Below are 120,633 nucleotides of genomic sequence, written 5' to 3'. Positions count from 1 at the left end.
TATTTGGAATAACAACTCTTATCAGTTAAGGAGACACCTGAGACTGTGGAGCACTGTTTTCTTCCAGTGTGATTCCATAAAATAATTTTGGACTTCATTTCAGGGATGGCTCTAACCTAAGATATAAGGATAAAAACTTGGATTAGGTAAACACTTTATTCACAGTTGAAAATATCTCAAAGTCGATCTTGATATCATTGGATGATAGAATGAACAAATTATATTTGCAAACTCTCTTCAATACATTACAGTCACTGGTTTATGCTGATTGAGTAACGCCCCTCAGTTAATTTATTTTATTTATGTGTTTTAGTTTTGCTCTATTTTAGTTGATGTTTTTTGTTTTGTTTACTTTAACACTGTATCAACACCAGTGTACACATTGAAACGTTGATATATATATATATATATTTATTTAAAAAAAAAAAAGTGTATCGGCTGTGGTTTACTTTACGACAACAGTCATCCCTATACGGTAACCCGCCATTTTACTCCAGGACAACAGCCGTCGTTCTTACTCCTCAAAACTAATGTGCGGCCTTCCTGAGTGTGCTTGCACTAGTGGACCGTTTCTACTCGTTATTAACCATATCTTAACCGCGTGTTGGTCGAGGAGACCGGCATACAGGGTGCGCTTGTTAGTGCGGTTCATGGTCTGACATTTGTCCAGCATCGGAGGAGAGAGAAGGTAAGGGTCACAATCGAGGCTCATTGTTAGCATAGTTAGCCAAATGGCTGTTGAAGAGCACTTCCCGAGTGCACATTTAAGACACCAGAGTGAGTTTGATTGTCTATATAACACAGACTATTTATCGCAAGGGTGGTGATGTAAGTGTATAAATGTGCTGTTTGGTTGTTTAAAGTGTTCTGCGGCGGCCACGTGGCAGCACTGCTGGGGTGGACAAACATTTGCACATGAATATATCCTTCCGTTGCTAGTTTTGGCCCATCGTGTACTCGAATGCGATCAAGCCAGCCGTTGTTGGTTTCTACGTTGTCAAACCAGCCGTACTGATGTACATTTGGAGTGCGTCCCACGCCGTATTCAGTCCATTATGGTACACGATTAAGCGTCTTAGAGCAGCTGACGAGAACGGTAATTTTCTTTAACGGTTCGAAGTTACAGTATCACTATACAACCTCCTGAAGAGAGCATCTGATAAATGTACCATCCCCAAACTTAAAAACAATTTAAATGAATCATCATTGAGTCGTAATGAGCACGATAATGAGGCAGCGATTACTTTTTTTTTTTTTTTTTTTTTTTAACAATATAACGTTGAGTGGAGTGCATACTATGAAAGTCAGATTATATTATCATGAACGGTAACGTGTTAACATTATCTCAAACACACTAAACTCGAGCAGTCATTTCATTCATAGAAATGTCAGCTTAGACGTCCCACACCTGTAACTAAACAATTTTGTCTGATAGTATCTACCCTGATAGTACTATGTTGTTTACACACATACATCTTAAACTAATTGTCTGTGTGTATATATATATATATATATATATATATATATATATATATAAAATTAAGTACTTTTAATGTGTCTTGGAGTATTTACTGCCAAAGATCCGTCTATTTATCTAAATTCAGCCTGTTCTAACTTTGATGTGGGATAAAAACTAATTCTTAGTTAATGAGCATTACACCTTTAACGTATGAATTGTTTGATACTGTCCAACATCTATCAAAGTTCAAACGTCTCCTAGATGCAAGCAGAGTATTTTCTTTGTGTTGTAAATACATGGCTAAAAGAGTGGCAAGCAGGTTGGGGCTGTAACGGCATGATAACTGCTAGTAATCTCTGTCCATAGTTGAACAGAGATTACTCACTTGATGTTTTGGGTGTATTTTTGCCCCAAATCGGACATTTGGGGTTTGTCGTCTGCGCAAGTTTTGTTGATAAAATAAATATTATGTTAATATACGGCATTTTAAAATTACTATAGTTTGTATATTAACAATGTTTTTACATTTGCAGCCCATTTTAACTATACCACAATATTAGTGATGACTAATAATCGTTATACTGAATTTTGACACCGAATCTCTGATTTTACACTGACTGTACAAATACTATGTGCCATGAAGTACTTCAAAGTTGGAGTAATCAGCTGTGTTATAAGCATTCTTCAAACCTTGATGTGGGATAAAAACCACATCTTTCAAAAACCAATTGGGAAATCATTGGCCATAATGGTGTGCATCTTCCCTAGCCTAACAATTCGATAACGATTCATTGATCTATCCCTTTAATGTGTTCTCTTGTAGGTACTTTGGCAGTGTATTACTCAAACTCTACACTTTTAAAGTACTTGTACAAGTAGTATAAGATGTACCTATTTTATATATGAAAGGTTCATAAACTACACATGGAAGATGTAGAAATGATTTTTATTCAAGGTTTGAATAGGAGACGAACGGCTTGCTTGACTTCAATTGTACTTGTAGCAGTCTGCAGCGTATTTGATGCTATTGACACGCGTTACTGCTAAATCAGGTGAAAGATGACTCAGTTTCTTCCGCCAAACCTGCTGGCTCTCTTTGCACCTCGGGATCCCATTCCATTTCTGCCTCAACTGGAGAAGTTGCCTCACGAGAAACATCACAACCAGCCTTACAGTGGCATTGCTCCATTCATCAGGCACTTCGAGGTGAACATTTAATCCTCTGCAATATTCTGATTGTGTACCAGCCTTCCTCTGTGCAACAACTGTTTATCTTCCCTTTGTGATTAGGACCCGAGAGATGCTCCTCCACCAACGAGGGCAGAGACCCGTGACGAGCGGCTTGAGAGAAAGGTGAGATTTGTGATAAATGGTCTATTTATATGGCGCTTTTCTAGTCTTGATAACTACTCAAAAGAGCTTTACGGTAAAGTTTTCCATTGACACAAATATTTGTACAATGCATCTGTATATAGCACTTTTCTCTATGAGAAGGAGCAAATTCAGGTTAGAGGACGATCGCTCTCACTCCTTGAGCCAAATCAGACACATAGACATTTATGTGTCTGTGTAGGGCCATTGACTGGCTACCTCTTGGACTGTGCACCCTGTGCTGTATTTAGCCGTTTTCAGACATGAACTCTGGAGAATATCTGAACATTGGGTCTTTACCTTCTCCAGAATTTGGCTTTCCGGTTGAAACCATGCAGCAGGAGATTACTGTGGTTCAGTTGTCAAAGATAAAGGTTACAGTTACCTTCTGTTCAAAAAAGAATTTAGAAAGTTGTGCACAGAAGGAAGATGAAAATGATACGCATTCAGATCATTGACAGCGAGAATGAGGAGACACAGAGGACATTATAACCAGTGCTGCTTCAGGACAAACGCTCGTTAAAAGTCCAGTTGTCTTGTCTTTGTCGGAGCCTGCTACCTCCTCACTCCCCCTCTGACCTGTGATCACTTTACATTTAACAATAAACGCCAACACTGATCCCAAGTTATAAGGACACATATAGGACTGAGGTTTACTTTGTGTTGGTTCTGAGTTGCATGTTTAAACCCGCTACACAACATGAGACATACATAGACTTGCACAGTCGGGACATCAGGGTTAAAGCTACAATCCAGAGTCATATCTGAGTCATGTGGGCTGATCGTGGTGCTGGTGGCGGACCCTGTGTCGCGTTGGCATTGGGCACGGGCGGTGGACCAGGACCGCGGTGGTGGCTTGTGATGGGTCCTGGTGGTCGGCGGTGGATGGTGACTGAGGACTGGAGTGGCGTCTGGTCTGGATGGTGGATCGTGGTCTAGATGGTTGCTGAGCATGGACTGTGCTTGCAGCGGGACTGCTTGGCATGTCATGTTGGGGTTGTCCTTCGGGATGTCTACCCTCATCAAATGCTGCTAGAGACTTTGATTATTGATGATGTTCTCCTGCACGTGGCATCTATTGCACTTCTGTCCGTCCTGGGAGAGGGATCCCTCACATGTGGCTCTCTCTGAGGTTTCCTCATATTTTTACCCTGTTAAAAGGGTTTTTAGTAGTTTTTCCTTAGATCTTGCTGAGGGTTAAGGACAGAGGATGCCACACCCTGTTAAAGCCCTATGAGATGAATTGTAATTTGTGAATATGGGCTATACAAATAAAATTTGATTGATTGATTGATATCGAATATAACCGAGTAATAACTAAAAACGGGAAGCCACTGCACTTTATTGATAACATTTCATACAAACCACCACAGTAAAAGGTGTATATAATGAACACAGATTTATTTTATTTTATTCTACTGCCTTTTATATTTCTTTATTCTCTTTTCCACCTCATTCTGACCTGCCTGCTGCTGCAACAACTGAATTTCCCCGGTGTGGTTCAATAAAGTTTTATCTTATCTTTAATCGCCGCTACTGCACTGAGGCGCCTTACTCTGCTGGTCAACAAGTGACTCTGCTCCTCTGATGTTTTCTAATCATCAAACTTAGAACCGATCTTTATAAAAACCCGCTGAATTCTTATATATGTTCCTGCAACAATGAAGTTAAAACACGGCACTTCATCATAATCTGCAAAAGGAAACATCTGTCTGCAAGAGTTTGTGTGTATGTGTGTGCTCGTCTCTGTCCCTCTTCACACACAAACTGATAATCGCATGTATATAGTTTTTTAATCGATGATGTCGGATCATGTCTCGGGATCGTTTCATTCCCTTTAACTGATGTCCTGTCTGTATGTTAAGTCTCTTGTGTAGTAGGTTTAAACGTGCGTCTCAAACTCTAAAACGAATTAAACAAACCCAAAGTAAACGTAAGTCCTGTACATGTCCTAACTTGTTATCTGTGTTGGGGTTTATTCTTAAAGTGTAAAGTGAGTGCAGGTCTGAGGAGGAGTAAGGAGGAAGCCGCCTGTGACACAGAACTACATGACCTGTTTAATGAGCGTCGGTCCTGGTGCTTAAGCAGTGATGGGTTGCTGAATAATTACTAAACAGTTTTGATCAATACACCCCCTGGCGTGTTGTGAACGTGGTTCACAGCGGAACAGGCAGAAAATGATCTTTCAGCACAGTTTCTATGTTTATCTATCCAATAAGTCACAAACATTATTGTTTGCAAAACTTCCTGAAGAATACCCTTTTTAAAATATATACATTTATGTTTATTGAATCATTCTTTTGTTTTTAAGTTTTATTTTGAAATACTTGCAGTATTGTTTGCTTCGTACTGGTATTTGTTTGAATACATAGGAAAAACTTAACATAAATTACAGATAGATACAGGTAGATACATTTATTGATCCCAAACACATGCACAGTCCCACGACATGCAGATGAGGGAAACTTGTCCTCTGCTTTTGACCCATCTGGTGAACATCACACAGCCATGCACGACGCCTGGGGAGCTGATGTTGGGGGAGTAAGGGGCACTTAGACAGTGGGGAGTGCTCTTTGGACTTTTGAACAGATCCAGGTGTTGTCCATCCAGGTATGTTGTATTGTCACTGCGAGGAGTGGAACCAGAGACCTTCCAGTCCGATGTGCGTAACTTTCTGCCCATAGTCCAATTTTTCTGCCACTAGTCCAACGCCTAAACCCCATAAAAATTACTACAGGTGATGGGCAGTAGTCTCTCTCTCTCTGTCTCTAACACACATTCACACACACGTTTGTGGTCATTTTCAAGCTAAAACTTTGTGTAAGAACATAGTGCTTGCAGTAGCAGCCCTCTGAAAAACTGAAGCTAAACCACAGCCGGTGTGAACAACTGACAACCCACAGCGCAGATGTTCTGCAGAATTGATGTTCCACGGCCGGTATTACCCGGTTTTAATGGCTGGGTAATGCGATGGCTTTCTAGATTTATTGTACCGTGCAAAACGTAGGGTTAGGGCTGAACGATTAATTGCATTTGCGATAAAGTCGCGATATGATAAAACAAGATTTTCTAATCGCAACTTGCGCGATTACAACGTGCGAAAGATAGTAGGGCACTGGGCTGCTGTCCTCACCCGCAGCCAGAATGCCGCGGAACAACAAAACTCCTCTGATCCAGAAGATAGCGAAGCAGGCCCGCATCACCTACAGGGACCTCAAGTCTTCGGCCGACGTGGCGGACACACAGAGCGAGCTCATCTCGCTGGTGACTGCGGTGCGGGCGGCGGACCTGAAAATCGCTCCCCGGAAAAGCAAGCAGAACTCCGGGGCGGCGGGGCTCCAGAGCCCCCGGTCACCTACATGCACATCTCCGAAACGGATGTGTTCAGCATGGGGGTGTTCCTGCTGAGGCCCGGCGCCTCCATACCGCTGCACGACCACCCGGACATGAACGGGAATCTACGGAGCTGCTGATCCGCAAGCGACCCTTCCAGCGCCTGGTGAGAGAAATCGCTCAGGATTTCAAGACCGACCAGCGCTCTGCAGGAGGCCAGTGAGGCTTACCTGGTCGGCCTGTTTGAGGACACCAACCTGTGCGCCATCCACGCAAGACGGTACCAATCATGCCCAAGGACATCCAGCTGGCCCGATGCATCCGCGGAGAGAAAGCTTAAACTGCTGCTGCTCCAGTGACTATAACAACGCCGCATTCCTACACTTATAAAATGCAATTCAATGTGGAAGTAATCCAAGTATTCAGAACACGTTACTCAGATTAGTTAATGTAACGGAACATTTTACAGATTACATTTTTGGGGATGTATTCTGTAACGGAATACGTTTTGAAAGTATCCTTCCCAACACTGGAAATGTTACTGACTCGGGAGCAGTAAGACACCTATAATTTAAATTTTTTTCTTTTCTTAAGATGGTAAATTTTGCACAGTGTTTAAAAAGTTCATGCCTTGTGTTCATACTTACAATGGCTGATTAAATTACCTAAATGCACACCGATTTGTTGTTCTAGTTTCTGTAATGAGCAGTTAAATAATAATGTGAGAAAAAATATTTTACATGCAATATACACATCCAAATCGTTCAGCCCTAGTCGGTGTTCCCCGGAAATTATTCATAAAGTACAGATTATGAACAAATTCAGATGTGCTTTTGATTGATATGAAACAATGGCTTAGAACACCAGGTCAGAAAGGATGTTAAGATAAATTTGTTCATAATGAAATTGGTGTGACACCCAAGTCCAGGTAATTAGTAGGGATGGGGGGGAAAAAAGCGATTCAGTTATGAATGAAGATTTTAAATAGCCACGCTGTCTTTTTTAATTGTAAATTTAAAAAAAAAAAAAACTTATTTATTGGTTTTATATGGGGGGGAGGACCAACCTCACCCCAAAGCATGTTGACCAGCTCTTGTTTTTGCACAACAATCTAAACATATCCAAGCACTAGCTTTGCATAGCCTACATGTAAACAACAGTGGAGCATAGCCTACTTTTTGATTTTTTTCAAAGTTTATATTTTAAGTAAACTTTTATTCTTTCGATTTAATTTACCTTTTATTTATTGTTAAAAGTAGCCTAAGTGGCATACATTTCTTAATCTGTCAGTTTGTGTGCAGTTGACAGGGACTATACAATAATAGGGCACATTTTTATTTATTTTCTCTATTTGCTGCCCGGCAGTCATTAAGTTAATGTTAATATTTGAAATAAAACTTGTAAAGCTCTAAGTAAATTTGACTGTTGTATTTGAAGGCATCATTCAACTGTTTTCCATGGTCCACGTTAAAAAAAAAAGAAAAAAAGAAATCGCAATATTTACAGAATCGCAATACCAACAGAATCGCAATACATATCGTAACGGGAGGTCCCTGATGATTCCCGTCCCTACTGAGCATGTTGACCAACTTCTTTTTCTGAACATAATGCCAATATTCCCAAATTAATTTAATATTTTGGTTCATGAATTTGCAGCCAACTGGACTGGTCTCTCATTTATAAAAGAGTGCGTAGGATTCATACTAAAAGTGTACGTACGTACGGACAAAAGCCGGAAATGGCGTACGCAACAGAAAGTTCAGATTTTTAAAACCTTGCGCACGCACACCTGAACGCAATGTTCGCTTTATAAATCACAGTCCACCTGGAAACGTTAGTACGTTGATCTGCCTCCACACGCCCACTTTCAACCATAAATGATCAATGCAGAGCACGGATGGAATATTAAATTATGCTGCAGACCAATGGGCTTCCACCGTGATTCCTTACGGAGTCACGGCATCAAGCGATGTGAAGGGGAAGTGAAACTTTCTGACACTGACATTGAGGTGTTTGTTAGTGGGGTGGAGAACTATTTTATGGGACAGCAGTGATGTCCCTGATAAAGAAAATACACTGACACTCTGCCACTGCTGTGGATAACAAAATGTATGAGATCAGAAATCGCTGAACCCTCGCTCCCTCCTCGTCCTTCCATTCGCATGCACACATCGAGCAGATTCCCGCACCACTGTCAACAGTATTTTTTATTTAGGGCATCGGACCTATTCCCTCACATCGGTTGATCCTTGCCTCCTCTGGGATATTATTTGGAAAGTTTCTTCATTTCTTGTAAGTGATCTCTGCACTGGGTTCTCTGTGTGCCTGATGATGCACAGTCACATTCACTGCAGTGATTTGATACAGGCACAATGTTAGAAGATAATATTAAAACTATGACTTTTCTTATATGTTTTTAGATTAAAAGGCTTGTGTGGAGCAGATATGTTGCGCGAGCAAAACTAAGATGTTGGTTTTAATGTAAATTATGAATTGGATCAATAACCTGGCTTCAGTTCACCACCTTACGTCTGCTTCACCACTTTCCCGTCTCCAAAACGTCCGTACGCATGGATCAGAGTTTGCGTAGAAATACGCTGAGTTCTTTTTTATAAATCCCAACGTTTGCGTGAGAAGTGGCGTACGCACGTTTCAGGCCTCGTTTTGTGCCTACGCAACGGTTATAAATAAGACCCCTGGACTCTAGCAGTACACTTTTGTTTATTTTTCTGAATTTGATTGAAGCTCTAAGTTACTCTTATTTATATGATTATTCTCAGGTTTATGCTACTCTGGTATGTCTGCTTTATGTTACTGTATTATATTTAAATAATTTTAAGTTATGTCCTGGGAGCTCAGCGTTCATTTGAGAGGTCTCCTATTCAGAAAATAATTACAAAGGTCCTTTGTCCTGAATGTTCAAGGACAAAGTTTTTGCACTACCCTCTTAGTTTTTGCACTTCTGTTAATGTGTAGAAGACAATGTTGTTTGTAATGCCTTTGAATAATATGGGGGACATTAATCGCAATATATCGCAGAATCGAATCACAATACTTGCTGTATCGCGATATTTTAAGAATCGCAATCATATTGAATCGTGGCCCAGATATCGCAATACTATCGAATCCTCACATTTTTGCCAATTCAAATCCCTAGTAATTAGTGGCCAACTTACATTTTTACATAAAATTAACCAGGGACAACATTTTAGAGGTCATCCGTTACAGTAGAGGATACAGTGAAATTGGGACCTTAGAAAGGTCCCATAATGAATAATGAAATTGTTTAAGCTTTAATTCATGCAAATCTTTTGTTTTTCCAGAGACGAGAGAAAATTGAGAGAAGGCAAGCAGTGGTGGAGACAGAACTCAAGCTTTGTAAGTTGTCACTGTAATTTACAGTACATCCCTTTTTCTTTGTGTTAGTTTTTTTTTCTCTATTTTCTCCATGCACCCAGAGCAAGTTCCTGCTTTCTCTATGACCTCAGTTTTGAGACAGACTCTACAGATGCTTGAGTAAAACTCTGGTTCTACTTTCCCATGAAGATTCACTTTTTAAGCCTTCTAACTTAAATGTGAAAAACAATTTACCAATGTTTAGGGGATTGGCCAAATGGGTAATTGAAACCAATGTCACACACTTCCAGGAGGCAGGTAAATCTTGATAAGGGTTGATAAGGGTTTATTTTCCACAATTTACAGACGCACCTTATATCGATCTTTTACCGAATTGGCGATGCTGTCTTTTCACGATGTCAAAAACTCATTGCGATCCACTCCACAGACTTCACACTCACCATGATGTTCATGTGGTCAATAACAACAACCTGCATGTGCAATGAACTTCATTACGGCATCCTCAACTGTCGCAACCAACAAGCCGCAAACACCGCCCCAAACTGAATATAATTAAATACAGCAGACAACATATAAAATATAATTTATCTGTATAAAATAAAACTACAAAGCTGGATAATATCAAACCAACATTCATATTTATTTACACATGGTGGCTCTTACAATAGCTATTGTTTGATAATTTACCTAAAATTAACTTTTTTCCATTGGTGACTGGTGTTATGCTTAAACTCTCTGAGTGATTTAGACTAATCCTGCTGTGTTATTTGCATTATATCAGGGGACCCACATAATGACCCTAATGCTCAAGGGGATGCCTTCAAGACTTTGTTTGTTGCACGAGTGGTGAGTATGTTCAAATCACAACTACATTTTTGGGATTAAGCAAATGTGATAATTTATTATGTTACTCTGTCATTTCGTCTTTTTTGTAGAACTATGATACCACAGAGTCCAAGCTTCGACGTGAGTTTGAGGTATATGGCCCCGTCAAGCGGGTAAGTTTAGCTGCTGTTTCTCTCATTTTTTAAGCAAGTGTACAAATTACACTTGCCTAAAACTGAAAACCTGATGGAATCCTGTACAGAAAAAGGCACTGATCCAAAAAATTAAGGGAAAACTTTAATCACACACAAACATTATGTGAATGAAACCCTTCATGGTTGGATTCAAAATCACCTAAATCAAAGTGAAAAATTAAAATCGAAGGCTTATCCAACTTTTGAATTTTCATCACGCCAACACAATCTAAATGACACCTGTGCATGCTCCTGACGTGTCGGCGAAAAGTTCATCTGAATCAGATGAATCCTGGGGGGCAAGTAACGGTCAGGAACTGCCTACATACTTTTGCCACATTAGGCAGGGTGTTGTCCTGCACCAGAAGGGGACCCATGGCCCACTGTACCAGCTCTGGTACTGTCAAGATTTAACATTAGGCCTGAGGATTTCATCCCAATACCGAACAGCAGTCAGGTCGCTGTTGACTAGCACAGTGAGGTCGGTGCTTGCTACACTCTAAGGAAATGCGTCCCTTAAGCATAATTTACATACTGCCAAACTGGTGATCCTGGATGACGTCCAGTAGAAGTTGCAGCACTTCTCCGGTTCCTCCTACTTGCACAATTTCACTGCTGGGTTGTTGCCTTTCTTCTGCCCTGTCCAGCTCTTTTTGTGTAATGGTCTGTGTCTGCTCCTTGTTCTTGAGACTGTGCTGGGAAACAAAGCAAATGCAGTGGCACGCATTGATATGTCAGTCCACAGGAGCTGGATGATCTGTGCAAGCTGAGTATGTCTTGCTACCAGACGTAAGAAAGGCAATACCAATATCATAATCTAGATTCAAATCAATCAGGTACGATAAGGAATGAAAAAATTATCTGTGGCAACTGCCTGCAAAACCAATCCCCTTTTGGGGTTTGCCCTGCTGTTACCTCTCCAGTCCATCTCTTGTGACTTTGCACCAGAGCAGCTGAAATTTCCTAGATTTACAATTTGCTACCCCAGATGTAGGGCTGATCGATTAATCGAAATTTAATGGTGAATTCGATTATGGGGTCAAACGATCTCCAAACTACTATAATCGAGTTGAAACGATTATTTGGCATTTTTTTCCGAATAAGACTCGGATGCGCCATTCAGTCCTTCCCCAAAGCATTCAGCGGCCCAGCTGACTGGCACTCACTCTCAAGCAGATGTAAAGTGAAGGAGGCGAGGTGTGTGTGTTGTGACCGGCGGTGAAAAAAACAGCGCGAGTGGAAAAGCAAGGAGGCCCCAAATGTTGTGGGCGGGGCTAAGTTCGTCTGGCATCCAGGCTACTGATATCCTGGTTTCACGGAGGAATAAGACACGCAGCCGTCATCGGTGTTTACCTGAACCGGAAGTGATTCGCTTTATTGCGCAAGCTCCAGTCATTTAAAGAATAATGCATTGACTTCAGAATAAGGGCACATAATCGTTTGAATAATCGTGATTTCGAAATTGTCCAAAAATAATTGTTGTAATTGATTGGCTTGGTGTTATACTGTGACAATAAGTGTCCCCTTAATTTTTTGGAGCAGTGTATGCGAAGCAGATCTCTGTGACGAAACGTATGATTCATACACCATGACTGTTTATATGAATTTTTGATCTTAAGGTTTTTATTGTGGCAAGTCTGTAGTATATTTATTTATTGGGGTGTGGTAGGTCTGTGTATAATGATGTCTCCATCTGCTTCTTCCAGATTTACATAGTCTACAACAAGAGGACAGGGAAACCTCGCGGCTATGCATTCATTGAGTATGAGCATGAACGAGACATGCACTGTGAGTACCAACGTGGAACACTGAGCCAAAACCATTAATCACATGTTGACGACTGATCTCTGTGACCTGCAGGGTGGTTCTTCAGGTGAACCCTCTATCCCAAACCGTTGTTGTACATCCATGTTATTGTAATGATATGGGGGTGGCAGGTTGGGGGAAGGTGACTATTATAGCTAATAAGAGAATTGATAAGTTGTCATCAAAGGAGTCAGAGCACTTGTTACAGATGTATAAGCTACGGCTGCATGTTGAAAACGCCTTGTCGTGTGATGTGTGTTTGTATTTGATGCTTGTCATCAGCCAACTAATAGTCTGGCAGAGGAAGGTAATTTCTTGATTCAGCGGGGCATCATTGGAAAAGTGAGAGAACTAAGTGGTAGAAGTGTGTTTCCTCGGTGACCCTGAACCATCATTGTCTGTCAAGGGGCACATTGTCTTAACAGTTAGATGTTGTAGCTCTGTGGAAGAGCAGTTCTCCTGGTTGGACTTTAACGGTAAGCAAATGGTCAGACTGGTCACTGAGTATTGAATGGGGTTTCAGACGTATGTGACAACGATTTTATGGAAACCCATTATTTTTATAACTTGGTTTTGAGCTTGTTTGTCTTAATTGGTGGTCCTCAACCCTGGTCATGGTGAGAATGGTTCATCTTCACCGTACTAGTGAGATATTTTTAGCTGCTGGCGATACCACAGTGAATAATACCACAATACTGTCTCATTAGACAAGTATATGGTGCATCAAAGACAGTGACACCATTTTGGGATATTGGTGCGATTTGCTCTTCAAGACCAGAGTTGCTGAATCACAGCTATGCTGTCACAGCAGGGGTTAACTGCGGGGGGATGTGGGGCTAAACAGTATATTAACTGTGTGTTGTTCTCATTGCCACTGCAGCCGCCGTCTGTGATGGCTATTGGCCAGAGCTGGCTGGCAGATGATGATGGTTATGATACATCTACACCCTACTACCACAGCTCAGTATATGGTTGGTATAATGGGTTTGTATGATGGGTAAGATTTCTTTCCACCCTCCATCTCCTTTTATAGGGAAGAATGAGCGATGTTCAATGGGTAAAGCATCTTTGCAAACCCTATTGAGCTTTCAGTGCTATGAATGCTAATTGGATGTTAGGCTATGACCATTGACCACTAGTGAATTTTTTGTTGCAAAATGATTCTGCCTTTTGTGTTAAAGCCACCATCGGGTTATCGAATGCTTTTAGAATAGTTATTAACTAGCTGTATGGAGGCAATAATGGTCATTGAGCAAGAAAGAGAAATGTTGAAACACAGCTGTTATTCCCACCATTTTCTTGTGGAGTTTGATTAATGCAGTGACCGAATTTCTAGGAGCTTCTCATCCAGTGTTCAGTCTTATTTGGTATGTAGCTAATTATGGATTTTCACGTAAATATAAGTCTAAAGAAAAGGCATTTATATATAGAATTCTGCAACAGTCATATTTTTGCAGACATTCCAGCAATTTTTTTTTTTTTCTTCAAATGGTTAACATGCATTTGTCACTTATTGTCAGCTGGTAAAATTGGAAAACAACCTCCACAATATGCATTTCCGTAGGTCCAGATAGGGCTGCAATAACTAAAACCAATAAAAATAGTTGTCTACTAATTTCCTTATCGATTTACTCTTTTTATCAAATTGTTGATTTAATCGCATATGAAAAATAGTTGTCTACCTATTTCATAATCAATAACTTGGGCAAACGTCACTAACGATGCAATGGTGACAAGTCATCAAGTGTTGGAACACTTGACAATAGAGACCTTAAAGGTGTTAAGCTGATCGTGCATGGCACAGCAGCACATCATCACTTTCGATCACCTAAAGAGAAACAATGTAGGCGCCTTCCTTCTCTCAATGTACTGGCAAATTTAAAAAACATTTTATATAAGGATAGTTCACCTGAAAAAATGTAATTCACTATCTACTCACCACTATGCCAATGGAGGGGTCTGTCTACAAATCACTTGCAGTCTCAGGGTTAAACAGTGGTGCAGCAAAAATCTAATACAATTGAAATTACTGGTGACTCCTTCAGACGTAACATAAACAGACAATTGTGGTGTCGGCAAGCCATGACATTCAAAATTGACTAGAAACAGCATCATTTACACTGCGTTTTAAGCCTACAAGTCCACTACTGGAAGCGGCGATGCTAGTGGATATAGTATTGCTAATGCACACCCAATGTGTGCCCTTGGGCAAGAGCTTGTGTGCAGTGAGTGCGGTTTTCCGATATGCGTGTGTGCAAACATGAACAAGGCTCAGAGGAGGATATCAGAGGATATTAAGGCTTAAAACATGCTGTAAATTACGCGTTTTTTGACTAATTTGACTGTTAGGGCTTCCGGACACTTAAATGACACCACATAAGCAGTATGGAGGCATGTTATGTTTTTTTTCTTTTTCTGTTTAAATTCTGAAGAAGTAGTCACCACTAACTTCAATTGTATTGTATTTGGCTGCAACACTGTTTACCACTGAGACTACAAAAGTTCAATGTGGACTCAAACGTTTCACCCACCCCTCCATCGGCATAGTGGTGAGTAGATAGTGAATTTTCATTTCTCAGTGAACTATCCATTTAAAGTGTACACCACAGTGATGCTGTGCCATGTGAAATCAGCTTTGCAAGTTCTGCAGCCAACGGATTTGTTGAAGGCTTTAATGTTTAGTGTTCCCACACTATTGAAGACTGTTTCTTCCCCAGCTCAAAGAGATGGCAGCTGTCTGGAGCAACAACGTAATTTAGACAAGTCGTACTTTCATTGTGACTATTAAGATGTCTACAATCTAATTCTGACTACTAATAAATCAAGTGCATGATGTCTGCAATTCCATTTACGATGAGTTCAAACTGTATTTAAGTATTTTGAATCTAGGTGATATATTATACCTTAAAATATTGGAGAGAAACCCAACTGTTCAAAAAATGATGAATGCATTGAGAAAATGCTTTCTAAACTAATGAAGTTTGTGCTGGCTTTAATAGAAAAGGCAGAGTAGGGGGGATTCTCTTGGATATCCTACCTCGTGGGCCATTAATACATGTATTCATTACATAACTTAAGGCAGATAGTTGATTTAGCTTTCCTATCAACTGAAGACATGTCTTCAAATATATTTGGACATTGGCCAAACTAAATTAGTTAGACAGCCTAATTCATATTCAAAACATTTCATTGTAGGAACATGTCTAAATTGAGTTCAGATAAAAACAAATTATTTTCCTACTTTCTCATTAGCTGGTTGAGTAACACCTCCCCCTACTTTTATGTTTGTTTAAGTTGGTCATCTTGGTAGGATTGTTGGGGGTTTGGTAAGGCCCTAACATTGGATAGGGAGTTGAAATCCTTAGAGAACACAGGAAGACTTGGGGTTCTGGTAAGGCCCCTAAAAGAGGTGTTGTGACAGTATGTGTATTTTGGTGCTGAAGGATTTTGCTCAAGCCCCACAACGGGCAGGAACTGTCATGCTGCCCGTCATTGAGGGATTATGGTAAGACCATTAACAGTATAGGTAGTTATTGATGGGTTATGGTAAGGACCTCTTCTTGGACAGACAAGTTATCCCCTCAGTGATCATCACCACATCAGACCAGTCTAGCAGCCACCATGACCAGGCTGGATTTCGCCACATCCTTCGATCATGCAAGATGGATTGAAAGGCGGTTGTGTGGTATAATGGGTGTGGGGCAAAATGTACACAAATTTGCAAGTATGCCAAATTCATTGTTGATAAATGTTCTTCACTGTTAGATTCCATCCTTTTATCCTCCATTGATGTTTCTAATTAACAGTTAAGCCATTAACAAACTATGAATTTGAGTGTGTATATACATTTATGCATACATGTGTGTGTGTGTATATAGGTATATATATGTGTATAGATATGTATGTGTGTATAGATATATATGTGTGTATGTATATATATATATATATATATGTGTGTATGTATATATATATATATATATATATATATATATATCTTTCTATGCGTGTGTGTGTGTGTCAACAGCCAGTGCAACTGTAACGAATGGGTCAAAGTGTCAAAGCAAATTATGCACAACTCTCTAAGAAGCAATTGTACAAAACTCAATGTTTACAGACATTAAGTTTTTATGAGATGTGTAAAGAAAAATTCGATCTTTTGGAAACTATGGTGGCTCGCCACAGTCAAGGTAATTGGAAAAACTTTGGAGCTACAGGTCTGTTTCTATTTTCTTCATTGCATTGCTGATGGTGTGTGTGACTCCATGTTGTATCGTTTACGCTGGGGCTGCAACAATCAACAATTTTGATCATCGATTTATGTCTTGATTGCTTTAATTGAGTATTCATCTGATAATAGCAAAGAAGGAACTTTACATAAAAGTTTAGACAATGCCCTTTTTAGTCTGCATAACAGATATTGGTAAAAATTGTATTATTGATATGTACACTGTACATTGTATTTCAACAGAAATGTAGTCTCATGACAACCTAAAACATTGAGTAGAATAAGTTTGAATCTTACTAGTCAGAATGTAAGTTAAGATGTTAAAGATTTTAGCTTTTACTACTCAAAACAGTTACAGATATTGCTTTCCCTAGTTAAAATAATGCTATAGTTGTTACTAAAAAAAATCTGAATAGGTCACAACAAAAGTGACTTGTTAAAATAAGCTATTTAAGATGCATGTTAAACCTGGTTACACATGTTTTGTCACTATCAAAAGAAATGTTGGTCTAAACAATTAAAACAGATTTCTTGTTTACTCAGTAATTGGACGTAATCGCACATGCTATTTATTAATCTGTGTCTGGTCCCATCAGGCCTGGGTCGGGTAGTCAAATGAAGTCGTCTGCTCCCTCCAAAAATACCTAACACTTGCTGTGCTTTTATTTAACAAAAGTATTGATCCTTATAACAACAATGCCTCTGGCCCTTTCTCCTCTGTATAGTTTGCAGTGTTTGCATCTGCCATTTTTCAAACTGTTTCTCCAGAGAAGAGAGAGCTGTCATTTGAACTACGCAAGACATGATGGTGGCTGACTTACTCCCCCACCAATTGAGTCGTTGCAACAGTGCCTGCTGTGCGTCATAACAAACTGCAAATCCAAATAATCAATGATGAAATTGGTTGCCAACTATTTAATAATCCATTTATATCGATATAATCAAATAGTTGTTGCAGCCCTAGTTGAGATTAGATGACATAAAAACTGTATTGATTTCAGTCAGGGAAATTATTGTTATAGTAGAAGATCATCTAAATGAGGTAGACAAGGTAATAAAAAAAGGCAGAATAATAAATATTTAATAAAAATACAGAATATGGACCTACTGTACTGCTCAAATAAATTAAGGGAATACTTAAATCACATCAGATCTTGATGCACGTATTATGTTTAAAATCTTTACTGATACACATTGTATGATTTCATGAGAACATAATTACTTTATGGCCAATGGAAGCCAAAATTATTAACCAATTGAAGGCTGGATTCAGAACCCCACCGGGAAAAAAAGGCACACATACTGCTCCAATCTGTGTGAACTTAATAACAGCAACTCATAATGTGACTCAGTAGTGTGTATGCACTATTGATAATGCCTGGGCATACTCTAGATTAGGTGGCGGATGGTGTCCTGGGGCATCTCCTCCCAGACCTGGATCAGGGCATTAGTGAACTCCTTGACAGTCTGTGGCCCATAAGTGCTCAATTGAACGTGAGGGCCAGTCGATGGCATCAATGACCTGGAACCTGGTACAGGACAATGCCCAGCCTCATGTGGCCAGAGTATGTAGGCGATTCTTGGATGAGGAAGGCATTGATGCCATTGGCAGGGTCTAACCTTCCCCAGACCAGAATACGATTGAGAATGTCATGTATCAGCGTATCCGTTCCTGCCAAATAGCGCCACAGGCTGTCCAGTAGCTTGCTGATTCTCTGATCAAGGTTTGAGTCAGGATCATCAGGATCAGGCCCAGACATTGTTTGGATTGCAGGCTGGATTATACCCCGGGTATAGCATGGCCTAGGCCAATTCATACCTCTCAGTCCAGATTACAACCCCATGATATCGGTAGTGTTGAGTGATGTATGCAAGAATTACTTAATTTGTCAACATTTTATTGGGGGTTCAGCTTTGTCAGGTACGTTAAGTGAGAAAGCTATCTGAATTAAATCTTAAAACTCTAAAACATAGACTTTTATTACAAAAATATTAGACTTCCAAAAAGATCAAAGATTATTATGTCCTGGAACTTCAACTTCTAAGAATAGCAAGTCCTCACCAAAATATAAATGTGTAAAGTTAAACACTGATAACAACATAAAATGATCATGCTTGTTTTCAAGATAAAGTGCATGTTCTGTTGATGACCGTGGATTGAAGCTTGTAGGATAGGTCAACCGAGCCAATGGAGTCACTTTTGTGTGGATGACAATTTATCCCCTAGGGTATACTCTGGCCTGGAGGGGTTTAGTATGGCCTAGGCTATTTTACACCCCCAGGTATAGTTTGGCCTAGGACACTTTATCCCCGGGGTATACTCTGGCTTGGGCCATATACCCCGGTTTAATCTGGGCGGGGTTAATTTGGCCTGTTACACCGGTTAACACAAACAGGTTTAATTAATAATAATTGATACAATTGATATGTTATACAGCTCACGTGCGAGAGGAACAACTAATGTGCAAAATAAAATTTGTCTAATTAGTGTTGAGTAGTTAGGGTTAGTGATATAAATAAACAAAAGGGGACCGCATTTATTTAACAGTTTGAGTGGTATTGAAGACTGACGGCAATAGGAATGAAGGACCTGTGGAAGCATTCCATCCTGCCATGTGGATGCTGCAGATTTTTGCTGAAAGAGCTAATATGCTATCTTCATTCATCATCCATTTGAAATGGTATATTTTAATCGGTTATTGGTAGGGACGGGAATCGGCAGGGACCTTACGATACAATCACTATACTTGGGTGGCGATACGATATGTATTTCGATTCTGTAGGTCTTGCGATTCTGTAAGTATTGCGATTCGGTATCACCATTTCTTTCGGTTATTTAAAAAAAAAATACTGAACCATGGAAATTTTTTTAATCATACCTTAAAATACAACAGTCAAATTCATTTGGAGCTTTTTACAAGATTTATTTAAAATATTAACATTAACCTAATGACTGCCGGGCGGCCAATAGAGAAAATAAATAAAAATGTGCTCTATTATTGTATAGCCCCTGTCAACTGCACACAATCTGACAGATTAAGAAACGTATGCCACTTAGGCTACTTTTAAACAATAAATAAAAGGTAAATTAAATAGAATGATAAAAGATAACTAAAAATAAACTTTGTATTAAACAAAAGTAGGCTATGCTTCACTGTTGTTTGCATGTAGGCTATGCAAAGCTAGTGCTTTGGTATGTTTAGATTCTTGTGCAAAAACAAGAGCTGGTCAACATGCTCTGGGGTGATGTTGCTCCCCCCCCATAAAAAAACAATTAAAAAAAAATAAACACTTATTTTCTTCTCAAAGGTTTCAGAAGAGATTACTGTCATACCATAGATTTTGGGTGAAAAATCTATACTGCTTATAGTAAAAAATGCATTTTATGTCTGACCACTGACAAACCTTTGTTGGCACAGTCATTTATTCAACAAACGCAAACATTTTCATAGAAAATACATTTTCCCGGTAAAGAAGTGGAAAGTAGATTGTCAACTGTTCCAGAAGGGTGGTTGGCTGTCCTAATCACCGTTGAACTTTAGATTGAGCATCCATCAAAATATAAATTGTCACTGGTTAATCTTTAAAATAATCTGGATTTATAACACATTGCCACTGTTATTTAAAGAATGAACAGTCAAGATTTATATTGGATGTAACAGTTATTTGGGTGTAAGGAAGTATAGTCCCACTATCCTTCAACTTTCACCCAGAGAGCAGCCATCTCGGCCTCGCCTGCTCCTGGTCAGTATAAAAATGCACTGTTGGTTTCCTTGGCCATATTGATGAAGTCATACTCTGATCTCACATCTCTATTCCTTCTCCTATTCCTCTCCTCCAGCCTCCTACAAACATGCAGATGGGAAGAAGATTGATGGTAGAAGGGTGCTAGTGGACGTGGAACGAGGACGCACTGTCAAAGGATGGCAACCTCGCAGACTAGGTCAGCCCCCATTTTGATATTGCATCTTTGTCCTATCTAGTGATAGGTTTTTGTTAAATATAGTTACTTCAGAAAGCATTAGCACCCCTTCATGTTTTGTGCATTTTGTCAATTTGAGAGCCCAATTCTTTGGCTTTACTGTAAATTACTACCTTTTCCCTGCAAACGGGTTTTGATTTTTATATTTGTTCAATTTCTTGTTTGTATTTTTTTTAATTGATAAACATAGATGCAGGCTCTTTAATTTAGTTTTTTTGTGTGTTTCTATCTGCCTCCTATGATGAGAAATAAAGGTCTAGGTGACCTTGTAACAGTGTTGCATCTTTGGGCAAGTCAGTCTTTGTCGCAGTAATACTGGCTCTTGCTTGCCAAAATCCTCCTCCTCTCCTTGTTCGTCCATCACCCACTGAGTTAGCATTATGCAAATGCTACACTTAAGCTTAGTGTTGAGAAATCTCGAGAGTATATAATCATGTTTTGCTTGTTTTCTTAATCAGGTGGTGGTTTGGGTGGCACTAGGAGAGGTGGAGCTGATGTCAACATAAAGCACTCTGGCCGAGATGATGCATCACGTTATGACGATCGCACCCTTGGGGGGTAAGTGCTTTAAGAGAACCTGTATTGTATACAATTGTTTTCTGCTGTGTATAACAGTTTACTTTGTCCGGACTTTTCAGTGATCGGGACCGTGGAGATCGGCGGGAACGAAGCCGGGATCATGACAGGGAAAAGGATAGAGACCGTCGGAGATCTAGATCACGGGAACGCCGTCGTCGCACACGCTCTCGAGAGCGTGAAAGAGAGAGAGAAAGACCGACTGTGGGAGTAGAGGATGCTAGCAGTGGTAATCGGCGTCGAGAGCGAGAGAGGGAGCGTGGGGGGACAATGGTAGGAGACAGCCGAAGCAGAGAGAGGAGTCGAGAACGGAAGAGAAGGAGCAGGAGCCGGGATCGTAAGAGGGACAGGGAAAGAGGCAAGGGGCTGGATGGGGAGGAGGTCAGCCAGGGAGACGTTGCCCCTGATGGAGAGGAGCGGGTGCTGGAGGAACATGAAGGAGAAGTGGGTGAGGGCATGGAAGAGCGTAGAGACCGAGAAAGGGACAGAGACCGAAGGCGTAGCCACAGGGACAAAGAGAGGCGCAGGGGAGATCGGGACAGAGACAGGGAGCACAAAAGGGAGCGGGGTGAGAGAGATAAAGGGGATCGCAGGGAAGAACGGCATGGATCTCTGCGCGATGGCATGGGCCCGCAGGATGACGTGGGCATTGAGGATGAGGGAGGAGCACCATCTCACATGGAGGACTACAGTCAGGATGGGCTGATTGACCAGCAGTCAGTGCCATCTGCTGATGGCTATGGCTCCAGTGAGAATGGCTACAAGATGGAGGTACCAGGTGATGAATACTGAACTGGCCCCTCCCCCAGTAGACAACCACTCATAAATCAGTTTCCTACTATCCTTTAAATTGGCCCCTCGATTTCTGCCAAGGATCAAAAAGCCTAAAAGGGGTCAGGGCTTCCTCAGTATAACACATTTAGCTAGCTGTCAAGAATCTGTTGAAATATTCCATTCGATATTGTTGTACACCGTTCATTCATATACCTGATTTGATTTCACCAAAAGTTGCAGCTCCCAACTAATCGGCCACTAAATGTTATCAGTGATTAAAACAAATAATTCAACATAATTTTTTTCTCCCATAGTAAACTTTGAAATTATCTATTCATTTTGAGATGGGTAGATTGTTTTTGGTTTCCTTATTCATAAACGTGTTACATTGTATGATAAATTGGACACAGTTACCAGTTTCTGCTCAATGTAGTTGAAGGAAATGTGACTTCTTTTTTGTTTGTTCTTACTGGAATATCCTGTCTCATGTATGTATGTTAGTTTTGCAGGGTAATTTTAATAAAGTTGTGATTGCCAGCCTGAGTTGCTACATTACACATACATTTGTATTGCTTTTCACTACACCACTACAACACTTTCCGCTATTACATTTAAGGCAACCATTGCTTTCCTTTCGTTACCATTCATTATGAATAAAAGACCACTACTCACAAATGGTTTTTGATATAGCTTTAATGACATTGATCTGAATTGTGTGGCAACAAATAATTGCACTGCTCAAACAAATGAAGGAAACACTTAATCGTCACAGTATATAACAAGTCAGTTAAACTTCAGGGATATCAATCGGTCAATTTAGGAAGCACAACTTACTGAATCCATTTCACTTGCTCGGATGCTGGTGCAAATGAAAGTGACAACGGGTGCAATAGAGAGGCAAAAGTATGACGACTCCCAACAAGGGAATGGCTTTTCATGTGGTGGCCACAGACAAACGTTCTCTCCTGCAGGCTACTGTTGTGCATTTTTCTGACCAAACAGTCAGAAATGGACTCCATGAGGGCCCAATATCCTCTAGTGGGACCTGTGCTCACAGTCCAGCACAGAGCAGGTCCATTTGCCAAAGCACACCAGAATATGCATGTCCACCACTGGCGCTGTTCTTTTCAGAGATGAGAGCAGGTTCACACTGAGCACATGTGACAGGCCTGAAAGAGTGGAGATGGCGTGGTGAACATTATGCTGCCTGTAACATTGGGTTGAACAGACCTTCATATCGTATCCTCACTTCTGTTAGGTACCAGGATTAAATCATGATAGGGATTGTCAGACCTTATACTGGTGCAGTGGGCCATGGGTTCCTCCTGGTGCAGGACAATGCCCAGGCTCGTGGCCACAGTGTAGGCAGTTCCTGGATTACGAAAGCATTGATGCCATTGACTGGTCCAAACGTTTCCCTGACCTAAATACAACTGAGCACCCATGGACGTTATGTATCGAGTATCTGACGCCGCCAAGTACAGCCACAAACTCCAGGAGCTCACTGATGCTCTGATCCAGTGCAAAGTATGTACTGTATATATGAACATAAAACACAATGACAATGAAATGGAGAAATAGTGCATTAGTGCTGAGTGCAGAGATGCCAGAATAAATATTGGAAAGATTGTCACAGGATACTGTGACAAGAATATAAAGGTACCGGATTATTGCACACAGATTGTTCCTGATACTGTATGACTAATTAAGAGGAAAGAAGCTCTTCTGGTGTCTGGTAGTTTTGGCCTTCAGTGCTCTTTAGTGCCTACCAAAGGGGAAGAGTTTGATCTGGTTGTGTCTAGGTTGTGATGGGTCAGCAGTGATGTCTCCTGTCCACAGCCTGACTGGAGATTTACAAGTCCTGGATGGAGGGCAGGCTTGCACCAATGATTTTTTCCGCAGACCTGGCTGTCCGTGGTAGTCTGTGCCCTATCCTGTTTGGTGGCTGATCCAAACCAGACAGTGATAGATGTGCAGAGAACAGACTGGATAACTAGTGTAGAACTGGATAAGCAGCTCCTGAGGCAGGTTGAACTTACTGAGCTGGCGCAGAAGGTATATCCTCTGCTGGGCCTTTTTGGTGATGGTGTCGATGTTGGAGGCTCACTTCAGATCCTGGGAGATTGTGGATCCCAGGAATCTGAAGGTCTCCACAATAGACATTGCTTTTAAGTATGGTGGGGGGGCTCCTCCTGATGTCCAACGTCGTCTCCACAGTTTTGAGCTTGTTCATCTCCAGGTTCTGACCACACCAGAGCCAGTTGTAAAGAATCATGTCCCCACTTCTGTAGGCGTCCTCCTGGGCCTGACGAAGCTGCCTGAGTTTTAGAGTGAACAAGGGTTTATTGTTGTATATGCAGAAAGTTTAAGTCGGCACACACATGTCCTCACAAAAACTGATATACGATGTCAAAGTGCCAGTGACCCCATCCAGGTTGGTTGCAGCAGCCTAAAAAGCACTCCAATTGGTGCAGTCAAAGCAGGCCTGTAATTCCAGCTTTGCCTCGTTGGTCCATCTCCTCACAGTCTTGACCACAGGCTTTACAGTTCTCTATTATATCAGACATTTACCTCCATCCTAGAGTTTTCTGAATCGCTTAAACACAACCTAAACAAAACTGGCAACTGGAAAAACTACTTTGTTAAATCAAACACATAATTGGCAAAGCTCTTAACACACACTCATTCACTAAACACAGCAGTGTGGTGCACTTTGACCCAGTCTGACACACAGGCCCAAAAGGTTAAACACAATTAACACCCGGCTGTCATCGTTAACACACAACCACTCAAAATTGAACACATACATATCCAATCATGTTACTTTAGGACCGTACAAAAAGTGAATGTTTTCTAATAGTTCTGAAGGTCTACGGGTTGATTTGCTCAGATATGAAAAGAGAGGTTATGAGCAGGCAGAGCCTTCTGTTTATGTTTTCATTTGGGGCGTGAGCTTTCACTGCAGTCAAAGAATAATTGAAAGGCTTATCAATAACCAGCATTTTCTCAAATAAATTCCCTTAGTAAACCCTGGAGAATCAAATTCTGATTCAGGATGAAAAGGGACTCTCCCGTTGTTCAGCAAGGGAAAGGATTGCCCATGATGTAGATGACCAGAGGCAGATGGATTTAAATTGCTTACTGTGACATCATATAGTGCACTGTTACATATTTTTGCAGCAGGTTTTCTTGTTTAGACTAGCTTTCACAAGTGAAGGAGCATGCAAATATCCTACAAAAAAGATTTTCTTTGCTGCTATGCTCAGCATGCAGTGTTTGTGTGCTTTGGCATAGACTTTATATATAGATGGACATAGTGTCCGTGACGTCACTCGTTGGTTTCTGAAGAGTGAAAATGAGGCTCGCAGTAGGAGTTCACCCAGCGCCATCTTGCCGGTACTGACTCCTCCTAGTTCCTGGCTAACCAATAAATGGGCAAAGAGGAGGAGCGCGAGTGAAGACTGACAGCTGAGCCACGCCCGCAGAGCTCAACGTTACCTGGTTAGCTCAGGCTAAGGAGCTAGGCTACTTCTGCAAACCAGCTAGCGCTGCGGTGTAGCTGCTTCCGGATGGTGGCGATATTTATAACAAACTCACTAGAGGAAAGTAACCTTGAAACTATACAACAAAAAAACCTAATGCTTTATCTATTATCATAATCATTTGCTTACGTCGTTTTATTGATATATAATTGTTGTAAGTTACCGTTTATTTAACATGTCTAATGAACAGATTGAAGTAAGTTAACTACATTGCTACAGAGTTGTGTGTTTGGTTGTCACTTGATTTTAATTTAAATAAGTTAATAAGTTAATGTCAATACGCTACATGTGTACGTTGCATGTGACCATCAAATTTTATTACAAAGACTTAAACAGTTAATTAACATTAATGGAACCGCCCTTAATTGGTTTAAATCTTATTTTTCTGATCGCTCCCAATTCGTGCAAACTCAGATAAAACAGAGGTTATAGTACTTGGCCCTAAACAACTTAGAGATACATTATCTCAAGATATAGCTGCGCTAGACGACATTGCCCTTGCTTCCAATGAAACAGTCAGGAACTTGGGAGTGATCTCTGATCCTGATTTGTCCTTTCACTCACACCTAAAACAAATTTCTAGGATAGCCTTTCTCCACTTGCGTAATATCTCAAAAATTTGACATGTACTATCACAAAAAAATGCAGAAAAACTAGTCCACGCCTTTGTTACATCAAGACTGGACTATTGTAATTCATTACTATCAGGCTCCAGCAGTAAGTCGTTAAAGACTCTACAGCTTGTCCAAAATGCCGCAGCACATGTCCTGACGAGAACCAAGAGAAGAGAGCACATTTCTCCAGTATTAGCATCGCTACACTGGCTTCCGGTTAAATCTAGAATAGAATTTAAAATTCTCCTCCTAACCTTCAATGCCCTGAATAATATGGCACCTTTATATCTTAAAGAGCTGTTAGTTCCCTATCAACCCACTAGAGCACTCCGCTCCCAGAATTCAGGCTTACTTGTCGTCCCTAAAGTCTCTAAAAGTAGAGTAGGAGCCAGAGCTTTTAGCCATCAAACCTCCCCTCCTGTGGAATAATATACCACTTTCAGTTCGGGAGGCAGACACTATCTGTTCGTCTAAGAGTATGCTCAAAACCTTCCTTTTGGATAAAGCTTATAGTTAGAGCTAAATAGTGCGGCAGAACGTTACTTGTCCTATGTTCTAAAATAGGAAGCGTTTAGTTTAAAAAGGCATAGAGGTATTGATGGCTGATCTATCAGTAGATCAGTGGGCCACATGGTTTTCATCGTACTACCATACAAACCAGTAGCCAGTCAGATTTACCTTGAGCCTCAGTGTACCCCCAAGTTCAGCCTGTATCATTGATTACAAGGCAAAAGCCCCTGATGATGCTAAGACGCAAATTTATGACACATGACACACGGAGCTTCTCCTTCCTGTTCTCCATCCCTATCACATTGAAGTAAGTCATATCTCATCAGAACAGTTTACTGACTTGACATCTTCCCCGAGTCCCTTTGCTTTATCGCCGGCAGATCCGGGCCCGCTGTGGCCGCACCATGGATTACGATTTGTGGATCGTGCATCAGAGGTCGCAATGGTGGATCCAGTATGGCGGATTCTATACCGTGCTGATGTGACGGTCTCTGTTTTGCTCTGCTGCTTTCTTCATTCACTTCACTTGAGTCAGGCTTAGTGGAAACAGTTTAACTTTATTCTCTGTAACATATAATGGACAAACAGCCACAGTCATCCACAGCGCGAGCACCTGCTTCTGAGTATCACGTGATCGTATAGTTTTAGACAATTAGTTCTACTAAACAACATACCTGTAACATATAATGGACAAACAGCCACAGTCATCTACAAAAGAAAAGTTGCATATTACTACACGTTTCACACACTAAATTAATCATTAGCAACTAACTAAAACACTAACAGGACCGAGGGACAACCTACCCACAGCGCGAGCACCTGCTTCTGAGGTAAAAACAAAGTGCCAGACTTCATCCCCCAGAAACTCCCGCGATGGGTTTTCAAAACAAAAGACACGGCAAAATAAAAGAAATACATCAAAAACTGTGACTGCAGTCCAACGTTGAACAGGATTTAACATACAACATATTTACACCGTTACACTGGCTCATCGTAGTGGGAATGACGGATCCTTTGTCGCGTTGGAGTGAGATAATGGTGGTGGACCACGGCCGAGGCGGCGCCTGATGATGGATCTTAATAAGCGGCAGTGGACAATGACTGTGGACTATAGTGTATCCGACCAGGATGATGGATCATTATCTAGCTGGCTGCTGACCATGGACTATGATTGCAGCTTGACTACTTGACATATAGTATTAAAGTTATCCTTCAAGATGTTTACCCTCATCAATGCTGCTAAAAAACTTTAATCTTGAAGTTTTCCTGCACTTGACATCTATTACACGTCTGTCTGTCCTGGGAGAGGGATCCCTCACATGTGTGACTCTCTGAGGTTTCTATGTATTTTTACCCTGTTAACAGGGTTTTTAAGTATTTTTTCCTTACTCTTGCTGAGGGTTAAGGACAGAGGATTTCCTCCCTTCGGGACCTGGGTGTCTCAGGCTCTGCTCTCTCCCTGCTCTCTTCCTACCTCAATGACTGCACTTATTGGGTAACTTGGAGAGGATCTGTGTCTGAACTTTGTCCTCTCACTACTGGGATCCCTCAAGGTTCCGTCCTGGGTCCCCTCCTCTTCTCTCTGTGCACCAACTCTCTCGGCTCTGTCATTCACTCACATGGCTTTCACTACCATAGCTACAGTTGCAATCAGAAATATTCAACCCCCCAAAGATTTTAAGGATTTATCAATTAAAATTTACAGAATCTTGCTCTTTGAGCAAGATTCTCTTTGAGCAAGATTCTGCTTCGGATGACTTCTTTATGAGTTGAGTGATACAGAAAATCAACACGGAAAATGCTTGATGTAGTATTTGTGTGTAGCAGTATATTTTGTTAAGATAGCCATGTCACAATTATTCAACCCCTATATAATATTGTTGTTTTTAAAGCTGTCTGACAGTTTTTTTGTCTTAAAGTTGAGTTGAAACATTATTAAGCCTTTGGGAACTCTATACTGATCCTTAATTTGCTTCAGCTGTGATGTACATATAAACCCCACCCATGAAGGTATTCAAGGTGAGTTGCAATCATGGGAAAGACAAAGGAGCTTCCACAAAAGCTGAGAGATGAGATTATTTCATCACACCTGAAAGGCCTTGGGTAGAAGTAGATTTCTCTTATATTCCAAGAGACACAATTGGGAACATTATAAGGAAGTTTAAAACTGATGGAGCAGCTTCAAACCTGCCTGGCCGTGGAAGAAAGCCCAACATTTCATCAAGGACCCTCAGCAACTTAGTCAGAACCACTCAGATAAACCCCTGTGTTACTGCAAGACACCTACAGGATGACCTGATGAAGGCTGGTACAAGTGCGTCAGTGGCAACTATAAGTAGTGCACTGAATAAAAAAGGACTTCATGGCCGGCTTCAAGACACACTCAGCTCTTGACCACAAGGAACATCAAAAGTCGACTAGAATATGCCACGAGGAATTTGGATAAGACTACTGAGTTTGGGTGACAGTTCTATGGACTGATGAAACCAAACTGGAACTGGCGTGTGAAAGGCCAGGCTTAGGACCAGAAGAATACCATCCCCACAGTCCAGCATGGCAGTTGGTCAAAGATAATGTTGGGCTGTTTTCTGCGGCAGGAACTAGCAATCTTTATTGTGTACATGGCATCATGGATTCACAGAAATACCAGGCAATTTTAAGGAGGAATGTGATGCCTTCTGTTGACAAATTAAACCTTGGTGATCATTGGACTTTCCAGCAAGACAATGATCCAAAGCAAAACCTCCAAGTCCACCAAAGCTTGGTTGAGAAAAAGATCCTGGAACGTCCTGGAGTGGCATTCACAGTCACCAGATTCAAATTTGATTGAAAATCTTTGGTGGGATTTAAAGAAGGCAGGTGCAGCATGGAAGCCATCAAACATCACTGATCTAGAGGCTTTTGCACTTGAAAAATGGGCAAAGATTCCAATCGAGAGGTGTAAGAAGGTTGTCCGCACTTACCGAAAACATTTTTTAGAAGTTATAAAAGCTAGAGGATGCGCCACAAAGTACTGAAGCTGGGGGGTGGAATAATACTGCACATGCACATGTGTTGAAAGAGTTAAATTTTTCATTTGAACTTCAAAGTTAACTCAACTTCTGTTGTCAAAATAACTAAAATACGCATTAATAAATATCCTTTGTTGTTTGATGAGTTTTTTTTTGTCATTTATTGTGATTATCTGTCATCCACATCCCTATAATGTCTATTGAGGTGAGGGGGTTGAATATTTCAGATTGCAACTGTATGCGGATAACACCTAACTAATCCGGTCTTTCCCCGATCTGAAACACAGGTAGCCGCACAAATCTCTACCTGTCTGACTGACATCTCTCACTGGATGTCCGCACATCAAGTGAGACACTTGACACTCGACAACCAACTCTCCCTTACTGCCAACATTACTATAACAACACGTTCCTGTAGATTCATGCTGTATAACATCAGGGGAATACGCCCCCTTCTCCCTCAGAAGGCGGTGTAGGTTCTGGTCCAGGCCCTGGTCATCTCACGCCTAGACTATTGTAACTCCCTCCTGGCAGGTCTACCTTCTACTGCCATCCGACCTCTGCAGCTCATTCATAATGCAGCAGCTCGACTGGTTTTTAAACTACCTAAATTCACTCACACTACTCCGCTTCTCCGCTCCCTTCACTGGTTACCAGTGGCTGCCCGCATCCGTTTCAAAACATTGGTACTTGCGTACCGTGCTTTGAATGGATCAGGTCCACTCGACACCAGGACATGGTCAACAGTACACCCCAGCCCGCTCACTCCGCTCCGCTTCGGCCAATCGACTGTTTGCTGACAATTTAGTAGCACTTAAATGGCACTTACTTATAGCACTTTGTAGTTTTGCTTTTCTTGAAGAAATTGTACTTTCTTGATTATTGTTGTTCTGGGTTTGTACCCTCATGGTTGAATGCACATGGTTGAATGCACTATAATTTAAACGAGTGAGTTAGAAAAAAATTCAGCCCCATCAGAGTTGTCATGAAGGAAGAACTTAGTGATTTAGACAAAACCGTTTTTTGAACCACGCTGTAAACAGGTTTAATCCTGGCTTTTTAACATGGGAGTCAATGGGAATTCATATAGGAGAACTAGGTAATTGCCCAGGCTATTGGCCTGGACAAGAGTGAACTATGTGTGTGAAGTAAGTGAATAGTGAAAATCCCAGGAGATAAGACTAGACCCAGACACAGGTCTTGGTGGGGGGAGGGGAGCAGAGTCTCAGATTTGTGGCTCTGATGTCATCTTGGCAGTTACACAAGCAGAAATAGTATGCATAAACAGAGATAATATATAGTGTGGTATAATTATATAATTTTCTATTACAGAGGATACTGCAGCATGTCTTAATGATAATATAAAAATAATATCTAGCTGCGAATATAAAAAGAAGCGAGTATTGAAGGAGCAAGCATTCCAAAAACAGGACAACACGAGACATGACACACACAGTCCCGACTCAGTGTTAAAGTGACCGGAGAGATCCAGACACATGATCCAACACCACAGATTAATAACTTAATACACAACAAATGAATCAGAATCAGAAATAATCCAAAGGGGAAATTGTGTTTGTTACAATAGCTCCATGCAAGAATAGAATTTTAAGCATATAAAGATTTAAAGCAGAAATATATAATTTACATAAATTAAATTGAGTATTTAGTGCAAAAATGGATATGTGCGGATATTGTTGTCATTGTAAGGAGTCAGTCTGTTGACTCAGAGTGTCTGACAATCAGAGGGAGGAGTTGTATGGTTTGATGTCCACAGGCAGGAATGACTTCCTGTGGCACTCTGTGGTGCATTTCGCTGGTCTCAGTCTTGCACTGAACGTGCTCCCGTGTTTGACCAGCACGTCATGCAGAGGGTGGGAGCTCTAACCACGCAGCGTCACTGGCCTTGTGGATCAGTTTGTTGATTCTGCTGGTGTCCACAACCCTCAGTCTGCTGCCCCAGCACACACCAGCAAACAGGAGAGCACTGGCCACCGAAGTATCCTCAGCATAGTCAGTATCAGATGTTGAAGGACCTCAGTCTCCTCAGGAAATTGAGGCGGTTCTGGCCCTTCTTGTAGAGGGCATCAGTATTCTTAGCCCAGTTCAGCTTACGGTCTATAACAAAGTGAACTAGTTCATTTTTGGAAACGTGGACTTAGTTCCACATTTTAAAAGATAAACAATGAACACTCCCAGGACTGTAGGCTAGGATGATGAACCACCGTCGGTGACGCTGCAGTAAAGTAAGGCGTCATGTGTTAAAGCACGGTGAAGCCTTTTTTGTTTTGTCTACTTGTGCCTTTACGGTAAAGGGGTATAGAGAGTTGGAGCGACAAAAACACAACTGTATTTTAGTTATAATCTCTCATTTGATATATATTCATCTTCATGGCGTTTCCGCTCATAACTAATTTCTAGTCCCTTTGCTGCAAAATGACTGAGAAAATGAAAGGAAAGGGGGTGAAAACGGCCCAATGTATTCATAATGTAGTCATATTTGGAAGCTTTTTAAAAATATTCTATAAGAGGTTAAGAGCAATTTGCAGTGAATTCCTCTTTGTGATGTCTCTGACTATTCTCATATCAAATTTCATGGTTTTTTTTACTATAGAATGACAGAAAATGTAAGGGAAAGTCTGTGAAAATGCCCCAATGTATTTATAATGTAGTTATATGTGGATGCTTGTTAAAAATATTAAGAAGAAACCTCTCAGTTATCTGTACACGCAAGACACGCAACACGCCTCTCGCGTGCCTACGTGCCCCCTCTTGCGGCTTGCGTGCGTCCGCCAATTTTTCTAACTAAACGACAAAACGACACGAGCCTCACGCAGCCCGCAAGGCTTGTGATTGGTCTGCTTACTACATCCCGTCCGGAGTCTAGTTTCCGGTTTCAAGCCCCATAATACCGGCGGAAATCACGAAAGATTTAGAAGAGCGAATATGGACCAAATAGATGAGCACTTGGCAGAAGAGATCCGAAAGTATGACCACTTGTATAACCCGTCACTGACTGGCGGATTTGTCAGCCAGAAATAGGCTATGAGGAACCGGAGTGGCGATGTAAATAAAAAGTCGACGAAGAAGAAGACGTCTCTTCTTTGTAGACGTCTTCGACCAAACACGTTACTCTGCCTAGTGTTCTGGCAGTGAATTGCGTTGCAACACGCGCAACACGTTAGAGAAGCATAAACCAAAACGAGTCCATACTGCAATTCGGCCTTTACATTGTATCAGGAAAGACCAATCTCAATGTTCAAAATTAAACTCCTTTAAGCCGTGAAAAGGCATTTTCATAATTCTTTCACAATTTCAAAAGTTATTTTATTGTTAATGAATATTATTTTATTGTCTTACCTTCCTTCATGATGTTTGACGTACTCTCAAAAAACCACTTCCTTGTACACGTACAAGGATATGTATGTAGTGTGTCAACTTTAGATTTGTCAACTTTGATTGCACTAGTTCAACTTGCTACCCTCAGTAATGATCTGCATGATGAGCAAAAGAGACAGAGTGGAATAAATAAAATGCTAAAGAAACAATGGGGAAAAGTGAAACCACTTGTTTGGCACTCGAGAGATTGTTTTTTTAAACACACTTAAATTTGTGTTCCCATTTGAATTTCACACTGCCCTCTGTTTCTTAAAACCGGTTAATAATAATAATAAATCATATTGGACCTTTTATTAAAGAAACGTGCTCTACAAAATACAAAAAAAAATATGTCAAATATATATAAAAGGAACAATGAGGAAACATGAAATGTCATGTTCACTCTAGATATTTAATAGGTTATTGTTTTGATTGATGACAGTGTCATAAGACAAGCTGTTTTTAGTTTTTTCAAGGTGAAATAAAGAGTTAGGATCAAACTTGGTCTTAAGACTGAATGTAATTTTAGTTCCATTGCCTTGAAACTCTCATATAGTAGCATTTGTTGTAAGATTTTCAGGTGTTATTGAAGTTGAAATTCAATATAAATTGAAAACATATAAGCTGAGTATTTATACTGATCATCCATAACATTTTGCCTACATTCTTTACCTGACTGGTCTGCGGCTACACACCCCCATACGCGACAAACTGCGATGTGCTGTGTGTTCTGACTGAAAAAAATGTTTACTTGCTGCCTTATATATCATACCCACTGATAAATGCCATTGTACTGATATAATCAATGTAATTCACTTCACCTGTCAGCGGACATAATGTTATGGCTGATCAGTGTATACACTGCATATTTGCAATTAACTCAAACTACATTAAGATTATATTTAAAATTTTTGAAAACTGATACTGTAGTTACTTATTTGGCAACATCAATGACCAGTGTATAGACATTTTTCTTGCTTTAAGTAATTATTATGTAGATACCTATTAGTCAATTTTGATTGCATAATGCAATGGCTGTGGAAAAATGTACCTGTTTTGACTTTGCAACTCTATCTGCCACTGGGTCTGTGGCATCCCTCTGTGTCTCATAGATGCACAAGGCATACCTTTGCAGTGTCTATGCGTACAATCCCAACAGTTCTTATTCTCCCAGGTCATTGAACTGTGGAACATTTTTTAATTTCCACTTAAATACGGGAGAACCATCTGAAAATCGTATTTGCGATTTCCACATGTCATTATATAGATTCAATGTGACAAGTGCGAACAATGGTTCCATGAACAGTGCCTGGAAATGAAAACCAAGGAGCTGGAACAAGCCAGGGCTGAAAGCTGGAGTTGCTGCATCTGCTTTTAAATCCCTGAATCCTTTCTGACCATAAATCTTCAACAATAATCATACAGGTTTCCCAGTAATACAGTAACTGAACCCGGAAAGCGTGTATTTGGAACAAAAAAATCCGATAGTCATCTAAATTGCACATGACATTTAATCTTTCCTCATTTATTTTTCTTTTCTTTTTTACTGTATATATTTGACTCTCTCTCTCTAGGTCGTTATGCTCACCATTAGCTCTATTGTTTATTTTGGTGTATTTTGTAAAGAAAGTTTCTTCAAAAGGATTTACTTTATATTTACCGTGGTAAAGAAACAGAGAGCAGTGTGAAATGCAAATGGGAACAAAATTTGAAGTGTAATTAAAAAACGGAATCTCTCGAGTGCCAAACAAGTGGTTTCATTTTTCCCCATTGTTTCTTTTGCATTTTACTTATTCCACTCTGTCTGTGTAGCTCATCATGCAGACCATTACTGCGGGTAACAATTTGAACTAGTGCAATCAAAGTGGACAAATCTAAAGTTTACACACTCCACCTCAAATCCTTGTACGTGTACTAGGAAATGCTTTTTTGAGAGAACATCATACACCATGACCCCAGACGACGATGACTGGTAATCCTCCAAACTTGCACTGGCCACATCAGAATTGGTGCAGACCAAAGTCAGGAGACATGTACTGTAGGTAATGTAGTTTTTTTTGCCTTTCTTGTTGCATAAAAAAACTGTAAGTCATACAAGCATTGCTTTTATAAAACTGGATACAATTTTTAGTATTATTTTAATGAGTTTTAATAACAATGCAGCTATTTTCAACAGGACCGCTGTTCCATGCAGCTGGTGATGTGGAACGATCTAGATGGTACATCACAATCCGTCCTTGAAAAGCACAGCTGAATCATGATGCCCTTCATCTTTTTATCAATGTAATGTTATTAATTAATTTTAGTGTTAACTCATTTGAACCAATACTTGATTGAGAATATTAATATATTTATTAAAAAAAAAATAATTACTAAGCAAATGTTTATAAAAAAGTAACAGAAAAACAATTGCATTAAAAAAATACAACAGAAGTAGTCGTAGTACTAATAACTAATTTTTTCCTTTATATAGATGCAGGTGTGTGAATACTTGAGGTACTGTATGAAGCTAAGGGTGTGTCCCTACAGTTTGAGAACGCCTTGCCTCCAGTAAAAAGTTGGTCACCATGGCTGCGGCGGTCAGCTCCCTGTGCTGCTCCACACTCATCTCTTAAATAAGTATCTGAAACCCAAACAATGGATAAGCAGATAAGGCTTTAATATTAGCACTATATTATGTTGACTATAGGATAATTCCAGTGATTAGGGGTTGTAGGCTGTAACATTTTTTTATCCCATATGTAAAACAATAACAGGTTTCACAAGTCAAAATATGCATGTGACATACTATCCCTTTAAAGCAGGCACCTACACAGATAGACCCCTAGTGGTGCTCAAGCACCTGCCCTTTTGCCATGGATGAGAAAAGTGCCCCTTCTGCTGGAGCCCAATTTTTTCTTCATTCATCAATATTTAAGAATAAAAATTACTCTCTCTGTCAGCAATTCGCCCCAAATGTGTTTTGATATCTGAAGGGCATTTATTTGAGTTCTTGTGAGAATTTCTTCCGACATGCTCCGCGGCGCTCACAAGTCCCCGCCGCGCCTCTCCCTCCTCCTCCTCCACTTGGTGCTCATGCAGCGCTGAGCGCCAAACGGCTGCAGCCTACTTCTTCTCTGACCCTCAGCATCAAACAAACAGGTAATGACGGTGTTTGTGCAATCCTCCGACCAGGCACGTGCACAGATAGACCCCTAGTGGTGCTCAAGCACTAGCCCTTTTGCCCTGGATGAGAAAAGTGCCCTTCTGCTGGAGCCCAGTTTTATCTTCATTCAACAATATTTAAGAATAAAAATTACTCTCTCCGTCATCAATTCCCCCCAAATGTGTTTTGATATCTGACGGGCATTTATTTGAGTTCTTGTGAGAATTTCGCCCCGACATGCTCCGCGGCGCCCCGCGCCCGTCCTCCTCCAGCTGAGCGTCAAACGGCTGCAGCCACTTCTTCTCTGACCCGCAGCATCAGACAAACAGGCAATGACTGTGTTTGTGCAATCCTCCGACGTTGTTTGGTGATAAATGAACCACAACATTAGCGCCTCTGAAAACATTACGTCGCAACTGGTCCGACGTTTCCTAAAAGATAAACAAACAAAAAACTCAAGAAATCCGTGATTTCAAAGCCTTGTCCAGCTGTTTACTGACGTTTGTCATGTTTAATGAATAGAGAGAGGGAGAGAGATACAGACAGGCAGACAATTTATAGGCACTTTTACTGATGTACAAATTAGACAAGTTCACTAGTTTTGTTTAATTTAAAATCGTAATTATTGATATGAAAGGTAGGTCTTAAGTTGAGCTACATGACAGTGTGGTGAGGTATTTTGTGGTATATTAGTGTAATGCTGCTTATGCTTCAAATCGGTCAGAAAACATTAAAATGTGTGTGTACTGTGTTAGCTTTATAGAGATTATGTAAGTCACTTGATTATGCACGACATTGATTTATCTCATTTACAAAATTTGCAGCATGATGCCAAGAAAAGAGAGACTCCAAATGCAGACGGACAGGGAATTGCAGCAAGCAGCTCAGGGTAGCAGCTCACTTTTATCTTGGATCAGGCCATCAACTTGTAAAACAGATGAGGGAGAATGACGTTTGTCATGTTTAATGAAGAGAGGGAGAGAGATACAGGAAGGCAGGCAGGCAGGCAGAGAATTTAAAGGCAGTTTTACTGTTCTACAAATTAGACAAGTTCACTATTTGTTTCATTTAAAATCGTAATTATTAAAATGAAAGGTAGGTCTTAAGTTGAGCTACATGACAGTCAATGATATTGTGGTATATTATTAGTGTAATGCTGCTTATGCTTCAAATCTGTCAGTTGGCCTTGTTTTGTCTGTTTTTGTCTGTTATTCATTTATTTTTTTAATTTGATACCGCTCGATGCTTTCATCCGGCTTTTGACACAGGAAAGCCTCTGTAGCGTTTCTCTCGCTCAGGAAGGGAGGGTGTGAAGTGAGGGATATTCTGTTGGTTGCAATATAAACTTCACCACTAGGGGCAGTTTACTAACCTTATAAATTAACCCAAGGTGTTCCTGAGATGTTCCTTTGACCACTTCATTTTAATCCGTTCATCCGTGAGTGCAAGTCGTTATTCTAAGTTGGAGGTGTACATTTTGCAGGTGTGTGGATTAGTGTTAGTGGTGAGTATGCACTCATTTTTGTTACCTTCTTAATGCCTTTATCAGGATAAATGGGATATTTAAGGTAGACTTCATGGGGACCAAAACATAATTTCTGAGTACCTGGTAAAGGTTAGGGGTTCGATGTAAATTTTGATAACTTTAAGATTAGGTTGAGTTGAGGTTTTGGTTGGCTGTCCTAAATGAATGGAAGTCAATGGTGTTACAACCTTGAGGTTGTGTGGAGCTCTCTCTCTGTGTGTGTGTGATGTGTTTCAGGTGTGTCTCTACGAGTGGGTAGGTGTGTTTACAGGGAGCTGATTGGTTCCAGTCCAAGCGGGAAGGATAAGAGGACGGTTTCCACAGCTCCTGCGACCTCTCTCGTTTTGCCACTGCCAGCCAGACCTCCGGCCGGACTCACCTTGTGCAGCACTCTGTAAACTGTTCTTTTGTACCAGCCCGTTCTTGGTGGGGCAGGGTAGCCTTTCTGTTCGAGCCATGTTTTATCCTGTTTTGTTTGGTTGAGGAGTTAGGTCAGTACAATATCTTTTGTTTCCTTAATTTTGAAAAGGGAAGTTTAGGTTGTTTCGCCTTAGGGTTGTTTTCTGTTTATTGTTTTGCTGTTAGCCCACCCTGAAGCAAAAAGTGTCAAACACAAATGGGCTGTTAATTGTTGTTGCTGGTTCTTGGGAGCGTGGCAAGGAGGGGGGAACTGTTGTACCGTGTTGCGATTGTATTTTCCCCTAGGCAGGGTCTCAACAATGGGTTAGTCTAACCCTAACACAGAGTCCTGTAATTGTAAATGTGCCACCTTGTGTCAGTAACAAACTTTACAGACCAATGTTGGCTACTTATCAGGTCTAGGGATTTTATTTCAAAGTGGATGGGGGACACATATTGTACACATAGGAACAAACAAATCATTAAGACCACTCTACTTTGAACAGGTTTTCAAGCAACATGTATGTTTGGTTTGTAAAGTAATTTTATAAAAGAGATCTAGCAACCTTAGTTAACACATGCACACTTCACAGATGGCACAATCAAAAAACGAAGAGGTCAAGTGTCTGTGTGTTCATTAAAAAGGCCAACTCTAACTTGCATACGGTCCACAAAGACTCAGAGATAGGATGGGGTATGTGCATGTGTGCCGGGTGTACTGTTATATAATAAGGTACAATATATTAGGCCTGCTCGATTTATCGAATTTTAATCGTGATTTCGATTATGGGGTCAAATGATCTCCAAACTACAATAATCAAGTTGAAACGATTATTTAGCTTTTTTTTCGAAAGAGATGCGCATGCGCAATTCAGTCCTTTCCCCATAGCATTCAACGCTGTCCAGCTGACTGGCACTCACTGTCAAGCGAAGGAGGCGAGTTGTGTGTGTGTGTGGGGACCGGCTTATTTAAAAAACAGCACGAGTGGAAAATGGCAGCGAGAGGGCAGCCCCGCTTGATCGACAAAAAGGGTAGAAAAAGTTCTCTTGTAAGGGAACACTTCGGATTCGAGGAGCAGCACTAGACAATGTAACGGCCGCGCAGTGTCCATTCTCATGCGAGCAGCCGCCCGGCTGTTCTCACTAGTCCCGCGCTGGTCAGCCCGCGATTCTCCGCCTGTTGTTGGATGTAACCCGTTCAATGTTGGGGTTTGGGGGTAAATTATGATGGTCCTCATAGCCAGCCAGCCAGCCCCCCCAGCCCCCCGTAAAGCATAGACTTCAGAATAAGGGCACATAATAATCGTGATTTCAATATTGTCCAAAATAATCTTGATTATGATTTTTCCATATTCGAGCAGTCCTACTATATATAATATATTTTAATGTGAGCATCTGGGTATTACATCTTCTCTTACCTTAAAATTCTGGTACACATTGGTATGAGGACAAACGAGCATTAACACCTAATCAAATGCTGCTTTAGAAAATAATAATAATTAAGAGCCCTGGGATTAGTACCACCACTATAAAGCTGAAAATGGACAGTCAAAAAATCTATGCACTTCACAATGGTGGTATTTTATTGCAGGGTTGGTGTACTGGAATACTTTAAAACAGTTGCACATGACAGCATCCACTTCTTCAACATATTACATCCTGCAAGTGAGATATATTTACAGACATAAAAGAAAGATATTTCCACAAAGCTGGGCATACACAGTGCAACTTTCTTTCTTGTTTTGCAATTGCTTCTAGCCATAAACTACATTTCTTACAATTGTGTTTTGCCATTTTGTGCAGACACAGTGAGGGAAAATGTGCTGATTTTGGTGGAATCGACTCGTGACTATGCTTCTACAGAACCTGACAATTGCCAACCAAAGTTTCGGACATTTCAAAAATGTATCCGTTGATCGCCCCCTTGCATCTCCCGTACACTGCAAGGCAAACGACGCACGACAAAGCTGAAAACTGATCTGATTCTAAAATGAGATAAAAATTGGGCTCATACCTGAATGCTTAAGAGAGATTCTTCTGTTGACCATGAACAGGTCTGACTGGAGGATCTCTCACTCTGTTCTTCATATATGAAAGGCAAACCAAACAGAGCATGACAACGGCCAACCAAAGTTTCTGACATTGTGATCTGCAAGGCAAAAAGGACGCACAACGAAGCTGAAAAAACGTCCGACTCTAAAATGAGACGCGTCTCAGAAATTGCTTCAAAATCTGGCTCAACTCTCAGTGTATGCCCAGCTTAAGACCACATGAAAGCATTAACAAGGTGGGCTACAAAAGCAATACAAAGATATTAACAAAAACTGTGGATCATCAGTGGATGGCTCAGGCCTTGAGCAGAAGGCGGTGTGGAGAACCATTTTTTAAAAGTCTTCTAATAGTCAGAGGACTGTAGTGCTCCAGGCTCCCTGTCAATTCTCTCTTCGTCATCCATTTTGCGTCCATGTTTCCGAAAATATTTGTAGCGCTGTACATATAGCTTTACAAGGTTGCTGACTTTGACTGGATTGATTTCTCCTGTGCGGCTGTGGCAGATCTGAGAGAAGAACAGTGTGATTAATAGTGCTTTTGTTCATAATCTCCTGAAATTATCTAGCAGGGCTGTATGAGACCACAAATGTCCTAATTAGAAGCTTCAGAGTTTTTCCTGCAAGTCCCATAATGCCCCAATGAGCCCATGTGAGAATAAAGCAGTGGACGCGTTGATGATTTTAACATGAGATGGACAATGAAAGAAAAAAACAAAAAGAGTATATATATCTTGGGAGGAAAAAGACCTATATACATAAAATACACAGACGAAAAAATGTCAATTTGTAAAGACAACGAGATTCAAGTGTATTTTGGTGATATTGGCCAACGCTGGTCTTGATGTGCTGTAAACAAAAACAAGTGATCAAAATTAAAACACCATTGCCCTACCTCCTGCATGTTGCACCACCCCCTCACACTGTTGTTGTGAACATGTCTGAATCTGAGAATCTACAGCTCTATTCTTCATATATGAAAGGCAAATTGCAAAAAAAGTCCAGACCTTATTGTCCAGACATTATCCAGAGTTCATGTCTATATACATTAAATAATTAAGATTAAAATCAAAAATCCTGAATTCAATCAAAATGTTTCACTCTTTTACCAGTGCGGGACAGTTTCAACAATAGAAATGAAACATAAATCAGAGCCAGTACAGTGATGGCTGTCCCCATGAGTATGTTCATTCCAAACAAGCTCCATGTGGTTTAAGTCTGAGACTGTGCTGCTCTTCCATCATGTGAAGCCAACAATTAGTTCCTCTAAGTATATGACAGATTCTAAAACTCATAAAATGGCTATACTGCTCCTGTGCTGTCATCCAAGTTTCCGTAAGACTCGACATTCAAATTCAACTCTAAACGGTGACATTTACACCATGTCCTATATCGGCATAGTGGTGAGTAGATAATGAGTGAATTTTCATTTTTGGATGAACTATCCCTTTAGCCAATGACCTATCTTCCATTGTTAGTTGTGTTTTTCTCACTACCATAATACTTCAGATAAGGCTCAGTGGTAAGAGCATTCGTCCTCTCAACAGAAGATCGGTGGTTCAACCCCACGTGTTCATCAAGCGCTATATAAATAGAGACAATGTACCAACACTGCCTTTGTAAGGTGGTCATCAATGCCTACCTACCTTCACCTATGGGTGGTACATAAACTTTGGGGTGGTATGCTTATCCTCCAATACCATTCAGACACTTGTTTAGCATTTCAATATGGACTTATATTAGATTTTTAAGAATTGCGAGTCAATATTTTTTGTAGTATTTTTTTTTTTTTTTCCACGATAGAGCATTCGGGGAAAGTTGCATCATACACCTCAAGACAATTCAGATATAAGACACATTTCCAATAACAATGCACATTACATGTCAGTTTGTCTTAGAATTTTATTTCAGCAGCACCATTGATACAAACCCCTAGGCTATATCTTAAATAAAAATAAACACTTTAAGGAAATAGTTCACTAAAAACTGATAATTGCCCTCATGTCTGGATTGACTTGGATGACAATGCAAGAGCAGTGTGGAGGCTTGTTATGTTTTTTTTCTTTCTTTTTTCTTGTTTTTTTTACATCTGAAGATAAGTCCCTGATATCTTCAGTTGTATTGGATTCCGCTGCTACCTGGGTGCTAGGCTGTTTACCCCTGAAACTCCAGAACTGTTTTGTGGACTCAAACACTTCACCAACAGGCGAGAAGATAATGAGTCAATTATCATCTTTTGGGGAACTCACCTTTTAAGCTGAGAAGGCTATAGGCCTCTATAAAACAGTGCTGTTATAATAAAGTTTTATATACAATATTGTTACATTAATAAAGTTGTCCCCCATTTTACCTGTGATTTAGGCAAGATACTGAACCCAACTACAAGATGAACTACATAAGCAATAAGGAGCAATATCCCCCATAGAGGCTCCAGGCCAAGATAAAGGCTACACAGAAGAGGTTAGCCAACTATCTGAGCAACACAAAGGTGAGGTGATGAAAGGGTTCCCTAAGAAGTACAACAAGGTGTATGACTCACAGCTCGGGCTAACCACCTCAAGAGTTACAGTAAAGAAGTAGAAGCCGGAAGGACCCAACCATCTAGTATACTCTTAGAGTACATCAATGCTCAGTGGCTAATATTTCTAGGATCTGAAATGGGATTGTGGAAAACAACTTAAGGGTCAACGCCAAGCCGATTACACAAGAAACCATCAAGTGCGGCATATCAAGGAGATGCTCTGACCCCACTGCTGGTCTGCATATGCCTTAACACCCTCAGGCAGATCGTCACAAGGAGTGGCTATGGATAATGATTCTGAAGTGGAGAAATCATTAGCCATCTCTTCTACATGGATGATATCAAGCTGTGTGCCAGGAAGGTGTGAGACATCTACTCTCTGATCCTCAACATAACAACATCGGAATGTCATTCAGACTACTTATGTGTGGTTTAATGGTATCAAAAAAGACAGGATGAACACAACTGATGGGGTTGAACTACAAGAAGGCAATATAGCAGATGTTCAGGACAGCTAGAAAATACCCTGGGATCCCACGGGCAAATACAGTGGGGCAAAAAAGTATTTAGTCAGCCACCGATTGTGCAAGTTCTCCGACTTAAAAAGATGAGAGATGCCTGTAATTTTCATCACAGGCTGGGAAGACTGAATCTGCAATAGGTAAGCAGCTTGGTGTGAAGAAATCAACTGTGGGAGCAATTATTAGAAAACAGAAGACATACAAGACCACTGATAATCACCCTCGATCTGGGGCTCCACGCAAGATCTCACCCCGTGCGGTCAAAATGATCCCAAGAACGGTGAACAAAAATCCCACAACCACACGGGGGGATCTAGTTAATGACCTGCAGAGAGCTGGAACCAAAATAACAAAGGTTACCATCAGTAACACACTACGCCGCCAGGGACTCAAATCCTGCAGTGCCAGACGTGTCCCCCTGCTTAAGCCAGTACATGTCCAGGCCCGTCTGAAGTTTTGCTAGAGAGCATTTGGATGATCCAGAAGAGGATTGGGAGAATGTCATATGGTCAGATGAAACCAAGATAGAACCTTTTGGTAAATACTCAACTCGTCGTGTTTGGAGGAGAAAGAATGCCGAGTTGCATCCTAAGAACACCATACCTTCTGTGAAGCATGGGGGTGTAAACATCATGCTTTGGGGCTGTTTTTCTGCAAGGGGACCAGGACGACTGATCCGTGTAAAGGAAAGAATGAATGGGGCCATGTATCGTGAGATTTTGAGTTAAAACCATCTTCCATCAGCAAGGGCATTGAAGATGAAACGTGGCTGGGTCTTTCAGCATGACAATGATCCCAAACACACCGCCCGGGCAACGAAGGAGTTTCTTCGTAAGAAGCATTTCAAGGTCCTGGAGTGGCCTAGCCAGTCTCCAGATCTCAACCCCATAGAAAATCTGGAGGGAGTTGAAAGTCTGTGTTGCCCAGCGACAGCCCCAAAACATCACTGCTCTAGAGGAGATCTGCATGGAGGAATGGGCCAAAATACCAGCAACAGTGTGTGAAAAGCTTATGAAGACTTAAGGCCAATGTATGCTTCTCCGTTTTGACGGACACGGACAGATAGGACCGCCCTCTCCAACGTGGAACGCCCTCTCCGTGCCTCTCCGAGGCTCCTCGGAGAGATTTTCGTGCAGCTCTCATTTTTCTAACTACACGTCGAAATGACGGACAGCCCACGGATAGCACTTGGCTGTGATTGGTCCGCTAACGCCACCATTTCGGAATGGAAACTTCCTGTTCCATTCCCTACATCACAATAAACCAAAATCACAACTACGACTCTATGATTAATGTGACAAGTGTGTTAAGCCAGCGGCGTTGTCCGGCTGACGGTGGCTGGTTAGAGCACTTACAGCATGTGTGTACGGTCACATACCGTTATAACGAACTTTGATAACGGGGGTAGCGGGCTAGCCACCATGCTAACTGCGGTGGGAACAGCGCAAAAACCCGCTGACTTTAATCCCACGGCTCTCATGACACTGTTTCTCAAACACCGTCAGGTTAGAAGCAAACACTTGGTAGTAGCTAGTATCGGGTGTCCGTGCTGACTGTGTGTTGAAGCTGGGGGGAGCTAGCTGCCTCCGTGTAGCTTCAAGCTGTTGCAGCTGTTGAATTAGCAACGCAGTTTGGAAACAAGACCGGGGAACCGCTGCGCTAAGACACGATAACAAAAGCATTTTGACCCGCTGGGTGTCACTTTATTCAGCAAAAACTGTCGCGTCATCAACATCCTTTTTCTGTTAGTTGCCATCGTTCACTGTGTGTGAAGAGCCGGGAGGACGTAAATAAACCAGCGTGGACTTCTTCTATATACCTCATGAGGTAGGCTTGTCTAAGCTCGACTTCCGTTTCGCCATCTACTGTTCTGGCGGTGAATTGTTTTCACAACAAAAAGGCTCGTAGAACTATAAATCAAAAAGGGTCCGTCCGATCCGTCCGTCCGTCATTCCGAAACGGACTCGGAGAAGCATACTGAGGCCTTTACAGAAAACGTTTGACCTCTGTCATTGCCAACAAAGGGTCTATACAAAGTATTGAGATGAACTTCTGTTATTGACTTATTTTCCACCATAATTTGCAAATAAATTCTTTAAAAATCAGACAGTGATTTTCTGGATTTTTTTTTCTCATTTTGTCTCTAATAGTTGAGGTATACCGTTGATGACAATTACAGGCCTTTCTCATCTTTTTAAGTGGGAGAACTTGCACAATGTGTGGCTGACTAAATACTTTTTTGCCCCACTGTAAAAACCATAAAGAGGCAGCAAGGAAGTCTGCCACAGCCAACTACCTACACAGAGTAAGGCAGGTTCTGAAAAGTCAGCTGGATGGAAAGAATAAGGTCCAGGCTATCAACATTTTTACAATAACCTGGCCAGAAGAAGGAGTTAGAGGGCACTGATAAAGACAAAGAAGATAATGAAGCTCCTCACAATGCATGGATGTTTTTGTACACTAAGCAGGCGATAGGCTGAGGACATGTAAGCATCAGAGCAATCATCCTCGATGAAGAAACAAAGATCCAGTATCACACCAGTAAGATGGCCCTAGTAATGCTATGCTAAGAGAATACCTTAGACAGCAGATCAGGAGGAAGATGAGTGATCATAATGGAAGGACAAGCCCCTGCACGGCATTTACCACCGGCAGATAGAAGAAGTAGCTGATAGAGAATTCATACCAGTGGCTGTAAAAGGCTGGTCTGAAAGACATCACAGAGGCATAATCATGGCAGGACAGGAACAGGCTTTGAGCACAAGATCAACAGATGTGGGGTCCGTCTATTGAATCAAATTAAGGGAACTCAAAGTTCTGCAACTCTTGTGGGCATGATCTAAGCTTTATAGTGGACATGGCTTCTAAGGTGTCAAGAACTGCAACTGAAGACCACTGATCATTTCAAATTGTGTCAGATTACTTGAATTGGCAGGCTAATAATAAACATAAGTAAACACATACATTTACTGACTCAGTGTTTTCCTATACTTATTGTGTCATTGGGTCTGTGTTCTGATGCTGACCTTATGCACAGCTTTCCTTAGGATGTCTTTGTATTCGTCCTTGTTGATGTCTTTGCGCTGATAGTAAGGTTTTATGGCGAGCTTCACCTCCTCCACTGCCCTCTCCTGGGTATGCAGTTTCTTCAGGTACTAGCAATTCACATATCAGACATGTTAAATTAATAATGAAATAAGTAATACAATTCTTAGAATATTACGGAAAATATAAATATGTAAATGGATACACATGAATAAAAAAGATAAAACTTCATTAAGTACTCTCAGTTCACTTACCTTAAAGGGATACTTCACTCAAAAATGATAATTCACTCATTATCTATATATAAGCGGACATACAGGCTAAGAACAAGTTGTAAATTATGCCGTTCAGAGTCAAATATGAATGTCGGGCTTGAGGACACTTGGATGACACCACACGAGCAGTATGGAGGCATGTTATGGTCTTTTTCTGTTGTTTTTTTTATGTCTGAAGATAAGTCCCTAATATCTTCAGTTGTATTGGATTCGGCTTCTACAATGTTTACCCTGAAACTCCAGCAGTATTTTGTAGACTCAAACACTTCACCTACCCCTCCATCGGCATAGGGGTGAGTAGATAATGAGTGAAGTATCATTTTTGATGCCTTAAACTGCAGAGACAGCCAGGCCCAGGCGCGGCGCGTCCCATTGGGCAAGTCGGGCAGTTGCCCAGGGCCTCGGCCACCAGGGGGCCTCGTCGTATTTATGATTTTTTTTCTTTATTTTTCAAATAAATCACTCCTCATTTCCTCCTTCATTCAATATGAACCCAATAGCAAGACAGGCTTCATCATACTTTCTTTTCAACTTGGTTTTTGAACACTGTGTCTTGTTTGTCACTGACCGGCCGCTTAACAGGAACGAGCTCTGATCTCACTCTGTGTCTCTGAGCGAATGTGAGAGGGCGGAGCCCCGGGGCCTGTGTGTGTGTGTGATGTCTGGGGACACACACGCAGACACTCGCCCGCACAACACTGTACAGCAGACCTGGGCATTGTACGGCCCCCGGGCCGCATCCGGCCCTTTGGCTGTCTGTGACCAGCCCGCGTGAGGTCAACGGAATATTAGAAATCACACGTAAATAAGTGAACATCATGCAGAGAATACAACAACATTTCTTTTATTTTGAAGGTGCCTTTTTTTAACATTTACCTGACGTACATCCTGAATGCCGCGAGCGGATGATGTGTTGGCGAACGGAGTTAAGAAGAGATGTGAGTTAGCTGTTAAAGTCCGCAAAAATGTCAGCCCACGTTAAGAGAAGAAAGATAGAGTTTTTAACGAGACATGGACTGCTAAGTATTTATTTAATGGGAAAGCCGTGTGCTTAGTTTGTGGAGAAAAGATCGCTGTTTTTAAGGATTGCAATTTGAACCGCCACTACGAGACAAAGCACGGAGAGACTTACGGACGAAACGTAACGAGAAGGATCGAGGACATCGGTCATGAAAAACCTGGAAAAGTCATGGAATTGTTAAATGTTTATTTTCCAGTCCTGGAAAAGTGCTTGAAAAAAATCCCAAAAGTTTTGGAGAAGTCATGGAGATTTGTTATATTCATATTTTCATGTCGTTCATTTACACGAGTTTTAATTAATTCAAATGCTTTTAAAAGAAATACGCTCAAAATATAAGTAGGCATACTATCTCATACTAATTGAAATGTTCAGTGGGGAAGCAGGCGAGATAATGCACTACGCCAGGGAAGTGTAGATTTAACCATGCTTGGCTACAAATGGAAAAGTACATGCCATGTGTTATAACAGACGTCAATCAAACTATTGTCTCACTCATTTGTGTAATTCAAGGTTTACTTATATGCTTTGAAATTCTCATTGTTATCTTAAATACTAAATTTAGTCTCTTTTGCATGTATACAGTGAGATCTCACAAAATGTTTGGTCATGGAAAGTTGGTTTAAAGATATTGAAAGTCATGGAAAAGTCATGGAAATCCATGGGTTAAAAATGTGTATGAACCCTGTGTATTATACATCAGGAGGTGTTGTGTAAGTCAGTGCCAAAAATGAATCATGTTACTGATGTTGTAACTAAATTAGTTAACTTTATCAGGTCAGGAGCTGAATCACAGACAGTTTGTTGCACTCTTGGAGGAGCATGAGACTGAACATGGGGACGTAGGCTACCACACAGCTGTCAGATGGCTCAGTCTGGACAGAGTGCTTAAAACAGTATGGGACCTGAGAGCAGAGATTCAAGAGTTTTGTGAAAAGAAAGGCAAGGACAGCCCAGAGCTCTCAGATGCAGACTGGATGGAAGATGAGGTAAATAGAGAGTTTAATTCTGCGTGGACAGATTAATTTGCTTTCACTGCCAACGATGCAACGATGCAGGTGTATGACAATTCACCATACATTGTCATACACCTGTATGCTTGATATGTGGCGAGGAATTAGCAAACAATAAGAAATGTCATGTTGAAAGACATTTCCAGAGCGAGCACACAGCATCTGCTGAAAAGTACCAAGCTGGAGATGAGCAAAAAAAGCAGAGTTCTGTGTTTCATTTAATTCAAAGTAGGCCTACACATGTATTATGTTCTCCTCTTCATAAGAGTTTGGTGTTTTCCTTTTTAATAACAGGTTAAAATACCAGTTAATCAGTTTTTTTTATTGTCGTTCTATAATTCAATAAATGCAACAAACTATAGTTTTTATATATATTGTATAACTATATATATATAACTTTATAACCTGTGTTATCAAATATTTGTTTGGCTCCAGGCAGATTTAATTTGGGGGAAGAGGGGGCAAAATGGCTCTTTCGATAGTAAAGGTTGACTACCCCTGGGTTAGAATGACACAAACACTAACTTTCTCACTCACATGTCTCCCTTTCTCACACACACTCACACACACAAGTCTCCATTTCACACACACTTATTTAATCACTTTCTCTCTCTTTCTCTTTCTCTCTCTCTCTCTCTCACACACATACACACGCACATAGTCAAAATAGATTTTTTTTTTTTTGGGGGGGGGGGGGGGGGGCCTCAGAATTGTTCTTTGCCCAGGGCCTCCAATTAGCCAGAACCGCCCCTGGCCAGGCCTTTATTTAGTTAGGCTTCCACAAGACAGATATTTGCTTTGAATTATACCCATTACCCCGGTTAATGCAAACTCATATTACATAATATATTTATCATGTACATTTCCACAACACTAATTCCATCCCTCTGCAGGAATACTGTTATTTACCATGTGAGCCTTTAAATTGTTATTTGTATATTGTAATATAAGGAAGCAGCGTATAAGGTAGAAATAATAATTAAAAAATATATATTACAAATTTGAAAGCTAAAGGAAAAACAATTAAAAAGCATGATAGAGTTCTTAAAAATCAATACAATTGTGTTAGAGGTCAGATGAAGTGAACTGTTTGGTCCTCATAGTTTATATATTTCTTTGGTTGCAAAGCGGTGTCTGAAAGATGCATAAACCCATTCCAAGGCTGCACCTAACAGCTATTTTGATAATTGATTAATCCATTGATTACTCTTTCGAGTAATCGATTATTAATCAGATGAGAAGACAAGCTACATTTTGTCGTTTCCAACCGTTTATTTGATAAGCAACCTTATCTTCTTGTTATCTGACAGTTATAATTCGGCTGAATTGTAGATTCCAATGAGAAACACACACATGAATGGGAAATAGTTTGACTCTTAGTCATCAAAATGTAATTCAAAATGTAGAAATTGGTGTTTGAGCAGTTAAAACAAAAATTACAGATATTGTTTTTGACTGTTCAGAATTTAATTAATTAAAATTAAGATTAAGATTAAGATTAAGATCCATTTATTCGTCCCAAACACATGCACAGACATGCAAAGGCACACTCATGCAGGTAGGGAAATTTAATCTCTGCTTTTTACCCATCTGGTGCAGGACACACAGAGCAGTGGGCGACCATGTACGGCGCTCGGGGAGCAGATGTTGAGGGAGTGAGGTGCCTTGCTCAGGGGCACTAGAGAGGGTAGGGAGACTCTTGGATTTTTGGACAGATCAATCCAGGTTCGTCTTTTGTTGTCTCTCCGTGGAGTCGAACCGGAGATGAACCAGAGACCTTCTCTGCCCATAGTCCAAGTTTCTGCCACTCGACTAGTCCAAATTATGAAATGCTGATATCTGTAAATTCTGGATAATCACATTCGTGTAAAAATGTTTAAACCGGTTTGTCTTACTGAATTGGCCCATATGTGTTCGGAGGTGCGTCTGTCACTTACAGCAGCAGGCTGCACTGGGATGAATTCAGAGTTTTGTAAGACTAAGTACGACTGCAGTTATTGGAGTAACTTCCGATTAAGTTCAGAGTTTGAGTTCCTAAGAAGCTCATTCACTTCTCATCAGGATAAATCACCATTGTAACTTATGGTGAGCGGCTAATGAGTTAGTATCTTAAAACTATTTACAGCTCAGAAAACCCCTTTATACATCTTATATTGGTCCTCTATGGATCCTTCAGTTAAATGGTAAATGGTTTTGTATTTATATAGCGCTTTTCTATTCTTGATGACCACTCAAAGCGCTTTACAGTACAGTTTTACATTCACACACATTCATACAGTGCATCTATTAGCAGCACTTTGTTGTTCTATGAGGGGCAATTCGGGGTTCAGCATCTTGCTCAAGGACACTTCGGCATGCAGATGGGGAAGACTGGGGATCGAACTGCCGACCTTCAGGTTGGAGGACGACTGCTCTACCCCTCAGTCACAGCCGCCCTCCAGTTCACTGTCTTTTCTGAAAAGGCTGGATTTAGCTTCTACGAATTTAAGGCCCCCCTCTCTAATAGCCAACTTTATGTACCCCTGAGCAGAGCTGTTGCAGACTGAAGGCGTCAAAACTACGCTGTAGCCAACACTAGTCAGTATGATGTTGTATTTATGACTAGTCAGAATAAAATTGTGTATTATGTATTCTTACACGTCACAGTTCGAGTATGACTATTCAAAATGACGCTGCTGATATCTGTCAAGTTAATGTGGATAATCACGCTAAACACAGACTAAATGTCATAACTACTTGTCCTGCTTTTGCCTGAGCTGTCTGTGAGACTGGAGCTGTCTCTGTCAATCACAACGGTCCAGCTGCTCTGAGCTGAATTTATGTCTGTATTAAAACTTAGCGATACAAGTTGTTTTTGTGCTTCAGAACATAACAGTTGGAATGGACAGTTTTGTGGAGTGGGCTGGTAGAAATGATCTGCTTCTGAATGTGGCCAAGACCAGAGAGATGGTGATTGACTTCAGGAGGAAGAGGACTGTTTCACAGCCACTGCGTATTCTGGGAGAGGATGTTGGCACAATGGAGGATTACTTGTACTTGGGCATCCACATCGACAATGGCCTGAATTGGAAAACCCTAAATCCTCAAGGAGGTGAGATCTTCCAATGTGTGCAGCGAGATGTTGGAAATCTTCCATCAGTCTGTTGTAGCCAGGGCACTGTACTTTGCTGTGGTCCATTGGGGGAGCAGAATCGGAGCCGGTAACACCAACAGATTTAATGAACTGATTAAGAAGGCTGTTTTTGTTGTATCTGTTTTTCATTGATTGATTGAACTGAACCGTGTTGATCCTGTGGGGGAGACTGAAACCGACTTCGTGAATATACCGAATATACTAGTGCTGTCAGTTAAACGCGTTATTAACGGCGTTAACGCAAACCCATTTTAACACCGTTAATTTTTTTATCGCGAGATTAACGCAGAGCTGCCAACTCTCACACGTGTGTGTGTCCTCCCAGATAGCGCACCGGTCCGGCGGCTCCGCCCACCACCACCGCTCAGAGAGACACAGTGAGATCAGAGCTCGTTCACGTGAAGTCGGTCACGCTCAATGACTGACTGCCTCGTAACTATGGAAAAAGTGAAAACACAGAGTTTCTCTGGTCTCAGCTGATCAGAGACTCAGCGTCTTGATCAGAGCAGAAGCTGTAGTTGGTTTCTACCGATCTTCAGTATCTGTGTTCGCCTCCAGTCTGACCTGCTCTCGCTTTTTGTTTTAATATTTCGCCAACTAAAATATATATTTTTAAGCTATTAGGCTGCAGCTATATTTTTTTATTTATTTAAAAATAGGGTACTTCTTATTTCATACATTTTCCACAAATATGGGGAGGACTCAAATAGCCCTACAAAGTTCTGTGTTTAATTTATTTCAAAGTAGGCCGACACTTGCCTGTGTATTTTGTTTGTTTGTTATTTTGTTGCTTGTCTGTTTGAGTAGCTGACTGAAAGCAAAGAAGTAGTAGGCTTACCTTTTATTGGTAACCAAACTGTTAAGGTTCATTGTTTCTGAAATAAGAGGCCTGAATGCTATGTTCACAGCAAATTTGAAAAGAAGAAAATATTAAGTCCTTATTTACCTGAAACGTGCACTTTATAATTTTATATCGCCCTGTTTGGCAATGTTGTTTTTATAATAAAATAAAAAGTTTGCATAAAGCAAGCCAATTCACTTTTCCATGTTCATAAGAGCATTAAAACGAGAAAAAAAAATGATGAGAAAAAAATTAATGAAGGGACATTTAGAATAGATAAAAATGTGCGATTAATTGCAAGTTAACTATGAAATAAAAGAGATTAATCGCGATTAAATATTTTAATCGTTTGACAGCACTAGAATATACACAACTCGCCTCCTTCACTTTACAGCTGCTTGCGAGTGACGGCCAGTCAGCTTGGCCGCTGAATGCTTTGGGGGAAGGACTGAATTGCGCATGCCAAATAATCGTTTCAACTCGATTATAGTAGTTTGGAGATCGTTTGACCTAATAATCGAAATCACGATTAATCGTGCAACCCTAGTTTTTATATATATATATATATTTTTTTTTTTTTTTACTGTATTTTCTGTCAGAAATTGACTGCCAACCACATCGAGCTCTCCATACATTGCCTGTTTCTGTCTATGCTTAGGGTTTAGAGTGGTCGTCCTCTAACCAGAAACGCGGCAGTTTGATCCCAGTCTTCCTTTACTTGAGCCCTTTCTCATGGAAAAAGTGTTGAACATAGATGCACTGAGCTCTTTGAGTGGTCATCAAGACAAAAAAAAGTGCTATATAAAAGGTAGACCATGGACCAGCCCATTTGTGTGCTTGAGTGCATGTGTCAGTGCCAAAGAGAGAGGAAAAGAGCAAGTCAGGCCGAGCTGAATGAATGAAAGCATGCAGCTATGAGGAAAGATTTTACTCATTTAAGAAAAGTATCGATCATTATGTGGTGATCAGTGTTGATATTGTGGATGTCATTTCAAACAAACTACATATATACTGTAGCGGGGTCAGACATCAGCTGAATCTGTGTCGTTGTGTGCTTGAGAGTTAAGCTATTTGTTAAGAGGAGAAAGAAGAGGAAGTAGAAGAATGTCTGTTGCACATGGAGGCTAATACTGTTGTCCACTCCTCCTTGCCAGCCCTGCTGTTTTGCATATATGAGAAGCCTGGAGTTTTGGTGGTTAAAGCTTTGTGTAAAATCAAATCTGTCACGATCTTAACAGCAGCAACCAGCTGGTCCAATTTTAATTAATTCCTTGTCATCAATAATGTAAACTCAAACTGCTTAAGATTTACTCCAACATGCAAGGAATGCCATGCGGCGGAGCACACTCTGTCCCACTCTATCTGGTTTTTCCCCTCACCGACTGTGTTATGGTCCAGGGAATTTTAATAGTGATACCACTGCTGATACGACCAAACAATATGTCTTTAAACACATCCTTACCGTGAGATCCACATTTGCATGTTTCCAGGTATACTGATTTCTAAAGGCAACTCTGCCTGATGTGTTCATCCTTACCTTATCAGGGTCTTTACTCCCATTGTCCCATCCAGTGTCACCAGAGGTCCCAGTCACTCCTGACAACCCCAAAGGCATAATGGAGGGGGGAGTCTGAATACATCCACCACCTATAGAGGGGTGTAGGTGAGAGGTTGGAGTTTTGGAACAGCCAACCAATGGAAGGGAGCTGTGGAGTATGAACTGGGTTGGGCTCAGCTCAGGAGGTGGATGAACAGAGGGAGGGGGAGGAATCTGTGAGGAGGCAGTGGCAGAGGAAGGAGCACCATGCTGCTGGGACTGGCTCTGATTTGCCTGTGAGAGGATCTATATGAAAGACATGACACAAAGTAATGGCATGTTAAATCTCAAAAAGTTTCTCCACGGTTTTGCTACGTTTCCAGGTTGAACATGTTTGAGCATCCAACCGTATTAAAAAGGCAGTGCACATTTTTTTTTTGCAATTGCTACTTACATAACCAACACTAGTAGTAAAACAAAGCTGTTTATTCACCAATCTAAGTCACCGTGTGTCTCTCACCTGGTTGGTTGCTTGAATGAACTCTTGTGCTTTGGCTCTACTGGCGATATTGGCCTCCTCCATTTTAAAGAGCAGAGCAGTCACTGGGAATAAAAATGAGAGGGAGTTATTTAAGAATAAAGTTCGTATAACATACATAACAATTCACGTTTCACATGGCACGACAGCACAACATTGCTGTGGTATACACCTGAAGACAAAGCATGTTGGAGCTTTGGGTGAAGGTGACATCTCGGTTTACTGGTAGATCATAATCAACTTTTAGGTGCATGTTGTGCTACAATGCCATGCACAATCAGCTTTACAGATTACAACCATGTAAAATGTTTCCACACTTATGTCAACTGTTGCTGCAGTGGTTGAGAGACCTATAGGCTTGATTCTATACAGAGCACAGATAAAGAACATTCTGACTGAGCGTTTACATTCTAAAGCACAAAAACAACATTCAAGAAGGTCCCACATTGCTAAGTTTTTGCGTGAATACAGCCATAAATTAAGCGAAAGCCACGCCTTTAGCTTTTGTGGTTTATACAAATAAAATAAAAATAATTTTACAGCTTATTAAATTAGTTGTTTGTTGCAGCCCTAATAATAACATGGTCGACTTCTGTTGACCTATTTAGCCGACTTACATGCCAAAACTCCTCCAGTAGTGCAGTCCACTCCAGTCTGCAGACTCCAGGGGAGGGCATGTGCTGCTGGAGGGGGAGGAAGAGGAGGCTTATTTGCAGATGAAGAGGATACAGAGGAGGTGTCTGACAAAGACGGAGGCAGAGAAAGGGAAGTGAGACCACAGCCTGCCGAAGAGGATGAGCATGAAGGGGAGACCAGAGTATTGGAAGCATCATCTAGAGGAGGTGGTTTGGCCATGGGTGTAGACAAGGTGATACTGAGGCCAGGTCCCTGCGGTGCAGACAGACTGGTTGGACTGGACGTTGGGAGTGTGGGGCTGGTCTGAGTTGGACAGTTCTCAGCTATGAAAGAAGGGTCTGGAGTCTTACAGCTACTGTCAACAGTCTGAGAGTCTGGAGAAGAACCCCTGGTGTCCTGCAAAGGAGCTATAGAGAGTGGAGGTGTTTGTTGTGGAGAGGAGGAGGGTGGGAGCACACTGGTGGTAGAAGAGGAGGAAGAACAGGGTGGAGGGCCAACTTGGTCAGTATGTGGGCTGACTGACTTGTTCCCATTTCCAACAGCAGACTGAACATCTAAAGATGTCCCACCCCAGCCCTCAGCTGTGGTATTTGCTTGGCTGCAAGCTGCAGTTACTACTGCAGCTCCACCTTTATCTCGAGTCTTCTTGGCCAGGCGACGACAGTGCTTTGTTACAAGAGATGAGGAGGGGGAGGAGGCAGAGGAGGAGGAAGTGGATGTGATGGAGCTGGGTTTAGTTTTCTTGGATTTTAGTCCTGCAGAACTAGTTAAGGATGCTGGTGATGCGGCCAGGCTGTTTCTCTTACCCATGCTGGACAGATCTTTACTTCGACCACCAAGAGATGGCAGCTCTGAGCAGGGTTTGAGAAATGGAGATCTGCTCTCATTGTCCCTGCAGAAGACTACGGCAATGGAGCCACCCACCACAGAGCCCCCAGAACTCCCACCTGTAATTCCTGGCCCTAAAAGGTCCATGCCTAGTTTTCCAGAGCCAACTGAAGTACCGGTGGTGCTGCTCACGCCCTCACGCACCAACACAGAAACTTTGGACTGAAGCTTCCCTTTCCGACTGCCACCACTTTCTTTGTTGGACTTGCCAGAGCGACCGGAATCCTTTCTACTGCATTTGTCCCGATCTTTGTCCTTTCCAAATTTCTTGGCTTGCTTTATTGAGGGAAGCCGAGATGAGACAGAGGGAGAGCCTGAAGTGACCATCAGTGAGGAGAGGCATTTGTTTTTGATTCTACTGGAAAAGGTGGATTTAGGTTGACCAATTTTCTTTAATGTGCGAGATTTCTTTCCCTGATGATGTCGTTCAGTCTTTAAGGTAATCTTAGTTTTGGGGCTGAGGACAGGTGGTTCTGGCACAAGGGCAGCAGGAGGTGTATCCTCCAAAGATGGATAGTCTGAGTCCAAAGCCTCACCATCCAAAGACAACACGTCAATCTCAAATTTTTGTGAATACCGGTCTGACTCAAAGCTGCGATACTTTGGAGGTGAGAATGACCGTGATCGGCTGCCAGTCGAGTGCCATTTTCTCTTCTTTTTCCTCTTGTGAGGCTTGTCAGGGTCTTGTTTGGGCCAACAGGGGGAGGTTGGGGAAAGTCTCGGAGATCCGGGTACGGTGGTGGTGGTTGTGGTAGTGGTGACTGTGATGGTTCTCTTGATAGCAAAGAGGTCAGATCCATTAAGGTCTTGAATAGATGGTGGGACAACAGGACGACCATCAAGCAGCCAGTCCCTCTCGCGCTGCCTCTCTCTGTCACCTTCCTTCTCTTCCCTACTTCTTTTGGACCTCTTTGAAATGCATCTCTCTCTGCTACTTGAATTGTGTCTTTCTTTCCTTTCCCTTCTTGAGCTAAAATCTGGATCTCTTTCATCTCTTTTATGGCTACTTTTGTAAAAAAAAATTCTCTCTTTGTGTTTCTCCCTCCCTCTTCCTTGCTTTGTAATTCTGTCCATATCTCTATCTACATCTACATCTTTATCTTTAAACCTCTCTTGATGTCTTTCTTGAGATAGGCTTGATAAAGAGTGTCTTATGTCGCCCCCTCTGCCCAAGTTGCAGCTTTGTAAAGTCTCTGGGCTGTGGTGCTGTCTTTTCTTCCTCTTATGGCTGCTGCTCTTCATTGCCTTAACCTCCTTTCCAGTCTTGTGCCCTTGCTCCTTCTCCTTGCTGGTCTCCCCCCCTCCTACTTTTTCCTTCCTTTTTTTCTTTCGTCTCTCCTCCTTCTCCCCAGCTTTCCTATCCTTGATTTTTTGTCCTTCTCTGTCCTTGGAACTTTTGGAGGACTTGTGCTTCTTGCTATCTTGCTCTGTAGGAGTTGTGAGAGGTGAAGAGGATGTAGAAGCTGGCGGATTGGAGGAAGGAGGGGGTGGCTGAGGAGATAGGGTGGACGAAGTGGGAAAGGACAAATATCTTTCCTTCCGTCTACTGACCAACTTCCTTCTAAGGTCCTCCACTCCAACCACAGGCTCTTCCTCAGGTTCCCTGTCCACCTCCCAGCTGCCCTTTGCACACAAAGACACAAAGCCATCCCCATCCAGCACCCGGAGGATTCGCTCGGGCTTTGGACCAAAAAAGGAGACGATGGGAGAATTCAAAGAGAGAATTGCTCTTTCTGCTCTCTTGCTGCTTTGATTTCTTTCTGCAGCCCCAACTATCTCCCCCTCTTCTATCTCTGAGTGATCAGAGTCAGCACTCTGCCTCTGCTCTCCAGGTTTGATAGTGCTACAGTCCACTTTACTCCCCAAAGGGAGCTTGGCGACCAGATAGGGGCTTAGCAGATCAGTCAAAGTGGAATCTGGGTATTCTTCCTCTTTCTCATCTCCTCTCTCATCCACGTTCTCCCCTCCCCCAGCTTTGTCACTCCCATTATGTGTGTCTGATGCAGGGGAACCAGTGGGATCAAAGGGGTCATATTTCTCCCCTTCTCCACCCTCCTGCATCCTTACCTCCTTGTCTCCCTCAGTTGGGTGGAAAGGATCATACATCTCCCCTTTCTCGTCCTTTTCTTCACAATCTTGACTTGGCTGTATCAAAGTGTGAAGGCAAAAATCCATGCAGATGGTGTTGGGTTTAGCAATGGAGAGAGATTGCGCTGCTTGAGAGGCAGAAGTGGAGGACACATCTGTCTGCTGGGTCTGACCTTTTACATGGTCCTTATAAACTGATGAGCTGGCGCAGACAGAGGAGGATGTAGACAGGGGTGACAATGGATCAGATGAAGGAGAAGAAAGAGATAAGGAGGGAGAGCATGGAGGAGGGCTCCAGGTAATCTCTCCAGCTTTATGTCGGGAAGATGAGGCAGCAGCCCTCTTTTTTAAACCTGGTGCTGGAGTCAAGTCCATGGGCCAGGTAAAGTGATGGTGCAGAGGTCAGACAGTTGGACCTGAGGCGGAGGTGATGAGCAAGGCCGACATGTGAAAAAGACAATCCAGGAGCAAACCTAGCAGAAAGGACAAGGCACATTTATCTCACAATGAAATTCTAACTGGAAATGTTGAGAACACACAACTAGTTTGAGGTAACATTTATGGACAATTTAGTTTTTTGTAAAAACAATCAGAAAAATGTCAATGAAAATTTGTTATAGCAACAAATTCCACAATAATATGCATCTGCTCTTTGTGGTCTGCATTTGCCACATTGAGCAAAATGCTGAAAGTATTGGGATTCCACTAAAGACAAACGCTGTAAAATGAGCACCGGTGCTTCGCTTAACACTTTAACAATAAACCCCAACACTCATCATCAAGTTATTAGGACCTGAAGAGTACTGAAGTTTACTTTGTGTTTGTTTGATTCATTGGAGAGGTTATGAGACACATATTTACACACATTGTGACGAGCAAGCACACAAACCCATACAACATTAATTATTGTGAAGGGCCAACCTTAATATTTTTAAGAATGCCATAGTTAGAGGATTCCTTGAACAGTTTACAGCTTCCGTTCTCTGAAAATGTCTTTCATATCCAGGCAAAATTATTGTACACCGAAATATAATTAGCTAAATCGTTATTCGAACAATACACTGGTATTGGGCGTCAATGCATCTGAAGGGTAAAATAATGCGCGGAAAACAGTCACCTTGCACCCACCAAGCTTGAACAAGCAAATAATTCAGTGATTAATTGTTACTAGGTGTGATACGGTAAACGGTTTACCACGGTCTCGACCTTCTATTTACAGTGCCTTGAGATAATGTATACTATGATTGGCGCTATACAAATCAAATTGAATTAATTTTCATAAATTAATATCATTAAAACAAACCACACACAACCAAAACAATAAATAACTCTGTGGCTCTGTTACCAAAAACTGCTCTTGAATAAATATTTAACATTTGGCACATGAGATATATTACCAGCTCGGTAAACATGGTAGATAATGATTGTATTAGGTTAGTATTCCAGTGTTTCCCCTGGGAGTGGATAGCTCGTTGCTCTTCTCATACAAACTGAAAATAAAATGTATTCAATTATTAATCTATGATGTCACATCACTTTAACCCTGATGTCCTGGCTGTGCGTGTGTCATGCTGTTACAATCCAACTGGTGCTTCTGCCCTGATCATGAAGCAGCGGTGCTGATCATTGTGCAGTGGCGGAACGTAATGGAAACCCACTATTATAACTTATTATTGCCCCTTATTTTCAACAGCTTGGACAAACCAGTTATTTTACGTTAACAGACTGCTCTCGCTTCGTCTTAGAACACAGATATGAGAGTAGAAACTCGTGAACTCACTAAAATGTTGCTGCTATATAAAATTGGTTCACTCATAGGAAAAGGCATATATTATTAATATATATATATATATCAGATCATTAGATTTGTTAAACCCAGGCCTAATAATAACACAAACACACGCCAGATATACATCAGTGGTAGGTAATGTATATGTATCATTTTAGATTACAATTCATGAAAGTAAGTGATGCTTAAAACAATTGATAATTCCACCCTACTACCTGAGAGCTTCAAACAAAGGATTTAATTATTTACCGTTAATTTAGCGTGAAGGTGTCTAGTATTGAGTTATTCCATAATTCAGTACCAGTGATAAATAAATACTAAAAATAAAGCCTGTCAACAGTATGCTGTGTGGAATCTTTCTGATGTTTTTGTGATAACAAATTATGAGTTGAATTTACAGAATTGTGATATTTCACGAAAGAAATCAAAATGTTTTCAGGTTCTGCTCCAGAAACAAAATAATGGACAAACAGATGGACTGAAATACTGATCCTTTATCCTATACACATTATATGCAAGAGGGGGTAAAAAAAAAAACACAAAACCAACATCTGTCCGACGTTTTAAATTAAGAGACAACTTCAGAAAGACTACCTGAGAAAGCCATGAATGATTAATGCAGCTAAGAATGTAGTGGAGTCAAGTTGTGCACATCAGGGGAACATTGCCTCTATGGGGATAAAGATATAGGTTTTAGTGTACCTCACTTACAGTAAAATTCTAACAGGCAATTTCTTAATACTTTGCTTTGCTCAAGGACAGGGCTCACTGGGCTTGTCCATGACTGAATACTGCATTAACACACAACACAGCCCATCAGTATGCTGTTCCTCTGACCCTAACCGTAATTTTTCTAGATTTTCAAATCACGGAGTCTGAGTGCCATTGAACGCTTATTCCTAAAAGTTGAAACTGACTCTTACCTCTAATTATCTAAGCTCACGCTTAACCGATGTTTGATTTGACAGTGGCGTGTTCACGCCACTCGCTTCATAGATTAACACCCTCGTAGCTCGCATGCTGTGTACTTAACGTAATTCGTAAATCGATTTTATAAAAAATAAATGAAACGACTTCTGAAACGACGTTTGCACTGTGTGTGTGTGAGGATGTGTCGACAGCAGCTATTGAGCTAGCTGGTTAGCTGATTTAGCTTAATGTGGCTAAGCAGCAACAGGGAACAGGAGGACCCTTGTGATAATGAATTACCTTCAGGCCAGCCCGACGATTTCTAGTTGATGGGTTTTTAATTTGCTGCTGTTTCTTCCCGAGACTTTTACCAATCGTTTAGACACCACATCAACTACATTTAGTAGCGTTTAATTGGTACATTAGCAGCACCAATCCATTAAACGCAACCATCTTTTTTCCCCTTTATTTTCTTCTTCTTCTTCTTACTCCTCTTCTTCTTGTTCTTCTTCTAACTCTTCTGGTGTTTATTGGAGGCTGGTAAACGAGCTAATAGGTGCATCAATGCCCCCTTCTGGACCGGAGTGTGGAGCAGTAGGTTGGCAGCCAGAGGTGTCAAAAGTATTCCCATTCATTACTCAAGTAGAAGTATACTAGGGTTTAAAAATACGAGGTAATGTGGGACATCGGGTAATGTGAGACACCCCCTGTATCTAGGCAACGGAACACATTTGTGGTCATGTGAACATTATGTTTTCAAGCCCCTCCCTTTCCCCCCTTGCCATGAAGGAGAAGTAAATGCTGGTGCTGTGGAAAGTATGTTTTTTCACAAAAATTTGTTTTTTGCATGTAAAAGTAAATTTTCTTGCTTTGAACTTAATCAACTGTTGTGCCAAAACAAATTGAATCAGGTAGAAAAAATTATATCATACATGTTGGTGAACTTCCAACATATAAAACCATGTGATTGATGCTAGCTGAAGATTAGCCTGAATTGCTAAGAGATGTTTTTTCTAAAACGGTGGCTGTGGGGTAAAGTGGGACAAATGTTGTGAGACAGTGTCTCTCTTTACCCCACCATGAAGCACAAGTTAAGTTTAGTTTTAAACATATTCTAGTGTTATATTACATTATATATGTTTTATTTTTACTGTCATAAACCTTGTAGAAAAGCCATCATGACAAGAAACTATACACCAGGAAGACAACCTGGGGCCAAACACCCCTCGCAGAGATGGAGAGTGTAGCCGCTGAGGTCATGCAAGGAAAGAAGTTGTTAAGTTATTCTTCCCCACTTAGCGTATAAAGTATGAGCAAAGCGTCTCCTTCAAAAGTACTTTATTTTTCCTGAACACCGGCTCTGTTCATCCGTTAAGTGCACAGGTAACGGGGACCAACTGACACACGTGATACAAAAACAGAAACCGTAACATCTCTAACAAACGGGCAATAGTGCTACCGTAAAACAATAAGAGCGTTCTCTATAATGATAATTTAACACCCCCACTCGCTCTTATCTTATAAGGTTGCATGAAAACAAAAGTAACAAAATATTGTATCCTTGATACTTAAAGAAACAAAATACTTGCACTCTTAAGTACCAAACATGTTTCGTGCAAATCTTTTTAACTTTAACTTAGTAGCTGGCTTTGTAAGGACATCAGCAATCATTTGCTCAGTAGGACAATATTCCAAAATAAACTTTCCATTGTTCACATTTTCTCTGATAAAATGATACTTAATGTCAATGTGTTTGCTCCGTTGTCTGTTGACTGGATTTTTGGCTAGTGCTATGGCACCTTGGTTGTCTTCATACACCTTTGTTTGTGCATATTGGTATGTGTCTATACCCCTGAGTAGCTGTTCTAAGTAAATGCATTCCTGTACAGCTAATGCTAAGGACATGTATTCAGCCTCACAAGTGGATAAAGCTACTGTCGGTTGTTTTCTTGTTTTCCAGGATATCAAAGAACTTCCCTCATTTAGACTGACACAATAACCCGATGTACTACGTCTATCTGCTGGATCTGATGCCCAGTCAGCATCACTGTAGACTCTTGGGCCTAGTTTTTCTGTGTCATTTCTCCTGAAACATAAACCCTGTTCTGTTGTACCTTTGAGGTACCTGAACACATGTTTTATTGTGTTCCAGTGTTCTACTGTTGGTTCAGCAAAGTGCTGGGAGAGTTTACTGACCACAAAAGTTATGTCTGGTCTGGTACATGTAGACAAGTAAATTAAACTTCCTACTGCCTCCCTGTACTTTCTTGGGTCTTTCAGTTTTTCTGCATCTTCTGTGTAATCAAGTTTTGATTCACATGGAGTTTCTCTAGTTTTGCAATCCTGCATCCCAAATCGATCTAGAATTTTGCTCACATATCTCTCCTGTGACATTTTGACTACACCATCTGCTTGTTCGAAATCTATGCCCAAGAAATGTCTCAACTTTCCCAAGTCTTTCATTTTGAACCTTTCAGTGAGTATTTCCTTCACATTTTTCAGAATATTCTCATCACTAGCTGCTATGACCAGATTGTCAACCCATATGATTAGGATTACTTTCTCGTTGAGCTTTTCTTTTGTATACACACAGGTATCAGCTGGGTTCTGTACAAAATCATTCTCAATCAAACATGTATGCAACATAGCATTCCAATTCCTCCCTGACTGTTTCAGACCATAGATAGATTTTCGTAATTTACACACCAGTTTTTCGAGTGTTTTGGATTTTTTGTCATAACCCTCAGGTTGGTCCATGTAAATTTCACGGTCAATTGGGGCATGCAAGTAAGCTGTTTTAACGTCCATCTGGTGTAGGACTAGGTTATCTTGTGCAGCCTTTTGCATGACCACTCTTACACTTGACATGTCAGCTGTAGGTGAGAAGGTCTCCTCGTAGTCAGTGCCTGGTTTCTGACTGTAGCCTTTTGCTACGAATCTTGCTTTATATTTGTCAGATCCATCAATTTCTGTCTTAAGTGCATAAACCCATCTGCCCCCCACTGTCTGTTTGCCTGGGCAACTGAGTAAGGCTGAAAGTCTCATTCTCCTCCAGGGATTGCATCTCCTCTCTCATGGCATTCATCCACTGCCTTGCTTTGCGTGATGCAATAGCGTCCTAGTAAGTTTGAGGTATGTCACACACTGCTCTGTAACAAGCGTCTATGGATGTGTGCAGTTTGTCCTCTGTCTCAAAATCCTGTAGATGAGCTGGTCTCTTTTTAGTTCTCGGTGGATACCTTCTCATCACAGTCTCTGTGGCCTCACCTGGCTGTGTGTACTCAGTCTTTTCAGGTGAGGTCTCACTAACATCACTTTGAACACTCTGACCGGGTACATTTTCCACATTTTCATCAAAAACATTCTCTTCACTGTTGTCAACAGTAGAGTGTGTATCCCCGTACTCTATGTGTGACTCAGATGTTTGTGTTTCCCTTTCTTTGGTTGTTTTAGTGGTGAATTTCACCAACCTATGCTTTTGGACCCTCTCTGTGTCTGGATAGTATACTAGATAGGCTGGGCTGTTTTTATCATAGCCTATGAAAACACCTTGCTCACATCTGGAGTCCAATTTGCTTTTCTCTTGCTTATAGGCAAAACTCATCGATCCGAATTTTTGTAATTTGGATATGTCTGGTGCCTTGCCAGTGAATAGCTCGTATGGCGTTTTCTTTGTACGCCTACTGTAGCATCTGTTTCTCACATAAGCTGAGGTCTGTACAGCGTAGTTCCATAGCTTATCTGGTAACCCGCTTTCTATCAGTAGGCATCTGCTCATATCATAGAGTGTTCTCCACCCTCTCTCTGCAGTGCCATTTTGGTGGGGTGAGTATGGAGCAGAGGTCTCATGTCTAATCCTATTTTTTGTTACCAGTGTCTGGAAGTCTCGACTTGTAAACTCAGTGCCGTTATCTGAACGGATACACTTGACTTCTCCATAAGGAGCTATGTCTGCTAAGAATCTTTCTGTGGCCTGCACTGTATCACTCTTGGACTTTAGAAAGTATACAAACATAGTGCCTGAGTAGTCGTCTGTAAAGGACTGTGCATATCTGTGTCCTTCTATGCTTGGTGTCCGCATGGGACCGGCTAAGTCAGTGTGGACTAGTTCTAGGGGCTTCTTTGCCTTCCTATCTGGCTCCCTATTTCTTGTCTGTGTGAACTTTCCCTGTGTACACACATCACATAACTTATCCAACCCTACTGCACCTCCCTTTATCTCCATGCCCTTCACAACACTTTGCAACCTTTTAACATCTTCATAGTTACAATGACCCAATATTTCATGCCATGTTTGCATATCATGACATACTTTACATTGATCAACATCCTTCTCAACAGTTGGTAAGTAATACAAATTTCCATTCTCATGAATATCAAACCTGCTACTATCCTTGGTGATCATGCGACTGTTCCCCTTCTTGAAGGTGATTGTCGCTCCTCCATTTGTTGCTCTTGCCACTGAGAAGATGTCGTGTGGATACGATGGCATGTAGAGTGCATCTCGTACCTGCGCTGTGTGTTGTCGTCCTGCGCTGTCTAGAAGATGTATCACCGCCGTTCCTCTCTGTTGTGCTCTTCCACTGCACTTGCTTCCGTCTGCTAACTCCACTGAGTGGGTCTCTGGCTGGAACGAGTTGTCGAAGCTCTGGAACTTGTTGATGTCTGTCACGATGTGGGAAGTCACCCCTGCATCCACCATGATGCCTTTCATTTTCACGTTTCCTGGTGGTCTTTCACTCTTAACATATTTCGCCATGAAGAGGTGGTCTTGGTCGTCATCTTGCTCCTCTGCAACTTTTCTGACTCCATCTTGTCCCCCCTTTTTCTTACAAAGTGATTCTGCATGCGTATTGTTCTTACAGTAATTGCACCACACTTTTCTGTAACACTTTCTCGCCATGTGTCCCTTTATTCCACACTTGTAGCAAGTAATGTTGGAATCTTCTTCTTTTCTGCCACTGTGTGGCTTGCTGTGGCCTCCACCCTGTCTTGTAAATGTTTTCATCAAATTATCTGTGATTGGTTCTGTCATTTTCATTTTCTCTGACTCCTCATAGACTCGTAGTCTTCTTTTGAAGTCTGCAAACGTGACGCTGTCTTCATTTTGCATCACATGGACGGCTAGCGGCTTGAACGAGTCTGGTAGCCCGCTTAGCGTCATGGCCACGATGAGTCCATCACTCATGGTCTCTCCTGCCTCTCTTAATGCAGTAATGATGTTCTCTGCTCTTATTAAATAGTCAGTAACAGTCTCGCTGTCTGCCATACGAAGCTTGGTTAGAGATGTGTACATATTTATAATCCGTGGCTTGCTCTTCCCAGAATAATGTTCTTTGAGTATACGCAGGGCTTTTCTGCCATCATCAGCAGCCTCGTGTCTTATTAGCGATAGGCTCTTGTCATCTATTAGCCTTACCAGCTCGGCGTAGCAGTCAGCATTCTTCTGTCCGTCTTCGTCGCTCGCTTGATCTGGTTCTCTTAAAATGGTGTCCTTTAACTTCAGAATATGAAGGCAGCTTAGGAATCTTGTTTCCCAAAGGTCGAATTTTTCTTCGGATCCGTCGAATATCAGCTGGGGTGCTGGAGCTCCTGTAGCTCGGTTAGCCATCTTAGCTTCCCGTCACTTTCTTTAAGCTTCTTCTTGCTATAGCGTAATACGTCGCTTTAAAACAATTCACGCTTGCTTCATCTTCTTCCCTGGGCCCATAACCTGTTAAGTTATTCTTCCCCACTTAGCGTATAAAGTATGAGCAAAGCGTCTCCTTCAAAAGTACTTTATTTTTCCTGAACACCGGCTCTGTTCATCCGTTAAGTGCACAGGTAACGGGGACCAACTGACACACGTGATACAAAAACAGAAACCGTAACATCTCTAACAAACGGGCAATAGTGCTACCGTAAAACAATAAGAGCGTTCTCTATAATGATAATTTAACAGAAGTCATTAAGAAAAGCTGGAAAGGATAGAAATATTGACAAGACAACCCTCAACAGATTCATAAAGAAAAAAAGAGAAATGGAAAGTAAAATCAGTAGCCTGGGGTGCAGTAGCTGAGGCAAAGAGAATATTCACAGATGAGATGGAGGAGGAGCTTGCCACTTGAACACTTGAAACAACTAGCTGACCAGTTCCATGGCCTTGCTCCAGTTAAGTGCTGTGAACTGGGATTTGAATACGCAGAGAAAAACAATATCCCTGTCCCTGCCAATTGGACAGAGAAACAATGTGCCGGTAAGCTAGGGTGTGCAAGAGATCACATGAATCATAATAATCATAAATTTGCTTAATTGACCAATCCCCATGATTCTGTTACTAGTCCGATATTAGTTTTGGAATGTGTGGTTGTCAATCTAGCTGTCGGGATTTTAACTATGGTAGTTTTAAAATGGAAAAAGTAAGTGTCTCACTTTACTCCGGCTACGGGGTAAAGTGAGACACTTGACCACTTTTTTAAAACAATCATACTTTCACTGCCCTTTGTCCTGAAGACATTCTGATCATTTCCATTGCTAGAAAACATCCTGAATTAATGGGAAATGGTAAATTTTACTGATATATCATTTTAGCTCGCCTATTTTTCTGTCTCCTCCACTTCGTCTGATAATTGTCCACGACCGTGCGGTGCCTCCTTCTCCGCTTTTCCACCCACCTCCGTGCGCCTTTGCCGGCCTGCTCCGATGGCTGACGGATCTGTCAGCGGAGGCGGGAGGATGACGGATGCTGCGAGGCAAGGGCCGCACGCCGCAGCTCTGGCTTTGCTCTCCTCCTTTTCGGAACCCTCCAGTGCGGTTGTGTGGCGGCCTCGGCCTGGCCGTCATCCCGCGCATGTGGCGGGCACCCAACTCAATGATAAACCGGAATGAAAACAAGCCAAAATGAAATAAGAGTAACGAGGCTATTTTTTAAATGTAAGGAGAAGAAAGTACAGATATTTGCGTGAAAATGTAAGGAGTAGAAGTAAAAAGTCGTCTGAAAAATAAATACTCCAGTAAAGTATAGATACCAAAAATGTCTACTTAAGTAAGGTAACGAAGTATTTGTACTTGACACCTCTGCTAATTAGGTATCCAATTCTTTAGATCCTGGGAGATTGTGGATCCCAGAAACCTGAGGGTCTCCACAGCAGACAAAGTGCTGTTGAGAATGGTGAGGGGGGCAGTGTTGGGGGGCTCCTCCGGAAGTCCACTGTCATCTACACCCCCCCCCGGTTTGTCAGGATGGGCACGATGGAAGGCCCTGATCATTTGAGGGTCCAGAAAGAATGACGGGGCACCCAGGAGTGCTTTTCGGGACCATGACCCTCCCAGTCGACCAGATAGTGCAGTCCTCTACCAAGCCGACGGATGTCCAGAAGGCGGCGCACAGAGAAAGCTGGGTGATCGTGCGCGGGTGGAGGGGGTCTGGCTGGAGGGCACAGAGGGCTAGAGGAAATTAGTTTTAACTGTGAAACTTGAAAAGTGGGATGTATTCTCAAGGTATTGGGTAGCTTCAACCTGACAGCAGAGGGATTGATTACCCTTTCAATGACAAATGGTCCTATGAAACGAGGGGCTAACTTCTTGGATACTGACTCTAATGGAATGTTTCTGGAGGAAAGCTACACTGACTGACCCGGTTTATAAGCTGGAGCAGGAATCCTACGTTTGTCAGCTATGCGTTTGTTGGCTTCCACAGAGCGAAGGAGCGCTAAGCGGGTGTCGTTCCAGACCTTCCTACAGCGACGAAGGTTTTGCTGAACGGAGGGTACAGCCAAATCCCTTTCCTGGGAGGGAAACAGAGGTGGTTTCCCAGGGAAGCCTCAAAAGGGGACATACCTATGGCCGCGTTGGTTAATGAGTTAGGGGCATATTCAATCCAGGTCAGATGAGAGCTCCAGGTTGAATGATTGAGTTCAGAGATGCAGCGTAGGGCAGACCCCAGGTCCTGATTAGCCCTCTCTGCTTGTCCATTGGTCTGTGGGTGGAATCCAGACGATAGGCTGACCTTGGCGCCAAGTGCTTGGCAAAAAGCCTTCCACACATGAGAGGTGAACTGGGGGCCCCAAGTCAGAAACGAAGTCAACTGGTATGTCGTGTAGACGGAAATCATTGTCAGTTAATAGTTTAGCAGTCTCCTGAGCAGATGGTAACTTGGGTAGGGCATGAAAATGGACACTCTTTGAAAATCAATCCACAATGGTGAGAATAACTGTGTTACCTTGTGAGGGCGGCAACCCAGTAACGAAGTCCAAGGCGATGTGTGACCAGGGACGGTTAGGAACAGAACGTGGATGCAGAAGGCCGGCTGGAGGACGGTGGGACGCCTTGCTCCTCGCACACACAGAACAGGCAGCAACATAAGAAAGTGTATCAGCATCCAGGGCCGGCCCTAGAACATTTGGCGCTCTAGGCAAGCTTCACTCCCGGCGCCCCCCCCCCCCCCCCAAAATTTCAAAACAATTTTCCACGAAAACTTATTATAAAATTATTTCTTTCTTCGTCGAAGTTGCTTGGACACACACACTCTAACCATAAGCCTAAATTTGCTAGCATGTTCTGACAACACCAAGGAGGTACGTACCCCTTCCGTTTTCGGCTCATTTAACCCTAATGTTAGATTTATTTTTTTAATGTCAAAATATTGGTTGGAGATATATGTTATGGGTCCCAAGATTGATACCACAGCAACAGTATATCTGTAGAATACAGCATGAATGAAGCAGCAATAACGACACGGAGCCTTCAGTTCCTCATCCAGACTGCATCCTATTCATATTAAACACACTTTCAAGTACAAGCATTTCTCTGAGTGTAACTGCATTTTAAAGTGCATAAAACATAAATTCAATTATGATGGTGTCTCTTTACTTCAAACATCTTAATACACATTATCACTGATAAAGAAATATAAACATTTACAACATAGACCTATTGAACATTAGCTTATAACAGGTCTTTATAAATCACAATAACAATACATTACTTAATTACAGAGTCTGTGTGTCGGAGCTGAACTACACCCTGTGTAAAGTAAACAATATACTATCGCAACCCACCTGCAAGACGACGCGCAGGTAAAACAAACACCTATACAGGCGAATGTAGCCCCGCCCACCTAGTGGTGCGAGTGTCTCCCGCCTCACTGCCCAGCGAAGTTTCTAAGTTTTTACCAGTCTAAGTAGATAATCAAAACGACATCAATATGTCTCAATAACACTCGCGGTGATCAAGCGAAGCTTTAGGAGCTAACGTAGGTGACTCTCACCCACTGCTAACCTGTAGAATACAGGATGAATGCAGCAGCAATAAAGACACGGACCATTCAGTTCCTCATCCAGACTGCATCTTGCATGTGGGCGGCCGTTACCCCTAAAGAGACAGTACGGGGTGCAACTGCTCCCGTGCCAAACGTTCCACCTGAGTGCTGCTGTATTTTACTGATTTCTCTAATGAAACATAAACCCACGTGGCTATCACGTATATTATTAGGAATAATCTTAAATTACTGTAATTCAATAAAATATTTTGGGGCAAACCACATATAGAAGATCTTTCCTGCAGGCGACGGTTAGGTGGGCCTGTGCCTGGATCAGGATGTGCCCGTCTTATCTCCTTTTCAATCTCCCATGTGACTGCTGCCACAACGCAGGAGGGAGGCAAGATGGTTTCAGAACTTGTTTTGGACATCTCACTCATATTTTGTCAGAAGAGGGCATCCGGCTTGATGTTACGCTTAACTGGGCGGTAAGTTAATGAAAAATGTAAACGACTGAAAAAACAAAGCCCTCCGAGCCTGTCTGGAATTTAGCCTTTTAGCTGACTGAATGTATTGTAAGTTCTTGTGACCAGTCCAAACTACGAATGGTTGCTGTGCCCCCTCCAACCAATGTCTCCACTCTTCTAAAGCTAACTTGACCGCTATTAACTCCCTGTTCCCATCATTGTAATTCCTCTCAGCAGGTGACAAGCGACGCGAATAATAGGCACATTGGTGAAGCTTGTGATCTGGACCAGAACGTTGAGATAGAACTGCTCCTACCCCAGTATCCGCTGGTCTTAGGTTGAACTAAGACCGGAGCTGAGATGAAGAGATTCTTGAGCTTGCGAAATGCTGCTTCTGCCTCCGGTGTCCAGGAAAACTGCATAGAGGAAGAGATTAGTTTACAGAGGGGAGCTGCCACTTGACTGAAGCCTTTGATGAATCGGCGATAGAAGTTAGCAAAACCAAGAAAACTCTGCAATCTCTTGTGTGTAGTAGGTGTGGGCCACTCAGATACAGCTTTAATCTTTTCAGGGTCCGTCTTCACATGCCCACTCTCGATGATGTACCCCAGGAAACTGACAGAGCTGGTGTGAATCTCGCACTTCTCTGCCTTGACAAAAAGCTTATTCTCTAGTAGTCTCTGGAGAACTAGCCGGACATGGGACACATGTTCACTGAGGTCTTTGGAAAAAATCAGGATGTCATCTAAATAAACAAAAACAAAACGGTTAATGAAGTCACGAAGGACATCAATCAATCAATCAAATTTTATTTGTATAGCCCATATTCACAAATTACAATTCGTCTCATAGGGCTTTATCAGGGTGTGACATCCTCTGTCCTTAACCCTCAGCAAGAGTAAGGAAAAACTACTAAAAACCCTTTTAACAGGGTCAAAATACGTAGAAACCTCAGAGAGAGCCACATGTCAGGGATCCCTCTCCCAGGACGGACAGAAGTGCAATAGATGCCACGTGTAGGAAAACATCATCCAGATTATAGTTTTTAGCAGCATTGATGAGGGTAAACGTCTCGAAGGACAACCCCAACATGACATGCCAAGCAGTCCCGCTGCAATCACAGTCCATGGTCAGCAACCAGTAGGACCACGATCCACCATCCAGACCGGACCACGATCCACCATCTAGACCAGACGCCACTCCAGACCTTAGTCACCGTCCACCGCCGCCCACCAGGACCCACCGCGGTCCTGGTCCCCTGCCTATACCCAATGCCAATGCGACACAGGGTCCGCCACCAGCACCACGATCAGCCCACATGACACTGGATCCACCACCGTGACCCCCGGTGCGCGATCCACAAACCGCAATCTATGGTGCGGCCACAGAGGCCCTGGATCTGCGGGTGATAAAGCTTCCGGGGAAGGGAGATAGGGATGGAGAAGAGGAAGGAGAAGCTGGAAAAAGAAGCTCTGTGTGTCATTTGTCATAAAATAGAACAAGTTACGTTCTGCCGCACTAATTAGCTCTAACTATAAGCTTTATCAAAAAGGAAGGTTTTGAGCCTACTCTTAAACGAACAGATGGTGTTAGAGACACAATCTCTATGGGGTTTTGTGACTGATCCAGAGGGAGCGCAGAGAAGTGTTTAGCACTGCAGCCCTTCTTCCTGGTCCCAACTATGGGCTGTCATGTTATAGACTTAGTAATGTTCCTAGATAAGAGAGCTGCTCCCTCCCAAGTGGGATGAACGCCGTCTGTCATAACAAGAACAGGTTTTCTCAGAAAAGTTAGCCAATTATCTACAAAGCCCACGCCGTTTACAGGACACCACCTCGACAGCCAGCGGTTAAAAGATAACATGCGGCTAAACATGTCATCACCTGTTGTATTAGGGAGCGGGCCAGAGAAAACGACTGTGTCCGACATCGTTTTTGCGAAGGCACACACCGACTCAACATTCACTTTAGTGATCTCCGACATGCGAAGCCGGGAGTCATTGCTGCCGAAGTGAATTACGATTTTGTTGTATTTACGTTTAGTTTTAGCCAGCCGCTTTAGTTTAGATGCGATGTCGCCGGCTCTGGCCCCTGGGATACAATTAACTATGGTCGCTGGTGTCGCTAACCTGACGTTTCTCAGAACCGAGTCGCCAATCATTCACCAGTCCCTGAAAAACTGCAGGAGCGTTGGTCAACCCAAAAGGCATAACGAGATATTCAAAATGACCTAGGGGTGTGTTAAAAGCCGTCTTCCATTCATCTCCATCCAGCATCCGCACAAGATGGTAGGCATTGCGGAGGTCCAGTTTGGAGAAGACAGAGGCTCCCTGAAGAGGTTCAAAATCTGTAGAACAATGGAGTTCATACACAGAACGTTTTGAGTACTTTTTGTTAGCAAATAGCATCAAAGCGGACGTTATTGTGCCAACGTTTTTGACTGTCATGGGAGGAAAAACGTTCAACCTACTGCGCAGCCTAGTAACACCTGAAAAGCCTGGTAACAGAAGTTATGATGAAATAGTGGTTACTTTAAGAGCACATTATTCTCCTAAACCACTGATCATTGCTGAGAGGTTCAGGTTCCACAAAAGAAATCAAGAGGAGGGGGAGTCAATCTCACAGTTTGTGGCTGTACTGAAACAATTATCAGAACACTGTGACTTTGGACGTTTTCTAAATGACACTATACGTGATAGGTTAGTGTGTGGCCTGCGCAGTGGGACAATCCAGAAACGTCTATTGACTGAGAGTGACTTAACATTGCAGAAGGCAATAGAAGTGAGTACTTCAATGGAAATGGCAAACAAAGATGCTCAGCAGCTAAGTGCATCAACCCAAGTGCATAAGGTGTCTACGGATTTCAGATACAAAACAGTAGGTGGCAAGCCATGCTATCGCTGTGGGAAACCAGGTCACCAAGCAGAGGAGTGTTGGTGCAAAGACTTAGACTGCAGAAGTTGTGGCAAAAAGGGTCACATTGAGCGTGTGTGTAAAAGCAAAAATGGACAGTCAAACAAAAATACTGAACAAAGGAAAAGTGACTTCAGGAAGTACAAAAAGAAAGTGCACAAACTGGAACACACAGAGGAAGACCAAAGTGACACCCCATCGGAAGGGGAAGAGTCTGTGCATGTTTTGTCTTTCTCAGATGATGGGCATGGATACTGGGTTACACCGCTACTGGACGGAAAAGCAGTATGGATGCAAGTGGACACAGGAGCAGCTGTATCCTTGGTGTCTGAGGTTGTATACAAGGAGAAACTACATCACCTCACACCACAGCCAACGAAGATCACGCTGAAAACGTACACTGGTGAGACTGTACCAGTGAGAGGAATTGTGACTGTAACAGTGAAGCTCAACAAACAGAAGGTAAAGCTACCACTCTACATTGTGAAGGGCAGTCAGCCAGCTTTGCTAGGACGCACTTGGCTGGAAAAGATCAAATTAAACTGGCAGGAAATTCATATGGTTGCAAAAGTTGAGGACATAAACCTACAAGGAATATTGAGGAAACATGCTGAAGTGTTCAAAGGAGAACTTGGTAGTATGGGATATAGGACATAACAGTTAAATTGACAGTGAAACCAAACAGTAAGCCCAAATGCTTCAAAGCCAGGCCTGTTCCATATGCCATAAAGCCAAAAGTTGAAGCTGAACTAGACAAACTAGTCAAGAGTGAAGTACTGGACCCAGTAAGTGTTAGTGAATGGGCTACACCAGTTGTTCCAGTCATGAAGAAAGACGGATCCATCAGACTTTGTGGCGACTTCAAAGTCACTGTTAACCCTGTCCTCACAGCTGAACAGTATCCATTACCCCTCATTGATGATCTGTTTGCTGGTTTAGCTGGAGGACCGAAATTCAGTAAGATAGACTTATGTCAGGCCTATCTTCAAATGCATGTTGACGAAGAATCACAAGAACTGTTGACAATAGTGACTCACAAAGGACTGTTCAGGTACCGGAGGCTTCCCTTTGGGATCACCTCAGCCCTGGCCTTGTTCCAGAGAGCTATGGACCAGATACTGAGTGGGCTCACCGGTGTCCAGTGTTACCTCGATGACCTTCTCATCACTGGTAAAGACGACAGGAGCACCTGAGAAACCTCGACGCTGCACTAAAAAGACTTGAGGAGTACGGACTGCGGGTCCGGACAGACAAATGTGAGTTTTTCCAGTCTTCAGTTGAGTACCTGGGCCACATTATCGACGGTGCTGGGCTGCACAAGGCACCATCTAAGGTAAAAGCTGTCGAGGAAGCTCCATCCCCACAAAATGTGAGTCAGCTGCGATCATTCTTGGGACTACTGACGTACTATGCAAAGTTTGTGCCGAACCTATCAAACATGTTAAAACCACTGCATGAACTGCTGAACAAAACCACACAGTGGAAGTGGTCAGACAGATGTGAGGAAGCTTTTAAGGAAGCTAAAAGAGCCTTAGTCCATTCAGAAGCCCTCACACACTTTAACCCAGACTTGCCATTACAGTTAGCGTGTGACGCATCGCCTTATGGTGTTGGTGCTGTGATCTCACACATAATGCCATCAGGTGAAGAAAGGGCAATTGCTTTCGCATCACAGACTTTAAGCAAAGCAGAGAGCAATTATGCACAGATAGAGCGCGAAGCACTCTCTATAATCTTCGGAGTTAAGAAATTCCATCAGTTTCTGTTCGGAAAACGATTCATGCTGCTCACAGACCATAGACCACTCACCTCCATCTTTGGTCCCCACACTGGAATTCCATCGCTCGCAGCCAGCCGCATGCAGCGATGGGCATTACTATTGTCTGCTCACCAGTATGACATCAAGTACAGAAGAGCTGAGCAGCACTGTAATGCAGACGGCCTCTCAAGGCTTCCCTTACCTGTCTCACACACGAAGCACTCCGAGGCTAAAATCTTCTACTTCAAGGAAGTGAGCAACGCCCCAGTTACCTCAGCCCACGTGAAGAAGTTCACCCGCACTGACCCAGCGATGTCTGAGGTCATGGACATCATCACTCATGGGAGAGAAAGAGAGCTGTCAGACAGCCTAAAGCCTTACCTGGTGAGGAGGAACGAGCTCACAGTGCAGGCCGGATGCTTGTTATGGGGTTTCGAGTCATCATTCCACCGCCACTGAGAAAGCAGGTGCTTGAGGAACTCCATTCAGGGCACTGTGGCATGGTGCGAATGAAGGAGATGGCGCGTAGCTACTTTTGGTGGCCAGGCTTAGATGCAGCTATCGAAGACAGGGTCAGGTCATGTTCTGCATGTCAAAAGATGAGAAACAGGCCTCAGCTAGCGCCACTACACCCATGGGACTTCCCAGAGGAGCCTTGGCAGATAATTCACATAGATTTTGCAGGTCCACTGGAGGATCGTATGTTCTTAGTCGTAGTTGACGCACACAGCAAATGGCCAGAGGTCGCCATAATGAAGAGCACTTCATCAGGGAGAACCATCGAGGAGCTACGGTCCATCTTCAGTCGCTTTGGATTACCTATGCAACTCGTTAGCGATAACGGCCCCCAACTGGTATCTGAAGAGTTCTAGTCATTCATGGCAGCAAACAGAGTTCAGCACATCAAGTCAGCTCCCTATCATCCCGCCACAAATGGCCTAGCGGAAAGATTTGTGCAGACGATGAAGCAAGCTCTAAAATCATCACAAGGAAAATGGAACGCTCAACAAGCGCCTAAGTGCCTTCCTATTGACCTACAGAAACACCCCCCATGCTACAACCAAAGTGGCCCCCTCGTCAGCCATGATGAAAAGACAGCTTCGCACACGACTTGACCTTCTGAGACCACTGAAGACTAAGCAGGTCGTACAGACACAACAGAGAGCACAGGTGGAGAGACGGAGCAAAGCGAAAGACAGAAGCTTCAGAGCTGGTGAGAGAGTTCCTGCTCAGAACTACTGCAAAGGTCCAAAGTGGATACAAGCAACAGTCGTCGCACAAACAGGCCCTGTGTCCTACACAGTTTTAACACCAGATAACATCATCTGGAGGAGACACATGGATCAACTGTTGCCAGGAACCAACCTCAGTGATGACTCAGGTCAAACGGCAAACCCAGAACAGCTACTGGAGCCATTCCATGGTTTTGAGCCATCATCTGAACATCCACTGCAGCCACCTGAAAACAGGGAAAGTGTTTTCTACTCACCTGAACCAGTGGGTGTGCCTACTCAGGGTACTGATGCACCCCAGTCTGGGCATACACCATCACCACTCAGACTCAGAGACAGTGGGACTGTAGACTTACCCGTACGTCGTCATTACCCCACAAGAGAACGACGACCCCCTGACAGATTGAACATGTAGTCTAGAGACTAACCTCCAACAGTGGGGCAGAATACACCCCAGGGTTAAGTCTGGGAAATGAGGCAGTCTACCCTCTTTCCCTAGTTCAGGAAATGTTAATTATATTAATTTATATATTTATATATTGAGTGTTATTTTGTAAACATTGTTAAAGTAAAAAGGGACTGTTATATTAAAAAGATAGTTTCTTTAAGGTTTGGGACTGTTATAAAGGAATAATCAATACAGTGAATATTACTTTTACTTATGGGGAATTAAAAGTAAAGGGGGAGGAATGTTGTGTATTGATATTCAGTTAAGTTTGTTCCCTCGGGGCATCCGTAATGCCCCACTGTTTACCTGCATTGCATGCTGGTTATTTTCTGTCCTGTGAAACTCACAGTAAAGTACGCACGTCTTTTCCATCACGGTCTCCTGTCTCATCTCTACTTAAGTTGTATCGGTATAGAGTGTACTATACAACATAACCGGCTAGCGGGCATAGTTGAACCAAGGAGCAGGTCATTAGCACAATTATAGGGTCTATATTGGGGGGTAGAGAAAGTGCTCGTTCTTTGCTAAAAACCTCACCTAAATCATGGTACTCCAGAGGAATGGCTGACAAGTCTGGTGGTTTAGGCTGAGGGCAACCTGATGCTTTGGCTCCATCTGCTGGGGACAAAGCTGACTGCAGGCATGTAGAGTGACAAAAACTGCTCCAACCTACGATTCTCCCCCCTGCCCAATCTATATGGGGGTTGTGTCTACTCAACCATGGGTGTGCAAGAACAAGAGGTGAATTTGGAGATGACATTATCTTGAGGCAAATGGTTTCACGGTGGTTACCAGAGAGGACGAGGGTGAGGGGAGTAGTTTGGTGGGTTATCTTAGCTAAAAACCTACCATCCAGAGCATTAGCATTCAAGGGAGTCTTTAAGGGCTTGAGGACTAAAGCTAGCTGTATAGCTACATCGTAGTCAAGGAAATGATCCTCTGCACCCGAGTCGAAAAGAGCTAGGAGGGGCAGAGACAACTGATTGGAGCAAATAGAAGCTGAAACTTGTAACTGGGATTTAGGTGGGGGGAAGTGGGTGGCTGGGCTCATCAGTACCCCCACCATTACGGACGAGCCCGGTCTTTTGGTAGAATAAGACAAGTCACAAGGAAATGACCCACTTGTCCACAATATATGCACTCACCGGCCCGGATGCGACGTAGACGCTCCGCGGAGTTAGTCGGGCCCTGCCAAGTTGCATGGGTTCGTCCTCTGGAGAAGAAGTGGCCAAGTTGGGCAGTATAGTGTGGGTTTGTTGTGGACCAACTGTGGTGGGAGTTTTGGGCACAAAGGGAGGGCTGGTGACTGGCTGCGAACGAGAAGACTTCTCCAGGCGGCGCTCACGTAGGCGATTGTCCAACCTGATAGTTAGAGAAATCAGGGAGTTGAGACTCTCAGGTTCATCCCTGGAAGCAAGTTAGATGCAGAGCCATGGCAATCCGGATGATCAAAAACTCTTCTTTAATTGGAAACTAAATCCTCACGTCACAGTAGTAAGAGAAAAATGTGTATAAACTGCTTCGGCCCACGCCAACGCTCTCCTTCTAAGGAAAACCCAAAACGTAATGAATCTTAGATTGGTCACCTGGAAAAATTAGGAACGTTGTTGGAAAACCTTCCCAGATTGGAGCAGGAAACCCCGACATGTCTTCAGATCTCCATTAAAGGGCTCGGGGTTGGTAACCAGGGAATCTAGATTAGCAGTGGAAGCAGGTGATATTGGGGCTGGGGGAGCAGGATTAGGTGGAGAAGCAGCAGCTGGAGATGAGGCACAAAGAGAGGTAAGTAATGAGACTTGTCGAGTTAATTCAGAAACTTGATTTACCAGAAAGCGGTTATTGTCTGTGAGGGCCTGGAGAAGCTGTTCATGCTGTCCAAGAAGAGCTCCTGGTTAGAGCATGAAGTAGTTGGCCGGAATTCGGTGTTGTGTCTGTTGGGTCCATGTTGGCCAGATCGTTCTGTTAAGATCTTATTTTAAGCGGACCCAAAAAGAGTGCAGACCACGAACACGGCAGATTGATTGTAGAAAAAAGGTTTATTTGGAATGTCCAAAAAAGGCAGGCAGGCAGGAAGGAAAGGTAAACAGACAGGCAGGTAGGCAGGCAGAGCTCTTTGGAAGGAGTCAAACCAGGAAGGTGCGCAGCTGAATCACACAGGTGAACGGACGATCTGGCGAAGACAGGGGAGATGAGCTGAGGTTTTATGGAGTGGAGCTGGAGTTGATGAGATGAGTCTCAGCGGCGCAGGTATTCCACAGGAGGCCCCTCCCAGCTCCAGGTTGAGCCACCTGTGGAAAGAGCACAGTGGGGGAAGGGAAAACAAGAGGTGGAAAGCCTGGTCCTGACAGTCGCTACACTGGCTTCCAGTTAAATCTAGAATATAATTTAAAATTCTCCTCCTCACCTTCAAGGCCCTTAATAATATAGCACCTTTTTACCTTAAAGAGCTGTTAGTACCTTATAAACCCACTAGAGCACTCCACTCCAAGAATTTAGGCCTACTTGTCGTCCCTAAAGTCTCTAAAAGTAGAGTAGAAGCCAGAGCTTTTAGCCATCAAGCTCCTCTGCTGTGGAATAAACTACCGCTTTCAGTTCGGGAGGCAGACACCATCTGTTCGTTTAAGAGTAGGCTCAAAACCTTCCTTTTTGATAAAGCTTATAGTTAGAGCTAATTAGTGCGGCAGAACGTTACTTGTTCTATTTTATGACACATGAAAACACGGAGCTTCTTTTTCCAGCTTCTCTTTGCTCTTCTCCATCCCTATCCCCCTTCCCCGGAATCCCTTTGCTTTATCACCCGCAGATCCAGGGCCTCTGTGGCCGCACCATGGATTGCGGTTTGTTGATCGTGCACCGGGGGTCGTGGTGGTGGACCCAGTGCGGCGGATTCTGTGTCGTGTGGGCTGATCGTGGTGGTGGTGGTGGACCCTGTGTCGCGTTGGCATCGGGTACTGGCATTGGACCAGGACCGCGGCGGCGGCTCGTGGTGGGTGGCGGTGGACGGTGACTGAGGACTGGAGTGGCGTTCTGGTCTGGATGGTGGATCGTGGTCCTGCTGGTTGCTGACCATGGACTGTGATTGCAGCGGGACTGCTTGGCATATCATGTTGGGGTTGTCCTTCGGGATGTTTACCCTCATCAAATGCTGCTAGAGACTTTAATCTTTAATCTTGAAGACTTTAATCTTGATGATGTTTTCCTGCATGTGGCATCTATTGCACTTCTGTCCGTCCTGGGAGAGGGATCCCTCACATGTGGCTCTCTCTGAGGTTTCTACATATTTTTACCCTGTTAAAAGGGTTTTTAGTAGTTTTTCCTTACTCTTGCTGAGGGTTAAGGACAGAGGATGTCACACCCTGTTAAAGCCCTATGAGACGAATTGTAATTTGTGAATATGGGCTATACAAATAAAATTTGATTGATTGATTGATTGATAGTGATGGGAAGTTCGGATAATTTTACCGACTCAGTTCTTTGAATCTTGTTCAGTAAAATGAACGTGGGGGGAGAAATTCCTGCATAAAATGGTAATTTATTATCACACTAGCATTTAATTATCACGGCAAACAATTGCACTGAACTGTAAGTAAAGTACAAAAAAGTTAAAATAACGAAACCTGTAATTATTACTTGTGAACGAATATCATTCACGTTTTACTAAACTTAGTCACGCGAAAGTGAATGAGGTAAACAAATCCTTTCTGTTTCCTGTTCTGAGCCTAGGCAGGTCACGTGGAAAATTATCCAAAGACTCATACCCGGCAGATGAACGAATCGTTCACCTCCCGATCGTGTCTTCAGATCAATGATTCGTTCTTCTGCCCACAGAGTCTTCGGATCAATGTTTCGTTCCCTCCTGGAGACCGGTGCTTCCTGCGCTCTGCGGCCGACAGGAGGAGATGCTGCAGGGGGAAGGACTCCCCCGATCCGTCGGTGGCGGAAGGGACGTGATATGCACGAACCTCTCGTCGGTATAAACCGACACCGCAGCAGAATACCCCCCACACCCCCTTGTTTTTATCTTTTTTTTCCCCCTGGAGGGAGGGAGTCAGGGTCCAGGGACATTTACCCACCACCTGCAGAGACAGGTTTGCTTGACAAACCTTTTTAACTTTAAAAAACCTGTTGTATACTGTTTTAAGTTTTCTATAATGTAAAGTGTGTTATTATTATATGCAAAGAGTAAATTATTAATAAATGTAATGGTGGGGAAGGGCCATGGTCCCCTTGGAGACAGCCATGACTGACAGCTTTTGTGTGGCAGATCATATTTTTTAAAGAAAACCTCTATTAAATACAGTACAACATGACAGTTTGTATGGTTTTAAATTGTCATTTATTATCACACTGGCATTTAATTATCCCGGCAAACAATTACACTGCACTAAACTGTAAGTGGAACTGTAAAGTGAAAATAACAAACCAGTGAGTATGACTTGTGAACGAATATCATTCACGTCTTTCTAAAACAGCGGTCACGCGAAAGGGAATGAGGTAACTTTTTCCTCTACTAAACCAATGCAGGTCACGTGAAAAATGATCCAAAGACTCGTACCCGGCAGATGAACGAATCGTTCACCTCCCGACCGTGTCTTCAGATCAATGTTTCATTCTTCTGCCAACAGAGTCTTCTGATCAATGATTCGTTCATCTGCCGGATACAAGTCTTTGGATCCTTTTTCACGTGACCTGCATCAGCCTATGCAGCAGTCCCAGTGCGCGGCCACGAGAAAATGAACGAAACTCTCTTTGAGAGTACTCGTTACTCCAGAGTCCTTGTAAGGATTCGTTCAAAATGAACGAATCGTTCATTACACATCACTACTGACAGCACCAGCGGGCCAGCTGTTCAACCTCCCTGATGAGGCCGATGACCGTTGTGTCGTCTGAGAACTTAAGGAGTTTAACAGACGGGTCTCCTGCAGTTGTTGGTTCAGAGGGAGAAGAGCAGTGGTGAGGGCACTTATCCCTGGGGGGTGCTGGATGTGATGTTTCCCAGCCTTACCTGCTACCTCCTGTTTGTCAGGAAGTTGGTGATCCACTGAGAGGTGGAGGCTGGCACAGAAAGCTGGGAGACTTTGGGTTGTAGTAAACCCGGGATGATGGTGTTGAACGCTGAGTTGGAGTCCACAAACAGAGACCTTGCGTATGTCCCTGGGGATTCGACGTGTTGTAGCATGTAGTGCAGTCCCATGTTGACTGAATCATCCACCGACCTGTTAGGCTGGTAGGCAAACTGCAATGGGTCCAACAGGGGTCCTTTTATATCCTTCAGGTGGGTTGTCACCAGTCTCTCGAATGATTTCATGACCCCAGACGGCCGGGCGACGGGCCTGTAGTTATTAAATCCCATGATGGAGGATTTACTGGGGACTGGGATGATGGTGGAGTGGTTGAAGCAGGAGGAGACTTCACACAGCTACAGTTATAGTAATAGTTGTTTATTCTAAGTTAGTTTTTGTCTTTAGTTTAGTGTAGGCTAATTCTTGTTTGGGATAATAATTCAGTTTTCTCAGTAGGCAAATTTTTTAAATAGCAACATTTTCATTGAAATATTTCTTTGTTATATGTTCAGGTAAACAGTAATTAGGTAATCCATGGATTAATTCCACCAAGAGTTATTTTGTTATCGTTGTGTATCTATAAACCATTCTTGTAAATTGACATTTTGTCTGTTTTAAGTGTTACAGGTCAAGGCAAGACTTGTCGTCCTTGCAGTGGGTTCAGGAGTGATAGGTCTTCACCAGCATCTCACCTCCCCTTAATAATGTATGTGTGTCATTTTCTTCCTCTCTTTGCAATGTGTGGCTAGAAGCACATGTGTGTTTGATTCCTAGGGCACAGCACCTCTTTTTCCCCATTATAGACAGCAAAGTTAAATATTAGTACCTCTTTCTCCATATATTTCACCTTTAGCATCCATATTTTATATCCATTATCTGTTCTTTAGAATATTACACTTTTTCTAAGTGAGACAATTTATTGTTTGTATTTCCCTGTTAAATTTGAAAAAGCTATTGCTGTCGGGGGACTTCTTTGTAAGGCAATTCTTTCTCATGTGTCTCAGTGGGATTTGGCTGGCTTGTAGTTTTACTAAGACCGTAGCTACATTTTTTGACTTACCTCTGCACGGTCACATTTGAATTATTGGCCGCATCCAACTAAAACAAAGCCAACTTTTAGAGGCATTTCATAAGACCCTGGCTCTGTCAATATCTCTGGTCATCTACTTAATCACTAAGCAGGTAAATTATCTTTTAACTTTCCACAACAAAGTGTTCCAGAGATCAGCAAAAGGTGCCTACACTGTGGAAAAGTTAAACACTTGTGCCTGTAGCTAAAATCAGGTCCCCTAAGGGCCTCAGTGATTTTAGACATGTGGTCCCGACTTCAATAGTTATGAAGGCATTCAAAAAGGCTCTGTGTCTGACATGCTGTTCTCCTCCACTGGTTCGCCACAGTGTTTTTACCTTTCACAGATTTGGACATCTTTTACACTGACAACTGCAGAAGTTCCCAAACAGCAAGGCTTATTCTGAAGGGAAGGACAGGGATGGATGATTTTATAGAATAAAAAAATGTAATATCAGTAAAACCAAAGACATGGTTAGATGTGCATAGATTTTAAGATGAAGTCATGTTCAGCAATTCAAACTGCTATCAATGGAGAGGTTGTACCTGGGTATTGTCATCGATAACAATTCATGATATTCCATGAAAATACAAAGTTCTAAGTAGTCAAAATAATAATAATAACTTGAAAAATATATAGCACCTGTCAAGAGACCCAAGGGCGCTTGACATGTGTCAGTAGGGACAAAAAGAAAAAAGGAAAGAAAGTAATTTGCACAAAACAAGACAGAAATAGACTGAACATTAATGGGAGGGTGGAGCATTAACTGAGTCCACCTTTGGTAAGAGAGCTACAACTAAGGCTTGAGATATCTTAAGTGTCTTCAACATCCTCTCTTTGCAGAATTTGAGCTGCTGCCCTCAGGCAAAAGATACAGATTACCAAAGCCTAAGTGTGACTCTAAATTGCGAAGCTGAAAATTGATTGTTACAAATCAGGCCATCAAACTATTAAATTGTAATCATCAATCATCAATCATTAGACATTTCCCCTTCACTCCTGATGAGGGTCTTATATTTGGTTTTATTGATGATTTACAAGCTCTTAGTTTTCTGTTGTTATTTGATGTATTCATTTATTTAGAGTATGTATTGAAATGTTTTTCTTTTTTGTGACCGAGTCTGAGGCCATGTTTCTTTTTCATTTTTGCCTGGCTGCAAAACCAATTTCCCGTTGGGGACGATAAAGTTGAAGTTGACACACACGCACTCACACACACACACAGACACACACACACACACACACACACACACACACACACACACACACACACACACACACAACAGTCCCCCTGTGTAATTTTATCATGGACGGTGATTTCCCACTTTAGACGTTCCTTAAATGGAAAGAGCTTTAGTTAGATTTAGCACTGTATCAGATTCAGGGACGCAAAGGCTGAGGAATGTTAGATCTGGTTCATGAATGGGTTGAAGCAGTATCATCACTTCACCTCACAACACCCTGCCTGAAACCTTAAATAACACCCATTCTTTATGTTTTTAACTATGCATTTTATAATTAATAAAGTTGTGTGTTGGGGTCTCAGCTCAGATGTCAATATCCAATCAAACGGTAGTGGCAGTTAACGAAATGGGTCAAGTGGGTCAATGCAGACAGAGTCAGTGTTCCAAACTAAGAGAGAAGAAATGTCTTTGGCATGTCTGAGCTCATCTCCACTTTCAGCCACTTTGCAGTCTGCATCTTGATCTGACCTTCTTCTTTCTGTCCTTTGCTCTTTCAAACTCTGCTTTTTTGCAATGCAACTAATCTATCACCAATAGAAACAAAATTATGAAGTTATTTACTATCTAAAGCAGTGAATAGCAACTGATACCAGTGATTATGTAAAATATAATAGCTTAATACAAGGCATTTATTGGCCGTGTAGTCTTTTAAATTAACTGTTTCACTTAACTTATGTATTATATGAGAATCAAGAACAGGTCTAGACCAGATCATACACCTTCATGTTCTACCTAGTTTGTGTCACAGGTTTGCATTAATGAAATGCAAACCTGTGACAAGTTCCAGAAATAATAATGTAATTAATTGACTCATATTCAGTTCAGAAAAATGTTTGTACAGTACATTAAACTTCAATACTTACGTATTGGGCTCTCAGTTCAACCAATGAATATATGGTGAAGAGACTACAATAGGTACAGGAAGCTAAAGTTTTCAACTTATTTAAAGTAAATGTATTTTAACTGACCAAATCGTAAACTATCAAGATCAGCGTGAAGTCTTAAATCAAAAGGCATATCATAATATTGTTTAGATTTAGCTATTTAACCTTTTAAGTCACAATGTGAGTTTCCTTCAGAGAACACACAAAATGGGGCAAGTAGAGTGGGTATGACTGGCATCTGAAAAATAACTTATTTTTATTAATTCTTAATGGAAGTTTGGTTAAGGAGCTGTTTTAGATGTGTCTGTCATTGTCTTCTTTCTTCACGCACGTGTCGATGAGAATTGACAGAGGGTGTACTGGATCCCCATAGACAGAGCCAGAAAGGCTCACATTACACTGACTCTGACAGTGTATGGTTTTAAATAGAATGGTTGTCAACTCCTCCCTGCAGAAATCCATCTATTTTGGGGGCAACATGTAAAAGGAGGGACAGACAAGTAGATTGGGTAGAGATCACAGTCTAGGCTTGAAATATGTGCTTGGTTGTGCATATACACTGGCTACATCAGCATGATGGCAATAGGGAAGCTTTAAGACACAGCTCCTGTAGCTGTGACCCACAATTTGAGGCCTCGCTGGCAGCCCCTACAAACTGTAATGTACAGCATTACAGTTTGTAGGGGCTGACAATATGATGTTGGGGTTAGTGCTAACCTCAATAAAAATGACTGAACAAAAGCTGTGCTGAGGGCAGGGGAAAAGCCTAGATTTGTCAATTTAGGCTGAATCTGTCCTGGAATTTATATGGCAAACTGTCCACTAGATGGGATATCAGAGGGGTTATACCAGGTTAATGTCTCCAGAATTAGGTTCCCTTTGGATGATTGTGCAGAGCACTATATAGTTTGTTCTAATTTAAAGGGACAGTTTGGGAAACACAAGAGTGCCATGGAGCTGTTTTTAATCCTTTACGGAACCTCTTTCCATGTGTACACATAACACCACCAATGTCTGTTTGTCTGAAAGTTAGACGTTATTCTTTTTCAAACAAATAATTAAACATAATGATATTGTGCCCTTTACTTTGAGAATAAGCTTTTCACCCAGCCTTTGGGGAGATCCTTTGCTTAAGACATGATTGAATGAGACAAAGTAGTTTGTGTCAGTCATAGCCCATAGCCCTGGGTGGGCATATTCAACTTCCAGTCTGGAGCCTTGGATAGAATCCTATTACAGATAAGTGATCAATGTTTTAAAAAAGTTTTACTTCCATTGGTGTTCTAGTTGTCTAGCTTAAACATTGTAAAAATGCATGTAAATGCATCCCCATTCACTAGATGATAGAACAAGTGCAAGTGCACATGAAATTGCCAAGCGATTAGGATTCTCCCTGAATTCATTCTTTAAGGCAGTCAGTGAAACATTACTAACATCCTCTAAGAGGATAAATATAACTGCATGTTATTCTAGCTCCAAACCAACTGATCCCTCTCCTTTTCCTCACATTATATGGTCATCTCTGCATGGCCTGCATCTGTGGTCCTCTTGAGTGTACGCGTGAGCATTTTCTTCTAAAGTTGAACTTGAAGATTTGATGATGATGGAAAAGCTAGTATTCCTTATACCCCTCTCCAATCACTCCCATCTTCTCTAAGTAACTTAACCTATGGACAGTGCAAGCCTGGCCAAGAACATTTGCTCCTGTCTGTCAATCTGACTGCCACCCCCTCCAAGCTTACCCCATTGGAAGGTCTTACTCTCTTTCGGTCACTCTCACAGTAGTCCTCTTTATGTCACCGGCATTGACCAGTTACTGACAGTGCTCCTCTCAGCTTCTTATTGCAAGCTGATCACACAAGTACTGCACTGGACTAAACAACACCCTGTCTTGTTGCTTTCCCAGATTCAAAGGGGGGACCCCTTTTTTTTTTCTAAGGATCTTTTTTGCTCGGACTTGGGAACAAGTGTGTGGATCTCAGCTTGGATGATCTTATCTGCCCTGGACCTTGTCTATTGGATACCATTATAATTGGTGTCCAACCCCAGCTGTAGCAAATATTTATTTGTGTGCTAGTGAGTTGGTCTTAATTTGTGAGGTTGTGTGTGGGACAAATAGGCAAAGAGCTGCAGTGCTGGACTCTAGCAGTATTTCAGGTTAATTCTTCAGTAATTGGCCCGGTTGCAGCTGTGAACATGGCATCAATGAGAAAATGTATTCTTGCGCTACTTCTGGCGCTGCTCTGCTCCTTCCATACTCCACTGGCTCCAACTGCCAAGGCGCAAGATCTACCATTCCGCTCTGAACAAGGTCTAGTGGCAGACGACAACGATGATGAAGGCGACGATGATGACGATGACGATGACGATGATGATGACGATGATGACGACGATGACGACGATGACGATGACGACGATGACGACAATGACGACGATGACGACGACGACGACGACGGCGACGACGACGACGAGGACGAGGACGACGACGACGACGACGACGACGACGACGACGACGACGACGACGACGAGGACGACGACGAGGACGGCGACGACGACGACGGCGACGACGACGACGACGACGACGGCGACGACGACGACGACGACGACGACGGCGACGACGACGACGACGACGACGACGACGACGACGACGACCATGACGATCATGACGATGATGACGATGATGATGAAGACGATGATGATGATGATGATGATGATGATGATGACGATGATGATGACGAACATGGAGGTCAGACACTATAAAATGCAGCCGTTTCTGAGTTCTTATTTGTTTTGTCTATTTGTGTTGGCTTATATCAAAACATTTACACCTAGGGCACACTGTAGACTGTATACTGTTAAAGCATCAGCTGTCACAGAATGTTTATTGGCAATATGCTATTTGTTAGGGCCACAGCTTTGATGCAGCAAAGATACACATACTGTATGCTATTTTAAAGTCCTGGTGTCACTGATGGATGATGCTGTTGGTGCATTTCAAGTACAAAAATGTGCATGCACATTACAAGACTGTGTGAAGGATAGGGGGTAAGACAGATGTTAGCCACTTTCCTTTTACACATTCTTACAACCTCATCATCTCTTTTTTAGTTCTTATTTAATGTCTCAGAGATCATTGGTAATCAAAGTCCCTCCTACACCCCTTTCCAGCTGTTCATTTTCCTTGCTGTCTCTGACACTGTGTTCTTTTCCCTGCTTAACTAGAGTTATGAGCACTCTGGGGAAATTGAACTGGCCCACCTGAAGTCCAACTGTCCGAGGTCCTTCGTACAGTACACTAGATATGAACTTGGGGACTACAGAAGCATTGATTTGAGAGAGAGAAAGAACAAAAAAACTATTTCACACAAACCAAGCCTGACTTGGGAATCAGTCATTGGAGTCACTAATCCAAGATCTTTTGATTTGTGTTTTGTTTGAAAGAATGGTTCCTCCAGAATGATTCCTCCACCAGGATCTTCCTTTCTCGTTTGTTTTGGATCAGATTGACCTGCATTTGCGTCTTTTTGTGAAACTACAGAGAAAGAGAGAGAGACAGTGATATTGGAGGTAGCTTGGGGGGGCCTGGTTCCAGGAAAACAGACAGAGGGAGAATAAAGCGTGAGGGGAGGTGCAGGAGGTCCACTACCTAAATGTGTTCATTTAAAAAGCTTAGAATACCAACAGATGTCAGGTTTCTCTCTTTCTCCATATATCTCAATCTCTTTCTTTCTCTGTGGAACATGTATGCCGCTGTCTGTTGAAAAGGCATGTAATACAGAGAATTTAATCTTCAAATCTGGTCTGTGCACTTGTAAAATTACTGAAAACAGATAAGATTAAATAATAACCTTCAATGTATCTATGGATAATGTAATAATGTTACCTCTTTATATTTTCTAAAATGCTGATGTTCTGAATCATTAGATACAATTAGAACTTTGGATGACATTTCAGTTGCTTACATGATGGTATTTGTTTTGAGTTTTATATAGTTTTCCCATTACCATTCTTTGTGTATTTGGCAATGATATAAGGAATTAGAGATAATTGAGTCATTTGTAAACCAAGCTAAAGATATGTTTAACTTCTCATTTGTTATGAAATGTAACAAAAGTGGATTTTTGGATGATTTTTTAGACATCCAGGGAGAGAGCATTTGGAAAAAGAGAGAAACATCTCTTTGTATAGAGGAAGTAGTAAAAATTATTTCAAATATTATATTGTCAAGAGATGAAATGGTTGTCAGCTTTTTTGTTTTGTATAGCTAAACTGTGATTTGTGACGACTGTGAACATTCATATGTGCAAAATATGACAATCTCCACTGTCCATATGCCTTTAACCCTACTTTCATTCATTAAATAAATCAAATGATCATGCGCAGCTCAAATGCATTTATTTTATCAAAGACAGAGAATATTTTAAAGATAAATCACTACTTTCTAACTAGAAATATGACAAATATGTTTGGTCGTGTTATCTGTACGGAGACAAGACCAATTAAATCTGTGCGTACGTATCTCTTCTGAGTACTGTTTGATCTATATGGAGTTTGTCCTGTGTGTGTGTCTATGGGTGTGTTGGGGCCGGGGCAGTCAATAGTGAGGGCTAGGGTACAAATGTTGTCACAATGAGGACCACGATACAGATCTGGGCGAATTTTCGTGGTGATTTTAAAAACATAAACCATTCTCACAAGTCATTCCCAAATCATCTCATAAATGATCATCATCATGGGAAAGTGTTATTGAGTATTTAGATTTAGGGTAGTAAGTTTGTACCAGACACTAAGAATTTAAAGAAAACATGGGTAATTAATGTAATTGTTAATTTGTCTTAGTGGTGCAATTTGAAAGCTAAGTACATTTAAATTGGACAACATGGCTCAGGAGGTAGAGAATAGACTGTAGGGTAATCTAGTGATCAGTAAGTTGGAAAGTGCTTTGAGTGATGGATAGACAAGAGATTTTGTATTTGTGCTTCTATTTCATGAATATAACTATAACTAGCATCGCTTAGTGATTTGTGTGTTTTGATGTAACATTGAGTATTAGACCTGTTCAAGTATTTCATTCTAGAAGTAATACATTTACTATCAATATTATGTGCAGATGATGATGAAGATGATGATGATGATGAAGACGATGACGACAACCACGACGACGACGACGACGACGACGACAATGGCGATGGTGGTGCTTATCACAAGGGCTCTGTGTGCTCATATTGTGAATTCTGTGAGGTATGTCTGTAATTATTATAAGTCACCAAAATTCAGTAACCTTGTGCCTCAAAGAACTGATATCAGTGAAATTATAAAAAATAAAAACAATCAATTCGCAGTGAAGAAAACTAATTTAGCTAAAGATAAAATAGCTGAGATTTGTTTCTTTATGTTAAAATTAAAGTAATATCCAGCTCTCTACATGGTCCCACTCTATTAGTTATAATCATGCCTAATGCAACCCTCTCTGATGATCTGCTCCCTATAATTGTTTTTGACTAAATGTGTCTTCTTCCAGCTCTGTGACAGATGTGAAAAATGTCCTTGTGAAGAGGGTGAAAAGTCTGAACACTGTGATGACTGCAAGGTGAGTAAATACACTATATTGAATCATCTGGTTAAGGTTTCAATTTGAGTATTGCTTAGGTTTATCACCAAACAACTGAAATTGTTTTGACATTCCCATGAGACTGGGGTAAACTGTGTTTAATGCCGATAGTAACATGTTAACAAGCTAACACAAATCAAGATGGAAGAGATGGTATAATTAATTAATTTAATATAAAATGTAGTTTATTTGATTTATAACAATAATAGAGTTAAACGTCAATTTTCATCATGTTCCAAATTGTTGCCTTTATCATAATTGCAAAATTGGAGAGACAGGGAAGTTAAACATTGATTGATTATTTATTTAAGCCTCGGAAAACACATTGAGGAATAAGACCCTCATTTACAATGGTGCTGAGGGTACAATGAACAGTTAATACATTGAGAAAATAAATAAATAAATAAGAATGAAATAAATATGCATATATACATACAGCAACACAAGGGAAAAGGTCACAAACTATCAACCCTGACGATTCAATAAAATACTATAAAATACTATGGTTAAGCCTAACCCAACTAACAGTTACAATCACTGCAGGAGAAGCCAGCCGTACATGAAACAAGACTCGAGAATTCCCTTAATGAAATCAATGAGGCCAACTTTAAAGATTTTTGGACCTTAATCCATTTTGGTGATTGGGTAGGATCTGCTGCAAGAAATGTGTAACTTAATGTTATTAAATTGCCAGAATGAGGCTCATCAACTCAAAGAATATTGCCTAATTGTAGATCAGTCAAAAAGAATGAGAAGTCATAAAAAAACTGCATTTATTTCCAATATTCTACAAGGAAAGTGTTAGACACTAAAGTTTTAAGTGTATTGGTTACAGCAGTAGTGCTTCCAGTTCAGGAAGCAAGGGATCATTAGGAATATTTAAAATTCAGTTGCTTTTCATTTCAGTGAGTGGGAATACAGAGTTGGTCAAGAGATTGATTGGCTTTGTTTTTCTCTATATGAAAACCATTAATCATACAGATATTGAGCCCTACTAAACTAATCACCACATGTGGCTGCAGAGGGCGCTTGTTCTCAGTAAAAGTGGCATAATGTTCCTTTAAAATGAGATCCGGAAGAGGTTGATGATTGTTGATAAAATATAGGACTTTCACACAGGAGACCAGTGATTCCTAAATGTGACCAGGTTTCATCATTGTTTCGTTTATTCATGACCATTCCAAAACACAGGATTTGTTTGTGATATTATGGAACTGTTTAAATGTGCGTTTCTTGTTCACAGATGTGCAGTTTCTGTAATGTGTGTCCCATTTGCCAAACTCTTTGCCAGCCTGGTAAGTAAACAAAGATTTCCTTTTTACAGTATCATATTACAAAAAGAAAGCTTTCTTGTGGCCCAATTACTTCTGTTGTAAATAAAAAACTTGGTGCTTTGGGCTTGGCTCATAGTTAAAAAGAGATCAGTCCCACTGAAATACAATAATAACTGCAGGTTAAGTTGAGGGGCCAAAGGTGACCCAACAAGAACTAATAAAGGAAAGTTCAATATCAACAGCAAAATATTACAGGATGAAAGTGCAAGCCAACAGTTTCCCCTCTAATGAGAAATGTAAGACTTTGTGGGTTTGATGACCAACGCTCCAGCTCACACGTACTTGTCCTCCTTTTTCAGGAGGTTTTCTTGATGAAGTGACTGGATCAATCTACAAGTAAGACAAATTTACTGAATTGAAGTCTGTTAATGTTAAAACATGACTTAAACTACATACTGTAACAACACTTTTTCTCAATCCAAAGGACTGTGGCTGATGTGTTCGATGATGATGACAACTAAGCCCAACCACGTGCTGCCACCATATGGCCAAGAATTTGTGTTACACCTTCACCACTGATTTTCAAAGTCTTCTCCCTTGAGATCGTCATGCTTGCTTACAATGAATGAAATTGTTAAAGACGTAACTTAATATATTTGTGTTCTGTAAACTGCCAAATCAAAGTCATACCTTTAAGGAAAATAATATATTTGACGTCATATTTGGGATATTTTAAATAAAAAAAGAGACATTTTACTGATTGCTTTATTGATGTAAGAAAATCTCAATAGAATATAAAGGGCTGTTTTCAATGAAAGAAAATGAAACATTTCCTGCTGAATGGATCCTTGATGAATCCAATATGTTCCCAGAAGTAAAAAAAAACTGGCCATTTTGAGCAGACTGGTGAAAGAGTTTTGGACTTTTATGACTTTAGACTTGGGACCCATGGGTCATGACTTCACTTGGACAGTAGGTTTTGACTTAGAATAACAGTACATATGATAAAGGTTCAGGGCACAGTGTGGGATCAAAATTGTTTCCCAATACAAACATTGACATGAATGAAACCTTTTGGATTTTAACCAAACTTGTCATGCAGCCTTTCGGGAGATGAGATACACAGTATCAGTACACAGCATATTGAGCAAGATGGGTAGAAATGCATGACCGTCATCAACCAAAGTAGCTTTACAAAGGGTGAGACTTAGTGGATTTGGCAATAACTCTTTGAGAATTTGCCAAATAATTATAAATCTTGGTAAAAGCCTTAGTTCTTAGTTGTAAATAGGCCTCCCAAAGCATTTTCAGCCAAAACAATATTGGGTGATTATACTCTGTAGTCAAGTATTGCCATATTGATTGGTAAAAGTGGACGTGGCCTATCACATCTTTGCTCATAAATGGTAAATGGTCCGTATTATACAGTACCTTTCAAGTCTTGATGTCCACTTAAAGTGCTTTACAGTACAGTTTATCGCCATTCACACACACATTCATAAGGTGCATCTATGGGCAGCATTTTTTTTTTATATTTGGAGACATTAGGGGCTCAGTATCTGAACCCAAGGACACATCGGCATGCAGATGGGGAAGACTACGATTGAACTGCTATCCTTCTGCTTGAATGACAACCCATCTACTCCTAGGCCCTAAATCAATGTTCAATCCTGATAAACTCCCTGTTGACATTATTTTTGAAATCTTCTGATTATTAGGGCCCGAGCATGGAGTGCAAGGCGCCTTTGAAATTGTTCTGATTATAAGGGCAACATCAGCAATGCGAATGCGCACCCCGCGTGTTCCCTTTGGCTATAGTGTGTGCGGTTTTCCGGTGTGTCCATGCGTATGTGAACGCAAGGAGGATACAGGAGAACATAAAAGCTTATGCCTGAAGTCTTTGTCAACAGTTACTTCAATTGTATTGGACTCAACTGCTACAAGCTTACTTCTTAGACTCCTAAAGTGTTTTGTGGACTTCGCCCACCCTTCTATCGGTATAGTGGTGAGTAGATAATGAGTGAAGTTTAGGTTTTGGATGAACTATCCCTTTAAACAACATTTACTGCATTCTAAAAGAGATTTTAAAAATCATTGTGCAAGAACCCTGAGTTTGTTATCTTGAAAAGCTGCTTCCTACATGTACACAGGTAATAACAAAAACCAGGAGAAGACAGATGTTCTGCTGATTCACTTAGTCACAGCGAAAAGACCCTGAGACAAGCAGCTGGCAGTGTGACTCTCCTTCACTTTACATTATGAATGATCTTTTTTTCTCTCCTCTCGCTGTTATAATAGAAGTTTTGTCTTTGACACTGAAGAACTGAATATTAACTATCTCTGTTCAATGATCTCACTCTTGTCTGAAAACAATGGAGACATAAATAGAAGCTACCGTAGGGTGGCTGTTGCTGAGGGGTAGAGTGGTCGTCCTCCAACCTGAAGGTCGGCAGTTCGATCCCCAGTCTGACCCATCTGCATGCCGAAGTGTCCTTGGGCAAGATGCTGAATCCCGAATGGCCCCCCATAAAATAACTAAGTGCTGCGAATAGATGCACTGTGTGTGTGAATGGTAGAATGTAGAACTGTACTGTAAAGCGCTTTGAGTGTTCATAAAGACTAGAAAAGCGCTATATAAATACAAAGCCATTTACCGTAATGACAACCCTGTGTTCTTCTTCGAAATCAAGGGAACTGTTCGGATCAGGAACCAGTAACCACTGAGGAGCTGAATCTGGAATAGGAGGATGATGAAGAGCAGATGGAGGATGTTGAGGAGGAATTTGATGAGTTGTTGGACTGCAGCTGCAGGCCCAAGGCTCCTCCCAGGGTTATGCTGTCAGGAGCTAAATGGTTTGTTCAGCTCAGGCTTTTTGACAATGCATCTCATGTTAATAAGGTTGTTGTTGTTTGATGTGGAAGTTACGAATAGATGTGTTGTGTCTTATTTCTGTTCCTCAGAGGAGAACGTGGGCCCTGACTGTGCTTCTGGTTACAAGCATGTCATCCGTCTGGTTCACTGTCTCATCAAGTGCTACACCAAGGTTTACATCACCCTGGCCGAGGTGGAGGAGATTGTGGGAGAGGTGGGAGATCCTCCCCAATGGCCCTGTGGTGTAGCCATCACGCTACAGTGACCAGTGCACAAAGGGGATGTTCGAGACGGCACTCTCACTACCCTGGCGTGCAACACATGAAGTGGTGTATTTGTAGAAACCAGCTATGTTCCTTTGCAACCTTAATATGGCAATTTCTATCATTTCTGTAAACATATCTGCCTTTACCTAGTTACAGTATGTATGGTGGGAATTCGCAGCAGCCCAGCAAGGTGGCCTGACACCAGCCGGCTGGTTGAGGCCATTTTCACATGGCTGTGCCTAGGCCATTCACCCCTACAGTTGTACAGTGATGGGTGTCCAGCACACACGTTGGTCCCTGGTTTTGAGGGACTACAACGCCATCAGTTAGGGAGAGAGGAGAGAGAGACTAGAAACAGCATCAGGTTTCAGCTGTGACTAGTTGTTCTAATGAGAACAATAATAGTGCTAATTATGGATGTAAAGATGTTATTAATGATAGCAGCAACAATTCATATTCGTAGATGCCTGCAAAGAAAGAGAGAGAGAGAGCGAGAGCGAGCGAGAGAGAGAGTGCGAGAGAGAGAATCATTTGCAATAATGAAGAACAAAAAGATAGAGCATGTAGGATGAAGAAGTGCAAATCGAATGTACAGGTTGAGTGGAAGAGGGAAGCAGGTGGTATAAGGGAGTGATTTGGGGAATACCAATAACCAAAAACAAGTTAAATGATAGAATCACTATCAGCATTGTTATCATTAGAGACAGATTACATCACACACTAACAGAAATCAGGTTCATGTGGATCCTAGCTAATAGGGGCCTCGAGGGCAATAAAATGGCACATTCTCTTGCAATCGTTAAAACAGGAGAGAGTGATGGAGGTAGCTTTCATTTAGGTAGTAAAGCTAAAGCAGTAGTTAAGAGCAACATCATGACAGACTGGCAAACACAATGGAAAGAGGTAAGTAAAGGACACCATCTGTATTAAATAAAGCACAAATTGAGAGGAATGAAAACAATAAGGGAAAACATCAGAGTAAACAGCTATCAAGACAGTGTCAATGCTGCTTATAGGCCGCAAGGTGAACCACGAAAACTCTTTTAGAAAATGATTCCCGCTCCACAGTCTGGCATCTACACACTCTTTAGTTCATAAAAAAGAACGAGTCGTGCAAAGCTACCCAAAAAAAGTTCGTCGCTGAAATTCCAGTTGATTGTCGATGTGTCTATGTTTTATGCAGAACTAGTTTCTTCAGAGCGTAATAAAATTTTGGCTGCGAGTGGTGGCACGATTCGACACGTGATCATGCTACACCAATGAGGTAGCTGCTCAGCCAGACTCATGTACATGCTACCTTATCCATCGGGTGGGGAAACCACACTGTCTAGTGAGTTGAGCCACACAGACAGCAAGACTGAAAAAAGGACAACAAAGTGCCAAAAAACACAAGAGGACGTAAGGACACTATATACAGCAGCGTTGTTCTTAAAAAGACATCTTAGTGAGACTACTGGCATGTCGTGCCCATGGCCTCCAACTTCTGAAAATTTGAATGTCACTGAAGCACAAACTGTTGTTCCCCTTGCACTATATAATCTACTCAGGGGCGGTGTGGCCAAGGGGGTAGAACGGGCGTTCTTCAACATGAAGATTGCCGAAGTGTTCTTGGCAAGATACTGAACCCCTAAGTGGCCCCTCATAATTGTTGAGTGTACTAAAAATGTAAGTCGCTTTGGACAAAAGCGTCAGCTAAATGACATGTAATGTAATGTAGTTAGCTGGATTATAGGCGCCACTGAGGAGCCAACACTGGATCATTATGTCAACATTGGTGATGACTTGCATTTGAAAGTGTTGTCTGTTTGTCAAGATATTGTGTACCTTGCTTCCAGGGGCCGTAAGCAGACGCCTGGATGACCTGAAATCCGGCCCCTGACAGTGTTTTGCATGTGATACACTGCGGCTGCAAAAGTGCCTGTGAGACAGGCAGATGTTCCTGTTTTTCTGCAGGACTGTGTTGCACAGACTTATGTTGTTGTTGTAATTGTGCTAACACAAAACAAACTGAGGAACTGGAAGATAACTGTCCTGACAGTGAGAGTGAGGACTGAGTGTCCCTAATCTGTTATTCTTTATTCTGTTTTGTACAGTTTTATATATCGTTTTTCATTTTTTTAATAAAGATTGTTTTTATGGTTGATTAGTGTTGTTTTCATTTGTGGAAGAATGAATGGATGACTAAATGAATGAATAAATGAACAAACAAATTGGTATTGGTACAATTACTGCCTTTTATTGGTACAAGGAAGGAGGTTTATTTGTCACATACATAGAAATACTAACGTAAAGCATGTAGTGAAATTTCGTTTAGTGTTAAGCTTTTTCTGTGCGAGTGTGAAGAAAGAAAGATCAAGAAATATTTTTCATAAACAGCAAGAGGGAGTATAAAGTGCAGCGTGTGCACAGTCCACGTGCAAGTGTGAAAAAAAGTGAAATTGCAGTTTATATAGTCATTGTATGTGTTCAGGATACAGAATGCTTGAAGAAAGAAGCTCCTCCTCAGTCTCTCTGTTCTGGTTTTGTAGCAGCAGAGACGTTTTCCTGACCTCAGTGTTTTGAAAAGTCCATGGTTATGTCAGGACACTATCCACAGCTAATGGGTGATGATATTTTGAACTTCCTCAGCTGACGTAGGAAGTACAGTCTTTGCCTTGTTTTCTTAGTGTGTGCTGGGTGTTCACAGTCCATATTAGATCGTCAGTAAGGTGTATTCCCAGGTATTTCAAACTTGATCTAAATGACTTAACATAAACATAACATTATCGTATATTTGCCTCATTGTTCTTCTTGGACTATGTATGCACAACTGTTTAGAATCCATTAGGCCCATTTTTTGAGGATGTTCGGGTGTTTTCCTCTTTATCGGTAACGTTGAATCTAACCATGGGAGCCGCCATCTTGCCATTCTGTTGACAAAAAGCAGCTCCCTCATTGGTGTAGAACGATCACGTGTCGAACCGTGCCACCACTCGCGACCAGAATTCCATTACGCTCTGAAGAAACTAGTTCTGCAAAAACATAGATGCATCGACAATCGACTGGAATTTCAGCGACAAACTTTTTTTTGGTATCTTTGCACGACTCGGGATGAAACGATAACAGGGTTCACCTTACGACCTATTAGGGTAAGGGACTTGGAACATGTCATCTTTCATTGCCAGAAATATAAAACAAGAGAAAAGCAAAAGAAGGAGCTAAGGAAATGTGGGATGGAGTGTTAAACCTAAAGAATGTGCTCATTATTGTGGAAGAGAAATATAAGATTTTTTAAAGAAACTGGGTTAATGAAGAGGATTTAAAATTGTTTTTTTGTGTATATTCCTGCAGACCAACACTCTGACCTACACTCCAGCAAAGTCAGTGTTGTTATGATCTTAAAGTGCCGTCCTTTCTATCTGCCGAGGGAATTCACTGCGATTTTAATAATCGCGGTATATATCCCTCCAACCTCCAGCTGCAGTGACAGGGATGCGGCACTTTGTGAACTTTATCAGGCCATCAGCGAACAACAGACAGCACACCCAGATGGATTTACTATCGTCGTTGGAGATTTTAATCATGCTGATCTTAAAACTGTCTTACCAAAACTTCATCAGAATGTCAATTTCCCAACAAGGGACAAAAAACCCCACCTTGGACCTGGTTTATACCGCACACAAAGGAACATACAAGGCCTCCCCCCTCCCCCACATCGGACTTTCCGACCACATCACTGTTATGCTAATGCCAGCATATATGCCCAGAGTGAAAGTGGAAAGACCGGTCCGGAAAGAGATTACAGTGTGGCCGGATGGATCAAGGTGTGCTCTTCAGGACTCTCTTGCGACAACAGACTGGGAAATGTTCAAGCAAGCAGCTACATACAGCAACCACAACCTACTCCAAAAAAATAATCAGCCACTTTAAGGACAGCAGAGACACGGCAAGCCTGTGGCAGGGCATCCAGACCATAACGGATTACAAACCTGCATCACAAACCTGCGACGACAACATCTCTCTGCTTAACGACCTCAACAGCTTCTTTGCATGGTTCGAAGCAACAAACAACACAAGCCCACAGAAACACCCACAAACCAAGTTTGCGGACGACACAACTCTGGTGGGTCTCATCACCAAGAACGATGAGACCCACTACAGGAAGGAGGTCAACCTTTTGACCACCTGGTGCAGAAACAACAACCTCCTGCTGAATGTCAGCAAGACAAAGGAGATTGTGGTCACTTTGCAACACATGCTTTGTTGCATGTTTACTTATGCAACAAACTGTCTCTTCTACTGTTTGCACTTTTATCACTTAATCACTACGTTTACACTTTAGAGAACCTTATGCTGCTGTACTAAAAAATCTGTATGTTTACTTATGCAACAAACTGTCTCTTTTACTGTTTGCACTTTTATCACTTTAATCACTACGTTTACACTTTGGAGAACCTAATGCGGCTGTACTAATAATCGGTATGTTTACCTAGTATTAGGTAATGTCTTGTGTTATCTGTTGTGCCTGTGCACTTTATATGTTTCACTGTGGGAGAGTGGGAAACGTCGTATCGATTCCTTGTATGTTTTGACCATGTTAAAAAATTGACAATAAAGCTACTTTATCTTTACTTTATCTTTATCTTTATATCCCTTAAATGTTAGTTGCCACCAGCCATTAAACAAAAAGAGGATGATCGCAACCAACTGAGCACTACTCACTTGGCCCCTCTGCATCAAACGCTGGACGACCAATGTAATTACAAACGTTACTTGTGTATTTCGTGTGTAAACAGTAGATAATAGTTTACGTTTCGAAAATATGTTACCGTGCTGTTGTAGTGCTCTGTACTGACGTTAGGTAGCTGAATGCTAATGCAAACATTAGCAAACAGCATTATGATACAGGGAGATGGTGTTAACAGGAGGGAGAGTTGTGCAGCAGTGAGGAGGAGGAGTGACTGAACCACTGGGACCAAATGGACAAGATTGAGGCTACGCAGTTTTGTGTTTTTATTATATTTCTATGTGGTCTGCTTGATAGAAAGCTCAACCTTTCTCTTTCCACCCAACAACCGGAGGTCAGAGGTCCAGCATCAACTCATCTCTGCAAGGAAACCTTCACGCATCTCAAGCTTCCACAAACTCCTAGCAGCGACTCAATGTCCTGCAGGTAAGGATTTCGAAGTCAGCATTTGAGCACACAGCTCCACAGCAACGCTAAGGCAGAGACCATTCGACCTACCGGCAGGACGAATTGCAAACGGAACTGTTTAATAAATCGCAATGTTTGCGTAAGAAGTGGAGTATGCACGTTTCATCCCCTGTGTGCACGCTACTTCTCACGCAACGGTTATAAATGAGACCCCAAGTCTGTGGTCTGCTCGGCTTCACATGAGCTAACTGTCAGTCAGTGTGTGCACAAACCTACTCATTGTTGTAACCACACACTTGACCTTGTATCATCGTACGGTGTCGGAATTGAAAATTTAACAGTACTTCCGCGCTATCCAGTTCTATCAGACCATAATTTAATAACCTTTGATTTTTCAATAACTGAATATATGCCACTAATAAAAAATTCATTTTCTAGATGTCTACCTGATAGTGCTGTAGCTAAATTTAAGGAAATAATCCCAATTACGTTTAAACCCGTATTAGCAGTAGATATAAACAACAAATTCTTTAAAACCCTGAGCTCCATTGAGATCGACCACCTCGTCGATAGCTCTGCAGACTCATTACGATTAACATTAGACTCAATAGCGCCTCTAAAAAAGAAAAATGTCAAACATAGTAAATTAGCTCCGTGGTATAATTCCCAGACAAATGAGTTAAAACAATTATCAAGAAAACTAGAAAGGAAGTGGCGTTCCAGCAACAATGTTGAAAATCTAATAGACTGGAAGAATAGTGTTAAAGAATATAAAAAGGCTCTCCACAAAGCAAGAGCCGCCTACTATTCAAAACTAATAGAAGAGAATAAAAACAACCCCAGGTTTCTCTTCAGCACTGTAGCCAGGCTGACAGAGAGTCACACCTCCACCGAACCCAGTATTCCTCGATCCCTAAATAGCAATATCTTTATGACCTTTGTTAATGATAAAATTCAAACTATTAGAAATAAAATCAACCATCTCCTGCCCTCAATTGGCACTAATACCCTCCCAACAACAGAGATCTCAGAAACGGCTGAGAATCCTACCCATTACTTAGACAGCTTCTCTCTGATCACCCGTGATCAGTTTACCAAATTAATCTCAGGTTCTAAACCAACAACCTGTATCTTAGATCCCATTCCTACCAAATTACTTAAAGAAATTCTGCCCCTAATTGATAGTTCGTTACTTAACATTATCAATCTGTCATTATCATCAGGTTATGTACCACAGTCTTTTAAAATAGCTGTCATCAAACCCCTACTCAAAAAACCCACCCTAGACCCAGAGGTTTTAGCCAATTACAGGCCAATATCTAATCTCCCCTTCATTTCTAAAATCTTAGAAAAAGTTGTTGCCAATCAGCTGTGTGAGTTTCTCCGGGAAAATAATATATATGAAGACTTTCAATCGGGGGTTTAGAGCCAATCACAGTACAGAGACAGCCTTGCCCAAAGTCACTAATGACCTTTTAATAGCCTCAGATCAGGGACTTGTGTCTGTCCTCGTTCTGTTAGATCTCAGTGCAGCATTCGACACAATTGACAATCAAATTTTATTACAAAGACTCAAACAGTTAATTAACATTAATGGAACCGCCCTTAACTGGTTTAAATCGTATTTTTCTGATCGCTCCCAATTTGTGCAAATTAATGATGAGTCATCTGTGCGCACCAAAGTTAACCATGGTGTTCCACAGGGCTCTGTGCTCGGCCCAATTTTACTCTCATTATACAGTGCCTTGCATAAGTATTCACCCCCTTTGGACTTTTCTACATTTTGTCATGGTATAACCACAGATTAAAATGTATTTCATCGTGAGTTTATGTAATGGACCAACACAAAATAGTGCATCATTTGGAAGTGGGGGGAAATATTACATGGATTTCACAATTATTTACAAATAAAAATCTGAAAAGTGTTGAGTGCATATGTCTTCACCCCCTTTACTGTGAAACCCCTAACAAAGATCTGGTGCGACCAATTGCATTCACAAGTCACATTTGCGAGTCACATAATTAGTAAATAGGGTCCACTTGTCTGCAATTTAATCTCAGTATAAATACACCTGTTCTGTGACGGACTCAGAATTTGTTGGAGATCATTACTGAACAAACAGCATCATGAAGACCAAGGAGCTCACCAAACAGGTCAGGGATAAAGTTGTGGAGAAATATGAAGCAGGGTTAGGTTATAAAAAAATATCCAGAGCTTTGAACATCTCTCTGAGCACCATAAAATCCATCATAAGAAAATGGAAAGAATATGGCACAACCGCAAACCTACCAAGAGGAGGCCGTCCACCCAAACTGAAGAGTCGGACAAGGAGAAAATTAATCAGAGAAGCAACCAGGAGGCCCATGGTTACTCTGGAGGAGTTGCAGAGATCCACAGCTGAGGTGGGAGAATCTGTCCACAGGACAACTATTAGTCGTCTACTCCACAAATCTGGCCTTTATGGAAGAGTGGCAAGAAGAAAGCCATTGTTGAAAGGGATCCATACAAAATCCTGTTTGGAGTTTGCCAGAAGCCATGTGGGAGACACAGCAAACATGTGGAAGAAGGTGCTCTGGTCAGATGAGACCAAAATTGAACGTTTTGGCCTTAATGCAAAACGCTATGTGTGGCGAAAACCCAACACTGCCCATCACCCAGAGCACACCATCCCAACAGTGAAACATGGTGGTGGTAGCATCATGCTGTGGGGATGCTTCTCTTCAGCAGGTACAGGGAAACTGGTCAGAATAGAGGGAAAGATGGATGGAGCCAAATACAGGGAAATCCTTGAAGAAAATCTGATGCAGTCTGCAAAAGACTTGAGACTGGGGCGGAGGTTCATCTTCCAGCAGGACAATGACCCTAAACATACAGCCAGAGCTACAAAGGAATGGTTTGGATTAAAGAATGTTAATGTCTTAAAATGGCCCAGTCAAAGCCCAGACCTCAATCCAATAGAGAATCTATGGCAACACTTGAAGATTACGGTTCACAGACGGTCTCCATCCAATCTGACTGAGCTTCATCTTTTTTGCCAAGAAGAATGGACAAACCTTTCCATCTCTAGATGTGCAAAGCTGGTAGAGACATACCCCAAAAGACTTGCAGCTGTAATTGCAGCGAAAGGGGGTTCTACCAAGTATTGACACAGGGGGGTGAATACTTATGCACCCAACAGATGTCAACTTTTTTGTTCTCATTATTGTTTGTGTCACAATAAAATTTATTTTGCACCTCCAAAGTACTATGCATGTTTTGTTGATCAAACGGGAAAAAGTTTATTTAAGTCTATTTGAATTCCAGTTAGTAACAGTACATAATGGGAAAAAGTCCAAGGGGGGTGAATACTTATGCAAGGCACTGTATATGCTTCCACTAGGAAACATTATCAGGACACACTCGGTAAATTTCCACTGCTATGCGGATGACACCCAGTTATATTTGTCAATAAAACCTGAACAAAGTAATCAATTAACTAAACTTCGAACATGTCTCAAGGACATAAAAACCTGGATGACCCGCAATTTTCTCTTATTAAACTCAGACAAAACAGAGGTTATAATACTTGGCCCCAAACACCTTAGAGATGCATTATCTAATGATATAGCTGCGCTAGACGACATTGCCCTTGCTTCCAATGAAACAGTCAGGAACTTCGGAGTGATCTTCGATCCTGATTTATCCTTTAATAGTCACTTAAAACAAATTTCTAGGACCGCTTTTTTCCACTTGCGTAATATTTCAAAAATTAGACATGTCCTTTCCCAAAAAGATGCAGAAAAACTAGTCCACGCCTTTGTTACATCGAGACTGGACTATTGTAATTCATTATTATCTGGCTCCAGCAGTAAGTCGTTAAAGACTCTACAGCTTGTCCAAAATGCCGCAGCACGTGTCCTGACGAGAACAAAGAGAAGAGAGCACATTTCTCCAATATTAGCATCGCTACACTGGCTTCCAGTTAAATCTAGAATAGAATTTAAAATTCTCCTCCTCACCTTCAAGGCCCCTAATAATATAGCGCCTTTTTACCTTAAAGAGCTGTTAGTACCTTATAAACCCGCTAGAGCACTCCGCTCCCAGAATTCAAGCCTACTTGTCGTCCCTAAATTCTCTAAAAGTAGAGTAGGAGCCAGAGCTTTTAGCCATCAAGCCCCTCGGCTGTGGAATAATCTACCACTTTCAGTTCGGGAGGCAGTCACCATCTTTTCGTTTAAAAGTAGGCTCAAAACCTTCCTTTTTGATAAAGCTTATAGTTAGAGCTAATTAGTGCGCCAGAACGTTACTTGTTCTATTTTATGACACATGACACACGGAGCTTCTCTTTCCAGCTTCTCCTTCCTCTTCTCCATCCCTATCCCCCTTCCCCGGAATCCCTTTGCTTTATCACCCGCAGATCCAGGGCCTCTGTGGCTGCACCATGGATTGCGGTGTGTGGCGGATTCTGAGTCATGTGGGCTGATCGGGGTGCTTGTGGCGGACCCTGTGTCGCGTTGGCATTGGGAACAGGCGGTGGACCAGGACCGCGGTGGTGGCTTGTGATGGGTCCTGGTGGGCGGCGGTGGACGGTGACTGAGGACTGGAGTGGCGTCTGGTCTGGATGGTGGATCGTGGTCTAGATGGTTGCTGAGCATGGACTGTGCTTGCAGCGGGACTGCTTGGCATGTCATGTTGGGGTTGTCCTTCGGGATGTCTACCCTCATCAAATGCTGCTAGAGACTTTGATTATTGATGATGTTCTCCTGCACGTGGCATCTATTGCACTTCTGTCCGTCCTGGGAGAGGGATCCCTCACATGTGGCTCTCTCTGAGGTTTCTACATATTTTTACCCTGTTAAAAGGGTTTTTAGTAGTTTTTCCTTACTCTTGCTGAGGGTTAAGGACAGAGGATGTCACACCCTGTTAAAGCCCTATGAGATGAATTGTAATTTGTGAATATGGGCTATACAAATAAAATTTGATTGATTGATTGATTGATAAACATAGAATGGGCAGGGCATGTGCATAGCAGTGTACAGATTATATTTGTAGTTAGTTACTTAGTTACAGGGAATATACGAATGAGGAATAGAAGTGACGCAAAGTAAAACCAAGTGTTACTTTGCAGGGACAGACAACGAGGTGGAAGTTTTACTGATAGTGAATCATGGTAAGGATTTACATTCACTGCAGGTAGGTGAGTCTTGACTGAGGACAACCAATCAGAAGTCAACATGTGTATCAATATGAAGTAATTTCCAAAAGTCTTCTTTTTTTATTTTAACAATATATTTATTGAGTTTTACATATAAGAAACATACATTCAAACATTTATAAACATACAAACGTTTATGAACACCCCCAACCCACAATCAAACACTCAGGGTAAAGAAAAAGAGGCAGAAATTAAATAACTTAAATAAAATAATTTAAAAAAAAACATATATAAAAATATAAGAATAAATGGAAGGAAATAAAGACATAAATCTACAAATACAAATAAATTAAATTAAATTCCAATCAATCAAATCAAAAGCCTATATAAAATAACGTTCTCTTATTCATAATATTAGTTAGTTACAATTAATATTCATCCTATTAGGTGCTGCTATTTTATTCTGTTTCACTCATTAATTTCCACTTGGTCGCTTTCCAAAAATTGCATGAAGCTGTCCCATATTTCCTTGAATTTACTGTTTTTCCCTCTGACCACATATGTTAATTTCTCCAAGGCAAGGCAAGAAGCCATTTCCCTTAGCAACATTGCAGTTGTAGGACTGTCCATATTCTTCCATCTCAAAGCGATCACTCTCCTGGCTTGAAGCATACACAGGTTAATCAAAGGTGCTGTCTTTCGGCTTGGTACAAAGTGATTAGGATAGATAGCTAATATACAGAACTTTGCCTCAAGAGGGACCCCTATGGCAGCTATACGTGAGACCAGGTTAACTGTATTCTTCCAAAACAACTGAATTTTTGGGCATTCCCACATACAGTGCAACAGTGTGCCAACATAAACATTGCATTTAGGACAATTATCAGGAATGTCAGGGTTAAACTTATTGAGTTTCACAGGCGTTACATATGTCCTGAACAACCATTTATGCTGTAACACTTTCAATGCAGTGTTAATCGTCTGCGTTTGTGCTTTTAAGCAAGTATTTTCCCACTCATCCTCAGTGATATCTACTCGTAGATCGTCCCTCCAGGCATTAAGTCTGAAGTGTGAGGTGTCTATGGATTTGGATCTCAGCAATCTAATACAATAATGCCATTTGTCTTCGACTATTTTCACTATTTACAGTAATACTCTCTGTATCTGAGAGGGGCGGCTCCTCTAAGCTGTAGGTCTGTGATGTTATAAAGCTTCTTAACTGTAAATATTTAAAGTAGTTTTTCTAGGGATGCCATATCTATGAACCAGCTGATCAAAAGTCATTAGTTTCCCTTCTACATATAAATCCGCTATTTTGCCCAAACCTTTGTCGGCCCATTGTTTGAATCCACTATCAGCTCTACCAGGAACAAAGCTGTCATTGCCCCATATCGGGGAGAATTGGGAGAGTTTGGGTGCATCCCCTATATAAGCATGCGCTTCATGCCACACAGAGAGGGTATTTTTAACAAATAGATTTTTCGTCTTTTTCTTGAGTGTCTTAATAGGAGCAGAATACATATATGATTGAAGAGGTACACCGTATGTTGCAGTGCGTTCGATAGCTATCCATGCTGGGGGGTCAGAGGAGAAGTAAAACATAGCTGTGCGCAGCTGTGCTGCCCAATATTACCATTGTAGGTTAGATAGCTGAAGCCCCCCTCTGTCGTAAGGAAGGTACAGTAAGGAGAGCCGCAGTCTTGGACACCTGTTATTCCATACAAAATTTGAGAACAATTTGCTAAGTTTACAGAAAAAAGTTTGTGAAAGTGGGAGAGGGATCGATTGAAATAAACAAAGGAATTTAGGGAGGATTGACATTTTAATTATATTAATACAGCCTAACATAGAGATCGGCATTGACATCCACCTACTCAAAGATTCGCTTGTGGATTGTACTATGGGATCATAGTTGAGAGAGACTATATTCTCAATTTCCGGGACTATTTTGATTCCTAAATATGTAAATCCCTCCTGGGTAACTGAAAAGGGGGTCACTACTTTTGGGTTTTGTCTTTCATGTTCATTCAGAAACAGTATGGCTGACTTTGAACTATTAACTGTGTAGCCAGAGAATTCTCCAAACGATTTGATTAGGTCAGCGAGTGTTGGAATAGATGTATTCAAGTTGGACAAATAGATAACAACATCATCCGCAAAGAGCGAAATAATATGCTCCAGTTCTCCTATTTTAATACTGGAGATTTTTGGATACTGCCGGACGGTCAAGGCCAGGGGTTCAATGGCAAACAAAAATAAAAGAGGCGACAAAGGACAACCTTGTCGCGTGCCTCGGTAAAGACTAAAGGTCTGTGATATGAGGTTGTTTGTTATTATTTCTGCTGTTGGTTCTATATATAAAAGTTTCACCCATTTAAGGTACTTTTCTCCCATCCCAAACCTTGCCAAGACCTCCATCAAATATTTCCATTCAATCCTGTCGAAGGCCTTTTCGGCATCCAACGATAGGATTGCATTATCTTTGGCATAACGCCTTTCCTGTAATATATTCAATACTCTACGTATATTATGAAATAGGGCTACTCGATTAATCCAAATTTAATCGTGATTACGAGTATGGGGTCAAACGATCTCCAAACTACTATAATCGAGTTGAAACGATTATTTGGCATTTTTTCGAAAGAGACGCGCATGCGCAATTCAGTCCTTCCCCCAAAGCATTCAGCGGTCAGCTGACTGGCTCTCACTCTCAAGCAGCTATAAAGTGAAGGAGGCGAGTTGTGTGTGTGTGGTGAACGGCGGTGAAAAAAACAGCGCGAGTGGAAAAGCAGGAAGGGCAGCAGCAGACCATGTAGCGGCCGCGCCGCGCACCGCTATTCTCAAGCGCGGTCCCGCCTGGCTGTTCAGACCGGTCAGACCGGACCCGCATTTCTCAGCGCCAGTCAGTTGGTCAGAGAGTGTTAGGGTTAACATCATTAAGGGTTTGAATAACCGGGCACCGATATCCTTGTTTCATGGAGGGATAAGACACGCAGCCATCATCGGTGTTTACCGGAACCAGAAGTGATTAAAAAAATTTCAGAATAAGGGCACATATTAATAATCGTTTAAATAATCGTGATTTTGATATTGTCCAAAATAATCGTGATTAAGATTTTTTCCATAATCGAGCAGCCCTATTATGAAATGCCTGGCGCCCAAGAACAAAACCATTCTGATCATTAGAAATTAGGGATGGAACATATATATCTCTAGTCTCCTAGCTAAGGCCTTGCATAATATCTTTGTGTCGCAGCACATTAAAGATAGGGGGCGATAGGATCCCCTTTCTGTTGGGGAATTGCCAGGCTTTGGTACCAAGGTAATTAGTGCAGACCGTAAGGATGGGGGCGGGATTCCTGATTCATATGCCTCTTCGAACATTTCTAGCAGTGGAGGAAGCAATTTTCCTGGAAACAATTTATAAATCTCAATAGGAATCCCATCCGGCCCTGGGGTTTTTCCACTTCTCATGTTCTGCACAGCTTCTAACATTTCCTTAACCGTAAATAGTTTATCCAGTTCAGTCTTATAATAATCTGTTATAGTCGGGATATCTAATTGGTCCAAGAATTCAATCTGTGACTGCGTGTTCTCTGGATATTCTGATTGATAAAGGGATTCATAAAATGTTCTAAAGGAGGAGTTTATTGCAGCTGGGTCTATTGCCATATTTCCATTTTCTAATCTAATTGAATTTATAGCTCTATCTGTTTGCATTCTTTTAATTCTCCATGCAAGGAGCTTCCCCGCTTTGTCACCTTGGTCATAGTAGGATTGTTTCAACCAAAGAAGATTTGCGGCAATTTTGTTAGTGGAAAGCTCTTTGTACCTAGCTCTCAACAGAAGAAGCTCTTTATGTTTCTCTGGGCTATCATTTTGATATAAATCTAACTCAAAAATTTTAATCTGAGTCTCAAGATTGATTAGTTCTTCAAAATGGGACTTAGATTTAAAGCTTGTATAGTTTATCATCATGCCTCTAATGTAAGCTTTAAATGCTTCCCACTTTACACTTGCACTTGTTTGATCTGTATTCAACTGGAAGTAGATGTCAATGTTATCACCAAGAAATTCACCAAATTTGTGGTCTTGCAGCCATTTGATTTGAAAGCGCCATCTAGGGGGACATCGAGCAAGCCTTGGTATGTAAAGGGTTAGAGAGATGGGAGCATGGTCAGATAGAACTATACTATCATAACCACATTCGTTTACCTGGGGTAGTAAACTCATGGAGATCAAAAAATAGTCAATATGTGATGATGTTTTATGAGTACTTGAATAACACGAATAATCCTTTCTGCTGGGATGGAACTTTCTCCAGACCTCAATTAAGTTAAGATCATCTATAGACTCTAGCAAGAGCTTTCTAGTATGAGGATGAGAGGTGTCAATGCCTGAAGAGCGATCGTTGACGGGATCTAGCACACAGTTATAGTCACCACCAATTACATATTTTCCAGGCATAGACGATATAGTAAGAAAGAGACTCCTAAAAAAAGAGTGATTGTCCTCATTAGGTCCATAAATGTTGACCAACATAATTTGGACTTTTAATATTGTTCCCTGAAAAATAATATATCTGCTAGCTGGATCAATTATTTCCTGGTTGATCCTGAATGGGATTAAATGGGGCAGCAAAAATTTGTCCAGGCCATCTTTTTTTCACTTTGTTAATATCAGTCAGATGTGATTCCTGCAGAAAAATAATTTGAGATTTAAGTAGTCTAATCCTGCCTAATACCTGTTTTAATTTCACTAGCTTATTCAACCCTCTGACATTCCAGGATCAATCAATCAATCAATCAAATTTTATTTGTATAGCCCATATTCACAAATTACAATTCATCTCATAGGGCTTTAACAGGGTGTGGCATCCTCTGTCCTTAACCCTCAGCAAGAGTAAGGAAAAACTACTAAAAACCCTTTTAACAGGGTAAAAATATGTAGAAACTTCAGAGAGAGCCACATGTGAGGGATCCCTCTCCCAGGACGGACAGAAGTGCAATAGATGCCACGTGCAGGAGAACATCATCAATAATCAAAGTCTCTAGCAGCATTTGATGAGGGTAGACATCCCGAAGGACAACCCCAACATGACATGCCAAGCAGTCCCGCTGCAAGCACAGTCCATGCTCAGCAACCATCTAGACCACGATCCACCATCCAGACCAGATGCCACTCCAGTCCTCAGTCACCATCCACCGCCGCCCAAGATGTGATCTTAATATCTGATTTACCTACCATTCAGTATTAAATCAATTATGAAGCAGAGCACCCTATGGGAGAGGGAAATACTACACATTTTACCCAGGCAAATAGCATTATCAGTAATGAGAAGAAAAATGAGAGAAAAACAAAAAAAACAAAAAAAAAACACCACCTATATAATAGAGATACCCTGAAGTCCCCTTTGCATTTCCCCGAACGAAATACATGGATATAACCCCTTAAGTAACTATGCGCTTTGGTTATTTTACATATCTGATCCTCGTAGTGAGGAGCAGTGTGGCGTGATAGCATGAAGAGTCCTATTCTCCTGCATGCTCCGGCAAATTATTAATTATTCAGACCATTTAAATTATTCTCTTAAGAACAGAAATACATATTGTCCTACCAAATATGCATTGCTTTAGGAAGGCTATCGAAAAATAAGGGAGCTGTTGTGGAAGGAACACAAGAAAAACTAAATTTAAAACAGCCTCTCCGTGTTGTATAGTGAGAAAAAAATATATATATACAAATTCCAACAACCTATGGTTCCATTGTGAATATATTTATAACAAAATTAGTTACTATTTGTATATTGGAGTAACACAACACCTTATAAACTCCCCTTAAGGAACAGCCCGTTTCAACTAAACAAGAAATTCAACATTATCTCACAGGTGTTGACGTTATTGAACGCTGCATTGAAACTGTCAGTCATTGTGGCCAGCGTTGCCTCATTACAGCATGTTTTTGTTTACCTCTGTCCGCGTGAAACAGCGCCGGTCAGTAGCATCACAGTGCAGCATCCTACATTTATCCTACTTATGCTTCGGCGCGGACGCGTCGCTGGTGTCGCCTTGGACTTTTTGAACAAACTTTTCTGCGTCGTGGACCGTCGTGAAAGAGTGCCGCTGCCCGTTGTGGGTGACCGCTAGAATAGCCAGGTAGAACATACCGTATCGGAGCCCCAGGGACTGTAGCTGCCTTTTCACCGGGTCAAATAGCCTCTGCTGTCAGTGAGTTTCAACTGAGTGATCTGGGTAGAATCTCACGCTGTGGTTCTCAAACTTCACTGTACTCTGTCTCCGGGCTGCTCGCACAGCGCTTTCCTTTTCTCTGTAGTTAAGGAATCGGATAATCACCACTCTTGGTTTTGGGTCCTGGCCGGCACTAAGTCGTCCTATCCGGTGTGCTCTCTCGATGATGGGAGGAGTGGGGAAAGTGTCCGTGCCGAGCGCTGTTATAAGCCATTTTTCCAGGAAAGAACACATGTCGTTGCCCTCAGCTTTTTCTGGAAGGCCGATGAGTCTTAGGTTGTTGCGACGCGCTCTGTTCTCCTGATCTTCGACTGTTTTCCAGCATGGCGCGTTTCTCCTGTAACATCTTAACAGTATTGTGCATGACGTCCAGACTGTCCTCCGCCTGTCCAATTCTGTCCTCTGCTTCCGTAATCCTATTGGCTTGCCTTTGTAACTCGTTCTTTATTCCACTTATGCCGCAAACTTCAAACTTTTTCGAGAAGTCGCTTTGCATCGCGCGTATGGTGCTGATAACTTCAGTACTTGACCCTTCCTCTGCAGCCGCCTCCGACGCAGCTTCCATGCTAGCTTCAGTTGAGCTAGCTTTAGCTTGTGGAGTAGATGCTGGTAGTTTCGATGTTGTTGAGTTTTGCTGAGCTGCTTTTTGGGCTTTGGTGTTGACCATAATGCTTGCTGGAAGTGTAGTATATAGTGCCGCGCACTAACACTGTTTCGGGTTCTCAACAGTCGCGGAGTGTTACACAAGGTGTTCAATGTGAGGCGTCTGGGAACGCACTTGATGCTGCTGTATTTTGGAGCTGAAGCACGCAATAAAGAAGTCATCTCATTATCTTCATTCCGGTCTCCAGTGGTTATAACAAACTATTACATGGTGTCAGAAGTGGTCCAATTCGTCATTTTGCCTGAGGAATATACACCGAGTTTTCTTTTTTCTGAAGAGGAAGCTACAGCTAACGTGTATCGGGACGGAGACTAGCGATGAGAGAAAAGCTAACAGCTAACTGAAAATGGAACTGTTTAAGCTACCGTCGCCGTTGGTGTTAACTGGCAACTTGGGAGAAAATTGGAGACGATGGGAACAGCGCTTCCAAATATATATGACCGCGAGTGGTGCAGAAGGAAAGGACAAGAAGATCCAGGTAGCAATTCTACTGCATGCACTGGGTGAAGAGGGACTGGAAGTCTACAACACGCTTGAAAAGAATCTTGACAACGAGGATAATGAAACAGTGAGTGGAATTCTGGCAGCCTTCAAATCATACTGTTTACCGAAGAAAAATACAGTGTTTGAACGATACCAGTTTTGGGCGCATCCCAAGCTGAGGACATAACAATTGAAAAGCATGTAACTGAACTGAAGAAGAAAAGTAAAGACTGAATTTGGCGCCTCGGAGAATGACATGATCAGAGACAAGATTGTGTTGGAGAGAGCGATACCATTATGCAAGAATGTGCAGGACAGGTCAGACACAGACACGGAAAACAGTGCACGAAATAGACACAGAATTAGACGGACTATTTATTGGCACAGTGGGACTTGACCAACTACAATCCAGAAGAGACAAGTCCTGGTTTTCAAGCATAACAGTTGACAACATGCCTGTCCAGTTTAAACTGGATACAGGAGCAGAGGCAAATAGCCTACCACTTAAGGCAGGGGTGTCCAAACTTTTTATCCTGAGGGCCACATACAGAAAATAATTTGAAGGTCTGGGCCACTCACGCCGCCACGCCCCCCTGCCCTGGAGCGGACTGTTGACAGTGTGCCTCAATCGCGTAGCTTAGGGCGGGGGGCGTGGCGCCACCTAGTGTCAAATCTGAGTAGTACAACACAGTGGGCCATAGTCCATTACATTACAATTAATTTATCTGACGCTTTTATCCAAAGCAATTTGCATCAGTGCATTCAAGGGAAGGGGAGAGTGGGGTAATGTGAGACACCCACTGTATCTGGGCAACGGAACACATTTGTGGTCATGTGATCATTATGTTTTCAAGCCCCTCCCATTCCACCCTTGCCATGAAGGAGAAGTTGGTGCTGATGCTGTGGTTAGAATGTTTTTTTACAAAAAAATTATTTTTGCATGTAAAAGTAAATTTTCTTGCATCAACTGTTGTGTCAAAACAAATTGATTCAGGTAGAACAACTTATATCATACATGTTGGTGAACTTCCAACATATAAAACCATGTGATTGATGCTAGCTGAAGATTAGCCTGAATTGCTAAGAGATGTTGTTTTTTCTAAAATGTTGGCTGTGGGGTAAAGTGAGACATGTAGCACAATTTAAGTTTCGTCTTAACCATATTTTAGTGTAATATTACATCACATATGTTTTATTTTTAATGCCTTAAACATTGTAGAAAAGCCATCATGCAAAGAAACTACACCAGGAAGACAACCTGGGGCCAAACAATCCTCCCAAAGATGGAGAGTGCAGCCGCTGAGGTCATGCAAGGAAAGAAGTCCTTAAGAAAAGCTGGAAGGGATAGAAATATTGATAAGACAACCCTCAAAAGATTCTTAAAGAAAAAAGAGGACGGGGAAGTAAAATCAGTAGCCTGGGGTGCAGTAGCTGAGGCAAAGAGAATATTCACAGATGAGATGGAGGAGGAGCTTGCCAAACACTTGAAACAACTAGCTGACGAGTTCCATGGCCTTGTTCCAGTTAAGTGCTGTGAACTGGCATTTGAATACGCAGAGAAAGTCAATATCCCTGTCCCAGCCAATGGGACATAGAAACAATGTTCAGGTAAGCTAGGCTGTTTAAGAGATTAAATGAATCATAATAATCATAAATGTGCTTAATTGACCTATTACAACATGTGTTGTTATGGTAGTTTTAAAGTGGAAATGATAGTGGATCACTTTACCCCCTTGATTTCTCTGGTCTGTCTCACTTTACCCCTAAGCTGGGGTAAAGTGAGACACAAGACCACTGCAATTATGGACAGACTGAAAGTCACACTTGATAGCCTGCTGCAAGCTGATGTTATTGCAAAAGTGACTGAGCCCACATCATGGGTAAACAGCCTAGTAGTCACTGAAAAGAAAGACAAGAGCCAGCTACGGCTCTGTCTGGATCCCAGTGACTTAAATAAAGCGATCCTGAGACAGCATTACTCCATTCCCACGACTGATGATGTGCTGAGCAAACTGGCTGGGAAGAAAATATTTTCTGTGCTTGATGAGAAAGATGGTTACTGGCAGGTGAAGCTGGACGAGGCCTCATCGCGCCTGTGCACTTTAAACACCCTGTGGGGGAGATACAGATTCAAACGCATGCCTTTTGGAATCAAATCAGCAAGTGAAGTTTTCCAACAGCGCAACTGTGAAACGTTCTGTGACATTAAGGGAGTCCATGTCATAGCAGATGATATGATCATCGCAGCATCCACAGAAGTGGAACATGATGATATACTACAAAAGGTTATAACGCGAGCAAAAGAAGCAAATGTAAAATTCAACAAAGAAAAGATACAATTCAAAGTGAACAGTGTCAAGTACATGGGGCACGTGGTCACTGCAGAAAGAGTGAAGGCGGACGACACGAAAATAAAAGCCATCACAGCGATGCCGTCACCTGAGGACAAAGCAGGGCTACAGCGAATGTTGGGCATGATAAAATATCTCGCTCAATATATCCCAGGTGAGGCCACCCTCACAGCACCTTTGAGACAGCTGCTGCGCAAAGACATGGTGTGGCTGTGGCAACACGAACATGATGAGGCTATCAAGAGACTCAAAGAGGCCCTTACAAATGCACCGGTGCTCAAGTTTTTTGATCCAAGGAAACCGCTTGTTATACAGGCTGATGCATTCAAGGATGGGCTGGGAGCGTGTTTGCTTCAAGATGGACACCCAATAGCCTATGCATCAAGAGCACTGACTGGATCGGAGCAGAATTATGCTCAGATAGAAAAAGAGCTCTTGGCCATCGTGTTCGCTGTCAAAAAGTTTCATCAATACGCCTATGGCGTGAGAGTTATTGTCCAGTCAGACCATAAGCCACTGGAGAACATCCTGAGAAAGCCCTTGGGTGCAGCACCATCCAGAATGCTACTGCAGCTACAGCGATATGACCTGAATGTCATCTACAAGCCAGGTAAAGAGATGCTAATTGCAGACACGCTGTCCCGAGCAGTCATACAGGAACAAGATACATCAGAAGACGACATGGCTGATGAGAGAGTGATCTACACCTTGGAGCCCACGGACGCTCTCAGCGCAGAGTACCTAGAAAAGCTGAAAGGTGAGACACAGAAAGACGACGAACTGCAACTTCTTCAAAGCACACACAGAAAAGGCTGGCCACACCACAAGAAACAGGTGGACATGCGAATGGCACAATACTGGCGCATCAGACACACTGTGTCTGTGAGAGATGGTATAATGTTTGCCGGTGACAGAATTATCATCCCGAATGTGCTGAGACAAGAGATGCTGCAAAAGCTACACATGGCGCATCAAGGAGTGCAGAGAACAAAAGCACTGGCAAAAATACATTTTTACTGGCCACGAATAGCGAGAGACATAGAACAAATGGTCGAGACCTGCAGTACATTTCAACAGCTCCAGCCAGAAACCACAGAGAGCCGATGATTTCACATGACATTCCTGAGCTCCCGTGGCACAAGCTGGGAGCAGACATCTTTGAAATACAAGGTCAGTCCTACCTCTTGATAGTGGACTACTTCTCAAAATACCCAGAAGTATTGAACATTAGGGACAAGACCGCCCACACCGTCATTATGAAAATGAAGTCAGTGTTTTCCAGACTGGGAATTCCAAAAGAGATAGTATGTGACATGTTCCATTTGCAAGTCAGGAGATGCAAAACTTTGCAACATCATGGGGCATAACACTCACTCATTCTAGCCCTGGCTATGCACAGTCTAACGGCCTAGCGGAGAGAAATGTGAAAACTGTGAAGCAGGTGATCAAAAAGGCACAGCAAACTGGGACAGACCATCATCTTGCACTTCTCACCCTGCGGAACACACCTGTTACGGGTATGATCTACTCTCCTGGTCAAATGCTCATGGGCAGGATACTGAGGAGCACTCTGCCAAGCTCCAGCGCCATTCTCCAGCCCGCAGTGCCCCAGGATGCACACTCTGCGCTCCAATGCCTACAGAGAAGACAGCAACACTACTACAACAGAGGCACGAAGCAGCTTCCTGAACTGAGCCCTGGCAACACTGTGCAAATGGAGACTGCACAGGGTTGGCGTCCAGCTGTAGTTACAGCAGGGCGAGCTGAACCTCGTTCCTACAACATACAGACATCATCTGGGCAATGCTACAGGCGCAACAGGCGTCATCTGAGGAAAACACCCGCCTGCACCCAGGTGAATTCAGGCTCAGGTTCGGACTGCGAGGATGAGGATTTGTCAAGTTCGCCATCTACAAGCACAGCAGAGACTATGGACTGTAATTCCTCATCCACACCAGACCTGACTCAAACCAGGAGTGGCCGAGTCATCAGACCCCCCAAGAGCTTCGAAGACTTTCAAATGAATCAACATTAAGGACTGTGGTAAAATGGTGTAAACGCAAGCTTACAGTCTAGTCTGTATGATCAGTAAAAAAAAAAAAAAAAAAAAAAGGGAATGTAAAATGATTTAAGTTGTGAAATGTTCAGTGTTGAAATGGTAAACTGTTTACGGTAAGTAATGAGGTCTACTTGAAAAGTGAAATGCTTGAATATCTGAAATGTTCTCTTATGATATTCTTAGTTACTTATTGTGTTCTTCTTACAGAGAGATCAAAAAACAGATTGTGTTGATATGAGTTCATTAGTGCATCAGTTTAATTTCATTTGAGGTTGTTAAGCAGTTAAAATGATAAAGTTTATCTCCATGTTAAGAAAGGAGGATGTAGGATATAGTGCCGCGCACTAACACTGTTTCGGGTTCTCAACAGTCGCGGAGTGTTACACAAGGTGTTCAATGTGAGGCGTCTGGGAACGCACTTGATGCTGCTTTATTTTGGAGCTGAAGCACGCAATAAAGAATTCATCTCATTATCTTCATTCCGGTCTCCAGTGGTTATAACAAACTATTACAGAAGTATGCTGTTAGAGCATGTAGTATTTAAGCTGTTTGTGGTCTGTTTAACACAATAACCATTAAGCTAGCCTCGGAGCCTCGCTGAGATGCGTCTCACCAACGTCGCGCCATAACCGGCACTTCCAAAAGTCTTCTTTTGCCCTTCCAGACGTATTAATTTGCCCATTCAAACTAATTGCGACCCCAGAGGATTCAAACTAAACAGATCCATAATGTTTCTAAAAGAGGGGGATTAAAAATGTCATAGTGTGACCGCAAGGCCTAAATGTATCCACTTTGATGAGGTTTAAAACACAGTAGTTTCTGTCTGACACTTGGACTTTTTTTTCCATTGCTATAGAATAGGGCCTCAAGTGTTAATGGGGTACGAAGTGTATGTTGATGAAACATTCCCATGAGCCCTTCTATTCTTAGTGGAAAACAGGTCGACAATACAACAGGTATCACTCTACTGCTGCTGCAGAGTCTCTGGGACTGACGGAAGCCATGACAACTTGGATGATGTAAAATAGCTAGTTGAGCTCCTCTTTATCTTCAGAACAGTGCTATGCAGGGCAGCAATGTCACACCCTCCTGCTGTAATCACTATCTCTCATTTGCACATGTTGGTACAAAACACAGCCCTCCGGAGACTGAAACAAGTCTCATACTCTATATAGAAAAATTTTACTGTAAATTAAGCTGTAAAGTGTCTGCCTACTAAAACAGCTTACTGGAAACAATAGTACACACACACACTCACAAGAGGATAGAAGTACAGATGTATGTCTGTGTGTAATATGACAGCATTGTGGTGTAAATAACCGCTCATCTGGGAGCCATTATGCCTTTAGCCAGTTAGTGAGCTTGGATTTGAATTCCCTCAGCAGGCTCAGTTAGTAGTGCTGGCAATTCTCTGTCACTCCCCTTAGACAGTCGCATATAGTGACATTTTATTTTGGGAGGGTAAACTGAAGTAAAATCTCATTACCCACCCATTTAGGGTGTGATCTTGGTAATTATGTAAATAAAATCTGCCCCTGGAGATAAAGGGTGTTATCTTAGTGAAACACAAGCTACTCAAGGATCAGACCCACCCAGGACAAAACCATGATGTTGCATGTTAGACCTTCAGAATGTTCAAACCTATATTTACTTTTAATATTGCATGTAATCCATTATCTTTTTTCAGTCCAGCATGTTATTTTTCACGTTACTCAAAACAATTCCCTCTTCTAGCATTTGGTTTCACTCTATTTAAGGCATTGATTGTCATTTTTTTTAAATGCAAAAGCCAGAATGGACAGAATAGCTCATAAGGTTATGACTCTCTTTGCAATTATTGTGTAATGCATTTCAACGATGTATGTATCCCATACAGTTTGATGCAATTTGCTACTACTGATGATTACAGTTTAAAACTTGTGATAGTCCCCATTTTAAAACTTTTTCTCACCTCATTTATCTTCCACTATGTTACAAACTGCTCATTCTAACCAATGCTGTAAATACTCTTTCATTTTTCTGATGTTCTCCATTACACGTGGCATCTATTGCTCTTCTGTCTTTTCTGGGAGAGGGATTCCTCACATGTGGATCTCTCTGAGGTTTCTAAGTTGTTTTTATCCTGTTAAAAGTTTTTTTTTTTTTTCCCTTACTCTAGTTTAGGGTTAAGGGCACTCACTCACTCACTCATCGTCATCCGCTTATCCGGGGTCGGGTCGCGGGGGGAGCAGCTCAAGCAGGGGGCCCCAGACTTCCCTTTCCCGGGCCACATTGACCAGCTCTGACGGGGGGATCCCGAGGCGTTCCCAGGCCAGTGTTGAGATATAATCTCTCCACCTAGTCCTGGGTCTTCCCCGAGGTCTCCTCCCCACTGGACGTGCCTGAAAAACCTCCCAAGGGAGGCGCCCAGTGGGCATCCTTACCAGATGCCCGAACCACCTCAGCTGACTCCTTTCTAAGTAAAGGAGCAGCGGCTCTAATCCGAGTTCCTCACGGATGACTGAGCTTCTCACCCTATCCCTAAGGGAGACGCCAGCCACCCTTCTGAGAAAACTCATCTCGGCCGCTTGTACCCGCGATCTCGTCCTTTCGGTCATCACCCAGCCCTCATGACCATAGGTGAGGATAGGAACGAAGATCGACCGGTAGATCGAGATCTTTGCCTTGCGGCTCAGCTCTCTTTTCGTTACAACGGTGCGGTAAAGCGAACGCAATACCGCCCCCGCTGCTCCGATTCTCCGGCCAATCTCACGCTCCATAGTACCCTCACTCGCGAACAAGACCCCGAGGTACTTGAACTCCTTCACTTGGGCTAAGGACTCATTTCCTACCCGGAGTAAGCAATCCATCGGTTTCCTGCTAAGAGTCATGGCCTCAGATTTAGCGGTGCTGATCCTCATCCCAGCCGCTTCACACTCGGCCGCCAGCCGATCCAGTGAGTGCTGAAGGTCACAAGCCGATGATCCAATGAGGACCACATCATCCGCAAAAAGCAGTGACGAGATCCTCAGACCACCGAACTGCAACCCCTCCCCACCACGACTACGCCTCGATATCCTGTCCATGTATATCACAAACAGGATTGGTGACAAGGCGCAGCCCTGGCGGAGACCAGCACCCACTGAGAACGAAACTGACTGGCTGCCGAGGACCCGAACACAGCTCTCGCTTTGGGAGTACAGAGATTGGATGGCCCTGAGGAGAGACCCCTTACCCCATACTCCCGCAGCACCTCCCACAGTTTCTCCCGGGGGACCCGGTCATACGCCTTCTCCAGATCCACAAAACACAAGTGGACCGGATGGGCATACTCCCAGGCCCCCTCCAGGATCCTTGCGAGAGTGAAGAGCTGGTCCGTAGTTCCACGTCCGGGGCGAAAACCGCATTGTTCCT

General features: G+C 42.0%; 3 protein-coding genes across 8 annotated transcripts; 2 read left to right on the top strand and 1 right to left on the bottom strand.

The window, feature by feature from the left end:
* The first annotated feature begins 465 nt into the window (after positions 1–465).
* Positions 466–22,459, top strand: snrnp70 (small nuclear ribonucleoprotein 70 (U1)). Its single transcript, XM_053442769.1, has 10 exons — positions 466–688; positions 2,512–2,665; positions 2,750–2,812; positions 9,487–9,541; positions 10,302–10,366; positions 10,456–10,518; positions 12,246–12,327; positions 20,412–20,513; positions 21,011–21,110; positions 21,191–22,459. The coding sequence occupies exons 2-10, from the start codon at positions 2,519–2,521 to the stop codon at positions 21,918–21,920; spliced, it is 1,407 nt and encodes a 468-aa protein (XP_053298744.1). The 5' UTR covers positions 466–688; positions 2,512–2,518; the 3' UTR covers positions 21,921–22,459.
* A 118-nt stretch (positions 22,460–22,577) lies between these two features.
* On the bottom strand, positions 22,578–61,449 carry scaf1 (SR-related CTD-associated factor 1). Of its 5 annotated transcripts, none has more exons than XR_008341988.1 (7): positions 61,127–61,449; positions 55,134–58,601; positions 54,499–54,581; positions 53,979–54,284; positions 46,143–46,271; positions 23,196–24,220; positions 22,578–23,071 (listed from the first exon to the last, which is right to left on the bottom strand). XR_008341988.1 is itself a non-coding variant. In XM_053442767.1 (6 exons), exons 2-6 carry the CDS (start codon positions 58,501–58,503, stop codon positions 24,071–24,073), a joined length of 4,038 nt encoding a protein of 1,345 aa, XP_053298742.1. In that variant the 5' UTR covers positions 58,504–58,601; positions 61,127–61,449; the 3' UTR covers positions 22,578–24,070. The 5 variants fall into 5 exon arrangements, 3 of the variants coding, with proteins under 3 accessions (XP_053298742.1, XP_053298743.1, XP_053298741.1); XR_008341989.1 differs by lacking the exons at positions 22,578–23,071; positions 23,196–24,220 and adding exons at positions 40,445–40,583; positions 45,695–45,823 and having other exon boundaries at positions 61,127–61,446; XM_053442767.1 differs by having other exon boundaries at positions 22,578–24,220.
* Positions 61,450–86,936: 25,487 nt separating this feature from the next.
* Positions 86,937–92,782, top strand: LOC128458904 (protein PFC0760c). 2 transcript variants are annotated; one of them, XM_053443956.1, is made up of 6 exons: positions 86,937–87,889; positions 90,254–90,384; positions 90,665–90,733; positions 91,998–92,049; positions 92,388–92,424; positions 92,513–92,782. In XM_053443956.1, exons 1-6 carry the CDS (start codon positions 87,340–87,342, stop codon positions 92,547–92,549), a joined length of 876 nt encoding a protein of 291 aa, XP_053299931.1. In that variant the 5' UTR covers positions 86,937–87,339; the 3' UTR covers positions 92,550–92,782. The 2 variants fall into 2 exon arrangements, 1 of the variants encoding a protein (XP_053299931.1); XR_008342070.1 differs by lacking the exons at positions 86,937–87,889; positions 90,254–90,384; positions 90,665–90,733 and adding an exon at positions 91,809–91,901 and having other exon boundaries at positions 92,513–92,561.
* The last annotated feature ends 27,851 nt before the right edge of the window (positions 92,783–120,633 follow it).

Source organism: Pleuronectes platessa, chromosome 16, assembly GCF_947347685.1.
Source record: "Pleuronectes platessa chromosome 16, fPlePla1.1, whole genome shotgun sequence".
In the NCBI taxonomy this organism is placed as follows: domain Eukaryota; kingdom Metazoa; phylum Chordata; class Actinopteri; order Pleuronectiformes; family Pleuronectidae; genus Pleuronectes; species Pleuronectes platessa.
This window is presented reverse-complemented; position numbering and strand designations above follow the sequence as displayed.

Bases quoted from the DNA above. Each gene is read 5' to 3' on its own strand.
- snrnp70 (XM_053442769.1), top strand. From the start codon at position 2,519: ATGACTCAGTTTCTTCCGCCAAACCTGCTGGCTCTCTTTGCACCTCGG. The intron at 9,542-10,301 runs GTAAGTTGTCAC...GCATTATATCAG, and splicing joins GGAGACAGAACTCAAGCTTT to GGGACCCACATAATGACCCT. The intron at 20,514-21,010 runs GTCAGCCCCCAT...TTTCTTAATCAG, and splicing joins ATGGCAACCTCGCAGACTAG to GTGGTGGTTTGGGTGGCACT.
- scaf1 (XM_053442766.1), bottom strand. From the start codon at position 58,503: ATGGACTTGACTCCAGCACCAGGTTTAAAAAAGAGGGCTGCTGCCTCA. The intron at 54,582-55,133 runs GTAAGTCGGCTA...TTTTATTCCCAG, and splicing joins TACTGGAGGAGTTTTGGCAT to TGACTGCTCTGCTCTTTAAA. The intron at 40,584-46,142 runs GTCAGCATCAGA...TTCTTCTCTCAG, and splicing joins TAAGGAAAGCTGTGCATAAG to ATCTGCCACAGCCGCACAGG.
- LOC128458904 (XM_053443956.1), top strand. From the start codon at position 87,340: ATGGCATCAATGAGAAAATGTATTCTTGCGCTACTTCTGGCGCTGCTC. The intron at 90,385-90,664 runs GTATGTCTGTAA...GTCTTCTTCCAG, and splicing joins CATATTGTGAATTCTGTGAG to CTCTGTGACAGATGTGAAAA. The intron at 90,734-91,997 runs GTGAGTAAATAC...TCTTGTTCACAG, and splicing joins AACACTGTGATGACTGCAAG to ATGTGCAGTTTCTGTAATGT.